This window comes from Populus trichocarpa, chromosome 11 (assembly GCF_000002775.5).
Source record: "Populus trichocarpa isolate Nisqually-1 chromosome 11, P.trichocarpa_v4.1, whole genome shotgun sequence".
NCBI lineage: Eukaryota > Viridiplantae > Streptophyta > Magnoliopsida > Malpighiales > Salicaceae > Populus > Populus trichocarpa.
This window is the reverse complement of record NC_037295.2, coordinates 7,702,269-7,846,124: the sequence shown is the minus strand read 5'-3', so window position 1 is coordinate 7,846,124 and position 143,856 is coordinate 7,702,269. Positions and strand designations below refer to the sequence as shown.

The window sequence follows — 143,856 nt, the reverse complement described above, 5'->3', positions numbered from 1 at the left end:
CTTCTCTTCAAACACTCTTCTCAAACCTATGATTCTCTTCCTCTTTTGTTGCTTGAACTTCAAAAATGGTAACAACTTCTCAACTACAGATCATCCAATCTCCCATTACCTCTTTACTTCCTACAGTTTCAACAGCAGTAACCGTTAAATTGGATGACACAAATTACCTCATCTGGAACTTTCAAATGCAAATTCTACTAGAGAGTCATGGTATTTTAGGATTTGTTGATGGATCAACAAAGTGTCCACATCGGTTTGATGCAGCCTCTGATGTTGAAGGTGCTGAAACTGATGATTACAAAATTTGGAAAATGCATGACCGGGCATTGATGCAGTTGATTATTGCTACCCTCTCTTCAACTGCAATCTCTTACGTTATTGGATGTGTTAGCTCTCATGACATGTGGATTCAACTGAAGGATAGATTTTCCACAATTTCCAAGGCACGAATTTTTCAGATGAAAAGTGAGCTTCAAACCATCAAGAATGGCTCCGATACTGTGACTCAATATTTGCAGAAAATCAAAGATGCTCGGGATCATCTTTCTGCAGCAGGGGTTTATTTTGAAGATGATGACATTGTCATCTTAGCTCTCAATGGTCTTCCTTCTGATTATAACACCTTTCGGTGCATGGTTCGCGACCGAGACAACGTGTTATCTCTTAAAGATTTTCGGTCTCAATTGCTAGCTGAAGAAGCTACTCTTGAGCAAACTTATTCTGCTGCTTCGTTTGTTCCTGCAATAATGGCTCAACATCAAGTATCTCCTGGCAAAGCTCTTGTTCTTGATGAAGGTAACTCTTATTCTCATCCTTCAAGCTCCAAGTCTGCTCCACCTCCTGGTTTCCATGGAGGATTTAATGGTCATAACAGTGGATTTCATGGTTCCAATGGTGGATACTTTGGCAATCGGGGGTCTCACTTTAAGGGACGTGGCAAAGGACGTCATCAGTATCAGTTCAGTCCACGTCCTTATCAGGTTCCACCTACGTCTCACCCTGGTATTCTTGGTCCTGGCATTGACATTCCTACATGTCAAATTTGCACTAAGAAAGGTCATGTAGCTGCTGATTGCTATCAGCGTCACACTCTGCCTCCTAATTCTGCCTCTTCCATTCAATGTCAAATTTGTTGGAAATTTGGGCACACTGTTGTTCAGTGTTATCATCGAGGTAATTTCAGCTATCAAGGTCGGCCTCCCTCCAGTAATCTTAGTGCTATGCATGCTGCGTTCCCACCTCCTTCTCCTCTAGAACAATTTTGGGTGGCTGATACTGGCTCCACCACACATATGACCTCTGATTTGGCTCAACTTAATCTGGCTGCACCTTTCTCAGGAGCTGATACTGTTACCACTGCAGGAGGTTCAGGTTTGACCATTTCTAATATTGGTTCCTCTATTCTGGATGTTCCTCATTGCTCCTTACAATTAAAGCAAGTTTTGCATGTGCCAAAACTCTCTCAACACTTGGTATCGGTTCATAAGCTGTGCAAAGATAACAACTGCCGTTTTATTTGTGATGCTTTTGGTTTTTGGATTCAGGACAAAATCACGGGGAATGTTCTCCTCAAGGGACTGTGTAGAGCTGGGTTATATCCTATTCCTTTCTCTTTTCGTTTCCTTCACAGTCTCTCTTTCCAAATAATCTGGTTTGTTATCTTGGTAAACAGGTCAACACAAGTCTTTGGCACAAGCGTTTTGGTCATCCTTCTAACACAGTCACCTCTGCTATGTTAAAACAATCCCAGATTTCTTTCACCTCAGACACATCCAAACTTGTTTGTACCACTTGTTTAGAAGGTAAACTTGCCAAACTTCCTTTTCCTTATCCGGCAGTTAAATCTGTTAAACCTTTAGAGGTCATTCATAGTGATGTTTGGGGGCCTTCTCCCACTGCATCTGTTGATGGTTTCAGATATTATGTTAGCTTCATTGATGAATGTACTCGATTTACTTGGATTTTTCCAATGATCAATAAAGGAGAGGTTTATTCCATTTTTGTTTACTTTCATACCTTCTTAGTTACTCAATTCTCTGCTACTCTTCGAGTCTTTCAGAGTGATGGGGGTGGTGAGTATCTTAGTAATAAATTCAAACATTACCTCCTTACCAAGGGTATTATCCATCAAATGTATTATCCCTACACTCCGGAACAAAATGGCCTTGCTGAGCGTAAACATCGGCATATTTTAGAAACAGCCATCACTCTATTACAAACTGCCCATTTACCTCCAAAATTTTGGTTTCATGCTTGTGCTACTTCCATTTATTTGATTAATAGAATGCCCTGTCACATTCTTCAACACAACTCACCATATTTCCTGCTCTATGGTTCTCCACCGGTTGTTCATCATTTGCGAATTTTTGGTTGTGCTTGTTTTCCTTTACTCAAGCCTTATAATTCTAACAAGCTTCAGCCCAAGACTTCCACTTGTATTTTTCTGGGGTATGCAGGTCAGTATAAGGGGTATCTTTGTTTTTCTATTCACACAAATCGTTTCTTTGTCACTAGACATGTTCTATTTGATGAATCCATGTTTCCTTACTCACATGTGCTTCCTGTATCCCCTTCCACTTCCTCATCCCCTTGTCTACATCCCACTGTGTTCCCTCTTATTTCTCCTCCTACTCCAGCGGCTGCATCTCAGCCTCTACTGTCTTCCAGTTCCTCTTCTCAGTCTGCACTATCTCACAGTTCCTCCTCACAGCCTACACTGTCTCCGCCTCTACCCATTCTGTCATCTACACAGTCCCCTCTCCCTGTTGATCCTGACTTCCAGTTTGAGAATCTATGTGTGGTCTTACCTCTTTCACCACTAAATCTTCATCCCATGACCACCAGGTCTAAGAATGGTATCTCCAAAAGAAGGGCTTACTCTGCCTCTGTCCAGTTTGTTGCTTCTTCTCAGGTTGAACCCCATTCCTTCAAGGCTGCTTCCACCATTCTTGAATGGTAGTCTGCTATGCAAGAGGAGCTTGATGCTCTTCATGCCCAAGGTACTTGGGACTTGGTGCCTCTCCCACCTGCCAAGAATCTTGTTGGCTGTAAATGGGTCTACATAATCAAAAAGAATGCAGATGGTTCTATCGCTAGGCATAAAGCTCGGTTGGTGGCCAAGGGTTTCAGTCAAGAGGAAGGTATTGACTATAATGAAACCTTTAGTCCTGTCGTGAAACCTACTACGGTTCGTTTGGTCCTTGCTCTTGCAGCTCAGTTTAACTGGTCTTTACGGCAGCTTGACGTTACCAATGCCTTTTTGCATGGTCTTCTGCATGAGGAGGTTTATATGACTCAGCCCCAAGGTGTTGTGAGTAAGCTTCATCCTTCTGACTTTGTTTGCAGACTCAAGAAGTCGTTATATGGCCTTAAACAGGCTCCCCGTGCCTGGAATGAACGCTTTACCAGTTTTTTACCAAGTTTGGGGTTTCAAGCATCTCCTGCCGATCCCTCTTTGTTTGTTCAGCATTCTTCTCTTGGTGTTGTGATTTTGCTACTCTATGTTGATGATATCATACTTACTGGTAGTCATGCTTCTCTTCTTTCTTCAGTCATTGCTGCCTTGACTCAGGAATTTAATATGAAGGATCTCGACAGGTTGCATTATTTTTTGGGACTGCAGATCTCTTATCTCCCTTCCGGTTTGTTTGTGTCCCAGACAGGTTACATCACTGACTTACTTGGTAGAGTTGATTTACAGCATTCCAAATCTTGTGATACTCCTTGTCTTCCTCATCATCATTTGCTTAAAGATGATGGACAACCCTACTCTCATCCTCAACAGTATCGCAGCATCGTTGGCGCCTTGCAGTATCTCACGTTCACAAGGCCTGATATTGCCTTCTCTGTGAACCAAGCTTGCCAATTTATGCATAATCCCATGCATTCTCATGTTGTTGCTGTCAAACGGATCTTGCGGTATCTTAAAGGTACCCTTGATGTTAGTCTTCATTTTCAGGCTGGTCCTCTTAATCTCCAAGCTTATAGTGATGCTGACTGGGCCGGTGATCCCAATGACCGACGTTCTGTCTCTGGCTCTATTGTCTTCCTCGGCTCCAGTCCTATTTCTTGGGCTTCTAAGAAATAACATACTGTTTCTCGATCCTCCACTGAGGCTGAGTATCGCGCTCTCGCGATTGCTGCTGCTGAACTTGCCTGGATTCGTCAGCTTCTCTGTGACATTCACATTCCTTTACATATCCCTCCGATCATTCATTGTGATAATATCTCTGTTATTTCCCTTGCTTCCAATCCTGTTTTCCATTCCAGAATGAAGCATCTCCAAATTGATTATCATTTTGTTCGCGAACGTGTTATCAAAGGTGATTTGTTGGTTCAACATGTCTCTTCTGCTGATCAATTTGCCGATATTCTCACTAAAGGCCTTTCCACTCCTTTATTTTGGATCATTGTTCCAATCTTATGCTTGGTTCCTCCAAGCATATGATTGCGGGGGAATGTCAAGATATCAAATGCTCCGCTTCAGCCACCTCTGCTTCAGCCACCTGTCAAAGAGAATAGAGAATATAATGGTTAGCAAGTTTGTTAATATGGTTAGGCAGTTAATGAATTCTGTTACAGTTGAGTAGAAAACGTAACCAAGCTTCTCATCTTTTATTGATATAAAATGAATGTAACAGTGCTGGGAACGTATTAAGTGAATAAAACATATAGACATTTTCTTCTTCCTCTGCATTACAGCAACATCTTTCCCTACTTCTATTTTGCTTCTTGTTCATCTCTGTAACAATTCTTGCTAGCTTTCACTATCAACCCTTGGTTTCCGATTAGTGATATAGATGGTGAAAACGTGAGGTGCTCAAGTTCTGCTTGAGGCCATGTTTTGGTTACAGATAAATCCTTACTTGTCCAACAAAACTGAGAATGAATACATCCTTAATAGATCTGTGTGCAGAATAGAATGTAGAATTAAGGCAAAAAAATCTACATTGAAATTAGTACTCGTGCTCAAATAAAGACACAGACACTGATATTATAGTAGATCATTGATTTCGGTATGCTGATAAATTTGAAACAGATTTGCTTTGATTTTAAAGAACTTCGTTACTTCTCATTTAAGGAGGGAAAAGAATATCATACTTTTTGGGCACTCATGCATGTATGCCTGAGCATGGAAGAAGTCCGCTTCTGTAAGACATGGAAATTATAGTAATTATTTCAAATGGTTCTGCAAACTGCAATATAAGAATCAGATATCGAAACCATGCCTCGAGAATTAGCATTATTGAGAAAATCGGTGCATGGCTGTTCCCTCTTCATGAGTACTGTTTGTGCTTATATCTTGGGGTAAATGAATAATAAAGCATGTCACATTCTTATTGTAGGAAACATCACTGCAAGAAGCCAAGGGAATCATAAATATGAATATGAACACGAGTACTAATAGATCTGTGTGCAGAATGAGTGGAACAAATGAAATGCTAAGCAAGATTAAAAAAAAAAAACCACATATTTTCAGAAACTAGGATTTGGTTGAGGCGCTACCGGGATAGATAAAAATGCCTATGGCATGAATATATACATCAATGTTATTAAAACCGTGTTTTGACCAGTAAAATCATATAATTTTACGAGTCAAAATATATAAAACATGTAAAATTAAATTAAAAATTTCAAAACCAATAAAATTAATCAAACTCGATCAAACTTGTATAGAATCAGTCAACACATTAAAATCGTTAAAAATGAACTGATTTTATGATTTCATCATAAAAATTATAAAAACTACTTAATATTGATTGCTGAGTTAGTGTTCCTCTTTTTAATTTTAGAAATAAAAAAGTCTCTTGCATTTGTTGTTATGCTTGTTGTTTTCTTGCATGACAAATTTTCATTAAACAAAGAGATTAGAATTACTTTTATTTTTTGCTTTTCGTGATTTTCGTAGCACAAAAGGTATTTTAGGCTTAAAAGAAAAAAGAATTCACTAGCAATAAATTATTTTCATGTACGCTGTGAGAGAGGTGCTTGAATTAAAAAATAGCTCTTATATTTGCATTGATATGTACTTTTGATGGAATATTAAAGGAAAAACAAGATCAAAGGAAAAAAAAAACACATCTGAGATCTGAACCAAATGCTTCACAGAGTCACTTGCATCCTAAGCCACATGCTTCACTTGCTCTCCAGATAATTTTTCATTATGAAGCTCCTATCTCATCAATGCCTAAATGGCATGATATCGTTTGGCAAGGGAACTAAATGTGGGGTTTTTTTTAAAATAAATAAATTAGCACCTCATACTTTGGCATTTATTAAAAAACATTGCAACATTGATATACCAACTTTCAGTTTTCATCAGTCAAGTAAATAAACTTTATTATTTTTTTTTTCATTTTAGTACACCATTTTCAAAAAATCTCATACAAAAACAAGCTGATTCCTTCTTTAAATTTAAATTTTATTAAAAATATTAATAATATCCATCCCCATATATAAATCGGGAGTAATAATCACTGGCCAGGAAGAGTGCCTTGGGCTCTGAATTCTCACAACCACGGAGATAGCTTTCATAGACCGTTTACATATATAGAATTATAAATCCATAAGCATACCAAGATAGATGGTAAGCAACAAAACGTTGTCTAAATCTTGATCATTAACAGTATCATCATTATATGATTACAAACGAAGCTCCAAGCACGTCTTTGGCTTTATTCAAATTAAAGACGAGGTTTCACCCTGCAAAGGAAGTCAATCACGCATCTAAATGCTATAGTATAATAAAATTGTGATAATATGAAAAATTCATTAGATGACAAACCTTGTATACGGATCCAAAACCACCCTCTCCAATCTTGTTTTCTGAATTGAAATTGTCAGGGGTCGCTTTTAGCTGCCTCAAGGTGAAGGAACCAGTTTTCAAATCTAGCCCTTTAATTAAGCTCTGCACGTAGCGGTTGGTATGGGAGAGGATGACAGTCAGGAGACATATCGTGAAATAATAGAAATGCTTGAACATCATACATCCATGCACTACGCGCATTCTTTAGTGTGATTCGCCATTATTTAGAAAATTAAGAGAAGACCCAATGTGCGGAAATGTCTGATTTTACACTACCTCGTTCTCTTGTGTATTTGTCTCCGTAGCAGAGCTTCCAATAAATGATACCCATCACCAAGAAAATAAGAAATACTGCTGAAGTGACAACTCCGATCACAATAGGTTTCTTACTTGTTTCCTCAGGTTCTGATATTAAATAAAATTGCGAACGCAAAGAAGGGTAAACATCCCATCAAATGGATAATAAACATTAGCGCTGTAAAGACACCCGACCACTATAGCAGAATTCAATTCTCACCTTCACAATAAGTTCTGTAACCTGAAAACCACAGAACTTAGAATCAAGTAAGAAATTATAGATCCTTTGGATACGGTCTGTCACGGTGGTGTTGAATGCTCTTGTGAAATTTCTGTTAGATCCTTTGGCTTCCTCTGTAAAGTTAAAATCCTTTCGCACTTGTATTCCCTGGAACAAAGTTTCCTACTCAAAAGGGTTTCTTTGAAAAAAAAAAAAAGGACATCCACAATGTCTTCGCAAGGAAACGATAGAATGTAAATATCAAAACACGCCTTGCAACTTTGTTGTACAGTTTTTCATCTGTGAATTGTATCTCAGCAAAGTGGAGTCTGACAGTGTAATTCCCATTTTCTAGACAATATCCATAATAAGTGATAGACAGGGGAGTTTTACGTGCTGTTGCATACAATCCAAAGTCAACTAGAGAAATATTAGAATTTGATTGAAGCGTATATTTGTTATCATAGAAATTTTCATCATCCATGAAATCTCCTGTGCTGTTGAATCCCCAGTTTGATCCTAATCTATAATAACTCCTTGCAGCAGCATTACTTTCACTATCTTGATCACCTTCGTACATTTGTTGTAGCTTATAAATATATTTAACTTGCAATCTTTTTTTTTCTTACAGGCTACGTCTCTTGGACGTGAGCCGAGTCCAATGGAGCTATTTGTAGAGACGCACGTGCGGAGTCAAGACCGCCAAAAGAAAGAAATAAAAGTAAAGAAATTCATGCATATGGTTAAATAAAAGACAGGAATTCAGAAATTTTTTGAATATAATTTCCGGGCGAAATAATTCGAGACATTATAATAAGCCCGGTAATGTTGAGGGTTGGATTTAATTGAAGAGAATAATACACTTAAAGGAAGTGGGGCCTAAATGCAAATAAGAGAAATTATAGAGTATAAATACTCTCTCCTCATCAAAAATCTGCAGGAACCATAAGGAGAGAAAATAGGGAGTTTTATACCCATTCTTGAAAAATCAAGAGAGAAACACTACAATTTCAAGAACCCATCCTAGATTAAAGGTTTATAGATGGGATAAACACTTGTGAGCAAGGGACTAACAAGAAATTGAACAAGAAGAAAAGAAAGAAGAGAGTTGAAAATCTTCAACTAGTTGAAGATCAAAATCTTAATTCTTACCGAGTAAGGTGTTCTAAACATGATCTTAAAAATTCATTTCAAATTCGATAATGAATTGATGCCTTGATATTGAATCATAGGTTAGGGTTCTTAGATATGAATGGGGGGAAAGTACTTATTGTTAAAATTAAGTTAATTCATGTGTGTGGTATGTAGTTTATGAAAGTATTGTGTGAAGGGGAGGGGGAGACGAATCTGGACAGACTTGTCTCTTGACTTTCGGTGAGATTTCGGGTAGGAGGATGAGAGAATTAGGATCGAGTTCCTTCATAGAAATTGTATATTTGGATGTTAGCTAACCAAGAAAACTGATCTTGCTCAATTTGGAGATGTAGAACTCCAGTTATGGGTTATCAACCGAGATGAGTCGTGACTGATTCTGTAGGGCAGTAGGACTGATGGGTTGATGAGCAATTTTGACTATCTTGGAGGTAGAACTGGGTTCTCCTTCCTTAGAGAACTTGTAGTCTCGTATCTTAGCTTTCCAACGAGATCAATCTCACTTAAAATTAAGTTCTAGAACTCTAGATATAGTTAAAAATATGTTGAGTGTTCAGACAACAACGATTGGACAGCAACCATTAGACAATAACAGTTCAATGTCTAGACAATAATAGTTGGACAGTAACAGTTCAAAGTTAGACAATAATAGTAGACTTTCATGTGAATATTATATGTAAGAATATAAAAGAATTGAGTCATACGAACACTTGCACATTAAGATACTAACTTTGAAAATATACTTGATATATGTATGTTTATTATTATAAGGAAATGAACATGCATAGAAAGTAACATATGAGCAATGAATGAATATGGATTCTTTATAATATTTGCTTGAAGGAATCATAGCCAAAAACTTCCTTGTGATTCAGGAGGAGCAACCATGATTGAATCTTCTGTTAAGGGAGGTCACGAGATAGGAGGAGCAAGTGCGTGATTTTTCCCTCCTATTTGCACTTATATAATTTAAAATTCTTCTCGTGAATGCAATTACAATAACTATCATGTTCAATGTAAATAAAGTCTAACATATTTATAAGATTAGCTTCAGTTAATGGCATCCGTGATAGGATTGCCGGGAAATGCTTCGGCTAATGGCATCCGTGATAGGAGTGCCGGGAAATAGATTACAAGATTAGCTTCGGCTAATGACATCTGTGATAGGATTGTCGGGAGAGAAATGGATTACAAGATTAGCTTCGGCTAATGGCATCCGTGATATGATTGCCAGGAAATGGATTACAAGATTAGACTTTGCAAAGTCACCCGGTTCATGCAAGTAAATAAGAGTATTCAAATTAAGAATATGCAAATGAGTGTTAATTGGGTTTAAAAGATTTACAAGCAAAATATAAGTTGTTTGTTAGAATTCTTATGGATCCGATAGAAAATTAATACTTCATTCATATACATTACATGAGCTTATATATATATATATATTATCAACATAATGGTATATTTAATTCTGTAACAGGTCCATCAAATATCTAGGGAGATCATTAGTTTAGGACTCTACTTTGTCAAGCTTATGTAAATATTTAACTTAAACAAAAGGGAATTAACGCGTTTATGTAGTATGCTTTTGTGTAAACCTTGATGTATTTATAAAAGTTCAGCTTAGCATGCAGTACTTTAGTTATCTTGTAATTAACCCTTTTGAAATGTTTAAGAACACTTATTATGTTGTAATGCTTTCTTTGCATATTAGTATTCCTTTTTCTTTTAAATTTTATGATATGATATATGGGCTATGTTTATATATATTTTATGGATTGTGTGAGGTGATGAATTATGAGATTTATGGGACCTTGTGATGATGGGTTGATTGAGTAAATTAATAGTAGTCGATAACTTGGGATGTCCTAAATACAAACGAAACTCTGCCGAATTTTTTTGGTAAATAAAAAAAAATGTTACCCTCAAACTAAGAGAATATGTTGGGATCTTTTAACATTGATCAAGTCGTACAGTCGGGTTCGTTACAACCGTACTCAACACTTCATAGTATGTTCGTTCAATCATTTTATTTCATAAGTTATTATTTTCTTGAATTGAATATGATGATTTTAAAAAAAAAATTCAGGAGACCTATAATAGCCGGTTGAGGGAGAGATATGGGGATGATCCTTCGACCCATCCGGATTTGGATCCGGATTTGTGGATGGAGGTAGGATCGTCTGGTGGACCCAATAAAAATAGGATCTACGGGCTCTCCAACACTACGGCTGACAACTTGCAGTCGGCCCATAGTGTTTCAACCGTTGAGAGCTCCCAATCAATATCGAGCTCCCAATATCGAGCTCCCAATCTAAGGAGTTCGTGGCCTTGCAGCAACACACGGCTCAGTTCATCGAAAAATACGACCACCTATCAGCGGAGTACGCACAACTCAAAGCATGCAGAGTCTGAACAACTCAAAGCGTCTCAAGCACTATAAAGAGCGGAGTCTGAACAACAAAAAGCGACTTATGAACAGTTTCGCGAAATGGTCATGAACATGGCAACACATAGTGGAACATGTGAGCCTAATCCTTTTTTGCCGTATAATCACCAGCCTCCTCCTCCAGGACCTCCTCCTCCTCCAACTCCACCTTTATATTAATTTGTAATAAACATTATTTACCTTTAAAATTTCATTTAATTTTTTTTTGAAACACATTCAGTTTGTAATGAATATTATTTAACTTTGATTTTTTGTTTTTGATGTTTAATATAAATTTTATTTGCTTAATTGGTTTTTATTACCATTAATTTATATAATTTTATATTATGTATTCTAAATAATTTTTTAAAAACAAATTTAGAAAAAATGATTACAAAGGGTTTTACCGACGGACTGAATCCGTTGGCATTTGACAGTAGCTGCCACATTCACCGACGCATTTACAGACGGATATATTCGGTCGGTATTTCATACACTCACCTACAACTTTACCGAGAGACTGAATCCGTCGGCATTTTACAGTAGCTGCCACAATTACCGATGAATTTATAGACGGATATATTCGGTCGGTATTTCAAACACTCACCAACCAATTTACCGACGGTACTTAGCCGTCGGTAAATCACGATATCACTAACGGAATAAAATCCGTCGGTATATTTCAAGTGGTAAACTTTTTTTTGGCGCGCAAATTCCATCTATAAAACCATCGGCAAATGGTTTTTTTGTGTTTCCGACCGATAGAGTGATGGAATGTGGAATCACTAACGAAAGGAAAGCCGACGGACGTAATCCGTCAGTGAAGATGTCGGTAAATAAATCACCGACGAACTGGTAATCACACACCGACGAAATATTTCCGTCGGTAAAACTGTGAAATCTTGTAGTGTGTGCACTATTCAAAACATTCTCAAATAGTTGTTAGATTATTATTAATAATAGTAAATAGATTATGATGGTATTTTTTGAGGTAGTCATGGCCGGTTTTTCATATAAGTAATGGTCATACACATCACACACACTCCTTAATTCGACCATTCGAATCAAGTTAACTGGAGGCATGTTTATCGTATCCGGTTTGTCTGGAGCTTATTCCGTCAAATTGTTCAGGATTTAATTTGGTTTAATATTTGGATGAAAGTTTCGCAGGTAAACCTTAAGATTATATTCTTTTTAATGAAATTGTTTGCAATTAAAAAATAAAATAAAATAAAATAATATTATTTTAAATAAAAAATAAAAAACAAATTATTATTTGTTGGCTCATTTAAGTTAACTAGATTTAACTATGTTAACTTCTAAATCAGTTTAAAATAAAACGTAATCTAAATTAAACTCTAGATTCATTGCTAGGTTAACTCCTAAATAAGATGGATTTTAAAAACTATATTGTGGGATTGGTGGATTATTACTATAAGGAAGTGAATGATGATAAAAATTTGTTATGTATAAATATTATTTTATTGTTAATTGTACCGGTAGATGTATCTTTATTTGTAAAAGTTATATATTCATTTATTTTATATAATAATAATTAACAAGAACTAAAAAAAAGAGGGTACTTCACTAACCCCTCCCCGCAAATCATTGTTAATTGGAATAATAATTTGTTTTTTTATTTAATTTTAATTTTATTTTTCAACATTAGAGTTATTAGATATTTAGTTTTATATATATATTTGAATTTTTTATGAGGTTATTATATTCTCATGACCTTAATCATGAGTTTTGTAGATTAATTTGATTAACTTGATTGTTTTGTCATTTTTTTTAATTGAATATTTTTTTCAGTTTCTCTTTCAATATTGAGTTAATTGGAATTAAATTTCATAATTTTTTTTATTTTTTTATAGAGTTATTCTAACCTCATAGCACAAGTTTGGAAGGTTAAATCGGGTTGACTCAAGTTATTTTTTTTAATTGATTTTTTTAATTTAATCCTTCAACATTGAATTTATTAGGAATTGAGATTCATAATTATTTTTTTATTTACTTTTTATAGAGTTATTACGGTCTCATGAAATGTGTCTTGGATTTTACTCATCTTTTTTTATTGAATTTCTTTTTCCAATTATATCTTTCAATATTGGAAATCACTACACCATTAAACAGTTTTACCGACGGACTAATTCCGTCGGTGCCAGGAATTAACTCTGTCGGTAAAATAATTACCGACGGCCTCACCGACGTAACCCGTCCGTCGGTATAATAGTCGTCGGTAACTCCCCTTTCCGTCACTAATTCTGTCGCAAATAAAAAAAAACCACCCACCGACGGAACACCGACAGATACGCGCGCGCCAAAAAAACAATTTTCCCGCGGGAACATTACCGACGAACTAAATCCGTCTGAACTTGCAACGATAATTACCGACGGATACTCCGTCGGTAATTATGGCACTAATGGTAATTATGTAATCACCGATGGAATATTTCCGTCGGTAATTATGCCATGGCTGGTAATTGTTTGGCAACTCTCTATGAAATACCAACGGATAATGTCCGTCGGTATGTATTTAAAATATACATAAAAAAATAATTTATTAATAGTAAAAAAGCTTAATAAACAAAAATAATGTTTTGACATTAAAAATAATGTTCATTACAAATTTAATGGATTAAACATTAAAAATATAAAAATAATGTTAAATAATATTCATTACAAATTTAATGTGTTTAAAAAACAAAATTAAACTAGAATAGCGGCGGAGCTGGAGGAGGAGGAGGAGGCTGGTTGTTCCCGAGACCGTACGGCCAAAAAGGAGCTGCACTCATCTCCATGACTATTTGACGGAACTCATCATAATTCGTCGAGAGTTGTTGATATTGTTGTTTCAAGGCAATGAACTCCTCAGACTGGGTGTTCGATACTGATGGAGAGCTTCCAACGGTTGAGACACTACGAGCCGAACGCAAGTTTTCAGCCTTAGTGTTGGAGAGCCCGTAGACCCGATTTTTATCGGGTCCACCAGACGATCCCACCTCCATCCACAAATCTGGATTGAAATCTGGATGGGTCGAAGGATTGTCCCCATATCTCTCCCTCAACCGGCTATTATAGGTCTTCTGAAAAATTTTAAAAAATCATCCTATGCAATTCAAGATGCAATTCAAGAAAATAATAACTTACAAAATAAAATGAATGAACGAACATACCACGAAGTGCTGAGCACGGTTGTCCACAAACTGTTGCACCCCCTTTTGGCGGTCTTGACTCCGCACATGCGTCTATACAAACAGCTCCATTAGACTCGGCTCACGTCTAAGAGACGCAGCTTGTAAGGAAAAAATAGGTTAAAAGTTAAATATATTATAAGGAACGACAAATTAATGAACGATATATTTCATTAAAATTAATCTTACCATCCGCTTTGCATGTGCGCTGAATGGGACGGATCTGCCAGTGTGCGTGGTCACCGAACCATGAATTTACCGGTTCCGGTTGTCGGCGCCGGACTGTGAGCGCCGTGAGAACCGCTCTGAGGTCACGTGCTCAATATATACTGTCCATATTTCCCCCGAGATGAATGGCGGTTTGAATTCCCGCCAAACCGCCACCTCATTCCATCCTTCAAGACTGTTATCCCTCGCATGTCTTTTTGATTTTTTTTGGGGGTCATACCAAAAATCACGCAACGTACTTCCATAGTAACAAATTAGAATTTAAAACATAAAATTATAAAACAAAAATAAATATTATTTTTTATGTTACCTAGTTGCCGCGTGATTCTCCCATACCCTCCTCACAACATTGTTGTTCGCCCTATCCCACTCAAATTTGTTTTGTGTATATAAATAATTCATATAAAATAAAAATAGTTCAAGATGTAAAATTATAAAAATCATTTATTAAAAATAAGCTGGAAATTAAAAATTAACACCGACCTGAAATCGCTTAAACCATGCATCAATATTAGGTTTCCACTCAGGATGTCTGGAAACCTGGCTCCATTAAAACAATGGAATCTCCATCAACGATTTAAACGCCAATGTTATAGTCCTTGCAGCCTCAATGTTTGTGAACCTGAAATTAAATAAAAGTAGTAATATTAATTAGTTGTTCATAAATTATGTTATAAGTATATAAAAAAGAAAACTAAAACCTAAACAAACTTACATTGAGAGGTCATCCTTCCATTGTGCCTGGTACTTGCGGGTGAATTGACCCCGCTGTGAAGGCACACCGCTTCTGCGCTGTGAAACCACGCTAGAAGAGGCAGCATCACAAGTTGGCGTAGATTCCTTGCCGTGATCAGCACCTAAGGATACGTCCTCCTCGCTGCTAGAAGAACTAGCTGCAACCGTCTTCTGACGACGTGCTGTAGATTTCATTCTACACATCTACACAAATTTATACGAATAATTACATAATTAACTTCGATTATTTTAAAAAAAAATTCGACAGAGTCTCCCTATACTAGGGGGTCCCAAGTTATCGACAAAATCATATTACACATCCAATTTTATTTCACATCCCGATCCAATCATCCTGGATCTCAACCCAACTCATCATCATCAACACAAAACATCTTATTCAATAACATCATATAATGAAATTCAAGTAAAAGATTCAATTTCAACTATGAACATTCATTGTTAAATTGGTACTTAGAGTTACAAACATTAGATTAAAGTCATACATTCAAATTTACGGATTAATATTACATTTCAAGTTTTAGGAGACAAGACTCTTAATTTATAAATAATTACATGGTCAAAAGCAAAAGGTAACTAAATCAATATCATTCCTAACACGACCCTAATGGACCTCAAAATAGAAATTAACGTGTACACATAAATATAAAAATATAATAACAAGCAATAACAATGACAGGTAAACAATAATATCCTAAAATTAAGATAAACTAATTAAATTTAATTCTATATTTCAATTAACATTTTAAAAATAAATTCAACAATAACAATTATATCAATACAAACAATAATATCCTAAATTAAGATAAACTAATTAAATGTAATTCTATATATATAAATTAATATTTTTAACATAAATTCAACAATAACAATTATAGCAATACAAACAATAATATCATAAAATTAATAAATAAAATTAAAAAAATTAAAAAACACTATACAAAACAACCTAAACACAAAACAAACAATACACAAAACTAAAAAACACTATATCAATTCAAAATAAATTTGAGAATAAAAAATGCTTACCTTAATAGTGTGTTGAATTTAAGATTTTATCTACAAACAATACACAAAACAAAGAACACCAAAAAAAATAATCATAATTAAAATAAAAAAAAATACAAAGATAAAGAAAAAAGAATACATACCTTTTAAAACTATCGTTGAAAACACGAAAATTCAAATTTTCTTCTAAGTCAATCGAAGGAGCAACTCGGTATGGTTCAACTAACTCACTAGCTTGAAAGACTTCATCTATCACACTTGTGTCTTCGTTCTTATCCTGAACAACCTCGACACAACCCTTGGGTTTTGTTTTTAAAACGAATAACCGATCAACTCTTGATCGGTCCTTTCTAAAGGAAGGGGTGTATGTGTAATAAACTTGTTGGCATTGCTTTGCAAAAACAAATACGTCATTTACGTTGCGGTGTCTAGCTTTTGAGTTGATTTCAACGAGACCATAGTGATGATCTACTCTGATTCCTCTGTCAGTTGTGTCATACCAATAGCATTTGAATAAAAACACTCTATTTTGCTCGCTATGATATTGCAGTTCGATGACCTCTTCCAATCTACCGTAGTAGTCAACTTCAAACTCACTAGAAGTCGATCCCTTAATATAAACACCGTTGTTGTATGTCTTTCTTCCATGACCGTATTCTTCAGTATGAAAGACATATCCATTGACAAAATACTTGTTATAGCACTTGACTTTTCTTTCAGGGCCCAGGCCTAATGACAGTTAAATAGCAGCACTACCTCCCATTTGATAAACCTAGCTTGTAAATTAAATATAACAATAATCAATAAACGGATATTATGTAACATTGACTATAATTAATTACATTGCAAGAGATAATGAGTTTGTGATAGGACTTACATGTGTTCTAAACCATGTGGCAAATTGTTCATCTTGTAATTGAAAGATCTGGGATTCGGTCAGCTGTGAGTTATTGGACAGTAAGTATCGTCGATGTTGCCTGTAAGGTTATTCCAAATTATATGAGTGCATGGTATCACAAAACATAAATAGTACACTCTTGACAAAGTTTAAGTCGAACATCTACTTACTTAATAAAAGGTCTCAGCTCATCACAGTTAAATAGGATATAATTGTGTGCTTGTCTGAACTCTATTTCAGACAAATATTTTCCCCTCACGACATTTTTAGGTGTGGGTCGTCCAGGATTGGAGAATATTGACAAGTTCCCACTTGAAGACACTTCACTACCATCATCATGCCGTGGAACACGGTTGATCCTCGTTCTCAAATGAGTTTCGAAATAGTATGAGATAAATGTTGAGATCTCCTCAACAATATAGGCCTTACATATTGACGCCTCAACATGCGCCTTGTTCTTAACCTTTTTTTTAAGATTGAACAAGTATCTGCATATATATATATATTAATAAAAAATTATCAATTAAAAAAAATAAAATAAAAAAATTTAATTATAAATTACATAGCTCCTGTAATATCTAACCTCTCGAATGGATACATCCATCTGTACTAGACCGATCCTCTAACTTTTACCTCAAATGGTAAATAATGTACGAGTAGATGCTCCATTGAGTCAAAAAATGATGGAGGAAATATCATCTCAAGTTTGCATATTGTCTCGATGATATTCTTTTCAAGCCTTTCAATGTGATCAACATTCAACTTGCTGGAGCATATATCTCTGAAGAAATGACTGATCTCCGTTAGTGCATCCCATATCCCCTTTGGCAACAAATCATGAAAAGCTAATGGGATAAGTGTTTGCATAAACACATGGCAGTCATGACTCTTCATTCCATATAATTTGCATTCCTCCATATTAACCAGCCTTGATATGTTTGAGGCATGTCCATCAGGGAAACGCAGACTCTTAAGCCATTTGTAGACTAGTAGTTGTGCGTTTTTCTCTAGCATGAAACTTGCTCTTGGTTTTGCGACCCGTGGCCCATCACAAACCAACTCCATATTTTTACGGTTATAGAACATTGCTACATCCAATCTAGCCTTGATGTTGTCCTTTGTCTTCCCCTTCACATCCATGACGGTGTGAAAATGTTCTCAAACACGTTCTTTTCAATGTGCATGACATAAAGGTTATGGCGGAGAAGATTGGTTTCCAATAAGGAAGCTCCCAAAAGATACTTCGCTTCACCCAATTATAGGTCAAACCAAAACCAGGAAACTTCTGCTTACCTGATTGGAGACGAAACACAATGTCACCGTACTCTGACACAACATCAAACAATTCTTCACTGGAAAGATGCGGGGGTGCAACATCCTTTTCAACTCTGCCAACAAATAAATCATTTTTGTTCTTTCTATACCTGTGATTCGACGGCAACAAATGACGGTGACAGTCAAAAAAAGAAGCTTTACCCCCGTTTGTTAGCGTGAATGCCTTGTTGTTCTCCATACAGTATGGACATGCTAGCTTTCCATGCATGCTCCAACTAGAAACCATTCCATAAGCTGAGAAATCATTGATAGTCCACATCAAAGCCGCTCTCGTAACAAAATTTTGTTTCCTCAAAATGTCATAAGTCAAAGCTCTAGAGGACCATAACTTCGTCAACTCGTTAATCAACGGACGAAGACAAACATCTATATTCCGCCCCGGACTGCTCGAACCTGGTATGACCATAGATAAAAACATGAACTCCGGCCTCATACACATCCCCGGTGGCAAGTTATAAACCGTCAGTATGACCGGCCAACAAGAATAAGGAGCAGCAAATGACCCAAATAGGTTGAATCCATCTGTACACAACCCAAGACGCACGTTCCTTGATTCAGCTGAAAAGTGAGGATGCATACTGTTAAAGTGTTTCCAGGCTTCACCGTCAGAAGGATGAACCATCACTCCATCAACCGCATGGTGTGATTGGTGCCATGTCATGTGTTCAGCAGTCCTTGGTGACATGAATAACCTCTGCAGTCTAGGTGTGATTGGGAAGTATCTAAGTTTTTTATATGCCACGAGAGTCTTCCCTCTACCAGTTCTGGGTTTGTCACGGGAATGCTCGCATGTCATGCACTCGGTCATCTCAGCATTTTCAAGTTAGGGCATATATCAATTTTCTGGTATCCTAAATCGAGGGGTTTCATCATGGACTTGGCAGCATATAAGTTCTCTTTCGGCCTGTTCCATTAAGGTAAAATGCTTCTCGCCCATTCAATAATCTTGTCATAATCGGCTTCACTCAACCCGTGATCTGACTTGATGATGAACACCTGTGCTACGGCTGATAATTTACTGTGGTTCGTGCAGCCATCCCATAATGGTTCGTCAGAATCTGTCAACAGATCAAAAAACCTTGCTGCATCTGCATTAGGTTCTTCTTCTACAATTGGGCATTCCCTAACATTACCTTCACTCATTCTCATTGCATCCATAACCATATTCCTGTAAGGATTACTGTTCTCATTTCCAACTTCATGCATGTTGCTAGCACTAGAAGTTGACCCAACCACCTGTTCTTCCATGCTCTCATCAGGAAGAAATAGTTCTCCGTGAGCATACCAACATAGGTAATCCTCCATGAACCCTTTGGTTAGAAGATGCATCGTTACAACATCTTGATGCAGAAACTTTAAATTTTTACACTTCCTGCATGGACACCTAATACCGCCATCAGTAAAATTCCTCGAAATAGATGTTGCGAAATTAATAAAACCTTGGACACCGTTACAATAATCCATCCTCCGCAATCCTTGGGGTGAGTCCCGATACATCCATGAACAATCATCCATGACTTCTATTGAACCTCTATAAAACATAACAAAAATATTGGTTTTCCCCGACATTATCCAACTAAAACAACACTTATGTTAAATATTCATTATCAATTATCAACTATCAACGTTCATACATACAAATTTATACATATATAAATTTACAGAAATCACAACTTCGAAATAGAATTGATAACAATTAAACTAGACTTGTTAAACAAGCTATTAATTATTTATTTCATCACAACCCGTCCGTATTTCACAGAGATTTGAAAAACATTTACGGGATTGTGCCACTTTCACCAACGGCGTCACCGACGGGTATGGTCCGTCGGTATTTCACAGAGAGTTGAAAAACATTTACGGGATTGTGCCACTTTCATCGACAGCGTCACCGATGGACCATACCCGTTGGTATTTCACAAAGAGTTGCAAAACATTTACGGGATTGTGCCACAATCACCAACGGGTACACCGACGGCTTGACCGACGTACAATACCGACAGATTTACGCACATCCTGAAGCGCACGCATGTCAGACACGTGTTTGTCTGCACAAATACCAACGGAATTTCCGACGGATCGAAAAGTCTAGCGGGATTTTCGAACTTTTTTGGTGCGCATTTCAATTAATTTCCGACAGTATTATCGATGGAATTTAATGCCACCGACAACAATTAATGTCCGTCGGTAATACCGTCGGAAAAATTGCTATATAAAACCCCCTCTCCCCCCATTTGGTTCATTTTTTTCTCTGGCTCCGTTTCTCTTCTTCTCCATTTCTCTTCTCCTCTCTATTTATATTTGGCTTTTGGAAGGGATTTTATTGTTTTGGTGGTAGTTTTAAAAGGTATGTATTCTTTTTTCTTTATCTTTGTATTTTTTTATTTTAATTATGATTAATTTTTTTAGTGTTCTTTGTTTTGTGTATTGTTTGTAGATAAAATCTTAAATTCAACACACTATTAAGGTAAGCATTTTTTATTCCCAAATTTATTTTGAATTGTACAGTGTTTTTTAGTTTTTTCATTTTATTTATTAATTTTATGATATTATTATTTGTATTGCTGTAATTGTTATTGTTGAATTTATGTTAAAAATGTTAATTTATATATATATAATTACATTTAGTTAGTTTATCTTAATTTAGGATATTATTGTTTGTATTGCTATAATTGTTATTGTTGAATTTACGTTTTAAATGTTAATTGAAATATAGAATTAAATTTAATTAGTTTATCTTAATTTTAGGATATTATTGTTTACATGTCATTGTTATTGCTTGTTATTATATTTTTATATTTATGTACACGTTAATTTCTATTTTGAGGTCCATTAGGGTCGATCGTGTTAGGAATGATATTGATTTAATTACCTTTTCCTTTTGACCATGTAATTATTTATAAATTAAGAGTCTTGTCTCCTAAAACTTGAAATGTAATATTAATCCGTAAATTTGAATGTATGCCTTTAATCTAATGTTTGTAACTCTAAGTACCAATTTAACAATGAATGTTCATAGTTGAAATTGATTCTTTTACTTGAATATCATTATATGATGTTATTGAATAAAATGTTTTGTGTTGATGATGATAGTTGGGTTGAGATCCAAGATGATTGGATCGGGATGTGAAATAAAATTGGATGTGTAATATGTTTTTGTCGATAACTTGGGACCCCCCCAGTATAGGGGAGACTCTGTCGAATTTTTTTTAAAATAATCGAAGTTAATTATGTAATTATTCATATAAATTTGTGTAGATGCGTAGAATGAAATCTACAGCACGTCGTCAGAAGACGGTTGCAGCTTGTTCTTCTAGCAGCGAGGAGGACGTATCCTTAGGTGCTGATCACGACGAGGAATCTACGCCAACTTGTGATGCTGCCTCTTCTAGCGTGGTTTCACAGCGCAGAAGCGGTGTGCCTTCACAGCGGGGTCAATTCACCCGCAAGTACCAGACACAATGGAAGGATGACCTCTCAATGTAAGTTTGTTTAGGTTTTAGTTTTTTTTATATATATACTTATAACATAATTTATGAACAACTAATTAATATTACTACTTTTATTTAATTCAGGTTCACAAACATTAAGGCTGCAAGGACTATAACATTGGCGTTTAAATCGTCGATGGAGATTCTATTGTTTCAATGGAGCCAGGTTTCCAGACATCCTGAGTGGAAACCTGATATCGATGCATGGTTTAAGCGATTTCAGGTCGGTGTTAATTTTTAATTTCCAGCTTATTTTTAATAAATGATTTTTATAATTTTATATCTTGTACTATTTTTATTTTATATGAATTATTTATATACACAGAACAAATTTGAGTGGGATAGGGCAGACAACAATGTTGTGAGGAGGGTATGGGAGAATCACGCGGCAACTAGGTAACATCGAAAATAATATTTATTTTTGTTTTATAATTTTATGTTTTAAATTCTAATTTGTTACTATGGAAGTAGGTTGCATGATTTTTGGTATGACACCCAAAAAAAATCAAAAAGACATGCGAGGGATAACAGTCTTGAAGGATGGAATGAGGTGACGGTTTGGCAGGAATTCAAACCGCCATTCATCTCGGGGGAAATATGAACGACATATATTGAGCATGTGACCTCAGAGTGGTTCTCACGGCGCTTACAGTCCGGCGCCGACAACTGGAACAGGCAAATTCATGGTTCGGTGACCACGCACACTGGCGGATCCGTCTCATTCAGTGCACATGCAAAGCGGATGGTAAGATTAATTTTAATGAAATATATCGCTAATTAATTTGTCATTCCTTATAATGTATTTAACTTTCAACCTATTTTTTCCTTACAGGCTGCGTCTCTTGGACGTGAGCCGAGTCCAATGGAGCTGTTTGTAGAGACGCATGTGCGGAGTCAAAACTGCCAAAAGGGGGTGCAGCAATTCGTGGACAACCGTGCTCAGCACTTCATAGTATGTTCGTTCATTCATTTTATTTTGTAAGTTATTATTTTCTTGAATTGCATCTTGAATTACATTTGATGATTTTTTTACGGACGAAATTTTCAGGAGACCTATAATAGCCGGTTGAGGGAGAGATATGGGGACAATCCTTCGACCCATCCAGATTTCGATCCAGATTTGTGGATGGAGGTGGGATCGTCTGGTGGACCCGATAAAAATCAGGTCTACGGGCACTCCAACACTACGGCTGAAAACTTGCGTTCGGCTCGTAGTGTCTCAACCGTTGGAAGCTCTCCATCAGTATCGAACACCCAGTCTGAGGAGTTCATTGCCTTGAAACAACAATATCAACAACTCTCGACGAATTATGATGAGTTCCATCAAATAGTCATGGAGATGAGATCAAAGATGGGTGACGATATTTGTGCAGCTCCTTTTTGGCCGTATGGTCCCGGGAACAACCAGCCTCCTCCTCCTCCAGCTCCGCCGCTATTCTAGTTTAATTTTGTTTTTTAAACACATTAAATTTGTAATGAATATTATTTAACATTACTTTTATATTTTTAATGTTTAATCCAATTTTATTTGTTTATTAAGCTTTTTTACTATTAATAAATTATTATATATATATTTTTTAAATACATACCGACAGATATACCGACGGACATTATCCGTCGGTATTTCACAGAGACTTGCCAAACAATTACCAGCCATACCATAATTACCGACGGATATATTCCGTCGGTGATTACATACAGACGGATTTATCGACGGATAATATCCGTCAGTATTTCACAGAGAGTTACCACACAATTACCACCGATGCCATATTTACCGACGGACAGGCCGTCGGTAATTACCGTTGAAATTGTAGACGGATTTATTTCGTCGGTAATGTTCCCACAGGAAACTTTTTTTTTTGGCGCGTGCGTATCCGTCTGTAAGACCGTCGGTGGGTTTTTTTTTTTTGCGACAGAATTAGCGACGGAAATGGGAGTTACCGACGACTATTATACCGGCAGACGTGTTCCGTCGGTGAGGCCATAGGTAATTATTTAACCGATGGAGTTAATTCCTGGCACCGACGAAAGTAGTCCATCGGTAAAACTGTTTAATGGTGTAGTGCCTTGCCTCTTGCTCTGATTTTTCAATGGTTTTTTTTAATCTGTGATTGTTGACCACTGGCTATAAAGTGCACTAAGAACACGAAGGTTTTTTTTTTTTTACTTTCAATGCTGTAAAGTGCACTAAGAACTTCATCATCAATTGTTCACTAATTGCAAGTAGAATTTTCTGCTTTTTCTCTTTCTTTTTCTTTTTGCAAATACTGATTGAGGTAGACATAGACCAATCTCTTTTCTACCTGGTCCTAAAGGACAACAAGCTATTTGGAGTTTATGATAGACTCAAATGCATGCATTTATATAGCTAGTTGGTGCATAATTGACAGTTTCATTCTTGTTGCTGGTTTATTTTTATGTTTCAAAAAAAAATTTAGAAAAAAATTTATTTTTTTATGTTTTTAGATCGTTTTAAAGTATCTATATTAAAAATATTTTTTTAAATATTTTTTTAAATAAAAAATAATTTATAAAACAACTATTCTCATTTATAAAACCACCCTCAGTTTTAATGCTTCTGATAGTCATCATTTGCTTTGAATATTGAGTTTTTTTCCTAAAACCGTGAGCAAATTTATTTCTCGAACGAACACTCTTGTTATTTCACAAAAATAGTCTTGTGACACGTGGGTTGTGCATGTATTATAAAAAATAATAATTAATAATTATAGTTGTCTACGTACCTACATGTGGGTTGTGCATGTATTATAGAAAATAGTCTTGTTACTTTTTAGATAATTAAAGAGATTAAAAGTTTAATGGTCATTTCAGGTTTAAATTAAAGAAATTCACGACTAATGATCAAAATAAAAAGGGTGTTGAAATCCAAGGTTGAAATTGAAGTTTATTAAGGGCAAAATTACACAAAATTAAAAGTTTGAAGTCAATCAAGGGTGTAATTGAGAGAAATCACAAATCAAAAGACTAAATTGAACTTTACCAAAATGGCGCTGTTTTGGTTACTGTTCATTTTTTTTTTCCCTTGAAAAGACTACTCGTGAATTACTTTTCAAGGGCATTCAATGCTTCTTTCTCTACCAAATTTGACAAAACTTGCACGAAAATGATTGTCTGACATCTGATTACACCTCGGTGTAGTACTTTATGGTGATTGACACCATAAAGGTCATGGTGCCGGCCCAAAGAGATCTGCTTAGGTAGTCTTCAACTGTCAAATTTAATAGTTCATGATGCCTACTTTGAGCCAACGATTGAGATCCTTTGGGGTTGAATCAAGGATCAAGATTTGACACCGTTAAAGACAAAATGTTCATCTTCCATCCCTTATAAATAAAGGTGGATTCCATGCCTTGAGTGTAAAGAAAATCAAGTGAAAAGTTGACAAAAAACCAACCTCCCTCCCTATTTTTTTTAAGCTAACAATTCTCTTTCTTCTTTATCTCTCTTTACCGTGTTTTCAGCCGCCACAACCTTAGCACAACTGAACGACCACAACAGAAACCCCTCTATCAACCCATCTCCTCGCCCACAACAGAAACCATAACCACCAATCTCTCCTTCTCATTTTCCACCACAAACTTCTTCTTTTTCTTGCACCACAGGAACCAGCCACAACCTCAGCATTGTTGTGAGCCACCAGCACTTTCACCGTCCTCTGCAAGACTAGTGACAACAGTCGTGACCCAAGTGCCAGGTGAGCTCCTTCTTCTCTCCCCCCTCTCATCTGCATGCAGGATGTGATTCACATCCTACAACTGTTGGCTTCTAGCAACAGATGCAAACTAGGCTGGACTCGTTTTGGCCTTGCCTAGATGGTTGGGATGGGTCTAGCCCACCCCTAAAAGAAAGAGGAGGAGGAGGAGGAGGAGGAGGAGGAGGAGGGTCTGTTGAGCTGCTAGTTGGCTAACTCGACTAATATGGGCTGAACCCATTTCGACCCAGCCCGTATGGCTGGGCCAGGTCCAGCTCAATTTATATTTCACATAATAATAATAATAATAATAATAATAATAATAATAATAGAAAGAAAAAAAATCCAAAAAATTCCAAGGGTCATTTCAAAATATTTGTGATTTTCTTGCTAGTTTTTTCAATAATTTTGTATAATATCAGGGAGTATATTTATATTGTAAGATACATATTTGGTATTAAATACCCGGTATTCTTCGATTTTTTTTTTAATTTTTAAAAAATTTAAAAAAATCTCAAAATTTTTTTAAATTAATTTCCTCTAGAAAAAATAAAAGATATTTTGTTTTCATGCATACGGTCAAATCCTAAAAGTTTTCCAAACATATTTTCATAAAAAAAAAACAAAAAACTACATCTTTCTCATGTTTTAAAATGTAAAATAGATATTATAACCAGCTTATGATTTTCTCTTAGAGTTTAGCCAGAGTAACTAAAATCCTTCACTAATCATTTTGTTAATTTTATATTTAAAGTGTTAGAATTTAACTGTAGACTTTAATAGTTGGAGGTATAAAATTATACTGTAAAATATATACCCTTAAGCATTAAAGATGCAAAGTGCAAAATAAATGCGATGCTAAAATTTAGATTTTAGAACGATTAGGATTTAACTCGATAAGATTGAGACTTCCTTACGAAGAGAAATCTACTTTGAACCTTAAACAAGACCAAAAAATAGAAACACAAAATAGAAAAACAATCAATTATTAAAATTATAAGTTTATATTCAAATATTCCTAATGTTAGCATACTGGCATGCAAACCCGACAAGATAAAAGGCAAAGGATAGGATAAAATGAGAAATTAGACACAAGAATTTACGTGGTTCACCCAATTTGGCTACGTCCACGGACAAGTATAGAAGGATTTTACTAAGTAATGTGGGAATTACAACCTCTCTCTAACAATAGGAGAACAACTGAAATCTCTCTATTACTAGGAGAAAACACCTCACTTACTCTCTCACAAATACCTCACAACTTTGTGGGATTACTCTCTCTTCACTCTCTCTACTTGCTCTCAAATTTCTCTCTTGTGGTGTGTTTACAATGCTTGGATGCATTGCCTATTTATAGGCAAGCATCCATGTAAATACAAGGGGCAAGGCAAGTGGCACAAGTTTGGTGCCTACAATTTGTGACTAAGGAAGGATGGCTTCACCACCATTGTTGACTCCCACCTTTGTTGACTTAGGTGGCTGGCTTCACATTCTCCCACTTGAAGACTTTGATGATTTAATCAAGTCTTCACACATGATCATCTGTGATTCTTCTATCCTTTCTATACTTGCCATCTTCATGCTGCTTACGTTTCTACTAGGCCATAAGAGGATCTGCACCATATATACTTATGAGTGCTGACTGGTTTAGTCAAAGCATCTGCTGGGTTTTCCTTTGTGTGAACCTTCTGAAAATCCACACTTCCATCTTCCACCACTTCGCGAACAAAGTGATACTGAACATCTATGTGTTTTGTTCTTGAATGAAACGCTGGATTCCTTGCAATATGCAAGGCACTCTGACTATCACAATACAAAAGAATCTTCTCTTGTTTGTGCCCGAGCTCCTCCATAAGTTTCTTCATCCATATTGCTTCTTTACAAGCTTGTGTAGCTGCCATGTACTCAGCTTCTGTTGTGGATAAAGCTACAACAGTCTGAAGTTTAGAGACCCAGCTCACAGCTCCTCCTGCAATTATGAACACATAGCCTGTAGTGGATTTTCTTTTCTCAAGGTCGCCAGCAAAATCTGAATCAACATAACCTCTGATAGTAGATTCTGATCCTCCATAACATAATGCGGCATCTGAGGTACCCTTGATGTATCTCAAGATCCTCTTAATAGTATTCCAATGCTCTCTACCAGGATTTGCCATGTATCGACTAGCTGCTCCCACTGCTTGTGCAATGTCTGGTCTTGTACATATCATGGCAAACATTAAACTTCCCACTGCTGATGCATACGGTACTCGAGACATCTCCATCCTCTCTGCTTCATTGCTAGGAGACATACTTGAGGATAATTTGAAGTTAACAGGAAGTGGGGTGGAAATTGGCTTACAATCTTGCATGTTGAAGCGTCGCAAGATCTTCTTCAAATAATTTTTCTAAGAAAGCCAAATCTTCCTCTTACTTCTGTCTCGGTGAATTTGCATCCCTAGAATCTTGTTTGCTGGTCCCAAGTCCTTCATATCGAACTCCCTAGCCAATTGTGCCTTCAATTCTTGGACTCGATCTTTGTTGGGGCCTATTACCAACATGTCATCCACGTACAACAACAAAATGATGAAAACATCATCTTCTTCAAACCTCTTGTAATACGTACAATGGTCTGAACTGAGTCTGTTGTACCCAAGGCTAATTATGAAGGAATCAAATCTCTTGTACCAACACCTCGGCGCCTGTTTGAGACCGTATAGAGATTTGTTCAACCTGCAAACCAAGTTCTCCTTGCCTGTTTCAGCAAAACCCTCTGGTTGGAGCATATAAATTTCTTCTTCAAGTTCTCCATGAAGAAATGCAGTTTTCACATCTAACTACTCTAAGTGAAGATCAAATATAGCACACATTGCCAAGACTACTCTGATTGTAGTAAGTCGTACCACTGGAGAAAATATCTCATTAAAGTCTATTCCTTCTTTCTGAGCATATCCTTTCATCACCAATCTTGCACGGTACCGCTCCACTTGATCATTGCCATCACGCTTTATCTTGTAAATCCATTTGTTGCCAATGGCCTTCCTTCCTTGTGGTAGCGGAACAAGATCCCAAGTGTTGTTCTTGTGTAGAGCTTCAATCTCCTCTTGCATTGCTGTCATCCACATAGATACATTTGTGCTTTTGATAGCCTCATGGAAAGCTGATGGCTCTCCATCCTCTGTTAGAAGACAGTATGCAATGTTGCTCTCAGTAACATATTCTGAGTGCCAAGCCTGTGGTCTTCTTTCACGAGTTGACCGTCGAACTTCAGGAGTTTCAGAATCTATTTGTTCTTGTTCTTCATGCTCTGGTGCAGCTTCAGAAGAAGTATCATTCTGAGTATTTTCCATCTGGACTGCTGTAGTCTCCTTTGGAATGCTATTATGTTCTTCCATTTGCATTTTACCTTCTGCAAATATAACATCTCTGCTGATGACTACCTTGTGGGCAGTGGGATCCCACAAGCGATACCCCTTCACTCCATCAGCATATCCCAAGAATACACATTTTCTGGATTTTGAATCCAGCTTGCTAACTTCTTGTGTATTGTACATCACGTATACAAGACTTCCAAATATATGCAATTGAGAATAATCAGCTGGCTTTCTAGTCCACATCTCCATCGGTGTCTTCAACTCAATTGCAGTTGATGGAGAACGATTTATCACATAACAGGCGGTATTGACTGCTTCTGCCCAGAATGACTTTCCTAGACCTGCAGCCTTCAACATTGCTCTTGTTCTTTCTAATAGAGTTCTATTCATCCGCTCTGCCACTCCATTTTGCTGTGGAGTGTATGCCGTTGTGAACTGCCTTTTGATACCTTCATGTTGACAGAAGTTATCAAATTCATCACTGGTATATTCTCCTCCATTGTCAGTCCTCAAACACTTGATCTTCTTTTCAGATTCAAGTTCCACCCGCGCTTTGAAAGTTTTAAAGACTGTGAACACATCTGCCTTCGTTCTAATTGGATACACCCAACATCTCCTGGAGAAGTCATCTATGAATGATACAAAGTATCTTGCTCCTCCCAAGGATACAACCGGTGCTTGCCAAACATCAGAGTGAATCAGGTCTAAGATGCATTTGCTCTTAGTTGTTGATGTGCCAAACTTCAACCTGTGTTGTTTGCTTGTAACACAATGCTCACAAAAGGGTAAAGTAACCTTTGTAAGCCCAGGGAGTAACTTCTGATCAGAGAGAACTTTCAAACCTTTCTCTGACATGTGGCCTAGTTTTTGATGCCACATCATCGTCTTCTCTTCTGCAGGACTGGCTGATGCGATTGATGCTTTTGCCCCATGATGTGTTTCTCCCATTAATACAAACATGTTTGCAACTGTCTTTCTCGCCTTTAAAACCACCAGCGCTCCTTTGACAATTTTCATTATTCCATTGTCTGTTCGGATCTTACAGCCAAGACTATCAAATTGTCCCACGGACAAAAGATTCTTCTTTAAGTCTTTCACATGTCGCACTCCTGAAATAGTGCGAATTAAGCCATCATACATCTTCAATTTGATGGTGTCAATGCCAACAATCTCTACAGCATGATTATCACCCATGAACACTTTGCCTCTAGAGATGGGTTCATATGTATGGAACCAATCTTGATTAGGAGTCATATGCCATGTTGCTCCTGAATCCATTAGCCAGACCTCAGTAAGCTCTTCTCTATCTGTAGAGATTGTCGCTGCTTCACTATATAAAACATCCCCATCTTCTGAGGTGCTCGCAACACATCCTTGAGGTTTTGATGACTCTGCAGTGTTCTCTATACCCTTTTTAAACCAACAATCCCTTTTGAAGTGCCCTTTTCTGCCACAGTTGTAGCATTTCACAGTCTTCTTACTTCTTGATTTGGACCTCCCCTGCCTTTGACTCCCACTGGAGCCACGCTCCGTTGATCTCCCTCTTGACACCAACAATGCCTCTGCTTGGTTTGAACTATTTCTGTCTCCTTTATTTTTGCGCCTATTTTCTTCTTCCAAGATGGCGGCTGCAACATCATCAAAGACTAAATAGTCTGTGAGGATATTATTGGTCAAGTTGATAATGAGTTGATCATACGAATCTGGAAGACTTTGAAGTAGAAGCTCTGCACGTTCACTTTCCTCTATTTGTTGACCCAACGTAGTGAGTTGTGAAAATAGAGTTCTTATTGTGTTGATGTGGTCAGTCACCGCCGTGGTTTCTGCCATTCGAAGGGTATAAAGTCTCCGCTTTAAGAAAATCTTATTGTGCAAAGACTTGGACTCATATAGCTTTGTTAGAGTCTCCCATATCTCCTTAGTTGTTTTCTTCTCCGCCACACTTGATAATACTTCATCGGCTAATGCTAAATGTATGTTTGCAATAGCATTGCCATCCATTTCATTCCATTTTGCATTATCAGTGATCTCCGCGGGCCGTTCCCCAATTGCTGCCAAGCAATTGTCTTTCCTTAAGATTGCCTTGATTCTCATTTTCCACAGTGAGAAATTGCTCCCCTTGAACCTCTCTATCTCGTACTTTGCTGCCATTGTATTCACCGAGATCTATTCAGCTATCACCGTTTCACAGATCTGTAACGTATGTAGAAATAGTATCGTGTGAATAATACTTCACTAAGTAAGTTCCCAGGAAAGATTGGAGGGGTCACAAACGGTCCCGCTTAAAACCCAATCTCCTTAGACAGAACTTCCTAGACTGTATTTAATCACCGCACTGACTTTCTATATACGCCAACAGTAACGTATGTGAACAGTACCGTATGGATGAATAGTGTCGTAGACGTGAATAGTAACCGTATACACGAATAACTTTTGTGTATTAACAACACCAACCAGAAGGCTCTGATACCACTGTTAGCATACTGGCATGCAAACCCGACAAGATAAAAGGCAAAGGATAGGATAAAATGAGAAATTAGACACACAAGAATTTACGTGGTTCACCCAATTTGGCTACGTCCACGGACAAGTATAGAAGGATTTTACTAAGTAATGTGGGAATTACAACCTCTCTCTAACAATAGGAGAACAACTGAAATCTCTCTATTACTAGGAGAAAACACCTCACTTACTCTCTCACAAATACCTCACAACTTTGTGGGATTACTCTCTCTTCACTCTCTCTACTTGCTCTCAAATTTCTCTCTTGTGGTGTGTTTACAATGCTTGGATGCATTGCCTATTTATAGGCAAGCATCCATGTAAATACAAGGGGCAAGGCAAGTGGCACAAGTTTGGTGCCTACAATTTGTGACTAAGGAAGGATGGCTTCACCACCATTGTTGACTCCCACCTTTGTTGACTTAGGTGGCTGGACTTAGGTGGCTGGCTTCACACCTAATTTATTAAATTTATAAGTTTACTAAAAGTAATCCAAAAGTATATTAAAAGGAAGAAAACAGTTTGAATACATAATAAAAGATGATAAAACTAAAGTCTACCTAGTTATAACAAAAGAATACAGCTACACCACCACTGTTGTGTTGGAATGGACCTTATATATATATATATATATATATATATATATATATATATATATCAATTCAAATATGCAAAGAAATTGAGTAATATGCAACTAATATTAATACTAGGTAATCACAACAATTCCCATACACCATCATTAAAACACAATTTTTTTTTATTTTCTTTTTGGCCTCTTCTTGACTATGCTGTCTATTTCCTTAACTCTTCATTTGTAATTCTTCGCCAACAAGCCCTTACTCTTACATATAATTATAAATACTTCACACTAATAACTTTATATCATGTGGAATATTGGATTATCAAAGTTGTGGCCTCATAATGCTGTTAGCTTAGTTCTATCTGATGTCTTTGATTTCCCTTCCTAGAACCATCTAAAAGACATTTGATATGTAGATCCCCGCTCGAATGACCACCTGATAAACACCTGATCCATAACCCCACTCAGATGGTCAGCTTATCAATTAATTTTATATTTTTTTGATATATATTTCTCTTTTTTTAGATGCAAACACAATAACAAGAAATTTAAAAGTAATATTGTTTAAATAAAAGTAAAGTGGAAGCATCTACTTGCTCCTTCTGATAATCTAGTTCCTTATGTCGAGGATAACTACTAGTGCCTCTTTTAATAAAAAAGAAGAAGATGCAAACATCAATTTGTAGATTTTGAAATTCATTAATTCACATTCAAGTTATCATTCAATTCATATCAAGACATTTCATTATACCTTAATTTATACACCTTTCAAATAGTCCATTTCTTATTCTCATTTTCTTTATTGTTACCTATTTTTGGGTTCTCACACAAAAAATAAGAAAATACAAAAAAATATATATATATTAAAAAAATATTTAGAAGAAATCTAAAAAATAATAGGAACGAGAAAAGGATGCTGGAATGCCCATAAAATATCTAAAAATTGGTTAAGGAGGTTCAAAAATACAAGAATTAAAATTTGACAGTATATTTTTAATTGCTGAGAGCCTTATTGACAAAGAAAATTCAATTGAGAAAGAAAAATATAAAATCAGATGTTTATGGACTCAATTAAATTTTATCTAAGGTTTAATTGAATTTATGGAGGGTTTTATTGCAAGAAAAATTGATTTTTAAGTTAATTTAGGCTATTATTGGAAGAAATTAAAGTTCAGAGGGTACTCCAATTATAATTTTGAAGAGTTGATTTTGTCAAATCAGGGGCTTAATTACATAATTATTGAAGTTTGATGGCCAATTAGGGACTTGATTGAAACAATTCGAAAACAAGGACCAAACCGGAAATGACGTTAAAATCAAGGGATCTAATTACAATTTATCTGGGGGCTTGATTATAAAATTGTAAAAACATCCAAGGACCAAATCATAAATATTCATTTTGAATTAGAAAACGGCGCCGTTTCCTTGACAACTGTTCATCGCCTTCTTCATCTGCGACGGTTTCTGCAGTAAGGCAATGCAGGCGTTAGCAGTGGAGCCGCTTCAATCAGGGAGCACGTCTCACGGCTGTTATTCCTCGCCACCATGATGCACGCCGGCCGTTACCATCTTTCTGCAATAAAAGCATGCATCTATAGCCAGATGAGAGACAGACATGAGAGGAGGGGTTGAGACGAACGAAAAACGGAGGGGGAAGAGGGAGAATAAAAAAGAAACAGAGAGAAGCATTGGCTAGCCAACGCACGAGCATCAGCTGCACCAGAAAGAAAAACAGAGGGGAGGGAACGACCGCAGAGAAACGAAAGGGAAGAAAAACAGGGGAGGACAGAGGAGGAAAAGGGAAGGAGAAAGAAAGAAAAAGAACTAAAGAGAGAGTAGAAAGCACAAAAAAAAAAAACAGAGACCAGAAGGAAAAGACAGACGCAAACCAGCCGAACAGAGAAAAAAACAGGGGAAGCACACAAAGGGATGAAGAAAAAATGAAGACTGGGAACTAACAAAAAAAAAAACAGAGAAAAACTAGAAGAAAAAAGACCCAGCGTTGATCGTTTTCATCGTCCCCAGAACCAGTCACCAGCGATCCTGCGCAGCAGTTTCATCGCCATCGTCTTCGTCTGTCTCAGTTACCAGGTAAGCTTCATACATTTCTCTTCACGTTGCATTTTTTCTGTCATTACATGCATTTGTTCTTTCATTGTTATGTTTTACTGTTCAAGTGAATTATAATTCAGTTGAATAGTAATAATTACTCTTTACTGTTCAAGTAAATTATAATTCATTTAAACAGTAGTTTGAGCATGCGTGAGGAAATTCTCATATGCCTCTTATCTGTCCAGCCAGGTCACTGGCACAACTAGATACAGCCTAGTCACATGATTCGGGCCGGGTTGGATTCAGTCCATAAAAAAAAATTTCAAAAAATTATTTTAAAAATATTTGTGATTTTTCATAAATTTTTTTATTAAATTTTGATTAGTATTGGTTTATATTTTTATACCGTAAAAATAAAAATTCAATATTAAAATATCTAATTTTCATCAAAACATTAAAAAAATAAAAACAAATGTTTTTATTTTCAAGCTTATGGCCAAGTATCTCAAAAAAAAAATCATATTTTCATATAAAATTTCAAAAAATAGGTATTAGCATGCATTTTGACTTTAATAACCAGTTTATTAAAGTCACGAGAACGAGGCCAATATTTTAAAAATTCTATAATAAAAATTCATTTTGTTTTCTTTTAATATTAAGGATTATGCACTTATACGTAAGGCGTAGTCTCGATATTAAAAAGATAGTTTTTTTTTATTAACTTTAGAATGATTAGGTTTTTACCTGATAAGATAAGAACCTGCTTACCGAGAAGGACTTTTCTTAAATCATAGACGGACAAACAACTAGAAAACACGACAAGACTTTATATTTTATCAGACAATAAAACAATGCAGCTTACCTTAGGTAGGGTGTATTTGGGGTGCTAATACCTTTTTATTATGTAATCAGTCCCCGTACCTAATCCCTGAGACCAGTTAGGGTTCCTAGTAACCAAAATACTAGGTGACGACTCCATTTTTATTTTTTTTTTCTAATAAAAGACAAGAATTTCTTGTCTTTCTATATTTGCCAGATAAATAGAAAATAATATATATAAGAGTAGATATTTTCACCGGGACGCCGCATTATGTGGAAGGGACAATCTTATATATTAATTTCCTTCGTTTTACAATAATACACAATACCATATTAGATTTCTTTACATCAAAGTTTACCGTCAGCTTGAGTCATAACCCTTACATTGACATTATTACACAACAACAACTTTTACTAGCATCAATTTTCTTTTAGTTAAAGTATTATTTATTTTATATGACTCATTCCCAGTCTTATAACTTAGTCAAATCTTTAATTTTATTTAATATGCTAATATTTTCCACATTGCATTGCATATACAACTTTTCATAATTCACAACTGAATTACCACTTAATTTCCATAACTACCTTGAAATTTCTAAACACACTAAGTCAACACAATATATTATAATGAGTATTCATGCACTCAATAATTTTTATCAATATCAATTTTAATTCTTTTAATTTTGTTTTTACAATAATTAAAAATTAAATTATACAAAATTGTCGTACCATTAATATGCGAACAACATCCGATACTATGAACACGTAATAATATAAAATATGAAAAGTATAAAAAATTTAAGGGCAATGAAAATATAACTTTTAAGGTCTAAATTGTACATCATCATTGTTCACTTACATCCAAGCTGTGTAAAATCTCAAAAATCAAATAAAGAAAAATTATAACACAACATAAACAAGGGATAATTACATTAACAGTGCACCAATTTTACTCCTCCTTATCAATCAAATGCATGAATTTTATTTTATTTTTGTTTAAATACACCAACTCAATTAAGAATTCTAATCAAGCACTTAATTTCATCCAAACTCTGTTAGTTACTCCTTTCAGTTTTCATCAGTAAATAAACTTTTTTTTTTCATTTTAGAACACCATTTTTCAAAAATCTCATACAAAAACAAGCTGATTCCTTCTTTAAATTTAAATTTTATTCAAAATATCCATCCCCATAAATCGGGAGTAATAACCACTGGCCAGGAAAGGTGCCTTGGGCTCTGAATTCTCACAACCACGGAGATAGCTTTCAGAGACCGTTTACATATATAGAATTATAAATCCATAAGCATACCAAGATGGATGGTAAGCAACAAAACGTTGTGTACGCGTCTAAATCTTGATCATCTGTATCATCATTATATGATTACAAATGAAGCTCCAAGCATGTCTTTGGCTTTATTCAAATTAAAGACGAGGTTTCACTGAGGTTTAAACTTATGGACTCGGGATTCATGGGGTAGAGATCATGGGCAGATGTAGAGGAATTTCCAATCCATGATTTATCAGATGGAGGAAAGAGGCCTTGCGTGCTGTTTAAACTCTGGTCTGTGACCTGCTGATAGTGGCCTTTGACACGTTTGGACTGTAAATCATTATCATAAATGCTAGGATCTGAGGTCACCTCCGGGATGCTGGTCTGTCCTTCAAGCATGTTCAACACTTCTGACATTGCAGGCCTTAGAGATGGAGATGCATTGGTGCATAAGAGAGCCGCTTTGATCATCCTCTCAGCCTCTTCCTTGTTGAATTCAGACTGCAGCTTTGGGTCCCTTATCTCCATTAAATTTCCCTTTTTTTGCAGTACATGGGCCTGTGACGACAATTTCAAAGACAAATAAGAAGGAAGCTAAGATATTTGACCAAGTGTACCATGTTTTGCATTGAGAACTGATGCCTCACGCGTCATTAATTCAGGATAGCAACAGAAACAGACTGACGATGATTTACCCAGTCAAGAAGACAAACATTTTCGTTCTCTGGCCTGTAACTTGAGTTGCTCTTTCCACTGACAATTTCTAAGGCGACAACCCCAAAACTATAAACGTCTGCTTTATCTGTTAGATAGCCCCAAAGTGCATATTCTGGAGCCATATATCCTCTGAAATATTTTATTTTTTAAAAAAAAAAGCGGAATTAGTGCCCTTCAGAGACTTGAGGAGTATTACTATCAATAAACTTCAGGAATTAAATTAGTCTCAATACAACTTACATAGTTCCAGCAACTCGAGTGCTAATATGAGTGTTCTCCTCTTCATTGAGCTTAGCTAGTCCGAAGTCTGATATCTTGGCATTTAGATCTTTGTCCAGTAATACATTTGTAACTTTGATGTCCCTGTGAACAATCCTGATTGCTGATCCTTCATGGAGAAATGCTAAACCTCTGGCTATGCCAACACATATCTTATATCTTGTTGGCCAATCCAGCATCAGAGCACTTGTTTCAGAACCTGCTCCTAATAGGATTGTTGATAAGATCATTTCATGTTTGCTAGTTGATGCAGTGTTATAAAAAATATTTTTTACTGGAAATTTATCAACAAATGCTACTATGGTTACCAAAAAGTGCACGAGAGAGGGAGTTGTTTTCCATGTACTCGTACACCAGAAGCAACTGGTCTCCTTCAATACAGCATCCATAAAGCCTTACAAGATTGGGATGCTGTAAACAAGATATCATGCCTATTTCGTTCACAAATTCACGGTTTCCTTGCCTGGATTTAGGAGATAGCTGCTTAACAGCAATAATAGTACCGTCTGTTAATTCACCCTGCATAGGAAGTCAATCACGCATCTAAATACTATAGTGTTTTTGGGGCGGATTCACCCATGCATGATTCCAATACTAAAATTGTGATAATATGAAAATTCATTAGATGAAAAACCTTGTATACGGATCCAAAACCACCCTCTCCAATCTTGTTTTCTGAATTGAAATTGTCTGTGGCCGCTTTTAGCTGCCTCAAGGTGAAGGAACCAGTTTTCAAATCTAGCCCTTTAAGCTCTGCACGTAGCAGTTGGTATGGGAGGATGACAGTCAGGAGACATATCGTGAAATAATAGAAATCCTTGAAAATCATATATCCATGCACTACGCGCATTATTTAGAAAATTAAGAGAAGACCCAGTGTGCGGAAATGTCTGATTTTACGATACCTCGTTCTCTTGTGTATTTGTCTCCGTAGCAGAGCTTCCAATAAATGACACCCATCACCAAGAAAATAAGAAATACTGCTGAAGTGACAACTCCGATCACAATAGGTTTCTTACTTGTTTCCTCAGGTTCTGATATTAAATAAAATTGCAAACGCAAAGAAGGCTAAACATCCCATCAAATGGATAATAAACATTAGCGCTGTAAAGACACCCGACCACTATAGCACAGTTCAATTCTCACCTTCACAATAAGTTCTGTAACCTGAAAACCACAGATCACGGAAAGATTCTTAGATGGGATAATGAAGTGAGTGGAATAAGCTTACAGTTACAGTGACAACAAAAATCAGGCTAATCACTTATGCAGATTGGTTTATGAGACACATCAAATGTGTTCAATCTCATCAGTTAGGGGAGGAAAAAAAACCCAGAAAGCTCATAAAATTGAAATAGAAATGAATTCAATGGTGTCCTTCTACTGTATAAATTAAACTCCTTGAAGTCTGTAAGTTTCAAATGAGAGGCAGAAAAAGAACATGTAACATACCTGAACATACGGATATAGCAGAAATTATAGGACCATAATTTCCTCTTTTTGGAATGCTAGTAGTGCCTTTTCCAGCCCAGTATAATCGGATCTCCAGGGTACGGTCTGTCACGGTGGTGTTGAACGCTCTTGTGAAATTTTTGTTAGATCCTTTGGCTTCCTCTGTAAAGTTAAAATCCTTTTGCACTTGTATTCCCTGGAACAAAGTTTCCTCCTCAAAAGGGTTCCTTTGAAAAGAAAAAAAAAAAAGACATCCACAATCTCTCCGCAAGGAAAAGGTAATTAATTACCTGAATGTAAATATCAAAAACGCGCCTTGCAACTTTGTTGTACAGTTTTTCATCTGTGAATTGTATCTCAGCAAAGTGGAGTCTGACAGTGTAATTCCCATTTTCTAGACAATATCCATAATAAGTGATAGACAGGGGAGTTTTACGTGCTGTTGCATACAATCCAAAGTCAACCAGAGAAATATTAGAATTTGATTGAAGCGTATATCTGTTATCATTGAAGTTGTTATCACCCATGAAATCTCCTGTGCTGCTGAATCCCCAGTTTGATCCTAATCTATAATAACTCCTTGCAGCAGCATTACTTTCACTATCTTGATCACCTTCATACAAGATCCTCCCATTCTTTACATCTTGTCCACCACAGTTTATATGGAATGAACGATAATCTGCAGCGCATAAAACTAGTATACCATTAGACATGTTTCAATTTTACTTTTTGTCATACTTATAGAAGCATATCAATGGGGAATGAGTTTACTTTCCTACAAAGCTTAAAAACTATGATTAGTCACTGGTCAACACTTCATCAAGTGGCTTGCCACTGTCAGATGAGTTCAACTCAATGAATGACCTTCTGTCAACTTTTGGTTTCTGATGGTGAAACCAGTGGTGAAGTTCTACTTCAGACCACGTTTTGATGTATAAATTTTCCAACAAAGTGACCATGAATTGACCTTATTAGTTTTTCTAGATAGAATCTAATTAAAAAGCTAACAATCATCAATGTCATTCAAACATTGAAGTACACAAATAAATATGGTACATCGATAAACTTTAATGGCACACTCGGATTTTATGAAGTGCGCAAGTTCTTATTATGAAAAAAATAAAATAAAAAACCATACATTTTGGGCACCGAGATATCTCTGAGCATGGAAGAAGATCGCTTCTGTATATCATGGAAATTATAGTATGTTAGAATAATAAATGGTTTTGTAGATTGAATTCTAAGAATCAAAACATGCTTAAAAAAACTGTATCACTCAAGGAAAATATTCAAGATGTGTTTGCTCCTTGAAAAAATGATAAGCATTATACTCTGAGCATAAATTAATTCTGGATATATATCTATTCTGCTTAGGTACGTAGGATTTAAAGATGTAGTATAGTTTATTATTTAGTTACAATATCAAAATATGTTTTGTCTGAATTCCACGTTCATCTGAAGTAATTGTGTCTGTCTCTGCAACTCTGTACTCATGATAGCATATGTTATCGCAAATAGGTACAAGATCTTGCTAGTACTCCATAGAGGAGTTCTTTTGACCCTGTGGGATTTTTTGAAATCACATACAGCAGAATCTCTATTGCTAAATTTCATCTCCAGAAATATAAATACGAAAAACATTGCAGTCCACAGAGTATAAAAGAAGAGCCTTACAATTTATTATTACTGGACGAGCTTCGAAACCAGTTTATATTATTCCTGATTTATAAACTCAAATCATTCAGTTTCAAAATCACCAAGAATATCCCATTTCAAAAATTTATGAACATCCTTACTCGTTACTGCTGTTGCATCTTGGTGCCCGTGAAAAGTTATTGTACGAAACATCGCTGGAAAAGATCAAGAAAACCATAAATCTAAATACAAACTTCCACAAGGTTAACAAATAAAGAGAATATATAAACTTCACGATGCAAGCGCTAGAAATGCACAAGCTTTCATATAATGGTTTTTCTTTAATTGATGGTGATGGCTTCGATGACTAAGATTTAATTGTTTTTAAGGGAAATGGTTTATTAACTTTATTTAGAATTGATACGCAAGAATTGGTGGATTATTTAATAGGTATCAATCATAGTTTATCAGTTTTATTGTTAAATTAAAAATTTTAAAAAAATTATCTTTTTATATAATTGCTGAAAATTAAATTGTATTAATTTAGATTCAATAGGTTGGAGCAACATGTATACCCTAGAGGAATCAGGTTTAAAATATCCCCATGACTACGACCGTATATATAAGAGCAGGCTATATATAGTGTCTCTATCATAGGCATCATATGATCCAGCTCAAGCCAGCTATTAGTAGTTAATCAGGAGTTGGTTTAAGAACAAATTATTGTTGTGATGGCGAATTTAAGAACCCAAATAGATTTGTTCAAAGACTATGGATACAACACATGTGATAAAATAAGCTTGAGGTTACAATTCATTACTTTAAAAGTCAAAGAAAAAGAAATAATTTGCTAATTAATGTTTCTTATACAAAACATAACATGAAGGGATTGAAACTAATATTTAGAATTGTTTCTTATACAATTAAAGTGAAGAAAGAAAAAGAGAGAGCCTTGATTGAAAATCTATGAGATCAAGGCAAGAATTATTTTAGCTTGATGACAAATTTCTTCCAATATGAGGTGAATGATGCAAGAATTAGAACTATAGTATCTCTCGTATAATTAGTGTTTTTCTTTTAATGGTTTATTAGGTAATATTTATGATGGTAGTTTGGAAGGGGAAATATTTATTTTACTTGGAATGTTTCTAGTGTTTATAGAGTTGCCACTATTGTAAATTATTTTTTTTTGATATTTTAGATAATTTTATAACAAAGTTTGTTTTCTTTTCTAGCTATTCAACCTAGACAGTCAATCATTAACTATGTTAGTTATCTATTGTTTTTTTTCTCCCTCTATCACTTCAACATAGACATTGCAATTCCACATAATTACCAATGTTTGAAAATATCAAAATATCCATAGCAAGACAAACAACCCACGGAAAAAAATTAGAGAGTAAATGATTTTCTCATATAAATGCTACTAGGGATTGATAAAAAGACCTATATGCATAAGTATTTGTTTATTAGCAACTTAGATTGTCAACATCCACAGAGAAATATTCATATTGCTTGATGAGAAAATCAAAATAGGTTACAGAAGGTGGGATTGAACTCACAATCAATTCATTCAAAAAGTTCATAGGTGAGTATAGACTACCAGAAAATTAAAAAATATAAAAGGAAACACTGACAAAAAAAGTTTGTCAGTATATTGCAATGATATTTAACAACAGAATTTTTTATCCTTGTATCCATTGGTAAACACTGACAAAAAAATTCCCTTAGTATATACCAAGGGAATTACAATGGAAAAATAAGATATGAAAAAAAAAGCTAAACAATATGATGATGTGTAACTTTTACAGACCATATTACCGGTGGAATTAACCCAATGTTAAAATATGTCTATGAATATGTCCACAAACAAATTTCTTTGGTATATATTGAGGGAAGGAATACCAGAGGATATTACAAAGGGATTCAAAAAGGCAAATCATATGGTGACATGATATTTTTATTGAAAGAATGACCAACGAAGTTGCTAACAAAATAATTATGTTGGTAATGTCATCGATGATATTTAATTTATGACTTGGCGAACGACTTTCCTCCCCCTCTCTCATTTCTCTTTCTTCTTTATGCATTTTTTTTGTCACAAATAGCCACCCCCTCCCTCCAATTTGAACACAATTCAAACTCTCACAACAAATCCAACCACCACAACACTTAGTTTGTCAGCATATGTGTTCTAATTCAAATTTTATTGTGGATTATCCACTTCAAGTAAGCAAATTTACCCTTTTTTATTTGAACTCAATTTTAAAATGTTGATTTTTTATATATTTTTTACAGTTTATGTATTTTGTTTGGGTGTGTACTTGTTTTATAGTTTTTTCTCATACAAATTTGTTAAATAGATTTATGATTTATACATGTTAGGGCTTGTTTTAGATTTTATAAAATTATATTTGTTTGTAACTCGATGAAACTTATATCGAATTTTTGACATAGGTGTTTTGTGATGAAATAAATAATGGCTTATTTGACGAGTTTATTTTATATTTTATCAATTTTATTGTCTATTTGAAATTTTTGGTAAATGTGTAAAAATTTGAATTAATGTAGATAATTGATTATGAATTAAGTTCTATTAAAATAGATTGAATAAGTTTGCGATAAATGAATTTTTTTGCAAACTATTTAATTAACATAGTTTATTAATAACTTTTGTCATCATTATTTTATATAGGTTTGATATAAGTAATGGATGGTCATTCATGTATGTATAAAGATTTACCCCAATAGCTGTGGAGGATGAATTATTATAATGGGGTTCAGAGTTTTATTAATTATGCCAAATTTAATCCAAGAAATATTAATAGAGGGGATATTAGAAGTCTATGCAAGAGGTGCAACAATAAAAAGTTTCCCGATCCAAATATTGTAACGATGCATCTTCTACAAAAAGGGTTCATGTAGAAATACTTATGTTGGTATGTACACTAAGAATCATATGTTCTTCACGATATAGTGGTACAAAGGACGGTTGGATCAACTTCTAGTTCTAGCAATTTGTATGGAGTTGTAGATAACAATAATAATCCTTATATGAATATGGTTATGGATACAATTAGAATGAATCAAGGTCATGCCGGTCAATGTTCAATCATAGATGAAGAATCTAGTGTAAACACAACCAAATGTTTTGATTTTTTGAAAGATTCTGACGAACTATTATAGGATAGTTGCACAAATCACATTAAATTATCGGCTGTTACACAGGTGTTCAACATCAAGTCAGATCATGGATTAAGTGAGGCTGTTTATGACAAAATTGTCGAATGAGTAAGAAGCATTTTACCTTAAGGAAACAGGCTAAAAGAGAATTTTTATGTTGCTAAGTCCATGATGAAACCCCTTAGTCTAGGATACTAGAAAATTGACTTGTGTATAAACTTCTGCATATTGTACTACCTTGAAAATACAGAGTTGACCAAGTGCAGAACATGTCAGCATTCTCGTTATAAGCTATGACTAGTAGAGGTTATTCATGTCACCAAAGACAGTAATATATATAACATGACACCAATCATATGATGTGATAGATAAAGTGATGGTGTACCCTTCTGATGGTGAAACCTGGAAACACTTCAACAATGTTCTTCCTCAATTTTTAGTAGAGATAAGGAACGTGTTTTGGGTTATGTACATATGAATTCAATCCATTTAGGTCATTTGTTGGTCTTTATTCTAATTGGTCGGTGATACTCATGGTTACAAGTTTCCACTGGAGATGTATGTGAGGCCAAAGTTTATATTTTTATCTAAAGTCATACAAGGTCCTAATAGTTCAGGTTAGAATATAGATGTTTGTCTTTGACCATTAATTGATAAGTTGAAGTAGTTGTGATCATTCGGGGCTGATTTATGATGTATCGAGGAAACAATTTTTTTTTATGAAGGCAGCTTTGATGTAGATTATCAATGATTTTCCAACTTATAAAATAGTTTCTGGATGGAGCATGCATGAAAAACTATTATGTTCATTCTATATGAAAAATAACAAGGCATTTATGTAAATAAACGATGATAAAATGTCTTTTTTTTAATGCCATTAGCGGTTCTTGCTAACAGATCACAAGTTCAGAAAGAACAGAAAAGACTTCTTGTTGGCAGAGTTTAAAGGGATGTTGTATCGTCACTTCTTTCAGGTGAATAATTGTATAACATGGTGTTAAAGTACAGTGACAATAAGTTTGATTTTCAATTTAGTAAGTAGAAGTTTTCTGGTTTTGGTTTGACCTATAATTGGGTAAAGTGAAATATTTTCTAGGAGCTTTCTTATTGAAGATCAATCTTCTTTGTCATAACCTTGATGTCATACATATAAAAAAGAACGTGTTTGAGAATATTTTCAACACGGTTATGGATGTAAAGGGGAAGACTAAGGACAACATCAAGATTAAAAGGGATATAGATTTGTTTTGTTATCATAAATATATGAAGTTGATTCATGTTGGGTCATAGGTCGCAAAGCCTAAAACCAATTTTGTCTTAGACAAGAATGTATAGTTACTTGTCTACCAATGACTTAAAAGTCTATGTGTTTCCGGATGAACATGCCTCGAGCATACCAAGCTTGGTGAATTTGGAGGGTTGTAATGTATGGAATGAAAAGCCATGACTGACATTTGTTTATACAAACACTCATTCCATTAGCTTACTAGATTTATTGCCAAACGGGATATGAAATGCACTCATGAAGACCAGTTACTTTTTTAGAGATATATGCTCCAACAAGTTGGAGACATAATACATGGAGCGGCTTGAAATGAATATCGTCTATACAATATGCAAACTTAGGATGACATTCCCTCCATCGTTTTTCAACTCTATAGAGCATCTATCCTTACATTTATCGTTTGAGGCAAAAGTCGAAGGCCTAGTCCAATATAGATGGATGTATCTATTCGAGATGTTAGGTTTACATATACATCATAATTAAAATTTTATCATCTTTCTTTGTATATTTCAAAACATTCATTTAATATCATGCAGATACTTGTTTAACCTTAAGAGAAAAGTAGAAAACAATGTATATGTTGAGACTTCGATATGCGATGCCTATATTCTTGAAGATGTATTAATATTTATCTTATATTATTTTTAGCCTTAATTGAGAACACTAATCAATCTCATTCCAAGGAATGACAATGATAGAGAAGTGTCTTCGAATGAGAACTTGTTAATATTCTTCCATCATAGACGACACATACCAAAAAATATTGAGTGAAGATATTAGTCAGAAATAGAATTTAGACAAGCACATAATTATGAGCTATTTAACTGCGATGAACTGAAACATTTTATTCAATAAGTATACTACTTATCATGTTTTTATTTTCAAACGAACTATCTCTTATAATATCATAAACTAATACATAATTGAATTCCTCATAGGCAACAACATCAATATTTATTGTCGTAAAACTCATAGCTCTGACTAAATCCTAAATCTTTTGATTACAAGATGAGCAATTTTCCATAAGATTTAGAACAAATGTAAGCACTATTTAATTATTCTTGTCAATCAGGATAATTAATTTGATTACACATTTCTCATTAAATATTCATGGTTGTACTTCATTTACCAAGTTTATCAATTGGGAGGGGATGCTAGTGTTACTTTGTCTTTACTAAGTCCAGATCCTAAAAGATAGGTGAAGTGCTACAACATGAATTCTATTAATGGACATGTGTTTGATACTAAAGAATATGGGTAGGGTAGAAACACATATAACAATGGGGTTTGTGATAAGAGATCAACTTTTAATGAGTTTGAAGTTGACTACTATAGGAAGTTGAAAGATATTATTGAATTGCAATATCATAGCGAGCATAATAAAGTATTTTATTCAAATACTATTGGTATGACACCACTAATAGAGGAATCAGAGTAGATTCTCATCATGTTTGGTCAAAATTAATTCAAAGGCTAGACTCCGTAATGTCGATGATGTCTTTGTTTTTGCCAAGTAATGCCAGTAAGTTTATTACACATATACTCATTCTTTTAGAAAGGATTGTTCAAGAGTTGATTGGTTATCTGTAGTGAAAACTAAACCTAGGGGTCATGTCGAGGTTGCTCAAGATGACAACGATGAATTAATTGTGGGAGATAATGTCTTTACACTTGGAGAGTTAGTTGATCTATATTGAGTTGCTTTGTCTAATTACTTAAGAAAAAAATTCATATTTTTGCATCGCCGAGAATATTTTTATTGATGTTGATGTTGAGGAATTGAATGATGTTTTGAGCTCTAGCGAACATACACAAGTTGATGAAGATGATAGTGACGAAATCAACATACAAGATTGCGATGGAGATAAGGATGGGTCAATTGACGAAGAATATGAGAAATTTTGATAAATTTACACAACATGAATGTGTAATGCCACGAAATAAAATATAATATTTATGTATGAAATTTACTTCAATGTAATGACAATGTTGTTAATTTATTATTGAATGACAATACAATATTTATTTTATTATTGTGATGTGAACTGGTGTTATTATGTTATGTGTGCAACTGTGAATTTAACTATTTGGAGGATGTATAGATAAGAAATATAATACAATTTAGCATCAGATACTGTTTTAAACCAATGAAAAATACCGATAGACTATACATTACATACAAGTATACCAACACAATAGAGACCATTAGAACTGTTTTCATTCACCTTAACATTGTTCACGGTATTCATTACATATGAGTATACCTACAAAATGTGTTTATCGGTAGATTACAAAGATACTGGAAACTGTGCCCCCTTCACCCTAGCACTATTCACAATGTTCATTACGTACGGGTATATCGATGATATATTTCAAAGACTATGAGAAATGTTCACATCTTAATGCGGTGATAATTAATGATCTTTTGACTATTTATTTCCCCCATGAAATCTTAATGCGGTGATAATTAATGATCTTTTGACTATTTATTTTTCCCTTATGAAATCACCGATGAAATGAAAAGTTACCAATAATATGTGGAGGGCTTTTTGAATATTTTCATGCAAGTTGAAAATTTTCTATTTGATTTTACAAATAAAATTACTGATGAAAATATCAAAAGTATTAATATTTAATTGCTCATTGGTAATCCCATCATTAAAGACTAAAATAAAAGACTGGAATCATGATAGATGAATAGATGAGGCTTCATGTTTTTCTTTCTTCTTTCTTTTTCTCTCACACACCTATTTCTCTCTCTTTATCTTTTCCTCTCTCTCTCCTTCTCACCTGAAATCAAGCATTATCTTCTCTTCTCATCCTAATGTATGTTGTCTTTCTTCATTTTTCTTCTTATTTTTCTTTTTTAAGGATTTATTAACAATGTCTTTTCTTCTTTTTTCTTTCTTTTTAATCAAGAGCTAAAATAAAGCAAGTCATTAAGGCAAGAATTTTTCATTCCTTTTTATCCTTTTCTGAGTTTTTTGTTTTGCAATGTTTTTTGTTTTTTTTTTTGTCATTACTTTTTTTTCAATTTTTTGTTCCTAATAATTTTATGAATTAATAAATCACATGAATTTTAGTTGTTATTGAAATAATTTTTGCATTATTTTGTTGAATTTTAGTTTACTTATTCAATTTGGTTGTTCAATTTCAATTCAATATGTTGGTTTAATTTGAATTGTTATTTTGAATTTATTCCATTTAGAATAATTTTTTTGTAAATTTAGGATTAAAAATATTATCACTTAGAAATAATTGTGTTGAATATTAGTTGTTATTGAAATAATTTTTGGATTATTTTGTTGAATTTTAGTTTTTTTATTTTCACTTTTGTTGTTCAATTTCAATTAAATGTGTAGGATTAATTTTAATTATTATTTTGAATTTTTGTAAATTTAGAATAATTTATTGTAAACTTATGATTAAAAATATTAATACGTAGAAAATGAAAATTTTCCATGAAATTGAATTATGCTAAATTGTTAGAATAAATTGAATAAACTCAACTGGTTTGAGGCATATATTATGTGTATTTATAGGTTTAAAAATTTTGAGTAGTCTCCCGTATAGGGAAGATGCTGCTAATTTTTTTTTAAATAGGAATCGCTGCTAGTTCTTCTAGAAGCGATGCTGATAACCATGAGTTTTTAAGTGTCAACCAATAACATACACCTAAGGCACAAACATCGACTCATACACAGGCTTATCGAGTGCGATGCTGTAATGTTGAGGGGGGTCCCTTCACAGTGAGATTTATTTACCCGCAAGTACGAGGCTTAGTAGAAGGATGACCTTTTAATGTAAGTTTGTTTTGCTTTCACAATGAGATGTTTAATAATTTTTGAAAAAATAATATCATTTAATGAATGTAATTTTAGGTTTATAAACATAGAGGTTGTGAGAACAATAACATCGGCCTTTAAATCATTGATGGGAATCTCATTGTTTCAATGAAAACAGGTTTTCAAACATCTTGAATGGAAACCTCATATTGATGCATGATTTTCAAGGTTTTCAAATTTAGATGAAGTTTTTTGTTCAAACACATGTGTAGAGTGATGACCTTTAAAAAGGTTGTAATAGTGATAGCCAAGCTCAATACTAGTGGTATATTGGTTTTTAATTAATTTCTTCTTAAGTTATTATGTCTTTGAATTTGATCATTTTCTTTTCAAGGATATATATATAATAACCAATTGAATGAGAGATATGGGGACGAGCCTTTGACCCATCCAGATATCGATCTAGATTTGTGGTTGGAGGGAGGATCGTTCGATGGACCTAATAGAAATTAAGTGTATGGACTCTCTAAAACTTCAACCAAGAACTTGTGGACGACCCGTAGTGCTTTAGTCGTTAGATGCTCGTAATCAATTCCAAGCAGTCAAACTCTGGAGTTCGCAGCAATGTTAGACCAACGAAAATAGGATCGAATGACCCATCTTAATGATCAATATGAACGACTCACTACTGGTTATGAAGAACTTCATTGATTGGTAATGGAGATAAGATCATAGATGACTGGTTCATGTGCACCCCCTAATTAGCTTAACGGTTCCGACAACAACCTGCCCCTTCCTCCTACAGCGTCACCTCTATTTTAGATTTATTATATTCTAACATACTAATTTATTTTATTTTAATTATTTTTCTACTTATGATCAATATATTTTTTAAGAAAATATTTTTAAAATATTACTGACGGTACAACTCTATCGGTATATTTCAGAAAGTTGAACAAGAATTACTGAAATGCTACTATTATATTTTTCTACTTATGTTCAATATATTTGTTTAAAAAATATATTGTTAAAATATTACCAACAAGGTCATCGACAGAACAACTCCATCATTATATTCCAGAGAGTTGAAAAGAGTTACTACAAATACCACTATTATTGATGGGTTACCAACAAAACTAACCGTCGATATATTTCAGAAAGTTGGAAAAGAATTATTACAAATGTTATTGTTATTGTTAACGCATTGACAAAATTATAAATGGTATTCTGTCGGTGATATCTTATATTTACCGATGAATATACTAACAAAATAAAGCAGATAATTGTTTTTGGCATGCTTTGTCCATATGTAAATCCATCGGTATATTTATTACCGACGGGCTTACTAGCAGTCCATAAATTACCAACGAGAGTTTTTTTGAAGGATCGTTTCCATCTGTGTGTCTATTGATAACATATGTACCGACAGACTACTAGTATAAAAACCGACATAAATTTTTATTGGTAAAATTGTTAAATCTGATAGTGTTCCATTAAGAAAAATATATCTATAAGTTGTGGTTCTGAGTCTATCTACTCATTAACCTCCTGTGAGCATGAAATATTAGCATAAAATGAAGTATTAGTAGGTAATGTGTTAGCGGTTGCAATTTAAAGTGTTTTTTGCTTGCAAATACATTAAAATAATATTTTTTTATTTTTTTAAAAAAGTTTTTGATATTATCACATCAAAACTATCCAGAAATATATAAAAAAATTTAAAAAAAAACATTTTTAAATTTGTTTAAAAAAAAAGTATCAACCGCGTTTCAAACACTGAAGGCAGTGGAAACACATAGGTCAAAGATAATAGGAAAGTGGGAAACTGGGAATGAACTTGTGAATGAATGCAGTGCTGTCAGTGCAGAGAAGACGATAAAAGGAAGCGATTTTTTTTTTTAAAATCAAAATTAATGAGTTGCAGCTTGAACTCTCAGGTTATATATATTATTGTGTTTCAGAGCAGAGAGGTCAAATCTCATATTTGTATATTCAGTTTAAGTGGCTACTTAATCTATGTATTCTTCTTTTTCTTTGGTTTTTTAACTGGTTGTCTTCAGTTTTCTTTTATAAGAAATTGGAAATGTCAATCAAGAAGAAAAGTTTATCTGAGTTGAAATACTGAAAAAGAGAACTTGAAATCATACGGACTTACAGGCATTAGTCATGGATCATCAAGGAAAAATGGCAAAGCATATCAATATTCAAATAAGTACTGAATCCAATGATGGGTGTAATTTAGGAACCTACAGATTTTGGCTGTTTTGGAGGAATGAGTCTGACACTGTTCCAGTCAGCTTGTTGCCACTCAAAAACCTGGTAAGAACCACACTCAAACTTTCAGCATAATTTATTGCGCCATCCTTGATAAGATTTCAATAACCAAATTTCAAATTATCAGACTTTAACATTGCTCACGTAAACTGTCGTCGTATTGTAGTAGGAGGAATCTCCCCAACCAAGTTGTTAAAAGTTAAGTCGCTGCAAGAAATTACAGCAAACGAAATTTTAGGCTTCAGTCTCTGAAGAAGATTTTACATCTTTGTAAATATAATGGCAATAAACAGGTGAAAATATAAATAAATATGTATATGTCTCTTAATTAAAGGTTATTAAATTCTTTGAAGTAATCCTCTATTTATTTTCTTCCTTGGAGAGTTGCAGTTGCTTGAAATCACTACCTTCTCATAGGAGCTCATCGGTTGTGAAAATAAGTCAATGTTATGTTAGAAGCTAGTTGTGATTCTTCTACTCACTCTAGTAGGACTTTACTTATTATATACCCAGGATTATATATTAATGGAGGACCTTTAACTTATCCTAACGACCTGATGATTCAGGCTGTACATGGAGATCATAATGAAAAATGTGGCAGAATTGAAATGTATCAAAAGAAATTCTATGTTGCTTAGCAGCGGATGTAAGTTCACACTTACAGTGTTGTTTCCACTTTCCATGCGTTTTCTGGGATTGTTCCATTTAAATTGATGTTCCTCAGAACCCTTGCAACAAGTTACAGGTTGGTTAAACAGTTCTGAACAGAACATATCCTCAACTTTACTGTGAAAAGTTATGAAGCAGTTCACATACAAGAATTGCCTTTCAATCGGCGAGTTAGGTAACTGAAACTCTGGTCCAGGCATATCAGCAATCCTCCTGCAGAACGGGTAAGAGACCTTGAATATAAGTTAAATGTTCAATTTCCTTCATTTATCTCTCTCTCTCTTCCCCTCTCTCTTTCACACACACAAAGAGAATTCTTCAATAATTAATACAGCAGGAGGTATGCAGCACAAGAAAGTGGTTTTACTCACAAATCAGACAACTTGTCCAAATGAAAAATTTCAAGAGGTATGGGTCCTTGCAATCCAGTCGCGTACAATTCACTTCATTAGTCACGAAAAGAACAAAAAATCTCAATAAAGTGTATCATTTTGCATTAGAATGAATTAAGATCTTGTGAAGATAAACATCTCACAGATTTTGAAGTTGAGTCCAGCTCCCAATGAACTCGGGTACGGTGCCATTAAGATTATTATCACTTACGCGACTGCACATTGAATATGTTAAATCATCGAGAGAGAAAAAATGTGTTTTAAGGAAAATAAGTGAGGGCTTACAAATCCTCCAAGTCTTTTATCTGCGCAAGTGCCTCTGGCAAGGTCCCCACTAACTTATTGCCGGAGAGTATCCTGCAATTGTTCATTCACGGCATCAAAGCAAAGATTTCAACTAATGAAAACGAAATCTCTAGCAAGTCTTCAAAATGAAGAATTTAGTTAAATGTCTTACAGAGTTTTTAAGTTGACAAGCTTGCCAAGCTCAGGCGGGACAACACCAGAAAACTGATTTGATTCAAGGCTCCTATATTTTATAATTGCATTTGATAGAGTGAAATAACCATTAGAGAACAAAGTAAACTAGCATTGCTTGCAATATTCGAATAACTCAAACTAGAGGTAGAGCACTATAACAGATTCAAGCCATACAAGTAGGTGAGGGCAGTAAAACTTCCCAAGTGTCCAGGAATATTTCCTGACAAGCGATTTGCAGTAAGCGAGCTGTATAAGAGGTTAGTTGTGTTAAGCTCACTCTTAGATAGAAAATAAGATAAACCCAGATGAGGGGTGAATTTATTAATGAGCTTACATGGAAGACAGATATTTCATCGAAGCCCATTCCACCGGAACTGTGCCGTATAGATAGTTGCGAGCAAAATCTCTGTCATAGACAATGTTGTTGTATAAAAATTGCTCCAAAAATTAATATAAACGCTTGAAATTTTAATATAAACTGTGACAGACAATGGCAAACTCATAATCACATAACATCTGATGAGTATTAATTATCATCGAGGCATCTCTCAAGATTCATAATCATTTAAAGGATTCAGAATTGAGGCCTCGAAGCAGAAGCATGAGCCAAATATATATGTCCTTAATTAAGGGTTCTTACATTTTTTTGACATAAGTAAGGTTGGCCAATTCCGGAGGAAGCCTGCCTGGAAGACTGTAATCTTTGAGCTGGCTTTATTGCAAGCAGGAGAGAGAGACATCATTGGTCACAGTTTAGGAAAGCTAAGATATATATATATATATATATAACAAAGAAAAACATAAAAATGTAAAGTAATTAAGAGGCTTACAATGAAGTAATGTGACAGTAATTATCATCAGTGATGCTGCAGTTACATTCGATGGTGCTGTTCCCTTCCAAGTTTGGTGGAGCAGAAGTCAGTACTGTCTCAACGACTCCACTCTGTTGACAACGATCGACGAACTTCAAGGATAGTTGGCCATCCTCGTCTACTGCCTTACCGATTTGTCTTAACGCTTCAACTGGTGGGGTTTTTTTTTTAAAGAAAAAAAAATAATTCATGAGGAATGTGCACTATTCAAAACATTCTCAAATAGATTATTATTAATAATAATAGTAAATAGATTACGATTATACACACACTCCCTCGACCATTTGAATCAAGTTAATTTATCGTCCTAGTCAAACCTTAAAATTATATTCTTTTTAGTTTTTTTTTTAATAAAATCGTTTGCAATTAAAAAAAAATTAAAACGATATTATTTTAAATAAAATTTAAAAATAAAATATTATTTGTTAACTCAATTGCGTTAACTAGATTTAACTATATTAACTTTTAAATCAATTTAAAATAAAATGCAATCTAAATTAAACTCTAAATTGATTGGGAAGTTTAAATATTATATTGTTGGATTGGTGGATTATTACTATAAGAATTTGTGATGTATAAATATTATTTTATTGTTATTTATACCTGTAGATGTATCTTAATTGGTATGATCAAACGAAAGAAAGAAATCATGAATTTAAATTCTACAGTGAGTATGTCATTTCTTAAAAAAGAATTAGATACAAAACAAAATCACAACTTTTTAGGTGATATAAATGAATCTAATTATATAAAACAAAACACTCATGGAAGCTATTTTGTGTTATATACGGCCAAAGATATATTTTACTGTTTTTCAAGCAATTACAAAGTTTTGGTTATTGTTGTTTAATTGTGCGAGTCTCTTGAAGTTTAATGCAAGAAATACAATTAGTAAACTATATTCATATCATTTTATATAATAATAATTAATAAGAACTAAAGAAAAACGAGGGTACTTCACTAACCCCTCCTCACAAATCAATTTTAATTGGAATAATGATTTTTTATATATAATTTTATTTTTATTTTTCAATATTAGATTTATTAAAAATTAAGTTTTATAAATTTTTTTAATTTTTTTCTATAGGGTTATTTTATTTTCATGACCTAAACCATGAGTTTTGTAGATTAATTTGATTAACTTGATTTGTTTTGTTATTTTTTTAATTAAATATTATTTTTCCAGTTACTCCATCAATATTGAGTTAATTGAAATTAGATTTCATAATTTGTTTTATTTTTTATAAAGTTATTTTAACCTTTTGACACAAGTTTGAAAGGTTAACTCGAGTTGACTTAAGTTATTTTTTTTTAATTTTATCCTCCAATTAACATTGAATTTACTAGGTATTGAAATTCATAATTATTTTTCTATTTGCTTTTTATAGGGCTATTATGGCCTTATGACATGTGTCTTGGATTTTACTTTTCTTTTTTTAATTGAATTTATTTTTAATTGCATCCTTCAATATTAATAATTAATCTTTATAATTTTTATAAATTTACTTTTCATTAAATTATCTTGTCTCATAACCCAAGTTTGATAGGTTAATCTAGGTTGACTGAAGTTGTTTTATTGTTATTAAATTTTATTTTTAATTTCACCCTTTAACATTTGACTGATTAAGAATTGAGTTTTATTTTTCTCTTATTTGTTTTTTATAGGGTTATCACGGTTTCATGACTTAGGATAGAGATATGACAGGTTAATCCAAGTCAATTTAATATGTTTTTTTATATTTACAAAAAAAATATCATCTTAAATTTTTTAAATTAAACTATATTTTTATTAGACCGAATTATATTGAGTCAATTCCGATATTATTAATTTCTTTACATTCAAAATTTTTATATTCGACATCGCAGTATAACAAGACACGATAATCCGGTAATAAACTATTAAGTTAAGGTGCATGTTGCCTGAACTACATTGGATTGGATCTCATTCAATCTAGCTTGACAATTACAACCAGATATTAGCTAAATTACTGTCCTTACCTATTAAAAAGTTTAGAAGACACGTACAAATAAACAATCACCTCAAAAGACAAAAAGAAAACATAATTTTTTTTTTCAAAAAATGAATAATCAATAAATAAATATAAAACATAATCTTTTTTCAAATAAATAAATAAATAATTTGAGCTTCTCTAATAATAAAAAGCCGATATAAGTATAGTTAGAAAAGGTCACAAAAATGAGATATGACTAAGCCCAACAAGGGTCCAAATATTGTTAACCTGTTAACCAAATTCAAACAAAGATGATATACTAGGAAGTGAAGGGGAAACTTTCATCTGGCCCAAATGCCTAGTTTTCACCCTTTTTTATTTTATTCTCGTTCCATCATTTAGTATAAAGTCGAAAATATAATAATTAAATATATGTCGTAATTATTCTTTAATTTTAACTTCTAAAAAATTCCTTTAATACTACTCTCAAAATAATAATAAGAAGAAAAAAATTACAAAATAGAAGAAGTAACAAAGAATCTAAATTATCTTTAATATTTGTATTTTTTTTAATTTACTATATATATTTTCTTAAATATTATATTTTGAAGAATCTAAATTATCAAACTAGGATTAATATATATCTATAATTACAGTACTTTTTAGTTCCTAACTCATATCTTTAATAGTAAAGTCATTGCATCACAAAACAATAATAAAATATTAAAATAATAAAATTGTTTATGATATTTGGTACTAAAAACATTTAGGATTATGATCAATTGAGTTATTAATTTGTTCATAAAATTCACAATATTTACCAACTCAATGTTGAGTTTGAAAGACTTGCTGTATACTTATAAGACCTCACTGATCTGATCTGAATATATATTACTGTGAAAACAAATTAATACAGTGCTTGGGCAATTAAGTAATTAAGTAGGTAGCTAGGTTGTTCTTACCTTCTCCTGGATGTAGCTCAGAAGCAAGCAAAGTAATAGAGCTCGAGAAACTGATCAATATCACCATAATTAAATATTTTTTTTCAGTTTCTCCTTCAATATTGGTATTGTGTGAGTATTTCTTTACATTCAATTTTTTTTATTTGACTTGTAATGTAACTATTGAGTCAAGGTGTATATATATTGCCTGAACTAAATTGAGTTGAATCTCATTCAATTTAGCTTGACAATTTAAATTACTGTCCTTACCTATTAAAAATATTAGAAGACGCGTACAAATAAACAATCACCTCAAAAGACAAAAAGAAAACATAATCTTTTTTTAAAATAAATAATAATAAATAAATAAAACACATAATTTTTTTTTAAAAAAAATAATAAATAAATAAATTGACAATAAAAAGTAGTTAGAAAGGGTCACAAAAATTAGGTATGACTAAGCCCAACGAGGGCCCAAATATTATTAACCTAGTTATCCAAATTCAAACAAAGATGATACTAGGAAGTCAAGTTCACCCTTTTGTTTATGTTATTCTCGTTCCATTTACTAAAGACTAAAATATAATAATTAAATATATTTCTTAATTACTCTTTAATTTTAAATTTTAAGAAATTCGTTCTAATACTACTCTTAAAATAATAATAAGAAGAAGAAAAATTACAAAAAAGAAGAAGTAACAAAGAAAACCTATATTTTAAGGATTGTATTTTATCTTTAATATTTGTATGTTTTTTAATTTACTATATATATTTTCTTAAATATTATATTATCAAACTAAGATTAATATCTATACAGTACTCTTTAGTTCCTAACACATGTCTATAATAGTAAAGTCATTGCATCATAAAACAATAATAAATATCAATTAAAAAAATAAAATTGTTGATGATATTTGGTACTAAAATTTGATCAATTGAGTTATTTGTTCATAAAATTCACAATATTTACCAACTCAATGTTGAGTTTGTAAGGATAAAAAATTTACGTTGACTTTTGTAATGTATTTTTTAAAAATGAAGTCATGAATATTAAGGAATAATTTAATATATTATTTTTTTAATAATAAAATCAAGTTCATTTGAAAATTAATTACTTTTAAGATTTTTAAAAAATAAAAAACACAATATAATAGGCTATCAATAAATAGAATAACAAAAATGGAAGTGGAATAAAACCACCTTTTTTTTGTTTTGTTGTTTTTGTTTTAATTCTTTTATAATATTCATATTCAATATCCTTCTTTGATTCCAAAACACAAGATAATTTATATCCATATAATATCTAAGATTTAATGGTTGCGATAAAAAGATATTTAGCCTTTAAAGGTTACAAGTGATGATGTTTATGGACAAAAAAAGAAGAAGAAAAAAAGAAAAAACGAAAACTTTATGAGAAGGTACAATGGTCTGATCTGATCTGATCTGACTTTGAAAGACTTTGATAAGACTTTGAAAGACTTGCTGTATACTTATAAGACCTCACTGATCTGATCTGAAGATATATTACTGTGAAATCAAAGAACAGTGCTTGGGCAATTAATTATTAAGTAGCTAGCAAGGTTGTTCTTACCTTCCCCTGGATGCAGCTGATCAGAAGCAAGCAAAGTAATAGAGCTCCAGAAACTGATCATCACCATAACCTGGCAAAGCTGAAAAATCGTTAACATCTTGTGCCCAAAATTGGCTGCAAAAGCTCGAATAAGTTTTGTATTTGTCGTCAGGAGACAGGCAGGGAAGGAGAGGTTAATTTGATTTATAGTTGCCAAATCTTAAAACGTCACATCCATGGGCGTACGTACTTGTATCCTATGTCATTTCTCTGGGGCGATATTTGAATTCAATTTTAACTTTTTACGAACATGATAAGAGATTTATTTCTTTTTAAAGAGTTATTGGTTTTTCCATAGCATGTAAATAGTTTTTTTAATTTGTCAATATAATTTATTTAAAATTATATTGATATTTTATGTTAAAGAGTTTATGTTCAAAATTAAAAATTAAATTCCAACAAAATTTTTACTCCAAAAATAAATTTTTAGTCTAAAATGTATCTATATTATAAATAAAATTCTAACAACCGATTATAAATTATCTGAAAAAATTAAAAATGACTCTATATATGATTTGTAGATAAATATTTATTTGGTGAATCATTATCTTTGATGGATTTTTTTTATTTTAAACTTTTTTAAGTAAAATATTATTAAATTTATTTAACTAACTAGTAAATATAATATCTTAAAATATTTTGTTTTCGATGTAAATCAAGAAGATAATAATACACGTATGAATCTTCACCTCGTATTTTCTTGGGTTCTCCTAGTTAGTTGCAGGTTGCAAGATGTTGAAATTTAAAAGATAAGGAGGCAGGCACGTATCGAGGCATTTGAGCCACCAATTTATTGACTGCAGGCTATTATATATGTTGAATGATCAATGAACCCGACTTGTCAATTACTTTGGTGATTTTTTTTATTTAATTTTAAATTTTATTTTTCAACATTAGATTTATTAGATATTGAATTTTATAATTTTTTTAATTTTTTTATGAGGTTATTCTATTCTTATGACCTGAAACATGAGTTTTGCAGATTAATATGATTAACTTGATTTATTTTTTATTTTTGTCATTGTTTTCATTGAATATTTTTTTTCAGTTTCTCCTTCAACACTAGGTTAATTGGAATTAGATTTCATAATTTATTTTATATTTTATGGAGTTATGCAAACCTTGTGACACAAGTTTGAAAGATTAATTCGGGTTGACTTAAAATATTTTTTTTAATTAATTTTTTTTTAATTTTATCCTTCAGCATTGAATTTATTAGGAATTGAAATTTATCAACTTTAATATGACAATATTATAATTATAATTTTTCTAAATGCTTTTATTTAAAAAAAATTCAAGAGGAAAAAAAATAAAAATCTTAATTTGAAATAAAAAAAAAATATTTTCTATGGTTCTCCTAGTTAGTTGCAGGTTGCAAGAAGTTGAAATTTAAAAGATAAGGACGCAGGCACGTATCGAGGCATTTGAGCCACCAATTTATTGACTGCAAGCTATCATGTTGAATGATTCACATCACTAGCGCCGTCGGCTGCTAAAAAGCATTTTCATGGAAAAACTCTCAGATATTCAAACCCGACTAGTCAATTTATTGACTTGAACATTCAAAGAACGTACATGCGAAGAACGTACATTGTTTCAAGTATTAACAAAAGAGACCCACAGTTCTTTCCATAGCAAGTTGTAAATTCAATTTCATTTTGTTTGAAATAATCGAAACATTTTATATTAATTTAAAAAACAGAATAAAATAAAAATTTTATTTTATTTCATTTCAAATCTTAATCTGTTCTAAATTTTTCAACCAAATTTTAATTAGAATATTGTTGTTTTATTTCACATCTTTCATTTCGATCTTCAAAAATTATTGAATCAAATTAAATCCGGTTCAATTTAATTAATTAGATCACCTAAGTATTAAAAATTATTTTTCATTACTATTTTCAATAATAATAATATTGAAAATTATTACTACTATTTTCATTACTAATGATATTATTATTTTTAAATTAGATTTATCACTAATATATATGGTTTATATTCATGTTGTTTTTTTTTCATGTTTATATCTTGTAGGAATTTGAGCAAAAAAAGAGATTCTTTAGATCTCATTAGCCTTAATAACATTGACCTAACTTTATATTTAAAATATTTGTGTTGAAAAATTTTACTTTCATACTATTTTGATATTTTATTTAAGTTGAATTAATTTAAGTTAAAGATCTATTTAATCTTGACTATTTAGAAATATTTTAAATTTTAAAATTATATTTGTTTGGCATTGTGTTTGTATTGCATAATTTATAATTAATTTATCTTAAATTTGAATTATATATATTGAATATATATATATATATAACCATGGAACAATTTTAAAATAACATTTTAAAACATTCCAAAACTAAAATATTTTATTCCAATTAAAAATCAAAACACCTATCAATATATAATTGACAACCTTATTCCATTGTGATTTTTCAATGGTTTTTTTTTTAATTCGGGATTGTTGACCACTGGCTATAAAGTGCACTAAGAACACGAATGCTTTTTTTTTTTTTTTTTTTTTTGCAAATACGGATTGATGTAGACAGAGAACAATCTCTTTTTCCACCTGGTGGTAGAGGACAACAAGCTATTTGAAGTTTATGATAGGCTCAATTATATAGCTAGTTGCAATTCAAAAATTATCATTTATTTTAACCGTATAAAAAACATGCTTCAATAATAAAATTCAATTTAACCTCAAATAAAAAAAAATCATTTATTTTAACCGTATGAGAAAGTAAAACAAAAATTAAAGTCTTGGTCGCGCTGGGGTATTAATAAAAGGGACCCGCATTGCTAGAAGTTCATTCCATACTGCTGTAAAGGGCACCGAGGACTTCACCATCAATTGTTCACTAATTCAAAGTAGAATTTTCTGCTTTCTTTTTTCTTTTTCTTTTTGCAAATACTGATTTTATTGTTAACCCTCCTCAGAATTCATTGTTAATTGGAATAATAATTTTTTTATTTAATTTTAATTTTATTTTTTAACATTAGATTTATTAGATATTAAATTTTATAATTTTTTATAATTTTTTATAATTTAATTTTGATTTCACTATTTTATTGTTTAATTTTGAACTCATTGTTTAATTTTTTTTATTTTAATTTTTAATTCATTATTTTATTTTTATAATCTAAATGATGAGTTTTGGAGATTAATTTGATTAACTTGATTTTTTTTTATTTTTTTTTTCAGTTTTTCTTTTTTCTTTTTTGCATAAATCTGATAGACTCAGTTATATAGCTGATTGATGTAGACATATATAGACCAATCTCTTTTCCACCTGGTGCTATTTGAAGTTTATGATGGACTCAATTAGATAGCTAGTTGGTGCATTATTGACAGTTTCATACTTGCAATTATTTTTATGTTTGAAGAATGGTTTTAGAAACAAATTAAATTTTTATTTATTTTTATTTTAAATTAATATTTTTTAATATTTTTATATCTTTTTAATATATTTATATCAAAAATAACTTTTTTTTAAACAAAACCTTTTTAAAGAATATGTTGTTAATACTTTTTTAAACAAAACAAAACCATTTTAAATTAATATTTTTTAATAAATTACTATATCTGATAAAGCCGCCCTCGGTTTTAATACTTTTGCTAGCCATCATTTGCTTTGAATATTGAGTTTTTTTTCCTACACTATCACCGTGAGCAAATTTATTTCTCAAACGAACACTCTCGTTATAACATTATCTTTTTTTTAATATATACAATAAACTTTTATTTATTTATTTCTAATTTATTTCTAAATCTTAAAACTAGAAAAGTTTTTGATAATAATTCAATGCTAACATATGATACATAACATCTAAAATCATTCATTAAAAGGATTGTCATAAATTAATATTATTCTTGCTGACTTGTTGTTTTGTACAAGTGGATTAAATATAAATATTAAATATTTTTTTTTTAATTTATCTATTATGTCTCTAATTTTTTAAGTTGTCCTGTACTTTATTTTTAATTACTAGTAAATTTATCACCGTTATTTTTCATATGAAATTCATAGCAAAATACTTATCAATTCATCAAAACTCATTTCAATTCATATCCATTAGCATATAATATTACCCATAAACATATTAATTCAATAAACCCATAAATTATTATAAACCTCAACACTTTCAATAACTAATATAAAGAAATAAAACAAAAATTAGATAATAAAATAAATAGAAAAGATGAAAGAAACTTCTTTAAAACATAAAGTATAAGAGCTTACTTAACTAATTAATAGGTTAGGGCTCGAAGAGAAATTTTGTAAAAAAAAAAAATACAAAAACAATAATTAAAAAAAAAACTTGGATTAATTAGTAGCTAACAAAAAAAAAAAACCTTGAAAAGCTATTATATTAATATTTTAATAAAAATCAATACTTCAAAAAATTAAAAAGATTAACCCTATTGCTCTAGTGTGGCTCGTTCACGGTATCCAATAATTTCTTCTATTAATTTTATTTTTCTAAATTTTTTAATAAAGTGTGATTCTTTCAATTTCAATTAATGTCGATTTCGCACCCCACATTACGAATGAAGTTTAGAATGTAAAAATGGATAAGAAATCACCATTTGTGGAGAAGATGAGTTTACAGTGTGGGTTAATGGCTGGCTACGGGAGGTTTTGGTGAGAGGAAGTGAATGGAGGAGGCAAGATGATGGTGCTGGTGGAGAGGGCTGTGTTTGTGAGGAAGGGCTGATTCGGCAAGGAAGGGGCTGGAATTAAATGCTGGACATAATTTATGTTTATTTCTTTCTGGCCCCCGAGCTTTATACACAGGTCTGTCTATATTTATAATTCAACAGTCCGTAGTCATATGAAATTCAAGAATCTCATACAAAAACAAGCCCTTCTTTAAATTTAAATTTTATTAAAAATATTCATAATATCCATCCCCATAAATCGGGAGTAATAATCATTGGCCAGGAAAAGTGTCTGGGGCTCTGAATTCTCACAACCACGGAGATAGCTTCCATAGACCGTTTACATTATATAGAATTATAAATCCATAAGCATACCAAGATGGATGGTAAGCAACAAGACGTTGTGTAGACGTCTAATTATCGATCCTCAGTATCATCATTATATGATTACAAACGAAGCTCCAAGCATGTCTTTGGCTTTATTCAATTAAAGACGAGGTTTCACTGATGTTTAAATTTATGGACTCGGGATTGATGGGGTAAAGATCATGGGCAGATGTAGAGGAATTTCCAATCCATGATTTATTAGATGGAGGAAAGAGGTCTTGTGTGCTGTTTAAACTCTGGTCTCTGACCTGTGATAGAATTAATCTTGTTGTTTTATTTCAGTTTGTTTTGTTTTAATTCCAGCAGAGTTTAAGAGTAGACGTAACCTTTCATATTTAGTGGACGTAACTTTTCATATAGCAGTTATGATTTAGAGGTTATTTAGAGGACGTAACCTTTCGTATTTGCTTCTATATATAATAAGAAAATCAGAAAATGATGCAGTGAGTTAAGCATCACAAAAGGCCTCTGTTCTTTCATTATTTTGTCTCTGTGATTGTGTGAGTTTCCCAAATTGTGTGACTGGCCGTAAGAAAGAATAACCATCATTTTGGTATCAGAGCCAAGGTTGTCAAAGCAATGGCCGGTGTTGAAGGAGATCAATCTAAGACGCTTGCAGTCGTCAAACCGACGACAAGAGGAGCCTCAATCCCGATCCATTATCCAATGTTAAGCGAAACGAACTACGGCATATGGGCTGTCAAGATGAAGATAATCTTGCGTTCGCTAGGAGTATGGTCAGTGATCGAAGGTGCAGACACAGACGACGACAAAGATCAAGGCGCCATGGTAGCCATCTCTCAAGCCGTGCCAGATGACGTGATGATGGCAATCGCGGAGAAGCAGACGACAAAGGAGGCTTGGGACGCACTCAGGGAGATGCGAATTGGCGAAGATCGTGTCAAGAAGGCACGTGTACAAGTACTGAAACGACAATTGTACAAGGTGCATATGCAAGATTCAGAAACCGTAAATGAGTATTCGATGAAGTTGACTGCCTTGGTTGGTGAGATCCGATCACTTGGCGCGAAACTTGAAGAAAGCGAAGTTGTTGAAAAGATGTTCAGTTCGGTTCCAGATCGATTTCTTCAAATCATTGGGACAATTGAGCAGTTTGGAGATGTAGACACGATGTCGGTTTCAGAAGCTATTGGGCGTTTGAGAACATTTGAAGAGGGATTGAAGGGGCGATTTCATACAGAGAGTACAGGAGAGCAGTTTCTATTCACCCAAGCCGAAAGGGAAGCAAGAACCCCAAAGGCAAAGAAATATGAAAGTTTCAGCAACAACAAAAGAGGAGGACGTCACTGGAGAGGACATGGTAGTGGGCGTGGATATGGTGGAGGTCGAGGAAATGGTGAACGCACTAACGAAGACCGAAAGCCACGAAACTTCGACAAATCCAAGGTTAAGTGTTTCAATTGTAATGAATTTGGACACTTCGCAAAAGATTGTTCCAAGCCAAACCGAAGAGAGATGGCTAATTTTGTTACAACACAAACCGATAATGAACCGACATTACTGATGGCCGAAACTTGTGTTATCAGCCACTCAATACAGAACGAGCATGTGTTACTGCACGAAGACAAGGTGGTGCCAAAGATAAAAGGCACCCGAGAGAAGGCTTGGTATTTAGATACCGGCGCAAATAACCACATGACCGGATGTATTGAAAAATTTGCTGAAATTGACACGACTATTACAGGGTCAGTCAAATTTGGGGATGGCTCGACTGTAAAAATCCAAGGAAGAGGTTCGGTTTTGCTTGAAGACTTCACAGGTGAACATCGAATACTTACTAATGTCTACTACATCCCAATGTTGAAGAGCAACATAATAAGCCTTGGCCAGTTGGATGAAAACGGATGCAAGGTTGTGATTGAAGGAGGTGTTATGACTATTTTGGACAGATTACAAAGGCTACTAGCAAAAGTGAAGAGGTCAAGCAACCGGTTATATGTGCTTAACATAGCACCAGCTCTACCCGAATGCTTTCTGGTAAGGAGCAAAGAAGAAGCATGGCGATGGCATGCAAGATACGGGCATGTGAATTTTCATGCTTTGAAGTCTCTAAGTCAGAAACAGATGGTGCACGGCTTGCCCATAATCGAGCATGAAGATCGCATTTGTGATGGATGTTTGATTGGAAAACAATAACGAAAACCATTCCCTGCTGAATCAAATTTCAGAGCCGAGTACCCTCTTGAGTTGTGGCATATAGATTTGTGTGGGCCAATCACACCGACTACGAATGGGGGAAAGCGTTATTTTATGCTAATTGTCGATGATTGCACAAGGTTTATGTGGCAGGTTCTGATCTCAAGCAAAGCCGAGGCGTTCGAAAGTTTTAAAAGGATCAAAGCTGCAGCCGAAATGGAGAAGGGGTGTAAGTTGAAAGCTTTTCGAAGTGATCGTGGTGGTGAATTCACATCAAATGAGTTCAAGGGCTTTTGCGAATTAAATGGTATTAAACACTACCTTACTGCACCTTATTCTCCGCAGCAAAATGGTGTCGTGGAACGGAGAAATCAGACAGTGGTTGGCATGGCAAGAAGTTTGCTGAAAAGTAAAAGTGTTCCCGGCGAATTTTGGGGAGAAGCGGTGTCAACGACAATTTACTTGCTGAACAGAGCACCAACTAAGAGTCTAGTTGACAAGACACCCTATGAAGCCTACTACAATCGAAAGCCAAGAGTTGAACACTTGCGAATTTTTGGATGTATTGCTCACGTGAAGAATGTCACACCTCACCTTCCGAAACTAGCAGATCGAAGTAAAACTATGGTGTTTATTGGATATGATTTGAATACCAAGGGTTATCGGATGTTTGATCCAAAGACAAAACAGGTGGTAGTGACTCGTGATGCCGTGTTTGATGAAGAAAAGAAGTGGGACTGGACTGATTCATCGGCTACAGAATCTAAACCAGCAAAGGATATCTTTACTGTTCTTTATTTTCCTGTTGCAGTTTCAAGTGATGCTGCCCATCAACGAATTGAGGAAGAGATGCTGTATCCTAATATGGCGAGCCTGAGAATACATCTGCTGGTAGCAACAGAGCAGATGGATTCGGCTCTGGAAATGCTCAAACTCCAGTGTCGTTTCCTGTTGAGCAGAGGGCATCCGAATTCATCCATCCAGAGGCATCAGAAGTGGGACCAAGAGGGAAACGAGACCTAAACAGTTTGTACGACAAAACTATTCCTACTGAATTGGATTATTTGGGGCTATGTTTGCTAGGAAAGGAGGAGCCTACGAGTTATGAAGAAGCAAGAACCAATTCAGCATGGAGAAAGGCTATGGAAGAAGAAATTTCCAGCATACAGGAGAATGCAACATGGAGGTTAGTTGCTTTACCAGAAAATCAAAAGCCAATTGGTTTGAAGTGGGTGTTTAAATTGAAGAAAGATACTCAAGGGAGAATAATCAAACACAAGGCAAGGTTAGTAGCAAAGGGGTATGTTCAAAAGCACGGGATAGATTTTGACGAAGTTTTTGCTCCTGTTGCTTGATTGGAAACTGTACGGTTGTTGATATCAATCGCTGCACAAAAGGGGTGGCAAGTGCATCACATGGATGTAAAATCCGCTTTCCTTAACGGTGAATTGGAGGAGGATGTGTATGTTCTGCAGCCACCGGGTTTTGAGATAAAAGGAGAAGAGTATAAGGTGCTGAAACTGTATAAAGCCTTGTACAGTTTGCGACAAACGCCTAGAGCATGGAATTCCAAGTTGGATAAGTCGTTGAAGGCACTCGGTTTTGAGAGGTGTCTTCTAGAACATGCGATGTACACGAGAAAGGAAGGAAATTTAACTGTTGGAGTATACGTAGACGATTTAATTATCACTGGAGGATGTATTCGAGACATTGACAAATTCAAATCTCAGATGAAAGGGCTATTTAGAATGAGTGATCTTGGGTTGCTTAGCTATTATTTGGGAATTGAAGTGTGTCAGACTCCAACAAGAATCACCTTAAAGCAATCGGGTTTTGCAAAGAAGGTGCTGGAGAAATGTGGGATGAAGGACTGTAACTCAACACAGATTCCTATGGAGCCTCGCCTGAAATTGAACAAGGACAGCCTTGAACCTCCTGTAGATGTAACTTTGTATCGAAGTATCGTTGGCAGTTTGAGATACTTGCTGCACACACGTCCAAACTTGGCGTTTGCTGTTGGAATGGTAAGTCGATTTATGGAGAAACCCACGCTGGAACACATGGCAGCAGTAAAACACATACTGAGGTACGTGAAGGGAACATTGAACTTTGGTTTTGTGTATGAGAAGAAAGAAGGAGATTTGGAGCTGATCGGGTTTTCAGACAGTGATCTGGCTGGTGACAATAATGATAGAAAAAGCACTTCAGGATTGATATTCTTTCTTGGGGCAAATCCGATCAGCTGGTGTTCACAAAAGCAGAAAGTGGTGGCGCTGTCTTCATGCGAAGCAGAATATATTGCTGGTTGTGCGGCAGCGTGTCAAGGTGTGTGGCTGAGTCGATTGTTAGGAGAATTGCTAAAGGCTGAACCTAAGAAAGTGGTGCTAAAAATGGATAATCAATCCGCAATTGCTCTAACCAAGAACTCAGTTCATCATGAGAGGAGTAAACATGATGTGAGTGTTCTCCTCTTCATTGAGCTTAGCTAGTCCAAAGTCTGATATCTTGGCACTTAGATCTTTGCCGAGTAATACATTTGTACCTTTGATGTCTCTGTGAACAATCCTGATTGCAGATTCTTCATGGAGAAATGCTAAACCTCTGGCTATTCCAACACATATCTTATATCTTGTTGGCCAATCCAGCATCAGAAAACTTGTTTCTGAACCTGTAGCTAATCCAGTAAAGGAGGTTCACTAAATAAAATGACTTCAACTTTGCTAGTCGATGCTATTATTGAAAAAAGAAGAAGAAGATTTTACTGGAAAGTAATCAGATGCCATTATGGTTACCAAAAAGTGCTTTGGCGAGGGAGTTGTTTTCCATGTATTCGTACACCAGAAGCAACTGATCTCCTTCAATACAGCATCCATAAAGCTTTACAAGATTGGGATGCTGTAAACCAGATATCATGCCTATTTCATTCACAAATTCTCGGTTTCCTTGCCTGGATTTAGGAGATAGCTGCTTAACAGCAATAAGAGTTCCATCTGACAATTTACCCTGCTTTGAATTTATTGTAGACATTTTGCATTATCAAACAAAAGGTCCAATGATCAACTGGGATACTATGCAAGAGAATATTAGAGTGACAGACCTTGTATACGGAGCCAAATCCACCTTCTCCAATTTTTCCAGCAGAATCAAAATTGTTAGTGGCAGCTCTCAGCTGCCTCAAAGTGAAGGAACCAGTTTTTAGATCTAGCCCCTTGAGATCTGCACATAATTGTCGGTGACACAAGGGAAATGCTTCAACATCATCAATGCGCGGATGTGTTATATTCTAGATGTTTGCGCGTGTAATAGCTGCTAATTAACTAATTAAGGAAAAGGCTTTAGCACGCAGATGATTGATTTCAATGTACCTCGTTCTCTCATGAACTTGTCTCTAAAATAGAATTTCCAACAAATGACACCCATTACCAAGAAAACAAGGAGTAAGGCTGAAGTGACAACTCCAACCACGATAGGTCTTTTACTTGCTTCTCCAGGTTCTGAAATTAAACAAAGTTACACGTACAAACACAGAAAGCCAATGGGACAATAAATCACTGCAGGGCAGCAGTTTACTTCTCACCTGGACAATAAGTTCTCTGGCCTGAAAACAACAAACCATAAAGTGCTTCTTAGATGGTATAATGAACTGAGTAGAAGCTTACATACAGTTATGATGAAAATCAAAGCCTGGTTCATAAGGAAGAATTTGTTTGTTAATTATGTAACCGGTGGGGGAAATGACCAAGGCTAAGTCTAAGGGGTGATGAGATTTGAATTCATAAGTTCTTGATCAACAAATCTATGATATCATTGCTCGGTTTTCATTTTAACTTAATTGATAAAGGTCATTGTATATGAATGAAATCGCAAAGTCAGTGACTTTCAAATGAAATTCTGGGAATATATATATAAAACATGCCTGAGCATACAGTTATTGCAGAAATAAGAGGACCGTAATTTCCTCTTTTTGGAATGCAAGTAGTCCCTTTTCCATTCCAGTATAAACGGATCTCCAAGGTATTGTCTGTCACATTGGCTTTGAATTCTATAGAATAAGCTTTGTTAGATCCATTGGCAGCCTTCTTAATATTAAAATCTTGTTTCTCTAGTTTCCCCTGGAAAACAAATCCCAAGTTAAAAGGATCTTTTTGAAAGAAAAAAAAAAATCATCTTTTTGGATAATTTAATCTCAATTACCTGAATATAAATGTCAAAAAAGCGGTTTCCAACGCTTTTGTACAATTCGTCATCTGTGAATTGTATCTCAGCAAAGTCGAGTTTAACAGTGTAAATCCCATCTTCTAGACAATATCCATAATAAGTGAGAGAGATGGCTGCTTTGCGTGCTGTATAATACACCGTATCCGTCGGGAAATAAGAGTCCTGTGAACTAAATTTATATCCGGAGCCATCATTATTATCATCCATAAAATCTCCTGTGTTGCTGAATCCCCAGTTTGATCCTTGTTTGGAATAAATCATAGCAGCATCACTTTCAATGCTTACGTCACCTTCATACAAGATACTCCCACTGGTTACATCCGGTCCACCACAGTTTACATGGAATGAACGATAACCTGCAATACGTCAAATTAGTACAGATGCAAATATTCCCTTTGTAGGGGCGTGTAAGTGTTGAGATTTTTGGATCCCTTTGCTCTACAACAAGAGCTATATATTACTCTACTATATAGCTTGAAATCGATTAGTTATTGGCTAATACTTTTCCAAGTGGCTTGTCACAATCAGTGTTCAACTCGAGTCGGTGAAAACGTGTGGTGCTCAAGTTCTGCTTGAGGCCATGTTTTGGTTACAGATAAATCCTTACTTGTCCAACAAAACTGAGAATGAATACATCATTAATAGATCTGTGTGCAGAATAGAACGTATAATTTAGGCAAAAAAATCTACGTTGAATTAGTACTCGTGCTCAAATAAATACACAGACACTGATATTATAGTAGATCACTGATTTCGGTATGCTAATAAATTTGAAACAGATTTGCTTTGATTTTAAAGAACTTCGTTACTTCTCATTTAAGGAGGGGAAAGAATATCATACTTTTGGGGCATTCATGTATGCCTGAGCATGGAAGAAGTCCGCTTCTGTAAGACATGGAAATTATAGTAAGAATTTCAAATGGTTCTGCAAACTGCAATGTAAGAATCAGATATCGAAACCATGCCTCAAGAAAGAAAATCGGTGCATGGCTGTTCCTTCTTCATGAGTGTTTGTGCTTATATCTTGGGGTAAATGAATAATAAAGCATGTCACATTCTTATGTTCTTCATTCATTCATTCAGCATTAATCAACAACGTCTATAATTGATGATTTCTATTTATTTTAAAAGCTTTGTAAGGACATGGCCTGGTATATCTGATCCTAGGATACCAAGTTTGTGCTGAGAAAGAAAATCTGGATAGGATTTAAAGATATAATTATAAATTGCAGATTTAACTCCAAAGATATTCAGTTAAAATCCTGCTTAGCATCTGATTTATAATGTATTTTCTCCCCTGAAAACTATATATGAACATGGTTTATATGATTAGCAGCATATTCTGTTAACGCAGGTTCCAACATTGCAAAGATGTTTTTAGTCTACGGGAGTGAGTTTTTATAAGGGATATTTACCTGCCTGTCTGCATTTAAGAAATCCCTTTAAAATATCCCAACAGAGAATTTTGAAATTTTATCTTTCCAGAGCTCCATTTCCAAATTAAATACACCTCTTTTATCAGTTGTGGTGCTTTTTCCTTGGAACAAGATTATTGGACTTGGTATGACAACTACCAGATTGGATCTCAAACAACATGAAATACCAAAAATATCGCTCTCCAGAGTGTATAAGAGGAGCCTTACAAGTTATTCTTGATGAATGAACTCCTGTACGTGTTTGTACCCCTGGTTTATAGATTCAAATCATTAAGTTTCGCAGCAACCAGGAGTATCCCAAATTTAAGAAAATAGATATCCTTACTGGTTATCTTGACAGCTTGGTAGCAATGAAAAGTTATTGTAGGAAAAATCACTGCAAGAAGCCAAGGGAATCATAAATATGAATATGAACCTCAACAAAATTAATAATAAGTGGAACAAATGAAATGCTAAGCCAGATTAAAAAAAAACCACATATTTTCAGAAACCAGGCTTTCGTTGAGGCGCTACCGGGATAGATAAAAATGCCTTTGGCATGAATATATATGTAGCCTTAGATTATCAAGATTCACTCAGAAGACCACTTTAAAAATATTAATGGTTGATCAATTATCAGCAGTTATATCTTTACAAGAGAGCAGAGAAGTTGAACAGAATATCTAAACTGAAATAACTGAAACCTGTGATACATTTCAGAAACATACATATTTTTGCCTGTTTGGAAAAATGAGTCTGGGACACTTCCTGTCAGATTGTTTCCACTCAAAAACCTGGTTTTCAAAAGCCAGATTGATTCTTTCAGCACAATTCACTCCTCCATCCATGGTCAGATTTCAACATTCTGATTGCAAATATTCAAATTTAAATACTTACATAAATTCACGTGTTTTTGCATATGAAGGAATTTCTCCTTCCAACTTGTTGAAAGTTAAATCCCTGCAAAAGTTACAGTAAAAGATTTTCCAGCTTTAGTTTTCAGAATATCCCTTGCACCTTTGTAAGTAGTTTTGCAATAGACAAGCTGGAGCTTCTGCGAAATGCAAATACCTGCATTATTTTTACTTAGGTTTCATTTGGTTCATGGTTAAACACAAACCAAGTTAAATGTCAAGGATGTAAAAGTGTTTAGAATGTTTGGAAGAAGGTTTAGAAATAAGGTTCTAAATGTTGAAAGCACAATGATTTTAATGGAAATTAGTTGAACCGGTCGACCAGTTGGGAACAGGTCCACCGATTGAGATAGAGTGACCGGTTCAGTTGGCAAAATACAATTCTTGTTCAGATTAAGATTTTTTTATATTAGTTTAATTTCTTGATTGCTTAGGACTTTATGCCTATATAGAAGACTTGTAATTTAGCATTATTATAAGTACAAAAAAAAAAAAGAATAGTTAAGGGAGCTTTAAAAGAAACACTTAACAAAAGTATTCCTTCCTCTCAATCTTCTTCTTGTCATTGAGTTTTTGGCCTTGTATTATTATGTTGATCTTATACCACACCTATTTTACTTACAACAAGTGGTATTAGAGCTTAATTAGGTTTGATTATTAGACATGATCAATCCAAACTTCTCACTTTAATGTCCTAGGTTGACAAAGGGCAACTACGAAACTTGTGTATTCAAGTAAAAGCTTGGCTATGTTCCCAAGATGTATGGGAGACAGTTGAAAAAAAATTGAGAAGCTTATAGATGGAGCAACGTGGATTCCAGCCTAAAGGGAGGCCGTGCAAAAGACACAAAGGAAGAATCAATAAGAACTCATAATGACCCACCAATGTCTGGATGATGCTACTTGTCGCACGTGCGCGACGTCGCGGCGATCGTCCACCCTCGAATGTGTGATGGGGGGTGTATATGTGTGGTCAATATGGGGAGACAAGGAATTATTTGTCTCTTAGCAGTGAAGAATGGTGTGGGAGTCGCCACCTAGTATTTTGGTCACTAGGAACCCTAACTGGTCTCAGAGATCGGGCACGGGGACTGGTTGCGTAAAGGGAAAGTATCAGCACCCCAAATACGCCCTACCTAAGGTAAGCTGCATTGTTTATTTGTCTGATAAAATTCAAGGTCTCGTTGTGTTTCCTAGTTGTTAGTCCGTCCATGGTTCAAGAAAAGTCCTCCTCAATAAGGAGGTCCTTATCTTATCGGGTAAAAACTAACCGTTCTAATGTCTATGTATGTTGGTCCGTCTATGGTTCAAGAAAAGTCCTCCTCAATAAGGAGGTCCTTATCTTATCGGGTAAAACCTAACCGTTCTAATGTCTATGTAAAAAAAAGCTATATTTTTAATAGCAGGAATACATTTTATGTTTAAATTTGTAATCCCATATACTAAAAGAGGACAAAAAGATTTTTTTAGAATTTTTGAAATATTGGCCTAGTTCTCATGGCTCGAATAAACTGGTTATTAAAGCCAAAATGCATGCTAATACATATATTGATTTTTGAAATTTCCTTTGTTGTGTGAAAATATGATGTTATAATATTTATATATATATGTTGGAGAGACTAGGCCGTATGCACGAAAACAAAACCTTTTTAATTTATGTATTTTTTGTGTGTTTTGACGCAAATCGGGTATTTTAATACTGGGTTTGTATTCTTACAGTATAAAAATACAACCAAATATTAATCCACTTTGATAAAACAAATGCAGAAAAATCAACAATATTTTTAAAGATATTTTTAGAAAATTTTTGAAAGCAAAAGACATTTTTTATTTTGAAAATCTTTGATGTTTTGATGAAAACCGGGTATTTTAAAACTGGATTTTGTATCTTTAGAGTATAAAAATACCAACCGATATTAATCAAAATACAGTAATAAAATTACAACAAAATCACATATTTTTTTAAATAATTTTTTTGCAGAATTTTTGTAATTTTTCACATATATATATAAGTAATACAAAATATAATATATATATATAATATATAATATTAAATCGGGCTGGGCCGGCCCAAACAACTGGGCCGGACTCAGCCCCAAAAGTGTTGGGCCGATCTCTGCCCAAAAATGGATTGGGCCGATTTCGGCCCAAATACTATTATCCTCTTCTGGGCCAGACCCGACCCAGAAGACTGGGCTGGGCCAGGACCAGCCTGGCCCAGCAACAAACGATGGCGGGGGGAATTATTTTCCCCCCACCCTTTTGCATGCAAAACGTTATTTAAAAAAAAAAGTGCAGTAATGAAGGGAGGAAGAAGAATTACCTGGCGCGGAGGAGGCGATGGCGCTGGTGTTGCTGCTGCTGCTGGAGGCGGTGCCAGTGCTGGTGCTGCTGGAGGCGGAGGCGGTTGACTCTCGGACGGCGGTAGTGGCGCTGCTGTTAGTAGCCGAGAGGGAGGTTCTTCCTCCTCCCTTGTCCTCCGTTTCCTTTCCTTTTCGTTTTCTCCCCTTTCTTCTTCTTCTTTGGTTTTCTTTCCCCCCTTTTTCCTTTCTTTCGGTTCTCTCTTTTCCTCTCCCCTTTCTCTCTCTTTCGGTTTTTTCGTTCTCCTCCACTCTCCTCTGTTTTTCTCGTTTGTTTTCCTCCTCATTTTCAGTGTTCTTCGGTCTATTTATAGAGCCAAGGGGTGGGGCTTTTTATGGTTGCACATGGGGAGCAAGGGCTGCGGCGGTTGGTCGGCCATTTGGGTGCAGTTGTCGAGGTTCCGCTCCCTGTTTTTCGGGTAGGCGCGCGGCGGGTGGTCGGTCAGTGTCTTCGGTCGGTGGTCCAACGGCGTGGGGCTTCGGGTTGGTGGCCTCGAGGAGAGGGAGACCGGTTTAAAGAAGAAAAACCATTTTTCTTCCTTCTTCTGCATCGCGTCCAGTGAGGAAGAAGAAAGGGGAACAGTGCCGTTCAAAACGGTACCGTTCGGTCCCCTTTCTTCTTTTTTTTTTATGCATGAAACGGCGTCGTTTTGGATAAAACACGCCGTTTCAATTAAAAATGGCGCCAGAAAGCGCCAAATTTCAAATCAGCCCTCAATTATCTTTTGTTTTTTTTCAATTGTGCCCCTGCCAATTTCGGTCTCTGCCCCTCTTGTTGGCCGCGTTTTTCACTTTAGTCCTTGGCCTCTGATTTATGCAATTGAGCCCTTAATTGATCAAAAAAACTTTCAATTTCTTCAATTAGGCCCCTGAATCAATTAATTCCAGCCCCTCCATTTACGCGCCTCTTCCAATTTGGTCCCTGGTTTCGGATTTTCTCAATTAAGTCCCCAATTGGCCCTTAAACTTCAATATTTATGCAATTAAGCCCCTGATTTGACCTAATAAATTCCTAAAAAATATATTTTGGCCCAGAACTTAAATTTCTTCTAATTAAAGCCCAAATTGACTTAAAAATCAATTTTTCTTACAATCAAATCTCCTATAAATTCATTTAAAAATCCAATTAAGTCCATAAACATCCAAATTTGGGTTTTTCTCCTCAAATTTCAAATTTCCCTTCTCAACAGGGCTCTCCTCCTTCAAGAATATACTGTCAAAAATCCAATCTTTGTATTTTTAACCTCATTGACCCATTTTCCAACCATTTTCTGAGCGCTTCTGCCTCCTGTTATTTTTCTAACCTCCTTTGGCTATATATTTTTATATATATTTTGTGGGGACCCAAAAATGGGTTACAACACTACTTTTGAGATACTGGCCAACACAACCACCACCAAATATGCATGAAATATTTTACAAGAATTAAATAAGGAGTTGATAATGTGAGAAGGGTATTTTACATGGTAACTTTGAAAAGTTATATATGCTTGAATCGGAGGATATTTCAGAATACTTTGCAAGAGTATTAGCCATATACAATCAAATGAAGAGATATGGAGAGAAGATGGAAGAGACACGTGTGGTAGAGGAGATCCTACGCTAACTACAAAATAAGTTTCATTATATGGTTATCGCGATAGAAGAATCACAAAATATGGATGTTCTCTCAATACAAGGTTTCATGGGAAAATTACAAACCCATGAAAGAGTCAATGAGATTCAAAAGGATGTGGGTGCATAAACACTTATTTCAAAGCAAGATTGTTCTGCATATTTCCACGGGGGTAGATGACATGAACAAAGCAAAGAAAGAGGAGTAAGAGGCGGATTTGGAAAAGAAGGTTGAGGCAACCTCAACAGGTCAATCGGTCGACTACATGAAACAATTTGGTTGATTGGTTACACTGACAATGACAATCCAAGATCCAGGTTTGACAAATCAAAAGTTAAATACTATAATTGTTAAAAGGCAAGGTCATTATGTTAGAGATTGCTAGAGTTCAACCAAGAGGGTTGAGAAGAACGTAAATCTTATAATAGAAGAAGAGAAGGAAGCCACCCTACTATAAATGCATAATAAGAGAATGCAAGACAAAAAGAACATATGGTATCTAGAAAATGGAGCTAGCAACCATATGTGTGAAGAAAAAAACAAGTTCATGGAGCTTGATGAAGCAATTATAGACAATGTCACCTTTGCGGATCATTCAAAAGTTGCCATCAAAGGAAAATGTATGATTTTGATTAAACTGAAAGATGAAAGTTATCAATTTATTGTTGATGTCTATTATATACCAACGATGAAAAACAACATATTAAGCTTATGATAATTATTGGAGAAGAGGTATGAGATTAAAATGAAAGATTATATTTTGACATTACTTGACACGAAATGAGCTATGATTGCAAAGGTAGTCATGATAAAAAATATATATAATTTTCTTGCTAAACATAGAGACAGATATGCCTAAATGCCTAAATACATGTGTGAAGGATGAAACTTAGCTTTGGCATATGAGACTTGGGCATGTAAACTTTGATAGCTTGAAAATGATGGCACAAAAGAAGATGTTGAAGGGTCTACCATCCATTATATATCCAAATCAGTTGTGTGACGAATGTTTAGTGAGCAAACAATTTCGTAAGAGTTTTTTGAAAAAGTCTACATCAAGAGCAAGTCAACCCTTACAAGAAATACATGTTGATGTTTGTGGTCTCATCAAACCATGTTTGTTTGGCAAACATCTGTATTTTGTACTTTTTATTGATGATTATAGTAGAAAAACTTGGGTATACTTCTTAAAAGAAAAGTCTAATGTGTTTAGTTGTTTTAAGAAGTTTAAGACATTAATTGAAAAAAAAAGTAGTTATTCTATAAAATTATTTAGAATGGATAAGGGGTGAATTTTTTTCTAATGATTTTAATAAGTTTTGTGAAGATCATGGTATAAAGAGACTCCTAACGATGCCTATATCCTCACAATAAAATAGCATGGTGGAGAGAAAGAATAGAAGCATCCTCAACATGACAAGAAGCATGCCCAAATCTAAGAAGATGCCCAAAGAGTTTTAGGCCGAACTTATAGATTGTGTTATCTTCTTTTTAAATAGATGTCCTACTAAAGGCTAGAATGTCATAACTCTATAAGAAGCATGAAGTGGAAGAAAGCCAAATGTTTCTCACTTTGAAAGTTTTTGGGAGCATTGACTATATGCATGTAGATGATCAAGTAAGAACCAAGATAAATGACAAGATCAAAAAGATGATATTTGTAAGTTATGATTAAAAGTCCAAAGGAGACAAGCTTTACAACCCTAATGAAGAAAATATGGAAATATGGTAATTATTAGAGATGTTGAATTTAATAAAGAATTAGCGTGGGATTAGAAGATAAGTGATTGTGAGAAGTATGACTTCCTACTGATTCTTGATGAATAGGAGGAAAGATATGAATATCATCAAGAACCTATACTCACACCTCCATAAACACTAATGAGTTCAACTTCTTCTTTTAATGGAAACTCAAATAGTGGCACTCCACCAAGTTCACCAAGAAAGATGAGAAGCTTTAATGACTTATATGAGGTAACTAATCCTATTGATAATGCAAAACTATATTGTCACCTTGCTACATTTAATCCTATTGTGTTTGAAGAGGCAATACAGGATACAAAATGGAGAATTACTATGGATGAGGAGATTGCTTTAATTGAGAAGAATGACATATATAGATTGGTTCTTAGACTAAATAGATCAAAACCAATAAGTGTCAAGTGAATCTATAAGGAAAATAAGAATGTTAAAGGAAAGGTGGAGAGTTACAGGCCAAGTTAGTGGCAAAAGACTATAGTTAAAAGCATAAGATTGATAATGATGAGGTATTTGCTCTCATTGCTGGATTGGAGACCATTCACTTAATCATTGTCATCGATTCCCAACATAAATAGAGAATCTATCAAATAGGTGTCAAATCAACCTTAATGGTTTTCTTAAAAAGAAGGTCTATATTAAGCAATTTATGAGCTATGAAGTAAAGAGACATGAAAACAAAGTTTTAAAGTTGAACAAAGTCTTGTATTGATTGAACCAAGCCCCAAGGGCTTGGTATAGTCGCATTGATGGCTATTTCTTAGAAAATGGATTTGTTAAATGCTCCAATGAATATGTTATCTATATAAAGATCAAAGAGAGTGGTGATACTCTTATTATATGTTTGTATGTTTGTATGTAGATGACTTAATCTTTATAGGAAATAATACAATGATGTTTGAAGACTTCAAGTAAGCAATGACCAAAGAGTTCGAGATGACGGATATTGGCCTTATGTCTTAATACTTAGGGATTAAGTTCAAACAAGGAGAAGATGAAATCTGTAACAACCCAACCCAACTTGCCATATATTGTTCGTTTTGGGCCTTATCACCCTCACGGTTTTGTTCCTGGTGACGTGAGCCCACATCTGAGCCTGACACCCCAAAACGCGTATGACAAGTTAGCAACCAACACTCTTAATAAGGCCAACTACCAATACCTCACCCGCCGATATGGGATATGACAATCCACCTCTTTTAAGGAGCTCGACGACCCCGTCGGCACAACCGAACAACCAGTGAGGTCGGCTATGATACCAAATGTAACAGCCTGACCCAACTTGCCATTTATTATCTGTTTTGGGCCTTACCGCCTTCATGGTTTTGTTCCTGGTGACGCGAGCTCACATCTGAGACTAACACCCCAAAACGCGTATGACAAGTTAGCAACCAGCAATCTTAATAAGGCTAGCCACCGATCCCTCACCCGCCGATGTGGGATATGACAGAATCTTTGTAAATCAAGAGAAGTTTATAGGAGAGGTTTTTAAGAAGTTCAAGATGAAGGATTTTGCAAAATTGAATATTCTAGTTAAGTGTGGAGTAAAGATATCAAAGAATGATGAACAGGGGGCAATAAACTCTATAACATTCAAAAACCTAGTTGAGAGTTTAAATATACTTTTTGGAGTAGGACTTGTAAGAAGGTTTATGAAGACACCTCTATAACACACTTTAAAACTTTGAAGCAAATTCTTCGATATATCAAAGGTACTATTGATTTTGGCTTATTCTATGGTTATTCTAATAGCTTTGAACTTGTGGGTTATAGTGATTGTGATTGGGCTGGAGATATGGAGAGAGCACAACGAGTTTTTTTGTCTACATGGGAGATACAACATTCACATGGAGTTCAAAGAAGCAATCTATAGTCATTTTGTCAACATGTGAAGATGAATATGTAGCTACTACATCATGTGTTTGTCATTCCATATGGCTAAGAAGATTATTGAAGGAATTGTGAATGCTATAAGAAAAGCCTACTGAAACTTATGTGGATAACTCATTAGTCATTGCATTAGCAAAGAATCTAGTATTTCATTATAGAAGTATGCATATCGAAACAAGATTTCATTACCTATGAAATTGCATTGCAAACAAGGAAGTTGAAGTCAAGTATGTGAAGATACAAAGATCAAGTTGCAAATATATTCACAAAGCCACTCAAATATGATGTTTTTATCAAGATAAGAGATGTGTTAAGAGTTATAAAGAAATCAAGTTTAAGGGAGGATGTTGAAAGTAAAATAATTTTTGGAAATTAGTTGAACCGGTCCACTGGTTAGGAATAGGTCGACCGGTTGCAATAGAGTGACTAGTTGAATTAAATGAATTGGTCAATCGGTTTAGTCGGCAAAATACAATTCCTGTTCAGATTAGGATTTCCTTATATTAGTTTAATTTATTGATTGTTTAGGATTTTATACCTATAAAAGACTTGTAATTCAGTATTATTATAAGTACAAAAGAGAGAGAATTAATAGTTAAGGGAGCGTAAAGAGAAACACTTAACAAAAGTGTTCTTTCCTCTCAATCTTCTTCTTATTCTTGTGTTTTTAGCCTTGCATTACTGTGTTGATCTTATACCATACCTGTTTTACTTCCAACGCAATTTTTTTTTTTTTTCAAAATCTTTATAATACAAGAAGATAAAATTGTTCAGCAATTTCTTTCAATTTAATTCGATAGGAGTGACAGAGTGGCTGAACTTGAGGAGATGATAGTCCCAGATCAAGGAAAAAGAAAAGAAAAGAATTTGATGAAATGGGGGGGAGGGGGGGCGATAATTAAGTGAATTCCCTTTAGGCCACTTGTAGCACTTTAGCCGATGCAGGCAACCAGGGTTGGATTGAAATAGGTCCTGATTTTAATTAATCTCCAGTAGGCTGAGTAACTTGATCAACAAAATGCAATAGGCCACCTATGAGAATTTTGATGGTGGTTTCTTAAAGAAACAAAATGGGATTTAAGAGGTGCAAAGGGAATCGGGATTGTGCTTCTACAAACTATATATTTCTGTACGAGTGTTGGTCTGAGAAACATGTTTCATGAATAAGCCCTTTTCAGTGTAGTAAATATGATTCATAGGCAATTATCAAAAGGGGGGAAAAAATGATCACAGGACTGTTGGTCATGGTGGCTGGCAATAGTCCAGAAGAGCATTTGGTTAGGATAGAGAGTCTAGTCATATGGAGCTCTCTCAAATTTCCTGCTATGAGAATTAATGCCATATGTCTCGTAGTACATGGTTAGTGTATTAGAATTTCAAACCCATCAGTAACATATCCCGTCGAATAGATTTCTGCTTGTTTCTTACCTTTGAGCAAGTTATGAGAGGATTTCCGTAGAAATTTTGCTTCCCATACAGTACATGGAGATCATAACCCGGTAGTGAGGCAAATTTTGCGGTGTTATTAAAATATTCATGTTTTTAACTTTGTCGCACGTCAGAAAAAATCCGCGCGGCGTCGGCTGGCGATCTTATCGTTTGTCGTTTTGCTTGAATTGATTGGTTCGTTGGAGTCGCCACCTAGTAATTTATTGAGGGCTACTAGGAAACCTGATATACTGGTCTTGTCAGAGATTCGCGGGTAAGGAACTGGTTGTGGTTAGGGAAGGTATTAGCACCCCTAACACACCCTACCTGAGGTAAGCTGCTTCGTGACTTTGATGTGTTAAAGAAGTTTTAATAATTGTCTTTTCATCGGATATTAGAAATACAACTTACATGTAAGTTAATAATTCTTGACCGTGATCCAATCAAAATATTAAATTCTTCTTTAATCTTTACAATTTTATCTTAAATAAAAATAAAACATCCATAAAACAAATACAAACACACCTATACACTTTCACTATATTTTCTTTTTCTTTTCCTTTCCTTTTCTTTTTTTGTTTTTTTTACATACACAATTTTTACATGTAACACAAATAACCAAAAATTCAAAATAAATCAAATACAATAATATCTAAATATACACATCATCTGAAAGTTACAACAAAAACACAAAGAAATCCTCGGGAACAGTGCTGCACAGTCTTGGTGTCGTCTGAACAGTAGTGGCGCGTGGGTTCACACGCCGCCGCCGATGAAGACCGAAAACCAGTGGATCGGGAACGTCTTCTTCTTCCCTGTCTTCCTTCGCCGGCGGTGCATCTCCCAATCACCTGCAAAGCAACCCAACAACACAAACAGTTCCCAGTTCTCCCCTTTTTTAGATCTGCCTCGGCCTCCCTTCTTCCTCTCGATTTTCTACTTTTCCCTTCTTTCTCTGGGGCCAACGCCGCCGTTGCTTGTTGCCATCTGGATGGTTGAAGATCGGAGAAGAAGCTGTCGGGGCTGGTGGCGTGTCGGTGGTCTTCGATCCTGTTGGTGGCAGCGGTGGTTGGCCTTGCTGCTGTCGTCCGTGGGGTCTACTGGTGGAGGCCGGTCTGTGAACCGGTGGGTGTTGGTCTGGCAGCTGCTTTGGCCACGACAAAAGGAAAAAAACTTTGGGCGGCGGCTCGATTTTCAGAGGGAAGGTTTCGGCCGCTGGTTGAGAGAGAGTCGGTTTTCTTGTTTAGGTGAGCGGCCGTTTGGGAGAGAACCGGCTGAGGAAAGGGGAAAGTCTGTGTGCAGAGGGGGCCGGTCTGTTTGGCTGAGAGAGGCTGCTCTGGTTTTCGGAGAGGTGGAAATGGGGGCTCTTGTTCTGTGAGCTGGATGATGACAGATCGGTGAGGATTGAGAAGGCTAGAAATGAAGAAAAATAAATCTGATGAGGGGGGAGAGTGGCGGCTGCTGTTTTTGGGTCAGGGAGATCAAAAAAAATGTGGCCAGCGGGAGGGGGCTGGCTGTCCAGTTGCGGGAGAAGAGAAAAAAATTCAAGGGGAGGGCCGGCTGTGCAGTTGAGGGGCAGGCGCTGGGTCGGCTGAGATGGGTGGGGGGCGGCTGTTTGGGTAGTGATGGATTTAGGTTTAGGGTTTGTTTTGTTTCCCCCTTTTTTTTAAAATTGCCCCCTTGTAAAAACCAGTGTAGCTTGGTATTTATAGGAAAAGTTTTGCTAGGTTTTCAAACTAGTCCCTCAACTTTTCCTTTCCTTCTCTTTTCCTCTTTTTTTGTAAATTTTGATTTTTCTTATTTTTTTTTTGTATTTTTGAAAGCGAGCAAATATCAACATCGACTCAATGCGGGAAATCAATGATTTTAAAAATGACGCGTGAAAAGTTGAACGCGTTCCAAATATCTTTGAAAATTTAAATTCTTTTGAGACGATGCTAAAAATGCTAAAAAAAGATGCAAATGTATTAAAAATGTATTTTTTTGGATTTTCAATGTTTTTCGCTATTTTTGAATTTTTCTGAAAATTTATCAAAACATGGGTCAAAAATTGGGTAGCAACAAACTTCTATCACATTACAGCACATATAAGGTGATGAGTGAAGGTGTTAAGACTTACAGCGTTTTCAGAGAACCCGATGTCCACACATCTCCTGGGATTACTCCAGCTAAATTGATGTTTCTCAAAACCCTTCAAAGAAATTAAAGATAGGCTTAATTAGTTCTCAATGGAACATGTTCTCAAGTTTATTTTAGACATTTTACGGACAGTTGACGAACAATTTTTTCACTCTGGGGGGGATGCTGGTTAAATTAAACTCTGGTCCATACATATCAGTGATCCTCCTGCAGTACATTGAAAAGAAAAGAATGTGTTATAGTTTCCTTTATTCTTTCTCTCTTCTTCAAAGAGGAAACACCAAAATCATTGTATTTATTGCTGTGCATCTCAGGAAGTAGTTTGACTCACAAGTCTGTCAACTTCTCTAAAGAAAGAATGGCAGGAGGTATGGGCCCTTGGAGTCCACTTGCGTATAATTCACTTCGTTAGTCCAAAGAGGAAAACCAAAATATCGGAATATTGTGCAACATGTAGCAGAGAAATGAAACGAAAATCTCATGCAGATACAGATCCTCACAGTCTATCAAGATTATTCCAGTTCCCAATGAAATCAGGTATTCTGCCACTAAGATTATTATCACTCGCACGACTGCACATTGCAAAACCGAATTAAGGAAACCAGATGCTATTGAATTATCAAAAACTGTGTTTAAAGAAGAAAGGAATTGATTGCCTACAAATTAGTCAAGTTTAGCTTAGCGAGAGTCTCTGGCAAGGTTCCCTCCAACTGATTGGAGGAAAGTATCCTGCAACCATTAATTCATAGCACAGCATCAAAGATTGCAACTAAAATGCCTAGCTTGCGTTGGTTTAATAATGATGAGCAGGTAAATGTCTTACAGGTCTGTTAAGTTGACAAGATTACCAAGCTGAGAAGGAATAGTACCAGAAAACTGATTTGCTTCAAGGGACCTTCATGTATTTGTATTTGATTAATTGACAAAAATAAAATTAGTGAACAAAGTAAGCTAGCATTGTCAAAAACAGAAACAGAAAACAAAACAAACGATAAATCGGCAGAACATATATTTATGACTTCAATACATACAAGTAAGTCAGGCTACGAAAACTTCCCAAGTACAGAGGAATATTTCCTGACAAGCGATTGGATGTAAGTGAGCTGCATGCATAAAATGTTATCTAGTTATGGTGAATTCTGCCTTGTGTATGAACTGGTAAGCAAAGATGAGGTGAATGAACTTACAGGTTTGTCAAATGTTTCATTGAAGCCCATTCCTCAGGAATATTGCCAGAAATGTAGTTGCGAGTTAGGTCACTGTAACAGATAATTTAGCATCAATACTTGAGAATTTAACTTGTTCAACTTTATAAAACGTCAAGTAGACATTGCTTTGGAGTATAAACCTTGCTTGTTGAAAGTAAAGTTTCTTTTACAACATAGTAAACCTAAACATTATTTTTCAAGATTTACTATATTTTTTTAGTTAATTTAGAATTCTTTAACCTATTAATGTATACATAACTCTTTAATTATTTTTCTTAGTATACAAATAGCTTTAAGAGTTGTAATATTGAGTTTTTAATTATTAAGATTATTAGAAAGAAATTATTCAATAATAAAATAATGAATTAAGATTTATGTGTGATCATGTCTTTAAAAAATTATATATATATTTTTTATTCTTATTTGTTAGGTTCAGCAACGTCAAATATGCTTCTTCCTTTTTATTATTATTAAGATATTTCCATTCCATAATTTATAAATTAGTCGATAAAAGTTACTTTGAGATTCTAAAATCAATACACATAGAAACACAAATAAAATATATCCTGAAAAGGTTCTTACAGAATTTCAAGATATGTAAGGTTGGTTATTTCAGGCGGGAGCTCGCCTGGAAGACTGAGCGTTTTTAGATATCTGTTATTGAAAGAAAAAAACACCATCAATATATAAACAAATGTTTAGATGATTGAAAAATAAACTCAAAATTACAACCCTCGAAGGGTTGGCGTAATAACATTTCAGATTTAAAATTTAAACAATTAATTTTCATCCAATACCAAACACAACTTTAAGATTAGAGATATTTTCAGACAATTAATTTAAACATAGGAGCAATGTATCCAATCTATTTAAAAATGGGCTATCCATACTACAACTAATTCAACACCAAAACATTTATATATTTTAACATCAAGTATTCAAATAAACATAGAAGACAAAAAAAAAATTAAAAAAAAGAAGAAGAAGAAAAATCTTACAGTGACGTGATATGACAATAACCATCATTATTGAGGTTGAGGGTGCAATTGCACATGACGGTGCCATTGGCTTCTGAATCTTTCGACAGATTCATATCGTGCAGAGTTCCTGGTTGGTTGCAAGCATCGCCCACCTCGAAGGGTTGCCCACCCGGCGTCAGTGTCTTGCCAATTTGTCTTAACGCCGTCACTAGTTCAAGGATCAATCCACGGAAAATTTTATCAAAATATCCATATCCATAACATAACATCGGTTAATATTAACTCATATCACCCCAAAAAAAAACTAATCGTTTTCAAGTGGTATTCTAACACAATAAAATGGTCGGAATCTTGAGCACAAATCCAGTAAAAATAGATATAAATAATGAAAATATATAAATAAAGTAAACGGATTGTATATTAACTCCACAATTTAATTATAAATAATTCAAAGTTCTCCTTTTCAATTTGTTGCGTGTATTTTAGGAGAATTGGAAATCAAAAAACACTTTTTTATTAACTCATTTATATGTTTTAATTTTTTTAATCCCACTTATTATTTTAAATTAATTTTGTTTGTTTACTCTTAATATCAAATACGTATTGTTTGTTTTTCTTTTAATATTGGATCCAAAATTGTAAAAGCAATTTTATATTTCATAGAGGTATGGCCATATTGTGGGAATGACAAAATTATCTTTCAACATTTGTATGATTTTCATGGGTAAATCTAGCTATGTGTATAATAGCAAAATAAAAAAAAGGCAGGAATTAATGCTCCAAAACAATATTAGGTTTTATTAGTTGACACAATAGTGTAATAACTGCATGGAATTGTTCTACCTTAATGGAGCACATATATATATAGATATATATAAATGGAAAAGAAATCAAAAGGGTAGGAATGTATCTGTAGTTATTATTCAAGATCTAAGATTGAGATAGGATACCTAAAAGAAAGGAAACGATCGTGCGTGCAATGGAATATTATTTATACATAAAAGCAAAATCCTTGTGATCGTTGCTTAATTCAGTGCATAATCATTTTTGTAGTGGCTATTTCTTCGAGTATTTTTTGTACTCTAGCATAGAAAAAAAAAATAACATAGCTTAAAAAAAACATTTAATAGTTTAGCAAACTTTGATGTATGTTTTTTTTATTTTTTTTATTTTCTCTCCCCTTTCTTTACATAAATTACAAGGAGAAAAGAAAAAAAAACAAAAAAAAAACAAACACTAGAAGTAAATTAAAATTCCATTGATGACTTCATAAGTACCTTAAAAAAATCTCAACCAAACAAATTCAATGATACTTAAAAAAATCCTAATTAAACAAATCCAATAATATTTAAAAACATCACAAACAATGACTAAAATAGTCCACATAAACTGTCCAAAAACAAGTAAACTCCGTCATCTTTGGATGGCTTATATGGCTCACTGTTAATAACTTTCCTTGTTGTTATCGAATTTTTTTTTATTGAAATTTTTCCAACAATATGAGTGGTATCAGTTGACAAAGTTTTAGGATGTTTCTAAATGTTTTTTTTTTTATCTTCTATTATCTTTTTTTTTTATTATAAATTATGTCAGTTTATTTTAAAATTTGAGAGAGTAGCTAGCAATTGTTCTTTATAATTCTTTAAAAAATGTTATTTTTATAAATATTTTTTAGGCTATGTTATTTATCAAAAAAATTTAACCGTGCTAAAAACAAGAATAACTCCCATTTATTGATTGTTATAATTAAGGTAGAACCAAGTGCAACTAGCTGAAATTCTTAACATGAAGTGTAGCTTGAAGAAACTTCAGCATTAGAAGGCTTGGAACCTCACGTTTTATTCCATATTGACAGTGTAGATATATTGAGTTGATTGCTTATATGGACTACACGATTAAACAGAGGTAAGAGAGGAGGTGTAGAGTCAAAGGCGTAGATTAAAGAATAAAAAAAAAAACTTATTTTATTTTTTCATCTGTTCTCTGCTATTTTTTTTATCTTAGATGTTTGACTCAATTCGGAACCCAACCACCAAGGCCCGAGACCAAATTTTAGCCAAGTCATGGGATCGATTTTTCATTTGATTTGGGCTCTAAGAGCATCATCATTTTTGGTTTTAGGATATTGGGTCATCTTGGAGTCTTAGATTTTCCACTGTACGTGGTTAGCATTAGATTTAAAGCCACTATAATTGGCCGAAAACAGTGTCAATTTTCTCATATAAAATGATAACTAAGGATTTGAGAGTCGCCTCTCAGCAGTACCGTCACGGTTTAGGCTTTGAATTGGAAAAAATGGTAGCAAAATGCAAGAAAATCCTTTGATATATGTTAGTTGACCTAAGTATTTATCCTTGATAGTGAAATTGTGAGGAAAGTTTTCCCAGTTCTTTGTAGCTTTGTGTCTTTGTTAAGATGATGCAATGAAAAAGGTATGCTTTCATCATAATTACTGGTTAACTGTTAGAGAGGGAGGGAGCGAGGGAGGGAGAGTGCTAGCCTAAATGCTGTTTCTCTTTCTCATCTCTCTTTTTATCGCTTTCTCTGGGTGACATACAAAATAATACAGGAACATGCACATTTCATATGTAAATATTACCATACTATATCTTTTTATTTTATTTGTATAGTGGTGAAATAATTAACACATCACACACCTTTATAACTATCATAACCTATTTTTAGGGTATTCCCCAAAATTTATATGAATCTGCATAAAATTAAGTCTAAGGACATAATTAGATTTTTAATAGGTCAATTTAATTAAATCATGGGCCAAATTAAAGTTTAATTATGTTTAAGAATTAATTTAGATCCAATTGAAGAATTTAATTAGGTGCAAGGAGTTAATTATACTTTAAATGGGTCAAATTAATTTTATTAGAAACTTAATTGGTGAAAAATTAAGTTTGGAAACCCAATTTGAGTTTAATTGAGAAGATTAGAATTTTAGGAGACCAAATTTATTTTTTACAAAGTCAATTGGTTCAAATTAAAGGTAAAATCGCAAGATAATTAAAGTTTTGAGGTCAATTAAGGGTTAAATAGAACAAATTCGCAGCCAAGAACCATTTTGCAAAAGACACTGAACTATGGGAACCCAATTGACTGAAATTAGGGGTGAAATTAAAGAGATTTGAAAGTTTAATGGTCAATTAAGGGCTAAATTAAAGAAATTCAAGACCAATGACCAAAATAAAAAGGGCGTTGAAATCCGGGGCTCAAATTGAAGTTGATCAGGGGCAAAATTGCACAAAACAGAAAGTTTGAAGCCAATCAGGGGTGTAATTGAGAGAAATCACAAATCAAAAGACTAAATTGAACTTTACCAAAACGACACTGTTTTGGTTACTGGTCATCTTCTTCTTATTTTTTTCCTTGAAAAGATTGCTCATGAATTACTTTTCAAGAGCATTTAATGCTTCATCTCTCTACCAAATTTGACAAAACTTGCACAAAAATGATCATCTGACATCTTATTACACCCCGTTGTGGTACTTTCTGGCTGATTGACACCACAATGGTCGTGGTGCCGGCTTAAAGAGGTCAGCGCAAACAGCCTTCAACTATCAAATTTGATAGTTCATGATGTCTACTTTGAACCAATAGTTGGGATCCTTTAGGGTTGAATCAAGGGCCAAGATTTGGCACCGTTAAAGATAAAATGTTCCTCTTCCATCCCCTATAAATAGGATTGGATTCCATGCCCTGAGCATGAAGAAAATCGAGTGCAAAGTTGACAAAAAACCAACTTCGCTCCCTAGTTTTTTTTTCTTTTAACCGACAATTCTCTCTCTCTTTTATCTCTCTCCACCATGTTTTCAGTTGCCACAACCTCAGCACAACCATGAATAACTACAACATAAACCCCTCCATTAACCCATCTCCTTGTCGACAATAGAAACAACCACTGCCAATCTCTCCTTCTCCTTTTCCACCACAAACCTCTTTTTCTTCCTGCACAACAGGAACCCAGCCACCACCTTATCATTGTTGTGAGCCACCAACACTTCCACCATCCTCTGCAAGACCAATGATGACAGTCACGACCCCTGCGCTAGGTGAGCTCTTTCTTCTCTTCCCCCTCTCATCTGCATGCAAGATGTGAAATAATTCACGTCTTGCAACTGTTGGCTTCTGCTAGCATATGCAAATTGGGCTAGACTCGTTTTGGCCTTGCCCAAATGGTTGGGACGGGTTTAGCCCACCCCTAAAAAAAGAAGAAGGAGGAGGAGGGTCTGTTGGGCCGTTAGTCGGGCTGGACCCATTTCGTCCCAGCCCGTATGGCTTGGCCAAATCCAGCACAATTTATATTTCATATAATAATAATAAAAATTCCAAAGGTTATTTTAAAATATTTGTGATTTTCTAGCAAGTTTTTCCTATAATTTTGTATAATATCGAGCTGTATATTTACATTGTAAGATACAAATCCAGTATTAAAATAGCCAATATTCTCCGAAACGTTTCTAAATTTTTTAAAAAAATTAAAAAAAAATCTCAAAAATATTTTAAATTAATTTCCTTTTAAAAAAACAAAATATATTTTATTTTCATGCATACGGTCAAATTCTATAAGTTTTCCAAGCATATTTTCTTTAAAAAAACAAAAAATTACATTTTTCTCATGTTTTAAAATGTAAAATGAATATCATAATTAGTTTATGATTATCTCTTAGGGTTTAGCCAAAACATAAAAAATCCTTCACTAATCATTTTGTTCATTTTTTATTTAAAGTGTTAGGATTTAGTTGTAGATTTTAATATTTGAGGATATAAAATTACATTGTAAAGTATACTTTCAGGTATTAAAGATACAAAGTACAAAATAAATGCGATGCTAAAATTTAGACTTTAGAACGATTAGGATTTAACTCGATAAGATAGAGACTTCCTCACCAAGAAATGTCTACTTTGAATCTTGGACGAGACCAACAAATAGAAACACGACCTAGAAAAACAATTAAACAACAATGCAGTTTACCTTAGGTAAGATACACTAGTGGTGATGTATCTTCCCCTTACACAACTAGTCCCTTACTTAAACTCTTATAGACCATATGTTTTCTAGTAACTATAATACTAGGTGGCGACTCTTGACTCTTAAGCTGCATTGATGATTGATTATTAATCTAAGTCATGTTTTTGTCCGTTGGTCTCATCTAAGTTTCAAGACAGATCTCTCTTCGTGAGGAAATCTCTACCTTATCGGGTTAAATCCTAACTGTTCTAAGATTATATTTTAGCATCGTATTTATTTTCACTTTTGTATCTTTAATACCGGAGGGTATATTTTACAGTGTAATTTTATACCCCTAAATATCAAAGTCTACAACTAAATCCTAATACCCTGAATAATAATAATAAATTGTTGTGAGATTTTTGGTACTTCGGCCAAATCTTAATATATAATAATAAACTTATTATGATAGCCATTTTGTATTTTTAAAATATGATAAAAATAGTGTAAGTCTATCGTTCAATATTAGGCAAAAATTGTTTGGAAAAACACGCGAGGGACCCACAAATAATTTCAAAATGATTCTTGAATTTTTTTCAGAATCTTCTTTTTGAAATTTTTAAGGGTCTGTTTGACTAAACCTCAAAATAAAAACAAATTAAAACTAAAAGAAAAGACTTAAGGTGCATTTGCCAAAGACACCCTTCACCTAAAATCAGAGACATTAAAATTTCTTAAGGTCGTGTTTGGTAATACACCTTGTCACAACCCAATTTTTGAATAAATAATAAAAAATGAATGAATAAAAATATATTTGAGAATGGGGTTAAGACAAAGTAAAATTTAAAGTTTGAGGATGAAATTATTGAAGTTAAGAGTCAATTGATCAGAAATTGAAGAATTAATAAGTTTGAAAATTTAATTAAAATTTAGATTATTTTAATTAATGAAATCAACAGTTTAATTGAAGAATTAATAAGTTTGAGAACTTAATTAAACTTTGATTTAATTAATTAAAGAAATCAGAGATTTAATTGAAGAAATACCAAAGTTTGGAGCTGATTTTAGGAAAGTTGCTAGAAAATTAAAGTTTAAGGACCAAATTGAATAGTTTAGAAACCCAGGATTGTTGTGTAAATGACGCTATAACTCAGGAATTCCAATTGAATTTAATCTAAGGGCACAATTAGAAATTAACTATTACTGATTAAGATCCCTATTGTTGATTTTATAATGTTTAGGGGCCAAAGTGAAAAATAGCCATTCCCAAGGACACAAACGGCGCCGTTTGGAAGCACTGTTCATCATCCCTTTCGTTTCGCACGGAGAAAGCCGATTCAACAGGAAATCTGCAGCAAATCATGGACCACGTCTCCTGCCCACGATCCCGTTCGTGATTTGAATAACAGTCCTGCAAAGACAGGACTGGTTTTGAAGCTCTCTGGCTCTATAAAAGGCAGAGCAGAAAAAAAAAGCCACGAACGGCAGAGAACAAAAAAAACAGAAGGAAAAAAAAACACGAGGGACGAATAGGAGAAAAGAAACATAGGCGAACAAACACAGACGAAGAAGAAAAAAAGGAGAGAAAACGTAAGCAAGAACCACGGAGAAAAACCCAGAAAACAGAGGAAGAAAAGCAGGGGAAATAGAGGAGAACGAGAGCAAAACAGAGCAGAAATTCAGAGCAAAAAAAAAAAAAAAACACAAAGAGAAGGAGAGAAAAAGAGAGCAGTGTACACAGAAACGAGAATTAGCCTTGCTATTGTCTTAGTCCCTGCAGAAAAAGAGCAACCCGGAATCAGTCAAAAACTCAGAGAAAACCGGCATACCCATTACCTTCTTAGTTCGATCATCTCAAGAACTGAGAAAACAAAAGAAGAGAGGACCGTGGGCACACCGGGAAATAAAGAAAGCAAAAGAAAAGAAACAGAAGCAAGAGGAGGCAGTGTCGTCGTCCAGCACAGTGCGCCATCGTCTTTAGCTACGCCTCGCTGCACCAGGTAAGTTCTTCCTCTTCCCCACTTTGCAAATTCATTTCACTTATTACTGTGCAAAGGTAATATAATTACCTTGTTACTGTTGCAAGCATGCGTGAATAATTCACGCATGCGCGCAACAGTACCCAGCCGAGTCACTGGCTTGGGCCAGTGACTGGGCTGGGCCCAGCCCAGTCCGTACGGGCTGAGCTGGACCCAACAAAAAAAACAAATTTGTGTATGCATAAATAAAAAATATAAATATGAATTTATTTATTTTTTAGTCATTCACGTCAAAATCGGGAATACAAATACAGATTCAAATTTATTTTATTGTATTTTATTTAGCTACATAAAAATAAAAAAAAGTGCATACGTAAAAATAAATTTATTTTATTTGTTTATTCACTGACGCCAAAGTCAGGAATAAAAATACTGATTTAAATTTATTTCATTTTTATAGCTACGTAATATTTATCAACGCTAGAGTTGGAAGTATCCGTAGTTGAATATTCACTAGCGTCAGAGTCAGGAATATTACACGCAAACCATCATAGTATAAACCAACAAAATGTTAGCAATTTATGACAAAATCAACAATGCAGCCTGCCTCAGACAGGACGCTTAAGGGGTGATAATATCTTTTCTTTTGCGTAACCAGTCTCGTACCATAGAATCTTTGTTGACCAGTTAGGGTTCCTAATAACCATAATACCAGGTATCGATTTCTTAAATAAGACCATTCTTCATCAAAGAATAGGATGTCAGAAATCTATTCTTTCCAAATATTTATTTTTAAGGCCGCCGCGATGTCGGGTGTGACACATCTTAAGAATCCAAACAAAGCTTTATTTCCTTAACAAAATTTGCACAAGCCAAAGACACTTTTAGCTTTTGGGTTTGGCTTCATCCAGCCATATGGGCTGGCCTATTAGGCTTGAGGCCCAAACCCCCGCATGTGGGTTGGGCTCAAGACCTACCCAACTTGATTTTTGTTGGGCCAAAAGATGGCTCAAAAATCTTTTGTCTTATAAACCCAGCCCAACTACGTAGGGTTATAGGGTTATATAGGATCTTAAGTCAAGAAGAAATGAACATTCAAAATCTCGCTTACAAATTGTCTTCAATTAAATATAGGACCTTGAGTCCAAAATACAAAAATCTTTAAACTAAGGTAAACACATTCTAACTAGGAACATGAGGGTTTTTGTTTTTCAACTAACAACCACGCAAAACATGGTTCAATTTAGCTAAGGAAAAACTCTTAGTCCATTAAATTCCATATTGGCTATGAACTCACAAATATTCTTATTATGTTGCTCACATCTTATAAGCCCTAAAATTACATCCCCTTCCAATATAGCTAAATATATTTCCTGCTAGCATATCTTATCTATAAGTTCAACCCACAATCAAAACTCATTATTTATATGTAAGCAACACCACCAGGGTTAACAAAACAATGTCACACAAAATTGTCTCGTCAATAATAATCTTCATAACTTTACTAGTTCATATCTTTTCCCATATCTTCAATCTAATGTGGCCATATCATAGAACTCGAGCCTCACATTTATTCTCATTACAATATGATCAATGTCTTAGCATGGTGGGTATCACATCCAGACATCGCGGCGACCGATTAAAAATTATCACTCGATTGAAAAAAAAAAGAACAGATATCTAATATCTTGTTTTTTAGGGAAAAATGTCTTATTTAAGGAGTCGCCACCTAGTATTATGGTCACCAGGAACCTTGACTAGTCAACAGAGATTCTATGGTACAAGACTGTTTATGTAAAATGAAAGATATTATTACCCCTTAAACGTCCTGCCTGAAGTAGGCTGCATTGCTGGTTTTGTCATAAATTGCTAACATTTTGTTGGTTTATGCTATGACGGTTTGCGCGTAATATTCCTGACTCTGGCGCCAGTGAATATTCAATTACGAATACTTTCAACTCTAGCATTGGTAAATATTACGTAGCTATATAAAAAAAAATTAAATTAATATTTTTTTATTAATGATTCTAATATCAGTGAATAAACAAATAAAAATAAATTTATTTTTACACATTCACATATTTTTTATTTTTATATGACTAAAATAAATAAATAAATAAATCAGTATTTTTTATTCCTGACTCTGACATTAATGAATAAACTGATAAAATAAATTTATATTTTTTTTGTGTGAATACACATATTTTTTATTTTTCATATTTTTTTAATATTTTTTGGACTGAGCTCAGCTCAGGCCATATAGGTTGGGCTTGACTTAGCCAGCCCGGCTCGGTCACAGGCCCAAGCTAGTGACCCGGCGTGGCAAAATCAAAGAAAGCACGCGTGTGACTTCACACGCGAGCATGACCAGTGCGAAGGTATTAAATTACCTTCGCACAATGTTCTTGCAATACTAAACTTAGAATGCAAAACGGGATGAAGAATGGGCGTACCTGCTTCTGGAGACGGCGAAGATGCTTGCAACGCGGTGGTGCCTCTCGTCTGTGTATGACTTTTCCTACTGCTTTCTTTGGCTTCTGTGCCACCGTATGATTTAGTCTTCCAGCAGCTCCTGAGATGATGAAGGTGCCGGCTTCTATGGAAACTGATGTTTTGGGTTTTTTTTTTTTTGAAGGGATGAAGGCCAATGGCAGGGCCAATACTCGTTTTGTTGTTTTGTTTTTGCTCTGTGTTTATTTTTTTCTGTATTTCTCCCCTTCTATGTGTAATCCCTGTTTTGTTCCCCCCCCCCCCCCCTTATAGGCACCTTTCTTGCTCCTTATCTTCCCCTGATAAGGATGAAGTTTTTGCTCTGTGTTTTTTTTTTTCTGTATTTCTCCCCTTCTATGTGTAATCCCTGTTTTGTTCCCCCCCCCCCCCCCCCTTATAGGCACCTTTCTTGCTCCTTATCTTCCCCTGATAAGGATGAAGTTTTCGGGAGTTTGTGTTATGAGCAAATGGGGACACCAACAGTCCTACCATAGCTGGACTGTTGGTGATGGTTTCCTTGACATTGTTGGCATGTCGTGGCGGCAACTGACACGGAAATTGACTGAGAAGTTGGTAATGGAAGTCGCGGGCACTTCAAAGTGCCGAGTGGTTTGATCGGCATTGTTTTCCTCATTGCAGGTAGCTTCCTCTGTTTTTAGAGGAAGAAGACAAAGCACGATGGTGACAAAACGACGCCGGATACATGGGTGCCCAGTTTCTCAAATTCGGTCCCTGAAGTTTTGAACGTTTGCATTCAAGCTCCTAATCTTTTAAATTTCAAGATTTACCCTCTTTATTGTGGATAAAATTAAAAATAAATGGGTCAAAATTAGGTTACAAACAGTGTGTTGCAAGGATCTTTATTGTTTGCTCATCAACTTGATCTTCCTCACTAATACTTCCAACATTAAGTTTCAACCACTATCAGCATCTTAAGCATCAAGTTAGTGCAATTATGCACCCTCCCCGTGATCATCCTGCAATGTATAGCCTTTACCATTAATCCCTTTCAAATTCACAAAATCTACTCGAACACAACCAGTCCTCTGATATCAAATATAACAAATTAAATAGGTATATTTACCCGATTTAATTAAATTTATACCTCCCAATGTAAAGTAATCAAATTTCAGTAAAGTTTTTCCCTCTACCTAAAATTTTATTTGTGTAATAACCTGCAAGAAAATCAACATCATAATCACAACCATCCATCACCATGCAAAACAATCCACCTATCATCACAGTAACCTATCCTCCCTTGCATGGTTGTTAAAAATGCGTTTTAACTCGTAAAATCGTCCGATTTTACGAGTTAAAACACAAAAAACGTGTAGAATCGGGGTTAAAACTCGAAAACCAGCAAAATCGGGTTGACTCGGTCAAACTCGCAAAAAAACGGGTTGACTCGGTAAAAACGTAAAAAACGTAACGATTCCACGAGTTATTAAAAAATTTCACTTTCACACCGTTTCACGCCTTCACGCTCACAGTTTCACTTCACCAAAAGGCAAATGCAGAGTTGCAGAGGGCAGACAAATAGAAATGCAAAATTGCAAAGCACCAGTCTCTTTCCAGTTTCCAAGTCCCCATCTCCCACTCTCCCCGTCTCCCTGACCTGACTCCTTTTCCCTTTCCCCTTCCCCCTTTCCCCTTTCCCCTTTCCCCAGCAATTTAAGAAATCAATTTCCCCCGATCCGGAGCGTTCTTGGTGAGACGAAGGTAAGAATTGATTCCCAGTCCCAAGCTTTGTTTTTTCTGTCTAATGGTGGTGATTAGAGACAAAAATTATCTAGGTATTTTGTGAATCTGATATATATATATATATTCTACTATTACATGATTTGCTGCTGGGTATTTTTTCAGAGGAGAAGTGGTGCTGCACTGCTCTGTATTCACCTATGCTCTGTTTCATCTTGCATTCTTGCTTGCTTTGGTGTTGCAGATTCTGTAATTTTGCATAAACAACGAAGGAACGAAGCAGATTTCCAGGATTGCACTCTTGTCAAGGTCACTTTCCATTAACTTTAACTAAGCTTCTTAATTATATGTAATTTGTCTACGTATTCTGTGAATGTGTTTAATTGCTTGCTTGCTGTTTTTGTGTGTTGTAATTTCTTGTAATTAAGCTTCTTGATTCTCGGTTCTCAATGTGTTAAGGTTAGTCCATTTCTAATTTCTATTATCTTATGTATTAATTTCCTTGTTTTACAATAATACACAATACCATATTAGATTTCTTTACATCAAAGTTTACCGTAAATTATTTAACCCTTACATTGACATTATTACACAACAACATTTACTAGCATCATTTTTCTTTTAGTTGAAGTATTATTTATTTTATTTGACTCATTCCCAATCTTATAACTTAGTCAAATCTTTAATTTTATTTAATATGCTAATATTTTCCACATTGCATTGCGTATACAACTTTTCATAATTCACAACTTACCACTTGATTTCCATAACTACCTTGAAATTTCTAAACACACAAAGCCAACACAAAATATTATAATGAGTATTCATGCACTCAATAATTTTTATCAATATCAATTTTAATTCTTGTTATTTTAATTTTGTTTTTAAAATAATTAGAAATTAAATTATACAAAATTGTCCTACCATTTAATATGCGAACAACATCCAATACTATGAACAGTAATAATATAAAATATGAAAAGTATAAAAAATTTAAGGGCAATGAAAGTATAACTTTTAAGGTCTAAATTGTACATCATCATTGTTCACTAACATCCAAGCTGTGTCAAATCTCAAAAATCAAATAAAGAAAAATTATAACACAACATAAACAAGGGATAATTGCATTAACAGTACACCAATTTTACACCTTTTTATCAATCAAATGCATGAATTTTATTTTATTTTTGTTTAAATACACCAACTCAATTAAGAATTCTAATCAAGCACTTTCATCCAAACTCTGTTAGTTACTCTGATAGTTTTACCGACAGATATTATCCGTCGGTAAGAATTTCACCGACTAAATCCCCGACGGAATAAGTCCATTGAAATACCGCTCATTGGTAATTCCATGTTCTGTCACTAATTCTGTCGATAAAAAAATAAAATAAAAACCGATGGTTTTACAGACGTAAAATACAGGAAAAAAAAAACATTCTTGCTGAAAATATACCGACGGATTCATTCCGTCTGTAGTTCCATCGGTAAAGTTACCGACGGAATAACTACATAGGTGATTGTGGCATGTGCAGTAAATATTTTGCAACTCTCTATGAAATACCAACGAACTCATTTCGTCTATAGAAACGTCAGTGATTGTGACATATGCAATAAATATTTTGCAACTTTTTGTAAAATACTGAAGAAATAATTCTGTTTGTAAACCATCTGTTGTAATTTAAAAATATTTTCAAAAATAATATTGCGTAGAATAAATAATATAAAATTATATAGAATAATAGTAAAAAAAAAACCAATTAAGCAAATAAAATTGTATAAAACATTAAAAATATAAAAATAAGTTAAATAATATTCATCCAAATATTCATTACAATTTTAAAGTGTTTCAAAAAAAAAAAATTGAACTAGAATAATGGTGGAGCTGGAGGAGGAGGAGGAGACTAGTCGTTCCCGGGACCATACATCTAAAAAACGGGCGCACACATACTACCCATCTATGATCTCATGTCCATGATGAGCTTGCAGAGTTGTTTATAATTCACCGAGAGTTGTTGATATTGTTGTTTCAAGGCCATAATCTCCTTAGACTGGGTGCTCGATATTGATTGGAAGCTTCCAATGGTTGAGACGTTATAGGCCGCTCGCAAGTTATCGGCCGTACATAGTGTTAGAGAGTCCGTACACCCAATTTTTATCGGATCCACCAGATGATCCTACCTTCATTCACAAATCCAAATCAAAATCTGGGTGGGTCGAAGGATTGTCCCTGTATCTCTCCCTCAACTGGCTATTATATGTCTCTTGAAAATTAAAAAAAGAATTCATCATATTCAATTTAAGAAAATAATAACTTATGAAATAAAATGGTTGAACGATCATACCATGAAGTGTTGAGAGTGGTTGTCGATGAACTGTTGCACCCCTTTTTAGCGGTCTTCACTCCGCACGTGCGTCTACACAAACAGCTCCAATGGACTCGGCTCACACCCAAGAGACATAGCCTGTAAGAAAAAAATGTTGCAAGTTAAATATATTTATAAATAACAACAAATTAATTAACGATAGATTTCATTAAAATTAATCTTACCAACCGCTTCATATGTGTAGTGAATGCAATAGAGTAGCTGGTGTGCGTGGTCACCGAACCATGAATTTGCCGATTTTGATTGTCGGCTCCGGACTTTGAGTGTCGTGTGAACTGCTCAGACGTCACATGCTAGATATATAGCGGCCATATATCCTCCGGGATGTTTGGCGGCCTGAAATCCTTTCAAACCGCCATGTCATTCCAGCCTTGTAGACCGTTATCTCTAACATATTTTTTGGTTTTTTTCTGCGCTTCATACCAAAAATCACGCAACCTACTTTCATAATAATAAATTAGATTTTAAAACATATATTTTTTTTAAATATATCGTATAGTTTTCAATGTTACGTAGTTGTCGCGTGATTCTCCCACACCCTCTTTGCAACATTATCATGCACACTATCCCACTCGAATTTGTGCTATGTATAACTAATTTATTTAAAATAAAAATAATAATTTATTAAAAATAAATAAAATTAGAAGTTAACACCAACCTCAAATCTTTGAAACCATGCACCGATATAAGGTATCCAATCAGGATGTCTGGAAACTTGACTCCATTAAAATAATAGAATCTCCATCGATGATTTAAACGTCGATGTTATTACTCGGGCGACCTCAATGTTTATGAACCTAAAAATAAATAAAATTAATGAAATATTAATTAGTTCATAAATTATGTTATAAGTAAAAAAAAAAAAACTAAAACAAACTTACATTAAAAGGTTGTCCTTTCAATGTGCCTCGTACTTGTAAGTGAATTGACCCCGCTGTGAAGGCACACTGCCTCTGCAATGTGAAACCGCGCTGGAAGATGCAGTATCGCGAGTCGGTGCAGGTGCCTCTTCTTGATCGACTCCTAAGGACATGTCATCCTCGTTGCTAGAAGAACTAGCTGCAACCATATGTTGACGACGTGCTGTTAATTTCATTCTACACATCTAAACAAATTTAACGAATAAATAAATAATCAAATTTGATTATTTTAAAAAAATTCAGAAGCACCTCCCCTATTGACACGACCAAAAGATTGATGTCTTCTCCCAAGTGCAGGAGTGTTGAAGTAATAAATAACCCGGCAAGACCGGGGTCGAACCACAGGGAGGTTAATTGTATAAATTATAAACAACAACAACAATACTAATAATACTAATAATAATAATACTATGGAAGATCTAGGAAGAATTTCCAAAATCCCTTATGTTATCAATATCCCTTATCACACAACCTCACCTAGAAAATCTACATTCGATATCCCTTCTACTAGTTTCCAAAATGCGGAATATACTACAAATATACCAAAACTTGTTTATACAGACCTTGAGCAACCATCTCCTCCAACTTCCCCAACCTTTTTAGCCGTTACTGAAAACATCCAAAACGAGTTGAATGTTTTGACTTCAGAAAAATATTTTGTCATGAACAAAACTCTTCTCAGAAGAGATTTTTATGGTGATCATACTATTGAAAAACGATCTTGATTTTTTCAACATTTCTGCCAACAGAGAAATGATATCCAAAAACTATTTTATGCTTACATTGAGACCCATAAAGTACAAATTTTATTCTTTGATTGGTTTGAATTTCATTACGCATCAGTACAACATATTACATATCCATTTACATCCATTAAACATGCATGTCCTATTACAACCCATCCCAAAACTCCTACATGGACCCTCGCCAGTGGACTCACAGTTGAATCCGACCATCCACCATTACGTAACATACAGCTTACCCACAAGGACCAAACAGTTGATGCAGCCCTATACAAATTACCCGGAGAGGATACCCTCACAAATACCAAACATATCATCCAACAAAACAATTTCAGGAATACCAACCTCCATACCATAGGTAAACAACTTACCAGATTGAAAAAACACATACAAAAAAACCCGGTCCAATTCATCACTGATAAGAACACCATTGACCTTAAGCTAAAAACCCAGTTTTCAAACCATATCAAGTTACTAAAACTAGCCAAGCACAAATTCAGGAAAATCAAACAGATTTTCTTGGAGCCATTAAAACACACTTACAAAACCTTGACCGAACAACCTTGACTGTCCCGAACACACCTCAACAATCCAACCCTTCATCCTCTACAAATCAGGTTAATACTCTCCAAAATAACACCGTATCAACCTCCGATACAGATACTTATAAAAAATAACCTCTTCAACTAAACAGACTTACCTGACAAGCTCCCAAAACAACCATTGCTCCAGACATTTCCATATCTACTGAACCAACTGTCATTAGCCAACACAAATATAATGCATCCTCCCTCTATGAATGGAACATAGATGGAATGTCCGAATACAATATCCTAAACACCCTTCAACAAATGATCATGACAGCTAATGCCTACAAGACCCAAATAGGAACCCCAGACAAAGCCATAACTGAACTCCTTATTGCAGGCTTTCTCTGGCCAGCTTAAAGGATGATGGGATTACCATCTTACTAAAACAGGCCACCTATATATTCTAAACTCTATATAACCTATGAAGACCAAACACCTATTCTTGACCCCTCAGGAAACACCATCCAAGATGTTGTGTCCACCCTTATCCTTACCATTTCCTTACATTTTATCGGAGATCCTTTCCATATGAAAGATAAAAATGCTGAACTTCTCTCCAACCTTCGGTGTACGAAGCTCAGTGACTTTCAGTGGTACAAAAATACATTCCTTACTCGTGTTATGCTTCGAGAAGATTCAAACCAGCCTTTTTGGAAAGAAAAATTCCTCATAGGCTTACCGATTCTCTTAGGAGAAAAGGTCCGAAACAAAATCAAGGATACCTTTACAACCAAAACCATCCCATATGACCAGCTCATATATAGTGAACTTGTGAGCTTCACACAAAAAGAAGGTCTTAAGATGTACCAGGACCTCAAACTCCAAAAACACCTTAAGTAGGAAATGAAACGTACCATGCAAGAACTTGGTAGTTTCTGTCACCAGTTTGACCTTTCCACCAAAAAAACCCTCCTGCAGTGGAACCTGTTCACAACCCAAAAAATATTCGAGCCAAAAGCCTCTTTATAAACGATCGGCCCATAAATACCGACAACAGTTGTTCGGTCAAGGTTTTGTAACTAGCATGCTCCATACATACATATCACATCAATGTATTGATTCATGGAAAACAATTCTATCTGCATGATTTGCAAAACCATGTTTCTTTTTGTCGTATCAATAAGCAATTACAAAACTCTGATTTACAAAAAAAAATAATTGATTTTCAAAATAAGATTGAACAACAGATCTATTCAGACTTACCCAATGCTTTCTGGAAAAGAAAACAACACATTGTTGATCTTCCATATGAAGATACTTTTTCAGAAAAACTTATACCTACCAAAGCAAGACCTATACAAATGAATGTTGATTTAGAACAGCATTGCCAACTTGAAATCCGTGATTTCGAGTCTAAAGGTCTTATCCAAAAATCTCGATTACCCTGGTTTTGTGCATCCTTCTATGTAAATAAAAACTCTGAAATCGAAAGAGGCACACCAAGACTTGTGATCAATTACAAACCTTTTAAATTCTGCTTTAAAATGGATCAGATATCCGATCCCCAACAAAAAAGATTTGTTATAAAAATTGCACTCTACATTCATATTTTCTAAATTGGATATGAAATCCGGATTTTGGCAAATCCAAATTGATCCCAAAGATAGATATAAAACTGCTTTTACAGTTTCTTTTGGCTAATACGAATGGAATGTCATGCCTTTTGGCTTAAAAAATGCACCATCTGAATTTCAACGCATCATGAATGACATCTTCAATGCACATTCAAAATTCTGCATTGTTTACATTGACGATGTGCTTATTTTTTCACATTCCATAGATCAACATTTCAAACATCTATATACATTCTTTCGTACTGCAAAACAAAATGGTTTAGTTGTTTCTAAAATAAAAATTTCTCTTTTCCTAACCCGTATCCGTTTCCTAGGCCATTATATCTGTCAAGGTACTGTAACACCAATAGAGAGATCTTTAACCTTTACAAATAAATTTCCTGATAAGATCACTGATAAAACCCAATTGCAGAGGTTTTTAGGCAGTCTAAATTATGTTATGGATTATTATCCCAATATTAGTCGTCTAGCTAAACCTCTACATGACAGATTAAAAACCAACCCCGTTTCTTGGTCTGACCTTCATACCGATCTAGTCAAACAGATTAAGAAACCGGTTCAAACCATTCCTCTCCTCCATTTAGCTAATCCATTAGCTCCTAAGATAGTCGAAATCGATGCCTCTGATCTAGGATATGGTGGAATTCTTAAACAAGTACAAAATAACAAAGAACAAATACTCTAGTACACATCCGCCCACTGGAATGATTGTCAAAAAAATTACTTTACTATAAAAAAGGAGATCCTTTCAATTGTTCTTTGTATTACAAAATTTCAAAGCGATTTATTGAATCAAAAATTTCTTTTATGTGTTGACTGCAAATCTGCAAAAGAAGTTTTACAAAAAGATGTCCAAAATCTTGCGTCAAAACAGATTTTTGCTCGATGGTAAGCTATTTTAAGCATTTTTGATTTCGATGATGTTTATATTAAAGCATATTCAAATTCTATCCTTGATTTCCTAACCCAAGAATTCCTCCAAAACAGGTCATGATGCCTCCTAAAGCCAAAGCCAAAGACAAGGGAAAAGCCCCCCAAACCCAGCCTACAAAACCAGAGAGCCCCAAGCCTTCTGCAAAACTCATGTCTTCAGCCATCTTAGCTGCCAAACCTATCAAATCCTGGTATGAGGCAGTTATTGACGAAGAAAAAACTACAAAACCACCACAGGTCCAAACAGACACGGTTCAACATTAGGTTGACACTATATCCAAATCACCAGAATTACTTCTGGCATTACAAAAAGTGTCTCAACAAGCCTCTAGTGATTCCGTATCTCAAACAGGTAGTGTTTCCAAATCTCTTTCAAAACCCCAAGGAGGATTTTCTGCTTTAAAACCCCTCATTTCTTTACAACAAACCAGCTTTCAAAAAATCAAATCCAAATATATTTTCAAAACTACTTTTGAAAATATTTTAACTATGGAAGAAGGACTTTATCATGAAAACCCTTCCATTGCTGCTTCAAAAAGTTTCCCTCCAAATTGGTACTACAAACACTGGAATTTAGCCAAACCACAATCCTACTATGCCGCCATCCTTGAGATTATCAATTATGTCAAGTTCAAACACTTCAAACTACATTCTGATCACACTGAACCAACATATTCTATATGCATCATTCACAAAGTTATCCACCCTATAGATTGGGGGCAACCTTACATCAACCTCTCTCCTTCCCCATGCACTTCCGTACAAGCCCCCAGGACTTCAATACTTCCTATACGTACTGGGATTATCAACAGGCATGGTTCAATGCCTTCCTCCTACAAAATCAAAACCATAGCCATTCTTGGCTTTTCTACTTCCATAGTACCTCGAATACTATAAACCTTCCCCTCTGGTTCCTCCAATGGTGGGACTACTATAGTTGTCATGTTGACTACCTCAAAGAACATCCTCTGGTTGAAAATGGTTACCTCCATTTAAAAAATAATTTTCAACCAACTTCTTCTGAAAGGAAGTTTTCTTCCCTTCTTACAAAATTTTAAAATATCAATAATTTTTATCAATATCAATTTTAATTCTTGTTATTTTAATTTTGTTTTTAAAATAATTAGAAATTAAATTATACAAAATTGTCCTACCATTTAATATGCGAACAACATCCAATACTATGAACAGTAATAATATAAAATATGAAAAGTATAAAAAATTTAAGGGCAATGAAAGTATAACTTTTAAGGTCTAAATTGTACATCATCATTGTTCACTAACATCCAAGCTGTGTCAAATCTCAAAAATCAAATAAAGAAAAATTATAACACAACATAAACAAGGGATAATTGCATTAACAGTACACCAATTTTACACCTTTTTATCAATCAAATGCATGAATTTTATTTTATTTTTGTTTAAATACACCAACTCAATTAAGAATTCTAATCAAGCACTTTCATCCAAACTCTGTTAGTTACTCTGATAGTTTTACCGACAGATATTATCCGTCGGTAAGAATTTCACCGACTAAATCCCCGACGGAATAAGTCCATTGAAATACCGCTCATTGGTAATTCCATGTTCTGTCACTAATTCTGTCGATAAAAAAATAAAATAAAAACCGATGGTTTTACAGACGTAAAATACAGGAAAAAAAAAACATTCTTGCTGAAAATATACCGACGGATTCATTCCGTCTGTAGTTCCATCGGTAAAGTTACCGACGGAATAACTACATAGGTGATTGTGGCATGTGCAGTAAATATTTTGCAACTCTCTATGAAATACCAACGAACTCATTTCGTCTATAGAAACGTCAGTGATTGTGACATATGCAATAAATATTTTGCAACTTTTTGTAAAATACTGAAGAAATAATTCTGTTTGTAAACCATCTGTTGTAATTTAAAAATATTTTCAAAAATAATATTGCGTAGAATAAATAATATAAAATTATATAGAATAATAGTAAAAAAAAAAACCAATTAAGCAAATAAAATTGTATAAAACATTAAAAATATAAAAATAAGTTAAATAATATTCATCCAAATATTCATTACAATTTTAAAGTGTTTCAAAAAAAAAAAAATTGAACTAGAATAATGGTGGAGCTGGAGGAGGAGGAGGAGACTAGTCGTTCCCGGGACCATACATCTAAAAAACGGGCGCACACATACTACCCATCTATGATCTCATGTCCATGATGAGCTTGCAGAGTTGTTTATAATTCACCGAGAGTTGTTGATATTGTTGTTTCAAGGCCATAATCTCCTTAGACTGGGTGCTCGATATTGATTGGAAGCTTCCAATGGTTGAGACGTTATAGGCCGCTCGCAAGTTATCGGCCGTACATAGTGTTAGAGAGTCCGTACACCCAATTTTTATCGGATCCACCAGATGATCCTACCTTCATTCACAAATCCAAATCAAAATCCGGGTGGGTCGAAGGATTGTCCCTGTATCTCTCCCTCAACTGGCTATTATATGTCTCTTGAAAATTAAAAAAAGAATTCATCATATTCAATTTAAGAAAATAATAACTTATGAAATAAAATGGTTGAACGATCATACCATGAAGTGTTGAGAGTGGTTGTCGATGAACTGTTGCACCCCTTTTTAGCGGTCTTCACTCCGCACGTGCGTCTACACAAACAGCTCCAATGGACTCGGCTCACACCCAAGAGACATAGCCTGTAAGAAAAAAATGTTGCAAGTTAAATATATTTATAAATAACAACAAATTAATTAACGATAGATTTCATTAAAATTAATCTTACCAACCGCTTCATATGTGTAGTGAATGCAATAGAGTAGCTGGTGTGCGTGGTCACCGAACCATGAATTTGCCGATTTTGATTGTCGGCTCCGGACTTTGAGTGTCGTGTGAACTGCTCAGACGTCACATGCTAGATATATAGCGGCCATATATCCTCCGGGATGTTTGGCGGCCTGAAATCCTTTCAAACCGCCATGTCATTCCAGCCTTGTAGACCGTTATCTCTAACATATTTTTTGGTTTTTTTCTGCGCTTCATACCAAAAATCACGCAACCTACTTTCATAATAATAAATTAGATTTTAAAACATATATTTTTTTTAAATATATCGTATAGTTTTCAATGTTACGTAGTTGTCGCGTGATTCTCCCACACCCTCTTTGCAACATTATCATGCACACTATCCCACTCGAATTTGTGCTATGTATAACTAATTTATTTAAAATAAAAATAATAATTTATTAAAAATAAATAAAATTAGAAGTTAACACCAACCTCAAATCTTTGAAACCATGCACCGATATAAGGTATCCAATCAGGATGTCTGGAAACTTGACTCCATTAAAATAATAGAATCTCCATCGATGATTTAAACGTCGATGTTATTACTCGGGCGACCTCAATGTTTATGAACCTAAAAATAAATAAAATTAATGAAATATTAATTAGTTCATAAATTATGTTATAAGTAAAAAAAAAAAAACTAAAACAAACTTACATTAAAAGGTTGTCCTTTCAATGTGCCTCGTACTTGTAAGTGAATTGACCCCGCTGTGAAGGCACACTGCCTCTGCAATGTGAAACCGCGCTGGAAGATGCAGTATCGCGAGTCGGTGCAGGTGCCTCTTCTTGATCGACTCCTAAGGACATGTCATCCTCGTTGCTAGAAGAACTAGCTGCAACCATATGTTGACGACGTGCTGTTAATTTCATTCTACACATCTAAACAAATTTAACGAATAAATAAATAATCAAATTTGATTATTTTAAAAAAATTCAGAAGCACCTCCCCTATTGACACGACCAAAAGATTGATGTCTTCTCCCAAGTGCAGGAGTGTTGAAGTAATAAATAACCCGGCAAGACCGGGGTCGAACCACAGGGAGGTTAATTGTATAAATTATAAACAACAACAACAATACTAATAATACTAATAATAATAATACTATGGAAGATCTAGGAAGAATTTCCAAAATCCCTTATGTTATCAATATCCCTTATCACACAACCTCACCTAGAAAATCTACATTCGATATCCCTTCTACTAGTTTCCAAAATGCGGAATATACTACAAATATACCAAAACTTGTTTATACAGACCTTGAGCAACCATCTCCTCCAACTTCCCCAACCTTTTTAGCCGTTACTGAAAACATCCAAAACGAGTTGAATGTTTTGACTTCAGAAAAATATTTTGTCATGAACAAAACTCTTCTCAGAAGAGATTTTTATGGTGATCATACTATTGAAAAACGATCTTGATTTTTTCAACATTTCTGCCAACAGAGAAATGATATCCAAAAACTATTTTATGCTTACATTGAGACCCATAAAGTACAAATTTTATTCTTTGATTGGTTTGAATTTCATTACGCATCAGTACAACATATTACATATCCATTTACATCCATTAAACATGCATGTCCTATTACAACCCATCCCAAAACTCCTACATGGACCCTCGCCAGTGGACTCACAGTTGAATCCGACCATCCACCATTACGTAACATACAGCTTACCCACAAGGACCAAACAGTTGATGCAGCCCTATACAAATTACCCGGAGAGGATACCCTCACAAATACCAAACATATCATCCAACAAAACAATTTCAGGAATACCAACCTCCATACCATAGGTAAACAACTTACCAGATTGAAAAAACACATACAAAAAAACCCGGTCCAATTCATCACTGATAAGAACACCATTGACCTTAAGCTAAAAACCCAGTTTTCAAACCATATCAAGTTACTAAAACTAGCCAAGCACAAATTCAGGAAAATCAAACAGATTTTCTTGGAGCCATTAAAACACACTTACAAAACCTTGACCGAACAACCTTGACTGTCCCGAACACACCTCAACAATCCAACCCTTCATCCTCTACAAATCAGGTTAATACTCTCCAAAATAACACCGTATCAACCTCCGATACAGATACTTATAAAAAATAACCTCTTCAACTAAACAGACTTACCTGACAAGCTCCCAAAACAACCATTGCTCCAGACATTTCCATATCTACTGAACCAACTGTCATTAGCCAACACAAATATAATGCATCCTCCCTCTATGAATGGAACATAGATGGAATGTCCGAATACAATATCCTAAACACCCTTCAACAAATGATCATGACAGCTAATGCCTACAAGACCCAAATAGGAACCCCAGACAAAGCCATAACTGAACTCCTTATTGCAGGCTTTCTCTGGCCAGCTTAAAGGATGATGGGATTACCATCTTACTAAAACAGGCCACCTATATATTCTAAACTCTATATAACCTATGAAGACCAAACACCTATTCTTGACCCCTCAGGAAACACCATCCAAGATGTTGTGTCCACCCTTATCCTTACCATTTCCTTACATTTTATCGGAGATCCTTTCCATATGAAAGATAAAAATGCTGAACTTCTCTCCAACCTTCGGTGTACGAAGCTCAGTGACTTTCAGTGGTACAAAAATACATTCCTTACTCGTGTTATGCTTCGAGAAGATTCAAACCAGCCTTTTTGGAAAGAAAAATTCCTCATAGGCTTACCGATTCTCTTAGGAGAAAAGGTCCGAAACAAAATCAAGGATACCTTTACAACCAAAACCATCCCATATGACCAGCTCATATATAGTGAACTTGTGAGCTTCACACAAAAAGAAGGTCTTAAGATGTACCAGGACCTCAAACTCCAAAAACACCTTAAGTAGGAAATGAAACGTACCATGCAAGAACTTGGTAGTTTCTGTCACCAGTTTGACCTTTCCACCAAAAAACCCTCCTGCAGTGGAACCTGTTCACAACCCAAAAAATATTCGAGCCAAAAGCCTCTTTATAAACGATCGGCCCATAAATACCGACAACAGTTGTTCGGTCAAGGTTTTGTAACTAGCATGCTCCATACATACATATCACATCAATGTATTGATTCATGGAAAACAATTCTATCTGCATGATTTGCAAAACCATGTTTCTTTTTGTCGTATCAATAAGCAATTACAAAACTCTGATTTACAAAAAAAAATAATTGATTTTCAAAATAAGATTGAACAACAGATCTATTCAGACTTACCCAATGCTTTCTGGAAAAGAAAACAACACATTGTTGATCTTCCATATGAAGATACTTTTTCAGAAAAACTTATACCTACCAAAGCAAGACCTATACAAATGAATGTTGATTTAGAACAGCATTGCCAACTTGAAATCCGTGATTTCGAGTCTAAAGGTCTTATCCAAAAATCTCGATTACCCTGGTTTTGTGCATCCTTCTATGTAAATAAAAACTCTGAAATCGAAAGAGGCACACCAAGACTTGTGATCAATTACAAACCTTTTAAATTCTGCTTTAAAATGGATCAGATATCCGATCCCCAACAAAAAAGATTTGTTATAAAAATTGCACTCTACATTCATATTTTCTAAATTGGATATGAAATCCGGATTTTGGCAAATCCAAATTGATCCCAAAGATAGATATAAAACTGCTTTTACAGTTTCTTTTGGCTAATACGAATGGAATGTCATGCCTTTTGGCTTAAAAAATGCACCATCTGAATTTCAACGCATCATGAATGACATCTTCAATGCACATTCAAAATTCTGCATTGTTTACATTGACGATGTGCTTATTTTTTCACATTCCATAGATCAACATTTCAAACATCTATATACATTCTTTCGTACTGCAAAACAAAATGGTTTAGTTGTTTCTAAAATAAAAATTTCTCTTTTCCTAACCCGTATCCGTTTCCTAGGCCATTATATCTGTCAAGGTACTGTAACACCAATAGAGAGATCTTTAACCTTTACAAATAAATTTCCTGATAAGATCACTGATAAAACCCAATTGCAGAGGTTTTTAGGCAGTCTAAATTATGTTATGGATTATTATCCCAATATTAGTCGTCTAGCTAAACCTCTACATGACAGATTAAAAACCAACCCCGTTTCTTGGTCTGACCTTCATACCGATCTAGTCAAACAGATTAAGAAACCGGTTCAAACCATTCCTCTCCTCCATTTAGCTAATCCATTAGCTCCTAAGATAGTCGAAATCGATGCCTCTGATCTAGGATATGGTGGAATTCTTAAACAAGTACAAAATAACAAAGAACAAATACTCTAGTACACATCCGCCCACTGGAATGATTGTCAAAAAAATTACTTTACTATAAAAAAGGAGATCCTTTCAATTGTTCTTTGTATTACAAAATTTCAAAGCGATTTATTGAATCAAAAATTTCTTTTATGTGTTGACTGCAAATCTGCAAAAGAAGTTTTACAAAAAGATGTCCAAAATCTTGCGTCAAAACAGATTTTTGCTCGATGGTAAGCTATTTTAAGCATTTTTGATTTCGATGATGTTTATATTAAAGCATATTCAAATTCTATCCTTGATTTCCTAACCCAAGAATTCCTCCAAAACAGGTCATGATGCCTCCTAAAGCCAAAGCCAAAGACAAGGGAAAAGCCCCCCAAACCCAGCCTACAAAACCAGAGAGCCCCAAGCCTTCTGCAAAACTCATGTCTTCAGCCATCTTAGCTGCCAAACCTATCAAATCCTGGTATGAGGCAGTTATTGACGAAGAAAAAACTACAAAACCACCACAGGTCCAAACAGACACGGTTCAACATTAGGTTGACACTATATCCAAATCACCAGAATTACTTCTGGCATTACAAAAAGTGTCTCAACAAGCCTCTAGTGATTCCGTATCTCAAACAGGTAGTGTTTCCAAATCTCTTTCAAAACCCCAAGGAGGATTTTCTGCTTTAAAACCCCTCATTTCTTTACAACAAACCAGCTTTCAAAAAATCAAATCCAAATATATTTTCAAAACTACTTTTGAAAATATTTTAACTATGGAAGAAGGACTTTATCATGAAAACCCTTCCATTGCTGCTTCAAAAAGTTTCCCTCCAAATTGGTACTACAAACACTGGAATTTAGCCAAACCACAATCCTACTATGCCGCCATCCTTGAGATTATCAATTATGTCAAGTTCAAACACTTCAAACTACATTCTGATCACACTGAACCAACATATTCTATATGCATCATTCACAAAGTTATCCACCCTATAGATTGGGGGCAACCTTACATCAACCTCTCTCCTTCCCCATGCACTTCCGTACAAGCCCCCAGGACTTCAATACTTCCTATACGTACTGGGATTATCAACAGGCATGGTTCAATGCCTTCCTCCTACAAAATCAAAACCATAGCCATTCTTGGCTTTTCTACTTCCATAGTACCTCGAATACTATAAACCTTCCCCTCTGGTTCCTCCAATGGTGGGACTACTATAGTTGTCATGTTGACTACCTCAAAGAACATCCTCTGGTTGAAAATGGTTACCTCCATTTAAAAAATAATTTTCAACCAACTTCTTCTGAAAGGAAGTTTTCTTCCCTTCTTACAAAATTTTTTGTTCCATGGGTATGTTCATGGTTTTATGATTATAACCTACAAAACGAACATCTAGTACTTGTTCGCAAATTCAAAATCAAATGGTGGGATTCCTTTGCAGCTTAGTCCAAAAGTTCCAAATTAGCTGTTACGAAATGGTTACAAAAACATCAAACGGCTCCCATCATTGATCATCATCCTCAATCAAAGTTTCTAGCCCGAAAGGCTCAAATAGCAGCTCTTCTTGCATCTGCTAGAACTGAGGAAGAATACCTACAAATCGTACAAGGTATTATACAAAGCCAAGACCCGAAAACAGTCTTATCTGAATCCAGTTCATCTGGCTCGACATCTCCTACCATTTCCCTTGGAGATGATAATGAAGATGACTGCTTTGGTATCTTGCCACCTATCAAGCGACATTAATAAAAAAAAAGTATTTCAGACTTTCTCAGGCTCACCTGTTTAGAGCCCATATCTTTTTTGACTCAATTGTTTTGAGTCCCTTTGTTTAAAGATCATTTGTTTTAGGCTTTTTCTACAAATATTACATGCTACTACAAACATACAAATCAAGTGTCGGTGGCAACAAGACAACCAATGAAAGTCCCACAAAAAACATGGGCATCTTCCATTTTGTCATCACCAAATCATGGCAGACAATACCACATGGGTTCTGAAGGAATCTCCAAACTTTCTAGCAAGATGTTTTGGCCTCTTCCATGACAACTCGTCTATAAAAAGGGACTCCTACAACCTCAGAAGGCAGACTAATTTTTCCCTCTGAAAATTTCATTCTCCCTTGTAACTCATATCAGTAACCCATATCCGTTCTCCTTTGTAACCCATATCTCCTGTATTGATTTACATTACAAATTTAAGTAAGATTATATTTTTGTTATTTACATTCTTGTTATATTTTATGTATATTTAAGTATGATCTGTGTTTGATCAAGGATCCTGACATTGCTGGTCTTGCCTTGTTCATTCGCATCAGAAATCTGTTCATATTTACTTGCATTTATTTCTTTGTTCTTTTCACAAAATCAGTATATAGGCTGAAAACCTGTGACCCGATCTTTTAGATCATTCTCAGGTATAACAACGCCATGTACTGAGTTTTTATTCTCTTCTGGTATCAGATTTCTATGATAAAAACGATCAAAAATCTAAATACAGTATTCATGAGCTCCATTAGATCTCATGAGATTTTGATACTAATACTAATAATAATAATAATAATAATAATAATAATAGTAATAGTAATAGTAATAGTAATAGTAATAGTAATAATGGTAATAGTAATAATAATAAAGAAGAAGAAGAAGAAGAAGTTGATGAGAAGTTTAAGATGGAAGATCAATGTGAGGATTAAATAATGATAAAAACAAATGTCAAGGTTAGAGGATCCACTAATAGTATTTCAAACAAGTATAGTATAAACTCTTATTATTCAACTGGAAACCACACACAAAGGAGGTTCCAATCTGATTATAAATTGTTAACATGATTATATTAGTTATCTTATTCGAATAATGCTAATACTTGTAAATGTTGTCAGGTATTCATGATTATAACTTATGTTAACAACAAATTAAGTTCCTTTCATAGCACAGGTGTCGGTTATACCATACGGTTTGGGCTATGAAAGTGCCAAGTATTTGTTGTACCAAGGATTATACAACATAAATCTAGATTAACCATTTAACAAGCAAAGTATTAAAAGTGAACAAGATAACAAATATAAAACATGTTAGTATCCAACATTAAAGTCCATGTTGAGTTTATACTTTACTTATTCTTACACTATTAGTGTAACCTTTTCACCTGACATAATAAACTTAGCTAAACATAATGAAAGAAAGAAACATAAATAAACAAGATAAGAACATAAATAAGATATAAGTTAACTAAGTAAAGGAAAGGAAATAAAAAGCATAAACAAGAGATTAATATAAACAAAACTTAAGCATTACAAAAAATATAAAGAAAGAAAGCAAGAGCATGATCTTGATCTGAAAACTAATGTTGTAACCTAATTTTGGATTCACCAATATTTTCCTGAATGTTATTTTATTTCTATTATTATTCATAAAAATCCAAAAAATTAAGAAAAAGTTTAAAATTTAAAAATATATTTTTCTTGAGTCAACCGCATCTTTCCATCAAAAACCGAGTCCACCGGGTCAATACGGGTCAAACCATGTCGACTAGGGTAAAAAATGAGTTTTCAAGACGTTTCGGGTAAAGAACGTCATTTTGACCAAAACCGAGTCCACTGGGTCAATATGAGTCAAACCATGTCGACCGGGATAAAAAATGAGTTTCAGGCCATTTCGGGTCAAAACCGTCATTTTTGGTCAAAACCGAGTCCACCCGGTCGATACGGGTCCAACCATGTCGACCGGGATAAAAAATGAGTTTCAGGCCATTTTGGGTCAAAATTGTTATTCTTGGTCAAAACCTGGTCCACCGGGTTGATACCCATCGGGAGTTTTTTATTTAGTGTTTCAATATAATTTTCGGTAATTAAAATTGATTTTTAGCGATTGAAACAAGCTTTTTCTAATACTGATTTGAGTTTTTAGTTTTATCCTTATAAATATTTATTATTATATGTAATAAAACAAAATCAATAATGTAAAAATTTGTCATAGTAGGCGGGGCAGCTGTGCCGATGGTAGGCGGAGTAGTTACAGCGACACCATTTTTCTTTAAAGCAGATCCGTGCCACCTTCGTGGGATTGGGATTTTGATGTCCCCTCATCATTGGCTATAAATAGCCAGTGAAAATTCGCCAGAGGAGGGATGAAAAAAAAAGGAGAAAGAAAGAGAAAGAAAAGAGAGAAGAGAATTATTACTATTTGAGTTTTTTTCAGTTTTTCTTCACGCGAGTAAGATATTGTTTTTTATTAAAAATAATTTGAAAAATACCAAAAATATCCTAACCGTTAGATCTAATAGTATTTAGTTCTGGACCTTTGATTTAATAGGATATAATAGGACTTACCACACTAGATTAAAACCCAAATCCATCTCAGCCCTTAAAACAATCTGCCCTTCTATCCTGTTGTGCCACGTCACTCGGTGTACCAAGCTCTCGGTACACCGTGCCACACCAGATCAAAACTTAGACCATCCGGACCGTCCGATCAACTTGCAGATCAAGCCAATCACAGCCGAAGTTCAGTTCATCCGCGATCCAACGGTTCACAACCTTCAGCTGCACCGGTGTACCATGCTCGTGTTCACACCGTAGCAAAATCTCGGAGTCTCTCTCTCTCTCATCCGATCTCCCATTTCTGGCCGTTTGAAGCCTCCAAACCACCACAGAAAGGTTTCTAGCCTCTTATAAAGCAAAACCCCGGCCGGTTTCACCGTTTTCGCCTCCCTATCTGGTTGAAAAAAGGCCACGATTTTCGTCGGCCACCCAAAGCTTCAAACCGACGATTCTCCCTCATAAGCCATCAACGGCTGTCTAAACCACCGTCATCAGAATCCTCTCCCTCAGATCTACCAGAATCAACCATTTGTTGGCCGGAAATCTCGCCGGAAATTTTCAACCAGTAACCGCGAGTGAGCCACACGCGCCAACAGGGGCATTTTCATAATTTCCCGAGAAATTCAAGGGTATTTCAGTCTTTTACCTATCCAGTGGCACTCAGGTAATTTTTTGGGGTTCCTAATGGTATTTTTGATATTTTATATATATAAATACTTGTAAAATTTCTTGCATGTGAAAAAACAAAAAAAAAACCAAAAATAAATATAAAAGGAATAACGACGCGGGTCCAACACCCATCTTATCATGTCATCGTTAATGGGTCTAAAGCCCAATTCTCAAGTATGGTTATACCCATTTCTCAACAATATCAAAATAATTTTTGTTTTATAAATGAATATTGTTTGTCGACACGTTTCTTTTATTTATAGAAAAGGACCGATGTCAAAAATTTAAATACCAAATATGGATTATGTCCATTATTTCTTTTGGTAACCCAGACGTAATTCTTATTTTTAGGGACAAACGTCAATATTTTAGACAAGTCTCCTATTTTTTAGGGACTGGTGTCATTTTTTGACGTGTCTCCTATGAATATTATTTGTCGACACGTCTCTTTTTTTTTTACAGAAAAAGAAACAATGTCAAAAGTTTAAATACCAAATATGGGTTATGTCCATTATTATTTCTTTTGGTAACTCAGACGTAACTCTCATTTTTAGGGACAAACGTCAATATTTTAGACGAGTCTTCTAGTTTTAGGAACTGATGTCATTTTTAACGTGTCTCCTATTTTTAGGGACCGACGTTAACCATTTTTTAAAAAAACAAAATTGCAAATAAGCACAAAATATAATACCATTTGAATCAAATAAAAAACACGCAAGTAAGGGTAACCTTTCTCTTGAAAGGATGTTTTAAGGGTGGTGTCTACCTTCCCTTAATCATAACTAACCCCATACTTGAATCTCTGGGACCAGTGTCTAATTTGGGATTTCTAGTTCCCTCAAATTACTAGATGGCGACTCCAATAAAATCTTCATTTCCCCCAAGCGATAAAAAAAACCCTTTTTGTTAAATAAACAAATAGTGGAGCCGTCGCTCGACGTCGTGTATCGACAACTAAGATGCCTAAATGCATGGCAAATGCCTCCTTTTATAGGCCAAAATTTAAAACTATTGATTTGATGACTAATTGTTGAGTGGGTGACCACATCTTGACTTGGTGACAATCCTTATCTTCTTGTCTAAATAAAACGTCATTGCTAATGTCAGAATTTGAACCAACTTTACCATGAAAGTTCTAGGAAATTGTCTCAGCTTTTCAGGAAAAAACAATTGAGGTCATTTGAGCTTCTAAAACTCGAGATATAGGCTGAATACTAAACAGTGTCTGGGCTGCAGGACAGATTCAGACTTCTCCGTTGTTGCTATAATGTGGACTTGAAAACGGCCTTTTTAAATCTTGGACTCCCATGAAAGTTTTAGGCCTATGTCTTAGCTTTCTATCCATATAAAGTAGACCTAAATCCAAGATCTACAGCTCCAGATATGACCCAATTACCGAATAGTGTTCCAGTTTGGACTGAACCAACATCTCTTTTCTAAGTTTGGCCCTCTCTTTGTCCTTTCAATATCAGTACTTAAACTCATCAATCAATTTTTTTATTTATGTGATAGGACTGCATTTAAGATGAACATTTACCATAAATTAAAGGTATCTTATACTATCAGACTTGTTATTATAAAACATGCTTTAGTTAAGGAGTTATTGATACTTCAAGTGCAAAATTATGATATAAAACCTTGATAAAAATGCACTTTTAAGTACTAATCACCTATACTAGAGACAACCCAGAATTTTCAAACTTCGAATATTGACAATATATATGCCACAAACCAGTTGATTTTTTTGTTTATTCTCGAAATTTCATATTTTTCAATTTTATCTTATTTTCAAAATAACAATAAAATGTTTCTAACTTTAAAATAAAGAAAAAAAAATCATATATATAACCTAACATCTATACAAATTTAACAATAAAATAAAGAGAAATAAAATAAAATTTAAATCTATATATTCAATTAACATCTATATAAATTCATCAATAATAATTACATTTCATGAAAACAATCAAACACTTTATTATGCAATAATAGAGTAAAATTGAGATAAAACAATTAAATTTAATCTTATATATTCAATTAACATTTACAAGGAAAATTCAACAATAACAATTAAAATTCAATAAAATATTCAATTATTATGGAAATATAAACAATAAAATAGACAACAAATTAGAAAAAAAAAACTATAGACTTTAGAAATGAAAAATGTTTACCTTGATAGTGTGTTTATTTCTAGATTTTATCTACGTACAATATTTAAAAACAAAAAACAGAACAAAAATATATTGTTAATATAATAAATAAAAGATGAAAAAAAGAAAAGCATTAACTATATTGAATCACAATACATACTTTTTAACTTGTTGAAGATGAAGATACAACTATAGAGACAGATTACAAGAAAAAAAAACGAGATGTTTTGAAATGAAAGAGAGGAAAAAAACAAAAGAAACGAAGGAGAGAAAAAATGAACTAAAGGGGCTATCGGTGCGAGTTATATTGCAATTTTTCCGATGGACTTACTGACAGACTATTAAATAATATTATTTTTAATTATTCCGTCGGTGTATTCACTTTAAAATTTTGAATTTCGCACTAAAATTTTTAAATAACCCTCCAGATTTTTCGAAGTTCATCGGTGATTCCGTCAGTACTATGAAATAAGTACACGCGGTTAGAGATGCATTAATTACCCGCTCTTGGAATTCGTGGTCCATCCGTCGGTGTTTTAGAGGCTTCACTGACACGGGAGGTGAATAATTCCCATCCTCTTGACAATACTGATGGACTATTTTCGTCTATAAAGGCGCCAATGATTATGGCATATGCAGTAAATATTTTGCAACTCTCTATGAAATACTGACAGACTTAGGCTGTTTGTAGATCCGTCGGTGATTTGCACAGTGCATGGCAAATTGTGTTTGTATTGCCTATTTATCCTTCCTACAAACTCTTAAATTGCAAACTGCCTGCACAACACAATAACAACAGTGAAAAGTAATAAAATAAATATTTCATGGTATAAAATTTCATCTATAATATTACATTATTAAATATTCTTTACATTTTCATGTTCTGATAGGTAGTCAGAATTTTCTTCTTCTTCTTTATCAATTGAATCGTCATCAACTCCATCGCAATCTTTGATGTGGATATCATCATCATCATCATCATCTTCAAAATTATATGAGTTTATGATATAACAATATATAAATAACACATTTTTAACAAAGTTTAAGTAGTACATATATTTACTAAATAAAAGGTCTCAGCTCATTATAGTTAAATAGAACATAATTGTGTGCTTGTTTGAACTCTATCTCAAACAAATATCTTCCTCTTATAGCATTTTTAGGTAGGGGTTGTCTAGGATTAGAGAATATTGACAAGTTATCACTAGAAGGCACTTCACCACAATCTTCATGCTGTGGAACGCGATTGATTCTCATTCTCAAATGAGGTTCGAAATAGTATGAGATAAATGTTGAGGCCTCACATATCGAAGCCTTAACATGCGCCTTTGTTCTTAACCTTTTTCTTAAGATTGAACAAGTACTTGTATGGAATTAAACAAATATTTTAAATTAAGCAAAACAACGAAAATACTTTATGAATTACATTGCATCTATAATATCTAACCTCTCGAATGGATACATCCATCTATACTGAACTGGTCCTCCAACGTTTGCCTCATATGGTAAATGTATGGGTAGATGCTCCATTGAGTAAAAAAAATAAAAGGAATATCATCTCAAGTTTGCATATTGTCTCGACGATATTCATTTCAAGCTACTCAATATAATTTGTCTGCAACTTGCTGGAGCATATATCTTTAAAGAAATGACTAATCTCCATAAGTGTATCCCATATACCCTTTGACAATAAATCACGATAAGCTAATGGAATGAGTGTTTGCATAAACACGTGACGTCATGACTCTTCATTTCATACAATATGCATTCCTCTAAATTATCCAACCTTGATATGTTCGAGGCATGTACATCAGAAAAATACAGACTCTTAAGCCATTGGTAGACTAGTTGTTGTGCATTTTTTTCTAACATAAAGCTTACTCTGGGTTTTGCCTTTTTCTTAAGATTGAACAAGTACTTGTATGGAATTAAACAAATATTTTAAATTAAGCAAAACAACAAAAATACTTTATGAATTACATTGCATCTGTAATATCTAACCTCTCGAATGGATACATCCATCTATATTGAACTAGTCCTCCAATTTTTGCCTCATATGACAAATGTATGGGTAGATGCTCCATCGAGTCATAAAAAGATGAAGGGAATATCATCTCAAGTTTGCATATTGTCTCGACGATATCATTTCAAGTCGCTTAATATGATTTGTCTGCAACTTGCTGGAGCATATATCTCTGAAGAAATGACTAATCTCCATAAGTGTATTCCATATACCCTTTGACAATAAATCACGATAAGCTAATGGAATGAGTGTTTGCATAAACACGTGACAGTCATGACTCTTCATTTCATACAATATGCATTCCTCTAGATTAACCAACCTTGATATGTTCGAGGCATGTCCATCAGAAAAATACAGACTCTTAAGCCATTGGTAGACTAGTTGTTGCGCATTTTTTTTCTAACACAAAGCTTGCTCTGGGTTGTGCCTTTTTCTTAAGATTGAACAAGTACTTGTATGGAATTAAACAAATATTTTAAATTAAGCAAAACAACGAAAATACTTTATGAATTACATTGCATCTGTAATATCTAACCTCTCGAATGGATACATCCATCTATATTGAACTTGTCCTCCAACTTTTGCCTCATATGGTAAATGAATGGGTAGATGCTCCATTGAGTCATAAAAAAATAAAGGGAATATCATCTCAATTTTGCATATTGTCTCGACGATATCATTTCAAGCTGCTTAATATGATTTGTCTGCAACTTGCTGGAGCATATATCTCTAAAGAAATGACTAATCTCCATGAGTGTATTCCATATACCCTTTGACAATAAATCACGATAAGCTAATGGAATGAGTGTTTGCATAAACACGTGACGTCATGACTCTTCATTTCATACAATATGCATTCCTCTAGATTAACCAACCTTGATATGTTCGAGGCATGTCCATCAGAAAAATGCAGACTCTTAAGCTATTGGTAGACTAGTTGTTGTGCATTTTTCTCTAACACAAAACTTACTCTGGGTTTTGCAATCCGTGACCCATCAAAAACCATCTCCATATTTTTACGGTTACAGAACAATGTTATATCCATCCATTCTAGCCTTGATGTTGTCCTTTGTCTTCCCATTCATATCCATGACGGTGTTGAAAATGTTCTCAAACACATTCTTTTCTATATGTATGATGTGAAGGTTATGGCAAAGGAGAATGGTCTTACAATAAGAAAGCTCCTAGAAAATGCTTCGCTTTACCCAGTTGTAAGTCAAACTAAAACCAGGGAAGTTTTGTTTACTAGATTGGAAACCAAACACAATGTCACCGTACTCTAATACAACATCATGCAATTCTTATCCAGAAAGACGCGGGGGTGCAATATCCTTTTCAACTCTGCCAATAAAGAAATCCTTTATGTTCTTTCTGTATATGTGATTCGTTGGCAAGAAACAACGGTGGCAGTAAAAAAAAGAAGCTTTACCTCTATTTGTTAGCGTGAATGCCTTGTTGTTTTCCATGCAGTATGGACATGCTAGTTTGCCATGCATGCTCCAACTAGAAACCATTCCATAAGCTAGAAAATCATTGATAGTCCACTTCAAAGCCACCCTCATAAGAAAATTCTGTTTTCTTGATATATCATAAGTCAAAGCTCCGGAGGACCACAACTGCATTAACTCATCAATCAACGGTCAAAGACAAACATCTATATTCCAGCTTGGACTACTCGAACCAAGTATCACCGTAGATAAAAACATGAACTCCGGCCTCATAGACATCCCCGGTGGCAAGTTGTAAACCATGAGTATGACCAACCAACAAGAATAGGGAGCAACAAATGATCCGAATGGGTTGAATCCATTTGTACACAACTCAAGACGCACGTTCCTTGATTCAACTGAAAAGTGAGGATGCACACTGTTAAAGTGTTTCCATGCTTCACTGTCAGAAGGATGCACCATCACTCCATCAACCACATCATATGATTGGTGTCAAGTCATGTGTTCAGCAATCCTTGGTGACATTAATAACCTCTGCAATCTAGGTGTGATTGTAAAGTATCTAAGCTTCTTATATGCCACAAGAGTCTTTTCCATACCAGTTTTGGGTTTGTAACAGGAATGCCCACATGTCATGCACTCAGTCAGCTCAACATTTTCAAGGTAGTACAACATGCAGAAGTTAGGGCACATGTTAATTTTCTGGTATCCTAAACTGATAATTTTCTTTCATCATGGACTTAGCAACATAGAAGTTCTCTTTCAGCCTGTTCTCTTCAGGTAAAATACTTCTCGCCCATTCGATAATTCTTTCATAACTAGCCTCACTCAACCCACAATCTGATTTGATGGTGAACACCTGTGCAATGATCAATAATTTACTATGATTCATACAACCATCCCATAATAGTTCATCAGAATCTTTCAATATATCAAAAAACCTGGCCGAGTCTGCATTAGGTTCTTCTTCTATAATTGGACATTGAGTGACATTACCTTGATTCATTCTCATTGCATCCATAACAATTTTCCTGTAAGGATTACTGTTGTCATTTACAACTCCATGCACGTTGCTAGCACTAGAAGTTAACCCAATCATCCTTTCTACCATGCTCTCATTATGAATAAATAGTTCTCCGTGTGCATACCAACATAGGTAATCCTTCATGAAACCCTTGTGTAGAAGATGCATCGTTACAATATCTGAATAAAGAAACTTTTTATTTTTACACTTCCTTCATGAACACCTAATACCACTTCCACTAAAATTTCTCGGAATAAATATTGCAAAATTAATAAAACCCTAAACCCCATTACAATAATCCATCCTTCGCAATCTTTATGGTGAACCTCAATACATCCATGAACAATCTCTATGACTTCTATCAAACATCTATAAAATAATGATGACAACATGTATTAATGAACTATGTTTAAGCAAATAAATTTGCAAAAATATTGGTTTAACTCGAGATTATCCAACAAACTAATTAAAACTTCTCTTAAATATTCATTATCAATTATCAACGTCCATACAAATTTATACACATAAATTTACGGAAATTACAACTCCGTAATAGCATTGATAAAACTTAAAACAGACCCATTAAACAAGCTATTATTTATTTCATTAGAACACATTTAATTCAATAATTTGACATAAGTTTTAACAATTTACAAACAAATACAATTTTATAAAATCTAAGACAAACCATAACAAGTACAAAATTATACATTCATACTACAAGTTTGTTTGAGAAAAAAATAATAAAACATGTACATACGCTAACAAAATACATATACTAAAAAAACATTAAATAATAATAAAATTGACATTTTAATGTTAAAATTAAAAAAAGATAGATTTACTTTTTTAAAAAAACAAAATCCAAATAAATCAGAACATAGATGCCGTGACTACAAAAGTTAAAGAAGGATGACTTGTGTTGAGACGAAAGAGATAGTTTAAGGGGGGTGAGTGTTAGCAACTCGGGGGTGAGGTAGTTTCTTTAGCTGCGGGGGTAGGGGAAGAAGAAGGAAAAATAAGGGAAGGGAGAGAAGGGTCGACAACATGGTGATATATTAACTTTTACTTATAGAATTACCGACGAAAATATTTTGTCAATGATCTCATCGGCGATTTTGCCAGTGAAAGGGTCATGTCACTGTACGAAGATCCCAATTTGAATTCCTCGGTTATTTTGTTGGTAAAATCACCTGCAAAACTTTCACGTCATCGACCTGCTTTCTTTTTTCAAAATTCTAAATGGGCCCTCGGTAATTCCATCGGTAGTTACTGACGGAAAAATTATGTCGGTAAAGACCGATAGAATTACCGAGGGATTTACATCCATCGGTAAATATCATCGCAAATTCTCAACAGAAAAATTTTGTCGGTAAGTTCGTTAGTTTTAGTCAAATTTCTGGTAGTGACATTTATTAAAAAAATTGCAACATTGATATACCAACTTTCAGTTTTCATTAGTCAAGTAAATAAACTTTTTTTTTCTTTTCATTTTAGAACACCATTTTTAAAAAATCTCATACAAAAACAAGCAACAAAATTTAAAAAGTGCCTTGGGCTCTCAATTCTCACAACCACGGAGATAGCTTTAAGAGACCGTTTACATATATAGAATTATAAAATATAAATCCATAATCATACCAAGATGGATGGTAAGCAACAAAACGTTGTGTAGACGTCTAAATCCATAATCATACCAAGATCTGGTCTTTGGCTTTATTCAAATTAAAGACGAGGTTTCACTAGGTTTAAACTTATGGAAACGGGATTGATGGGGTAGAGTTCAGGGGCAGATGTAGAGGAATTTCCAATCCATGATTTATCAGATGGAGGAAAGAGGTCTTGTGTGCTGTTTAAACTCTGGTCTGTGACCTGCTGATAGTGGCCTTTGACACGTTTGGAGTGTAAATCATCATCATCATAAATGCTAGGATCTGAGGTCACCTCCGGGATGCAGGTCTGTCCTTCAAGCATGCTCACCACTTCTGACATTGCGGGCCTTATAGATGGAGAAGCATTGGTGCATAAGAGAGCCGCTTTGATCATCCTCTCAGCTTCTTCCTTGTTGAATTCAGACTGCAGCTTTGGGTCCACTATCTCCATTAAATTTTCCTTTTTTTGCAATACATGGGCCTGTGACGACAATTTCAAAGACAAATAAGAAGGAAGCTATGATATTTTACCAAATGTACCATGTTTTGCATTGAGAACTGATGCCTCACGCGTCATTAATTCAGGATAGCAACAGAAACAGACTGACGATGATTTACCCAGTCAAGAAGACAAACATTTTCGTTCTCTGGCCTGTAACTTGAGTTGCTCTTTCCACTGACAATTTCTAAGGCGACAACCCCAAAACTATAAACATCTGCTTTATCTGTTAGATAGCCCCATTGTGCATATTCTGGAGCCATATATCCTCTGAAATATATATATTTTTTAAAAATGCGGAATTAGTGCCCTTCAGTGACTTGAGGAGTATTACTATCAATAAAATTCAGGAATTAAATTAGTCTCAATACAACTTACATAGTTCCAGCAACTCGAGTGCTAATATGAGTGTTCTCCTCTTCATTGAGCTTAGCTAGTCCGAAGTCTGATATCTTGGCATTTAGATCTTTGTCCAGTAATACATTTGTACCTTTGATGTCCCTGTGAACAATCCTGATAGCAGATCCTTCATGGAGAAATGCTAAACCTCTGGCTATTCCAACACATATCTTATACCTTGTAGTCCAATCCAACATCAGAGCACTTGTTTCGGAACCTGCTCCTAATAGGATTGTTGATAAGATCATGTTTGCTAGTTGATGCAGTGTTATAAAAAATATATATTTTACTGAAAATTTATCAACAAATGCTACTATGGTTACCGAAAAGTGCACGAGAGAGGGAGTTGTTTTCCATGTACTCGTACACCAGAAGCAACTGGTCTCCTTCAATACAGCATCCATAAAGCCTTACAAGATTGGGATGCTGATCTGTTCAACCACTATGAAACAAAAGAAAAACGATAACACAGAATCAATTTGCAAGAACAAAGGATTTTATTTGATACTTGCTATGTGAATACTTCACTGATTACATCCCCTTTTACGTGGGTTCCCTATCTCTATATATAGAGTCTAGGCTTACTATAGTGGGCAATCCCACCAAATCAGGTTGACTCATTCCTATGGAACTAGTCTTTCTCCACTATCTTTCTCCACTGTATGGGGACGTGGGATACTAACCAACTAGGCTAATCTCGTGCCGAGAATTACTCTTGCCTAGACTGATTCTTCTCATGGCTTATCTGCATGGCTTCTCTGCATGGCTAGTCCAGGTGTCAACCAACGATCGTCCCAGATCATGACTCCCCTTGTTAGGACGAGCCAGCTCCTGCTGGTTCTAGAATTGGAGGTGAGGAAACTGAGCTTGGCCAGTTTCCCGGGAGAACCATTTTGCCTTACTTGGACGTTGACCTTTACTGCCAATGCGGAAAGATTCTCTTTCACCACGTCGAGTGGTAGTTGTTTTCCTTTCCACGATAGTATCTTCAGATAGGATGATTTCCTGTTCAGTTACTAAATCTTCCACCGTAGGTAGAGTTCCATCGGGCTCATCGTCCAGCATGGAAGGCTCAAAGAGTTTCAATTTGTCAACGTTGACCACAGAATACATCTCCATGTAAGCTGGTAACTCCAATTGACACGCATTATCACCAATCTTACGAAGGATTTTGAATGGTCCATAACGGATTGGCTTGAGTTTCTTTCCGACTCCACGCAGTCGGTCTTTGCCCAGGTGCAACCAAACAAGGTCACCTTCTTGGAAATGACCTTGGACGCGATGTCTGTCATGACGCTCTTTATACTTTTGTTGAGCCTTTGTGAGCTGCTGCTCCACTTCCGAATGTATCTTCCTAATTTGATCCACAAACCGTTGTGCTCGTAACCTCTCGCCTTCCCCTTTATCTAATGCAGAGTTTGATTCAATTGTGAATTCCAAGTCAAAAGGGCTCTGTGGCAAGAAACCCAAACACACTTCTGCGGGAGACTTGTTTGTTGAACCATGTACGGCATGATTAATGGCAAACTGCAGGAAGGGAATGCTTTCATCCCAAGTTTTGGGGTGACGAGCATTGTATCCTCGTAGAAGGTGAACAACAGTCCTATTCACCACTTCGGTTTGTCCGTCAGTCTGAGGATGGAATGCGGTACTTCTTTTCAACTTAGTGTCCATCATGGCCCATAAAGCACACCAAAATTTGCTTAAAAACCGGCTGTCTCGATCAGATATAATCGAGTTAGGGAGACCAAATAATTTCCATACATTTTCAAAGAAGAGGCGTGCTGCTCCATCACTGGTGATCGTCTTTTTGCAGGGCATGAGTACCACCATTTTGGAGAATCGATCGACCACCACAAATAGATAGTCATTACCTCGCCGGGTCATTGGAAGGCCTCCCAAGAAATCCATAGAAATACTCTCCCATGGGCGTGTCGGAACAGGTAGTGGGGTATACAATCCCACCTTACGATTAGCAGGTTTAGATGTGCTACACAGTACACACCCTCTTATGAAACGAGCCACATCATGTTGAATCCGGGGCCAGAAAACATAACGAGACAAATTTTGTAATGTTTTTGTGACCCCAAAATGACCAGCAATTTTGGATGTGTGTGCCTCCCGTATGTATCTCACCCTTTCATCCGATCGGGGTATGCATAAGAGTTTCCCTTTGTATAGAAGGCCATCTCGTAGCATGAACTCTGACGGTCTACTAGACAGCACCTCTTCCCATGTGCTTTGAAAGTCAGGATCTTCTTTATACCAATCAACATACTCCTCATGTAAAGCCGGATGCACTTGCATAAAAACTGATAAACAAATTGCTGTCACTGGAGGTCGTGACAACATATCTGCCAACTTGTTATGGCTGCCTTTCTTGTACTTTATCACCAAGTGAAATTGTTGTAGGTATGTCATCCATTTCATGTGTCGGGCTTGTTGTAATCGAGCTTGTGACTGTAAGTACTGTAATGGCTGATGGTCTGTGTGGACCACCGTTTCTTTGCCCAGAAGATAAACACGCCAATGTTTCACTGCTTGGTGTAGTGCTAGGAGCTCTTTGTCATATGTTGGATAGTTCTTTGCAGCGCCTTGAAACATCTCTGAATGGTAGGCTACTGGTCGTCCTCCTTGCATCAAAACGGCTCCCATTGCATATCCTGATGCATCCCCCTCAATCTCGAAGGGTTTTTGTAAATCCGGCAAGGCAAGAACTGGCGCTTCGCTTATCTTCCTCTTCAATAATTGGAACGTGTCCTCATGTGCCTTAGTCCAAACAAAGGCTTGGTTGGCCTTAGTCAAGGAATGGAGAGGAGACGCCAGAAGAGAGAAATTTTGAATGAACTTACGAAGGTATTGGCATGCACCCATAAAGCTTCGGACGTCTGTGACCGTACGAGGTCGTGGCCATTCCGTGATCACTTGAACCTTAGCAGGATCAACTTGCAATTCACCGCCACCCACGATGAATCCAAGATAAATTAAGGTTTTTTTTCCAAACTCACATTTCTTGCGGTTTAGGCGCAAGTGATGTTCTTCTAGGACGGCAAATACCTGTTGCACATGTACGAGATGTTCCTCCAAAGAGCAACTGTAGATCAAGATATCATCGAGATAGACGATGACAAAGTGATCAATGAAGGGCCGGAGAACATCATTCATGAGTCGCATAAATGTTGCTGGGGCATTGCAAAGACCGAATGGCATGACCAACCATTCAAATAATCCTTGTCGTGTTTTGAATGCTGTCTTCCAGGAATCCTCCTTGCGAATTGGAACTTGATGATACCCCGATTTCAGATCAAGCTTGGTAAAGATGGTAGCATGACGTAGTTGATCCAATAGATCATCAATACGGGGAAGAGGGTATCGGTTCTTAACAGTAATTTTGTTAAGTGCTCTGTAATCGATACACATCCGCCATCCTCCATCTTTCTTCGGAACAAGCACAATTGGTGAGCCGCAAGGGGAACTGCTGGGTTTAATAACACCCGTGTCCAGCAACTCAGTTACTTGTTTTTTGATCTCCTCATTCTCCAGTACTGAATTGCGATACATGCAAATATTAGGCAATGTGGAGTCTGAAATGAGTTGAATTTCATGCTCAATTGCCCGTTTGGGAGGAAGTCTGCCTACTTCCGCAAACAAGTTTGTATACTTGTTAAGTAACTCATTCAACTTGTTGTCTATTGCCTTACATGATAGTGTGAAACGAGAAGGTGTGACTTCATCTGTTAGTGGTCGAATCATCATGAGGACAAACTTCTGAGATGCATTTATCATTCTTCTCGCCTGGCAGGCAGTGACTAAGTCTGCCTTTTGAGATGATCGATCTTTGTGGACAATGTACGTCTTCCCATCTTTCACAAGATGATATTGTTGAGCCCGTCAGTGGTAAATAGCATCTCGTTCCCACAAATATGGATTGCCAAAAATCACTTGACAAATATCCAAAGGGACTACTTCACAGGTTACCTCATCAATATATTGACTAGTGATAGCAAAACGAAATCTGCACTGCCGATCAATCTTGAGTTCCACGTCCTTTTGTATCCATCCAAGTGGATATGGTTTAGGATGTGGATTTGTCTCAAGTCCCAATTTTTGAACCAAACTGGCCGAGATCAAATTCTTTTGACTGCCAGTGTCAACGATTGCATCAATGATCTCTTGCTTCACTTGAATTCGTAGGGTAAAAAGCTCCTCCTTCTCATCAGGGGGGGTTAACAGATTTGAGGTTGTCTCCTTCGGCATTGCCATCAAAGACAAACTCATATCCGCTTCCTCCATCTGGCCGAGTTCAATGTGATCATTGAGGATTGTTGTTGTCATTGTGCGCTTGCCCTTGTCGTCCTTTTTCCATTTTGTAGGAAAAAGGTCAGGACGTAGTTTCCAGCACGTCGCTTTGTCATGCCCCGAAACTCTACAATGCTCACAAAACTTAGTAGATTTGGATACAGATGAGGGGTTACCTTGTGTGAACTTCTTAAAATTGTGGTTGCCACTGTTTCTCTCCTTGTCATTGTCGGTAGGACGTTGCCCACGAGGTTTATTCTTCTGTTCGATAGCCATAGCAATGCTACTGGCAGCAGAGATATTAACGGCCTGATATAGCCGTAATTCATTTTGAATGTGCTGCCATAAGCCAGCCACAAATTTCGTGAAGACATCTTCGTGGTCCAGTCCAATTCCCAGTGTAACTGCTAGTCTGCGGAATTCGGTGGTGTATTCTTGCACCGATTGATTCTGCCTCTGTCGCAAATTGTGCCATCGTGTCCAGCGATCTTGAACATATCCCATTGGGTAGAATTCCTGTTGCAAGAGTTGAGTAAATTCCTTCCAACTTATCTCTCTATCATCGTTATTCTTCAAGAATGCATTCCACCAGGCCAATGCATGGCTGGTTAATTTCAATCTTGCGAATGCAACCTTCTCACCACTACTGAAACCATAAAGTGTGAAATAAGTCTCCAACTGATCCACCCAAGAATCTAGCTTCTCTGCATCTATGGTGCCGTCGAATGTTGGTATGTCTATCCTGGCTTCAACTTTAAAAGGTTGAGGTCGTATGCCAGTGACGAATCGAGGGTGGGCATCTTCATCCTGGCTCTTTTCCTTTTCAGTCGTCAGACGAGCTCTTGGAGGAGAAATGCCGTCATCAACATTCTTCAGTCCTGGTGATGCCGATGATGATGGTTGAGATTGAATCCATTTTAGAACAGCTTCTAGTTGCGTGGTCAGCCTATCAACCTTGTCTGAAAGGTTAGACTGATCCGGTGTAACTTCTTCTTCTTCGCTTGACATGCTTGATGGTGTTGTGGCCTTCCTTGTTGAACGTCGATGGGACTGCAAAACAGAGAGGGGTTCACCAATTGTCTGATATCCAGACTTGGTCAGCACCATTAACTAAAAGTTTTTCCACAGGGAGGAACGATTGCTCTGATACCAACTTGATCTGTTCAACCACTATGAAACAAAAGAAAAACGATAACACAGAATCAATTTGCAAGAACAAAGGATTTTATTTGATACTTGCTATGTGAATACTTCACTGATTACATCCCCTTTTACGTGGGTTCCCTATCTCTATATATAGAGTCTAGGCTTACTATAGTGGGCAATCCCACCAAATCAGGTTGACTCATTCCTATGGAACTAGTCTTTCTCCACTATCTTTCTCCACTGTATGGGGACGTGGGATACTAACCAACTAGGCTAATCTCGTGCCGAGAATTACTCTTGCCTAGACTGATTCTTCTCATGGCTTATCTGCATGGCTTCTCTGCATGGCTAGTCCAGGTGTCAACCAACGATCGTCCCAGATCAGATGCTGTAAACAAGATATAATGCCTATTTCGTTCACAAATTCACGGTTTCCTTGCCTGGATTTTGGAGATAGCTGCTTAACAGCAATAATAGTACCATCTGCTAATTCACCCTGCATTGGAAGTCAATCACGCGTCTAAATGCTATAGTGTTTTTGGGGCGGATTCACCCATGCATGATTCCAATAATAAAATTGTGATAATATGAAAAATTCATTAGATGACAAACCTTGTATACGGATCCAAAACCACCCTCTCCAATCTTGTTTTCTGAATTGAAATTGTCAGTGGCCGCTTTTAGCTGCCTCAAGGTGAAGGAACCAGTTTTCAAATCCAGCCCTTTAAGCTCTGCACGTAGCAGTTGGTATGGGAGGATGACAGTCAGGAGACATATCGTGAAATAATACAAATCCATGAAAATCATATATCCATGCACTACGCGCATTCTTTAGTGTGATTCGCCATTATTTAGAAAATTAAGAGTAGACTCAGTGTGCGGAAATGACTGATTTTACAATACCTCGTTCTCTGGTGTATTTGTCTCCATAGCAGAGCTTCCAATAAATGACACCCATTACCAAGAAAATAAGGAATACTGCTGAAGTGACAACTCCGATCACAATAGGTTTCTTACTTGTTTCCTCAGGTTCTGATATTAAATAAAATTGCAAACGCAAAGAAGGCTAAACATCCCATCAAATGGATAATAAACATTAACGCTGTAAAGACACACGACCACTATAGCACAGTTCAATTCTCACCTTCACAATAAGTTCTGTAACCTGAAAAACCACAGATCACGGAAAGATTCTTAGATGGGATAATGAAGTGAGTGGAAGAAGCTTACAGTTACAGTGACAACAAAAATCAGGCTAATCACTTATGCAGATTGGTTTATGGGAAACATTAAATGTGTTTAATCTTATCAGTTAGGGGAGGGACAAAAAAACCCCAGAAAGCTCAGAAAATTGAAATAGAAATGAATTCAATGGTGTCCTTCTATTGTATAAATTAAACTCCTTGAAGTCTTTTAAGTTTCAAATGAGGCAGAAAAAGAACATGCAACATACCTGAACATACGGATATAGCAGAAATTATAGGACCATAATTTCCTCTTATTGGAATGACAGTAGTGCCTTTTCCAGCCCAGTATAATCGGATCTCCAGTGTACGGTCTGTCACGGTGGTGTTGAATGCTCTTGTGAAACTTCTGTTCGATCCCTGGACTGCCTTTGTAAAGTTAAAATCCTTTCGCACTTGTATTCCCTGGAACAAAGTTTCCTACTCAAAAGGGTTCCTTTGAAAACGAAAAGAAAAAAAGACATCCACAATATCTTTGGAAGGAAAAGATAATTAATTACCTGAATGTAAATATCAAAAACGCGCCTTGCAACTTTGTTGTACAGTTTTTCATCTGTGAATTGTATCTCAGCAAAGTGGAGTCTGACAGTGTAATTCCCATTTTCTAGACAATATCCATAATAAGTGATAGACAGGGGAGTTTTACGTGCTGTTGCATACAATCCAAAGTCAACTAGAGAAATATTAGAATTTGATTGAAGCGTATATTTGTTATCATAGAAATTTTCATCATCCATGAAATCTCCTGTGCTGCTGAATCCCCAGTTTGATCCTGATCTATTATAACACCTTGCAGCAGCATTACTTCCACTATCTTGATCACCTTCATACAAGATTTTCCCATTCTTTACATCTTGTCCACCACAGTTTATATGGAATGAACGATAATCTGCAGCACATAAAACTAGCATACCATCAGACATGTTTCAATTTTCCGTTTTGTCATACTTATAGAAGCATATCAATGGGGAATGAGTTTACTTTACTACAAAGCTTCAAAACTATGATTAGTCACTGGTCAACACTTCATCAAGTGGCTTGCCATTGTCAGATTAATTCAACTCAATGAATTCCTTCTGTCAACTTTTGGTTTCTGACGGTGAAACCAGTGGTCAAGTTCTACTTCAAACCACGTTTTGATGTATAAATTTTCCAACAAAGTGACCTTATTAGTTTTTCGAGATAGAATCTAATTAAAAAGCTAGCTAACAATCATCAATGTCATTCAAACATTGAAGTACACAAATAAATATGGTACTTCGATAAACTTTAATGGCACACTCGGATTTTATGAAGTGCACAAGTTCTTATTATGAAAATAAGTAAATAAAAACATACATTTTGGGCACCGAGATATCCCTGAGCATGGAAGAAGATCGCTTCTGTATATCATGGAAATTATAGTTTGTTAGAATAATAAATGGTTTTGTAGATTGAATTCTAAAAATCTGGTATCAGAAAAAAGCCTCGGAATCAGAATCAGAACATGCTTAAAAACAATTGTATCACACAAGGAAAATATTCAAGATGTGTTTGCTCTTTGAAAAAATGATATGCATTATACTCTGAGCATAAATTAATTCTGGATATCTATCTATTCTGCTTAGGTAGTATTTAAAGATGTAGTATAGTTTATTATTTAGTTACAATATTAAAATATGTTTTGTCTGAATTCCACGTTCATCTGAAGTAATTGTATCTGTCTCTGCAACTCTGTACTCATGATAGCGTATGCTGTTATCGCAAATAGGTACAAGATCTTGCTAGTAATTCTTTTGACCCTGTGGGATTTTTTGAAATCACATACAGCAGAATCTCTATTGCTAAATTTCATCTACAGAAATATAAATACGAAAAACATTGCAGTCCACAGAGTATAAAAGAAGAGCCTTACAATTTATTATTGCTGGACGAGCTTCGAAACCAGTTTATATTATTCCTGGTTTATAAACTCAAATCATTCAGTTTCAAAATCACCAAGAATATCCCATTTCAAATATTTATGAACATCCTTACTCGTTACTGCTGCTGCATCTTGGTGACCGTGAAAAGTTATTGTACGAAACATCGCTGGAAAAGATCAAGAAAACCATAAATCTAAATACAAACTTCCACAAGGATAACAAATAAAGAGAATATATAAACTTCACGATGCAAGCGCTAGAAATGCACTCGCTTTCATTTGATGATAGGATTTTTTTTACCACATCCATTTTTTTCTTAGTTGTTTTTTATAAATATATTGAATTGACAACATTTTTTTATTGCATGCTATAGTTTTTGTATGTGAGCCAAGTTTGATGAAACTTTTTGTTAAAATGCATGTGTGGAGTGAAGACCGTCAAAAAAGGGTGCAACAGTTCGTTGATAGCCGAACTCAATATTTTGTGGTATGTTGGTTTTTAATTATTTTTTTCTTAAGTTATTATGTCCTTGAATTTGATGAATTTATTTTTTCTTTATAGGATACATATAACAGCCGGTTGAAGGAGAGATACAAGGATGAGCCTTCAACCCATTTGGATATCGGTCCGGATTTGTGGTTGGAGGGAGAATCATTTGGTGAACCTAATAGAAATCGAGTGTATGGACTCTCTAACACTATGACTGAGAATTTATGAATGACCTGTAATACTTTTGGATGCTCGCAATCAATTCTAAGCAATCAAACTCTGGAGTTCGTAGTGATGTTAGACCAACAGGTACAAGATCGGACAACTTATCTTAATGATAAATATGATGACTCACTACTGGTTATGGAGAATTTTGTTGATTGGTAATGGAGATGAAATCACAGATGGATGGTTTATGTTAGGAGTGAGCAAAAAAACCAACGAACTCATTAAACCGGGAAAACTAGAAAACAAACAACCAAAAAAACCGAAGCCTGAAAAAAACTGATTACATCGATTAGAATATTTTTTAAAAAAATTTGGTTTGGTTTCAGCTTCATAAGCTTGAAATTAAAAAACTGAATCGAACCAGTTTAGTTAAGAAATAAACCAAACCAAGCCAAAAACCGAACTGAACCGAAAAAACTCATTAGAAAGTCCAAAAAAACAATATAATTTTCAGTTTTTAATATCAAATAACCGAACCGAACCGAAATTGAATCAAATCAAATTGAACCGAAACTGATCATTTTAGTTTCAGTTTTTAACTTAAAATAACCAAAATGAACCGAGACCGGTCTCGGTTCGATTTTTTTTTTTTTCTTTTACAAAATTTCAGTTTGATTGTTTTTATATGTAGAAACTGAACTTAACCGAAAATGATTACCCCTAGTTCATGTGCACCCCTTAATTGCCCTTACGTTCCTGGTGACAACCTACCTCCTCCTCCTCCTCCTCCTCATCCACTGTCGTCTTTATTTTAGATTTATTGTATTCGATCGTAAAAAGAAAAATTGATATGCTTTGTCCGTCTGTAAATTCATCGATATATTTATTAGCGATAGACTCACCGACAATCTATAAATTACCGACAATAGTTTTTTCGATAGACCATTTCTATCTGTGAGTCTTTCAGTAACATACGCATCGATAGATTGTTAGTGTTTACTTTTCAATGCAGTGATAATTAATGATTTTTTGACTATTTATTTTTTCCCAATAAAATCACCCATAGAAATTAAGTACTGAATCCAATGATGGGTGTAATTTAGGAACCTACAGATTTGGGCTATTTTGGAGGAATGAGTCTTGCACTGTTCCAGTCAGCTTGTTGCCACTCAAAAACCTGGTAAGAACCACACTCATACTTTCAGAATAATTTATTGCGCCATCCTTGATAAGATTTCAATAACCAAATTTCAAATTATCAGACTTTAGCATTGCTCACGTAAACTGTCTTCGTCGTATTGTATTAGGAGGAATCTCCCCAACCAACTTGTTAAAATTTAAGTCGCTGCAAGAAATTACAGCAAACAAAATTTTAGGCTTCAGTCTCTGAAGAAGATTTTACATCTTTGTAAATATAATGGCAATAAACAGGTGAATATATGTGTGTGTGTGTGTGTGTGTCTCATAATTAAAGGTTATTAAATTCTTTGAAGTAATCCTCTATTTATATTCTTCCTTGGAGAGTTGCAGTTGCTTGAAATCACTACCTTCTCATAGGAGCTCATCGGTTGTGAAAATAAGTCAATGTTATGTTAGAAGCTAGTTGTGATTCTACTACTCACTCTAGTAGGACTTTAGTTATTATATACCCAGGATTATATATTAATGTAGGATTTTTAACTTATCCTAACGACCTGATGATTCAGGCAGATCCCACGCACCAGCTGTACTTGGAGATCATAATGGAAAATGTGGCAGAATTGAAATGTATAAAAAGAAATTCTATGTTGCTTAGCAGCAGATGTAAGGCGATGAGTGAAGTTCACACTTACAGTGTTTTTTCCACTTTCCATGCGTTTTCTGGGATTGTTCCAGTTAAATTGATGTTTCTCAGAACCCTGACAACAAGTTACAGGTTGGTTAAACAGCTCTGAACAGAACAAATCCTCAACTTTACTGTGAAAAGTTATGAAGCAGTTCACATACAAGAATTGCCTTTCAATCGGCGAGTTAGGTAACTGAAACTCTGGTCCAGGCATATCAGCAATCCTCCTGCATAACAGTAAGAGACCTTGAATACAAGTTAAATGTTCAATTCCCTTCATTTATCTCTCCCTATCTCTCACACACAAAGAGAATTCTTCAATAATTAATACAGCAGGAGGTATGCAGCACAAGAAAGTGGTTTTACTCACAAATCAGACAACTTTTCCAAATGAAAAATCGGAAGAGGTATAGGTCCTTGCAATCCAGTCGCGTACAATTCACTTCATTAGTCACGAAAAGAACAAAAAATCTCAATAAAGTGTATCATGTTGCATTAGAATGAATTAAGTTCTTGTGAAGATAAACATCTCACAGCTTTTGAAGTTGAGTCCAGTTCCCAATGAACTCGGGTACAGTGCCATTAAGATTATTATCACTTACGCGACTGCACATTGAATAAGTTAAATTATCAAAAAAAAAAAAAAAAATTGTGTTCAAGGAAAATAAGTGAGGGCTTACAAATCCTTCAAGTCTTTTATCTGCGCAAGTGCCTCTGGCAAGGTCCCCACTAACTTATTGCCGGAGAGTATCCTGCAATTGTTAATTCACGGCATCAAAGCAAAGATTTCAACTAATGAAAACGAAATCTCTAGCAAGTCTTCATAATGAAGAATTTAGTTAAAATTTCTTACAGAGATTTTAAGTTGACAAGCTTGCCAAGCTCAGGTGGGACAACACCAGAAAACTGATTTGATTCAAGGCTCCTATATTTTATAATTGCATTTGATAAAGTGAAATAACCATTGGAGAACAAAGTAAACTAGCATTGCTTGCAATATTCGAATAACTCAAACTAGAGGTAGAGCACTATAACAGATTCAAGCCATACAAGTAGGTGAGGGCAGTAAAACTTCCCAAATGTCCAGGAATATTTCCTGACAAGCGATTTGCAGTAAGCGAGCTGCATAAGAGGTTAGTTAGGAAGGAAGTTTTAAGCTCACTCTTACATAGAAAATAAGATAAACCAAGAAGAGGGGTGAATTTATTAATGAGCTTACATGAAAGACAGATTTTTCATCGAAGCCCATTCCACCGGAATTGTGCCGTATAGATAGTTGCGAGTGAAATCTCTGTCATAGACAATGTTGTTGTATAAAAATTATTTTCCATCTTGAAAATTGCTCCAAAAATTAATATAAACGCTTGAAATTTCTATATAAACTGTGACAGACAATGGCAAACTCATAATCACATAACATCTGATGAGTATTAACTATCATCGAGGCATCTCAAGATTCATAATCATTTAATGGATTCAGAATTGAGGCCTCGAAGCAGAAACATGAGCCAAATATATATGTCCTTAATTAAGGGTTCTTACATTTTTTGGACATAAGTAAGGTTGGCCAATTCCGGAGGAAGCCTGCCTGGAAGACTGTAATCTTTGAGCTGGCTTTATTGCAAGCAGGAGAAAGAGACATCATTGGTCACAGTTTAGGAAACCTTAAGATTACATTCTTTTCAGGTTTATTTTTAATGAAATTATTTGCAATTAAAAAAATAATCTAAAATGATATTATTTTAAATAAAAATAAAAATAAAAATATTATTTGTTAACTCAATTGGGTTAACTAGATTTAACTATATTAATTTTTAAATTTTTTAAATTAATTTAAAATATTACATAGTCTAAATCAAACTCTAGATTGATTGCAGGTTAACTCTAAAACGATATTATTTTAAACGAAAATGAAAAACAAAATATTATTTGTTAACTCAATTGGATTAACTAGATTTAATTATATTAACTATTAAATCAATTTAAAATTAAATGCAATTTAATTTAAACTATAAATTGATTGTTAAGTTTAAAAACTATATTGTGGGATTGGTGGATTATTACTATATGATGATAAGAATTTGTTATGTATAAATATTATTTTATTGTTATTTGTACCGGTAGATGTATCTTAATTGGTATGATCAAACGAAAGAAAGAAATCATGAGATCAAATTCTACAATGAGTTTGTCATTTCTTGAAAAAGAATTAGATACAAAACAAAATCACAACTTTTTAGGTTGCTAAAAAAATCAGATGCCTATAAATGAATCTAATTATATAAAACAAAACACCCATAGAAGCTATTTTGTCTTATAAACGGCCAAAGAAATGTTTTACTGTTTTTCAAGCATTTGCAAAGTTTTGGTTAATGTTGTTTAATTGTGCGAGTCTCTTGAAGTTTATTCCAAGAAATACAATTAGTAAATTTTATTTATAAAAGTTATATATTCATATTATTTTATATAATAATAACTAAAAAGAATTAAAAAAAATGAGGGTAATTTGACTAACCTCTCCTCACAAATCATTGTTAATTGGAATAATAATTTGTTTTTCTTTTTTATACATATAATTTTAATTTTATCTTTCAACATTAAATTTATTAGAAATTAAGTTTTATAAAAAAAATTAATTTTTTTCTATGGGGTTATTTTATTCTCATAATCTGGATCATAGGTTTTGCAGATTAATTTGATTAACTTGATTTTTTTATTATTTTTTTAATTAAATATTTTTTTCAGTATCTTCATTAACATTTAGTTAATTGAAATTATATTTCATAATTTGTTTTATTTTTTTATGAAGTTTTCCTAACCTTATGATACAAGTTTAGAAGGTTAACTCGAATTGGCTCAAGTTTTTTTTTATTATTTTATCCTCCAATATTGAATTTATTAGGAAGTGAAATTCATAATTATTTTTCTATTTGCTTTCTATAGGGTTATCATGGCCTTATGACATATGTCTTGGATTTTACTTCTCTTTTTTTTTAATTGAATTTCTTTTCTTTAATTACATCATTCAATATTGAGAATTGATCTTTATAATTTTTCTCAATTTACTTTTTATGAAGTTATCCGGTCTCATAACTCAAGTTCGACAGGTTAATTCAAGTTGACTCAAGTTGTTTTTTTTTTGTTATTAAATTTTTATTTTAATTTCATCTTTCAACATTTAACTGATTAATCACTTGAAGTTTAATGCAAGAAATACAATTAGTAAACTTTATTTGTGAAAGTTATATATTCATATTATTTTATATAATAATAATTAATAAGAACTGAAAAAAACAAGGGTATTTCACTAACCTCTCCTCACGAATCAATTTTAATTGAAATAATGATTTGTTTTTTTCTTATATATAATTTTAATTTTATCTCTTAATATTAGATTTATTAGAGATTGAGTTTTATAAAAAAAAAATTAATTTTTTTCTATGGAGTTATTTTATTCTCATGATCTATATCATAGGTTTTGCAAATTAATTTGATTAACTTGATTTTTTTGTTATTTTATAATTGAATATTTTTTTCCAGTTTCTCCATCAACATTGAGTTAATAGAAATTAAATTTCATAATTTGTTTTATTTTTTTATGAAGTTATTCTAACCTCGTGACATAAGTTTGGAAGGTTAACTCGAGTTGACTCAAATCATTTTTTTAAAAAAAAATTTATCCTCCAACATTGAATTTATTAGAAGTTGGAATATATAATTTTTTTCTATTTACTTTCTATAGGGTTATCATGACCTCATGACATGTGTCTTGGATTTTGCTTTTCTTTTTTTTAATTGAATTTTGTTTAATTACATTCTTCAATATTGAGAATTGATCTTAATAATTTTTTTCAATTTTCTTTCTATGAGGTTATCCGGTCTTATGACTCAAGTTCAATAGGTTAATCCAGGTTAACTCAAGTTGTTTTTTTTTTATTAAATTTTATTTTCAATTTCATCCTTCAACATTAGGTTGATTAAGAATTGAGCTTCATTTTTTTTCTAATTTGCTTTTTATGGGGTTATCACGGTCTCATGACCTAGGATGGAGATTCAACAAGTTAACCCGAGTTGATCCAAGTTAATCTAATATGTTTTCTTCTCAATATTTACAAAAAAAATATTATCCTGAATCTTTTAAGTTAAACTATATTTTTATTAGACCGGATCATATTAAATCAATTCCACATGATTAATTTTTCTTCCTTAAAAAACATGTTAGTAATTTGTGGGTATTTCTTTACATTCAAAATTTTTGCATTCGACTCGCATTGTAGTGTAACGAGAGATGATAATCTGGTAATAAACTATTGAGTCAAGGTGCATATTGCCTGAACTAAATTGGATTGGATCTCAATCAATCCAGCTTGACAATTACAGCCAGATACTAGCTAAATTACTGTCCTTACATACCTATTAAAAAGTGTAGCAGACGCGTACAAATAAACAATCATCTCAAAAGACAAAAAAAATAAACATAATTTTTTTTTCAAAAAATTAATAATAAATAAATAAAAAGAAAACATATAATCCTTTTTAAAAAATAAATAATAAATAAATAATTTGGGCTTCTCTAACCATAAAGAGCCTATATATTGAGTTATTTGTTCATAAAATTCACAATATTTACCAAGGACTTGAAAAGTTTGAAAGACTTGCTGTATACTTATAAGACCTCACTGATCTGATCTGAATATATATTACTGTGAACACAAAGTAATACAGAAGGTTGTTCTTAATTAAGTAGGTAGCTAGGTTGCTCTTACCTTCTCCTGGATGTAGCTGATCAGAAGCAAGCAAAGTAATAGAGCTCGAGAAACTAATCATCACCATAACTTGGCAAAGCTGAAACATCATTAGCATCCTGTGCTGCAAAATTGGCTGCAAAAGCTCGAACAAGTTTTTTATTTGTCGACATGAGACAGACAGGGAAAAACTCTCAGATATTTTGAAACATGCTAAGAACATACTGGAAACTTTGAAACATGCTAAGAACATACTGGAAACGAGAGAGATTCCACTCAGAAAAGAGAGAAAGAAAGAGGATTTATCCTTGTTTACATTGTTTCAGACCAATCTCTTTTCCACCTGGTGCTAAAGAACATGCTAAAATACTGATTGATGTAGACAGAGACCAGTCTCTTTTCCACCAGGTGCTAAAGGACAACAAGCTATTATTTGAAGTTTATGATAGACTCAATTATATAGCTAGTTGGTGCATAATTGACAGTTTAACACTTGCAGCAGGTTTATTTTTATGTTTGAAAAATATTTTTAGAAAGAAACTGAATTTTTTTTACTGGAATTAGTAATAAATAATAAAATTATTGATGAATGTTATTCTATTAATAAATTAATCAGTAAAATTTTTATCAATAAATTGATAATTTTATGCTTATAAAAAAAATTATATCAATAAAATTGTTAAATGGTGCAGTGATTGATTGCCAGGTTAACTCCTCAATAAGATGGTGTTTAAAAACTATATTTTGGGAATGGTGGATTATTACTATAAGTAAGTGAATGATGACAAGAATTTGTTATGTATAAATAGTATTTTATTGTTAATTGTACCGGTAGATGTATCTTAAGTGGTATGATCAAATGAAAGAAAGGAATCACGTGTTCAAATTCTACAGTGAGTTTGTCATTTCTTGAAAAAGAATTAGATACAAAACAAAATTACAACTTTCTAGGAGCTGAAAAATTCAGATGCCTTATAAATGAACCTAATTTTTAGGAGATGAATTTTATTGATTTTTAAGTTTGTGCGAAGTCAAAAACATTTTAAATTTTATTGATCAAAATAGTAGGGGTGAGCAAAAAAACTGAAAAACTAATTAAACCGAGAAAACAAAAAAAAAAACCGAAAAAACCGAACCGAAAAAAAAACCGATTAAACCAATTAAAATTTTAAAAAACCAGCTGGTTCGATTCGATTCGGTTTTATAAGAAAAAAACCGAACCGAAACCGAAAAAAACCAGAAACAAAACCGAGCCAAACCGGAAAAACCGAGCCAACCCGAAAAAATCGAGCCAAAACTGGAAAGAACCAAGCCAAAACCGAGAAAACTGAGCCAAAACCGAGCGAAACCGGAAAAACCAAGCCAAACCGGTTTGTACCGGTTTTTGCCCTAAAAAACCGAACCGAACCGAAACCGGTCGGTTTGACCCGGTTTCAGTTCGGGTTCGGTTTTTTTTAAAAAAAACAAAATTGGTTTGGTTATTTTTTTTGATAAAAACCGAACCGAACCGAAAATGATCACCCCTATAGAATAGTATTGTATAAAATAATTTGCAAAGATAATAATATATATATTTAATTTTTTAATTACTAATGGATCAACATAAAAAAATAAAAAATTCTTGTTTTCTTGTCATACCTGAACATCACGGCGACTAATTAAAAATAATCTCAATGAAACAGATATCTGATATCTTATTCTTTAGAAATAAAAGTCTAGTTCAAAGAGTCGCTACCTAATATTATAGTCATTAGGAATCCTAACTGGTCAATAGAGATTTTATGATACGGGACTAATTACGTAAAATGAAAGATATTATCACCTATTAAATGTCCTACCCGAGACAAACTACATTGCTTGTTTTATCTTAAATTACTAAGAATTTGTTCTCCCTTTCTTTTTTTTCTTTTTTTATTCTTTCTCTCATGTTCCTGACTCTAGTGTCAGTGAACAGTTCATACGAATATTTTTATTTATGACATTGGTAAATATTGCACAAACCCAAACAAATACGATATTCATAACTCTGACGTTAGTGAATAATTTTGCAAAAAATTGATTTTGAAGAAGAATTTTTCTATGTCATTTTCTTTTTGCTTATCCTTTATTATTATTTGTTCTTTTTAGATGAAAATAAAAAAAACATTGCACAATATATTTGCGTTTAATAATAATAGTTTATGGATTGAGCACATAGTAAAAAAATAAAAAATACAAATAAAAAAATAAAACAAAATACGAGAGACTCACAAATAAATTAACAAAAATCTCCAAATATTTCTAAAATTTTTTAATATTAAAATGGAGCTTATTTGATCAAATATCAACATAAAAGGGGATAAAATATATGCATAAAATGTAAGGGTGTTTTTAACACAATTTAAACAGGCTGGACTTAAAGCTCAGCCCGACCTATTTTTTTTTAATAAGTCAGGTTTGGTCCATTTCATATGACTAGGGAAAATCCAGTCAGCCCAATCTGATCATTGCCCAAACCAGTGACCTGACTGGACAAATTACGTGTGAAGTTCACGCGTGCATGTCACAGTGCGGAGGTAATTAATTACCTTCGCACAGTGCTAAATGCAAAGAAGATTAAAAAAGAACGAAAGGGAGATGAAAACTTACCTTGTCTGGAGATTGTTCTGGAGATGAACGAGCGAAAAGGGATGGCCACCGCGCAACGACTACCCAATATTCCCTGCCTCTGTTTTGTGTGTTCTCTGCTTCTCTGTTTTGTGTGCCTATTGTGCTTGAGTTCAGGGACGAAGACAAAGCTGGGTTTATATCTCTCTCCCCTCTCTCTTCTCCTCTGTTCTCTCCTCTGCCTTCTTTTTTTAGCTCCGTCTTTTTTTCTCCTCCTTTCTCTGTTTTCTCCTCCTCCCCCTCTGGTCTGGCCTCTGCCTTCTTTTTTTTTTTTTTTTGTGTGTGTTCTCTTCAATTTTTCTTTTCTTTTTTGCAAATAGTGATTGATGTAGAATCTCTTTTCCACCAGGTGCTAAAGGACAACAAGCTATTTGGAGTTTATGATAGACTCAAAAAATTAAATTTTTTTTTTATTTTTTTATTTTAAATTAATATTTTTTAATATTTTAATATATTTATATCAAAAAAAATTTAATAAAAAACTATTATTTTAATATATTAAAAAAAAAAACTTTTAAAAACACCAACTGTATCTCTTATAAAGCCGCCCTCGATTTTAATGCTTCTGCCATCATTTGCTTTGTATATTAAGTTTTTTTTCCTTCATTATCACCGTGAGCAAATTTATTTCTCAAACGAACACTGTTATTATATCACAAAAAAAGTCTCGTGACACGTGGATTGTGCATTTATTATAAAAAATAATAATTAATAATTGTAATTGTCTACGTACCTATCTGTGGGTTGTGCATGTATTATAAAAAATAGTTTCGTTATTTTTCAGAAAATACTTTGTGAATGTAAATTTTTTATCAGATGAACACTCTCAATAAAGTGTAATTTTTTTTTGTGAGTGTAATTTTTTTTTATTACTTATCCAATAGTCTCTTCTATTTTATTTTTCCAAATTTTTTAATAAAGTGTAATTTTTTCAATTTCAATGTCGATTTCGCACCCCACATTACGAATGAAGTTTAGAATGTAAAACTGGATAAGAAATCACCATTTGTGGAGAAGATGAGTTTACAGTGTGGGTTAATGGCTGGCTACGGCAGGT

At 34.5% G+C, this 143,856-nt stretch overlaps 2 protein-coding genes and 2 long non-coding RNA genes across 5 annotated transcripts; 1 reads left to right on the top strand and 3 right to left on the bottom strand.

The window, feature by feature from the left end:
• Positions 1-35,962: 35,962 nt before the first annotated feature.
• Positions 35,963-143,052, bottom strand: LOC18103112 (probable LRR receptor-like serine/threonine-protein kinase At1g29720). Its single transcript, XM_052445200.1, has 26 exons — positions 142,782-143,052; positions 140,175-140,289; positions 53,083-53,275; positions 52,893-52,964; positions 52,587-52,658; positions 52,427-52,498; positions 52,230-52,301; positions 52,058-52,129; positions 51,916-51,987; positions 51,752-51,823; positions 51,528-51,593; positions 51,374-51,439; positions 50,856-50,918; positions 50,688-50,753; positions 40,346-40,399; positions 40,224-40,268; positions 39,688-39,731; positions 38,840-39,228; positions 38,550-38,745; positions 38,244-38,264; positions 38,003-38,131; positions 37,732-37,850; positions 37,406-37,616; positions 37,059-37,302; positions 36,797-36,947; positions 35,963-36,659 (listed from the first exon to the last, which is right to left on the bottom strand). The coding sequence occupies exons 2-26, from the start codon at positions 140,269-140,271 to the stop codon at positions 36,249-36,251; spliced, it is 3,069 nt and encodes a 1,022-aa protein (XP_052301160.1). The 5' UTR covers positions 140,272-140,289; positions 142,782-143,052; the 3' UTR covers positions 35,963-36,248.
• Positions 67,263-68,919, bottom strand: LOC112325455 (probable LRR receptor-like serine/threonine-protein kinase At1g53420). 2 transcript variants are annotated; one of them, XM_052445206.1, is made up of 4 exons: positions 68,217-68,919; positions 67,949-68,067; positions 67,644-67,854; positions 67,263-67,519 (listed from the first exon to the last, which is right to left on the bottom strand). In XM_052445206.1, the coding sequence occupies exons 1-4, from the start codon at positions 68,269-68,271 to the stop codon at positions 67,278-67,280; spliced, it is 627 nt and encodes a 208-aa protein (XP_052301166.1). In that variant the 5' UTR covers positions 68,272-68,919; the 3' UTR covers positions 67,263-67,277. The 2 variants fall into 2 exon arrangements, with proteins under 2 accessions (XP_052301166.1, XP_052301165.1); XM_052445205.1 differs by having other exon boundaries at positions 67,263-67,525; positions 68,217-68,468.
• On the bottom strand, positions 69,321-70,826 carry LOC127903972 (uncharacterized). Its single transcript, XR_008056770.1, has 3 exons — positions 70,713-70,826; positions 69,911-69,954; positions 69,321-69,425 (listed from the first exon to the last, which is right to left on the bottom strand). It is a non-coding gene; the product is annotated as an uncharacterized LOC127903972 (long non-coding RNA).
• LOC112325453 (uncharacterized) lies at positions 95,576-96,349 on the top strand. The gene is made up of 2 exons (XR_002979478.2): positions 95,576-95,924; positions 96,148-96,349. It is a non-coding gene; the product is annotated as an uncharacterized LOC112325453 (long non-coding RNA).
• Positions 143,053-143,856: the final 804 nt, after the last annotated feature.

Excerpts from the sequence above, each read along its gene's own strand:
- LOC18103112 (XM_052445200.1), bottom strand. The coding sequence starts at position 140,271 with ATGCTAATGATGTTTCAGCTTTGCCAAGTTATGGTGATGATTAGTTTC. Across the intron at positions 53,276-140,174 it reads TCAGCTACATCCAGGAGAAG|TTGAAGCGTTAAGACAAATC; the intron begins GTAAGAGCAACC and ends AAACCCCACCAG. Across the intron at positions 51,594-51,751 it reads TTGGACAAGTTGTCTGATTT|GAGGATTGCTGATATGCCTG; the intron begins GTGAGTAAAACC and ends CCCGTTCTGCAG.
- LOC112325455 (XM_052445205.1), bottom strand. The coding sequence starts at position 68,271 with ATGGGTGTCATTTGTTGGAAATTCTATTTTAGAGACAAGTTCATGAGA. Across the intron at positions 68,068-68,216 it reads CAAGTTCATGAGAGAACGAG|ATCTCAAGGGGCTAGATCTA; the intron begins GTACATTGAAAT and ends AATTATGTGCAG. Across the intron at positions 67,526-67,643 it reads CCTCGCCAAAGCACTTTTTG|CTACAGGTTCAGAAACAAGT; the intron begins GTAACCATAATG and ends TTACTGGATTAG.